At 50.0% G+C, this 131,574-nt stretch overlaps 4 protein-coding genes and 1 long non-coding RNA gene across 7 annotated transcripts; 3 read left to right on the forward strand and 2 right to left on the reverse strand.

The window, feature by feature from the left end:
• Positions 1-1,476: 1,476 nt before the first annotated feature.
• NF2 (NF2, moesin-ezrin-radixin like (MERLIN) tumor suppressor) lies at positions 1,477-66,173 on the forward strand. 3 transcript variants are annotated; one of them, XM_090292886.1, is made up of 17 exons: positions 1,479-2,068; positions 23,069-23,194; positions 25,111-25,233; positions 28,310-28,393; positions 36,131-36,199; positions 37,067-37,149; positions 39,296-39,371; positions 41,810-41,944; positions 44,970-45,044; positions 45,992-46,105; positions 48,688-48,810; positions 49,537-49,754; positions 51,118-51,223; positions 52,704-52,831; positions 54,983-55,148; positions 56,476-56,519; positions 65,847-65,911. In XM_090292886.1, exons 1-16 carry the CDS (start codon positions 1,955-1,957, stop codon positions 56,509-56,511), a joined length of 1,776 nt encoding a protein of 591 aa, XP_090149012.1. In that variant the 5' UTR covers positions 1,479-1,954; the 3' UTR covers positions 56,512-56,519; positions 65,847-65,911. The 3 variants fall into 3 exon arrangements, with proteins under 3 accessions (XP_090149013.1, XP_090149012.1, XP_090149011.1); XM_090292887.1 differs by lacking the exon at positions 65,847-65,911 and having other exon boundaries at positions 1,477-2,068; positions 54,983-55,155; positions 56,476-56,600; XM_090292885.1 differs by lacking the exon at positions 56,476-56,519 and having other exon boundaries at positions 65,847-66,173.
• A 6,491-nt stretch (positions 66,174-72,664) lies between these two features.
• Positions 72,665-84,710, reverse strand: LOC149997001 (uncharacterized). Its single transcript, XR_016507201.1, has 3 exons — positions 84,630-84,710; positions 77,631-77,732; positions 72,665-73,321 (listed from the first exon to the last, which is right to left on the reverse strand). It is a non-coding gene; the product is annotated as an uncharacterized LOC149997001 (long non-coding RNA).
• Positions 84,711-88,168: 3,458 nt separating this feature from the next.
• Positions 88,169-99,074, forward strand: CABP7 (calcium binding protein 7). Its single transcript, XM_090291595.1, has 5 exons — positions 88,169-88,444; positions 95,257-95,400; positions 96,014-96,126; positions 96,424-96,577; positions 96,806-99,074. The coding sequence occupies exons 1-5, from the start codon at positions 88,336-88,338 to the stop codon at positions 96,931-96,933; spliced, it is 648 nt and encodes a 215-aa protein (XP_090147721.1). The 5' UTR covers positions 88,169-88,335; the 3' UTR covers positions 96,934-99,074.
• ZMAT5 (zinc finger matrin-type 5) lies at positions 97,548-121,904 on the reverse strand. The gene is made up of 6 exons (XM_090291596.1): positions 121,822-121,904; positions 109,537-109,691; positions 106,193-106,255; positions 104,506-104,586; positions 103,370-103,481; positions 97,548-98,607 (listed from the first exon to the last, which is right to left on the reverse strand). Exons 2-6 carry the CDS (start codon positions 109,661-109,663, stop codon positions 98,478-98,480), a joined length of 513 nt encoding a protein of 170 aa, XP_090147722.1. The 5' UTR covers positions 109,664-109,691; positions 121,822-121,904; the 3' UTR covers positions 97,548-98,477.
• A 315-nt stretch (positions 121,905-122,219) lies between these two features.
• On the forward strand, positions 122,220-124,346 carry UQCR10 (ubiquinol-cytochrome c reductase, complex III subunit X). Its single transcript, XM_090291230.1, has 2 exons — positions 122,220-122,409; positions 124,089-124,346. Exons 1-2 carry the CDS (start codon positions 122,260-122,262, stop codon positions 124,125-124,127), a joined length of 189 nt encoding a protein of 62 aa, XP_090147356.1. The 5' UTR covers positions 122,220-122,259; the 3' UTR covers positions 124,128-124,346.
• Positions 124,347-131,574: the final 7,228 nt, after the last annotated feature.

Raw genomic sequence — 131,574 nt, forward strand, 5'->3', positions numbered from 1 at the left:
TCTGATCCACCTCCACGTGCTATATCTCCATGGATTCCCAGAGTTTCTTATTTTCTGTCAGCAGTCTTAGGCCCTACGTTAAATCATCGATTTGTTGCTCGTATGGGGAGCCCAGGGGAGAATCCAGGCTGGTTCTCCCACTTTCAGGGAAGAACAGAAGCAGTGAAAATGAACATGCTCCCACGCCAGGACCATTTTTTCTGATCCATCAGTTTGGTGGGGAGAATTTGCTAGCACTAGACAGCACATAAAGTTTCCCAACAGCAGCCTCTCTGGGTGTGCCAGCAAATGGTGCCTGGGGCCTGGCTGATGCTTCATGTCAGGGCAGGGGCCCACAGGGAGGAGCTAGATTTATGCTGTTAGTATAGTTTTAGCAACAGCATCTGCTGAATGCTCCAGAACAGGAGCAATTTGGCCTCCACAACTACAGAAACAGCAGTGCGGTGGTAATACCGTCAGGCTCTGTATGGGGTGGACCTGGGTTCTAGTCTCAGCTTTGCCTTTCACTAGCTGGATGATAGCCAGCCAGTCTGTCATGCTGGGCCTTTGTTTCCTCTGTAAGGCAGAGGTGATGGCTAATATTTATGGAGTGTTTAATGCTCAACTGAAACACAGGAAATTGTCCCTATTCAACCCTTAAGAGCTATTTAAAAATAGGATTTACTCTTTAAATATAGTTATGCTCCCCCACCTCACACAACCCCCATTATAACCTCTAATGACATTTAAAAAATAAATAATAACACGTTTATGGTTCAGAAATAGAAACCAGAGTACAAAGTGAGAAATGCTTTCATTTTTGACCGTTTTGCAGCTACAAAAACAGCCATTGCTTAGGATTCAACCTAGTGCCAGCCACCGTTCTAAAGCTTTGTAGTAACTCACTTAAATTCCTCAACAAACCCACGAGGTAGATAGAATCATTACCCCCTGCTCGGTAATAACTATTATTTCTCCTAAAGAGAAGCAGAAGCATCTGGGGGAGAGTGGCGGCAATCTAAGCGGCCTCCACAAGTGATTTAAAAGTTTGAGAAACAGAGGTCGGCATATGTAATTATTAAATGCCAGACAGGATTATCCGCCGGATGTCCTAAACTGGATCCCCTGGGGCGTCCCACTCGGAGTACTTGATCCGAAAGGACCTGGGAGGAAACCCACTCGCGTGCCCTGGGGCCAGCCTCTACGTGGTTTCCCAGGAAAGGCGCACCGGGATACGCCGCCTCAACCAGTCTTGCTAGGGTAGGCGTACCCCTACTAACAAAAGCGTTCGGAGTGACTGCCACCATAGCCACTCAACGCCGAGCCCAGACCCATGCCTCCACTTAGAGTGAAATTTACAATTGGTGAAATCTTTCTGAAGAAGGCGGACGGAGAGTGAAAGTTCCGCCTTTCTCGGAAATTTAAGCCAATCGATGCGCCTGAGCGATAGCCGCCAGTTGGGTTGCGCTGTGAGTAGTGATCGGCCCCGAGGGCGGGGCGGAGAGCTGGCTGGGGGCTGCGGGGAGGGGACGCTTCCCGCGGGCGCGCGGAGCGAGGACGGTGACAGCCACGCGCGCACGTGCGCGCCCGGCTGCAGCGCGTCCCTGAGACCTCCGTCAGCCGCTGAGAGGCGCGCTGGATCTGGGCCGCAGCCGTCTAGGGGCCCCGTCCTCGGCTGACCCCAGCATCCCGGGCCCGAGTCGGAGAGCGCTGGGCCGGTACCACCGTCGGCTCCCACTCGCGTTCCTGCCCCACGGCCGTCAGGGCCTGCCCCTCAACTCCCCTTTTCCGCTCCCGGGGCAGGGTCCTCGCGGCCCATGCTGGCCGCTGGGGGATCGCGCCGTCCAGATATTTCTCGGGCCGGCCGGCAGACCACCATGGTGGCCCTGAGGCCTGTGCAGCTCCTTCAGGGGGGCTAACAGTCCCAGAGCGCAGGCCTCGGGACGCGAGGGTCCCCGGGCCTGAGCCCCGCACCATGGCCGGGGCCATCGCTTCCCGCATGAGCTTCAGCTCCCTCAAGAGGAAGCAGCCCAAGACATTCACCGTGCGGATTGTCACCATGGACGCCGAGATGGAGTTTAATTGCGAGGTAATTGGCCGGCAGCCCCGACGGGTCGCGAGGTGGGAGCCTGGCAGAATCCCCGCTCCTCGGGCCCTAGTGCGGCACCGATCGGGGCGCCCCTGCCAAGGTGACATTCGAGGTGGAAACTTGAGGGATTCTGCTTTTATCATCTCTGGTTATAGATAGAGATGGCCAGAACCGGAAGGAGCCACCCAGGCCCAAATCCTTGTATTAAAGATAAATTGCTGCCTTTTTCAATAGGACTTCTGGGTTTGGAAGTACTTCCAGAAAGTTTTCATTCATACTCCAAGAGGCTGGAAACATCGGTGGTAGCAAATTCTACGTTTTGGTGTCAGGCTTAAGCTCCAGCTCTATAGAGTTTTTACTTTATTAGATAATATTATGTACCTCAAGTATTAAAAGGCATCTTGTTTTATACTTTCCGTTTTCCAAAGCTTAAATTTTCTGGAAAAACGTCTTTGAGAAAAAGACTGTGTCTTCTTTTTTTAAAAGATTTTATTTATTTACTTTTAGAGGGAGGGAGAAAGAGGGAGAGAAACATGGATGGGTTGCCTCTCGCACACCTCCAACTGGGGACCTGACCTGCAGTCCAGACATGTTCCTTGACTGGGGATCCAGCGGCGACCTGTCAGTTCGCAGGCCCGCGCTCAACCCACTGAGCCACATCAGCCAGGGCAAGAGATGGTGGCTTATACTTAAAATTTCTATACAGTTTGCTTGATGATGGTAACAGTTATCATTTGTTGAATACTTTTGAAGTGGCAGACATTCATCCATTTAATTCTCACAATAATCTAATGATGTAGGTACCCCAAACCATATATCTAGTAAATGGTGAAGTGGTGTTCTGAGTCAAGCTTTTAGCATCTGTGAAAATCCCATAGCTAATGTTATACTTAATGGTGAAACACTGGCTGCTTACTCCCTAAGGTTAGGAACAATCAAGGATGTGCACTTTCACCACTTTTATTCAACATTGTACTGGAGGTTCTAGCCAGGACAATTAGGCAAGACAATGAAATAAAAGGCATCCTTATTGGAAAGGAAGAAGTAACACTATATCTATTCATTGCTTTCAAGATCTTCCATACAGACTCTAAAGAATCCACTGAAAAAAACTATTGGAACTAATAAATGAGTTCAGCATGGTTGCAGGATACAACATCAATATACAAAAATTGTAATTCTATATACCTGCAATGAACAATCTGGAAATGAAATTAAGAAAATTCCATTTATAATAGCATCGAAAAGGATAAAATACTTAGGAATACATTTAACAAAAGTGCAAAATTTATACTCTGAAAATTATAAAACACCATTGAAAGAAACTAAAGATGATTTAAATAAATGGGAGACCATTCCTTGTTCATGGATCATAAGACTTAATATAGTTAAGATGGCAATATTTTCCAAGTTGATCTACAGACATTTAATGCAACCCCTATCAGAATCCCAGTCTACTTCTTTGTAACAATTGACAGGTGATTCTAAAATTCATATTGAATTGCAAGGATCCCAGAATAGCTAAAACAATCTGGAAAAGAAGCAAAGTAGAAGTACACACTTGCTCATGTCAAAACTTACTATAAAACAACAATAATCAAGAAAGTGTGGTACTGGTGTAAAGACAGTCATATAGATCAATGGAATAGAATTGAGAATCCATAAATAAACCCATATATCTTTGGTTACCTGATTTTTGACAAGGGTACCAAGACCACTCACTGGAGAAATGAATAGGCTCTTCAACAAATATTGCTGAGATTACAAGATAACCACATGCAAAAGAATGAAGTTGAACCCTTACTTTATGCCACACAAAAAAATTAACTCAGTGAATCGAAGACCTAAATGTAAGAACTAAAACTATAACACTCTTAGAAGAAAACATAGGGATAAAACTTTATGACTTTGGAATTGTCATAGGATACTTAAACATGACAATAAAAGCGTGACCAACAACAAAAACTAAACTTCATCAAGATTAAAAACTTCCGATTCAAAGGACACCAAGAAAGTGAAAAGAAAAAATAGCAAATCACATATCTGATAAGCATCTATGTATCTAAGATATATAAAGAACTCTTATAGTTCAGTAAATAAGCAAATAACCCAATTAAAAAATGGGCAAAGGATCTGAATAGACATTTTTCCAAGGAAGATGTAGATATGGCCAAAAAAATACATGAAAAGATGCTCAACATCATTAGTCATTGGTGAAGTGCAAATCACAAACAATGAGACACCACTTTACCACAAGAGCCAACCACTGGGATGGTGAGAATTAAAAAGCCTTATAATAACAAGTGTTGGCGAGAATGTGGAGGAATCAGAATCCTCATATACTGTTGGTGGTAAGAGAAAATGTACAGACACTTTGGAGAAGAGTCTGGTTGTTCCTCAAACAGTTAAACATAGAGTTACTGTTAAGACCCAGAAATTGCACTCAGAGGTTTCTACTCAAGAGAAGAGGGAACGTGACTACAGATACACTGATACAAAGAAAGCCGGAGTTTATAAAGGTAAAAACCACAATCTGGAACAAAAGAAAGTTATATTGGCTACTTAACGTGGTGTGACTGATGGCTGGTTCAAAAAGGATCGGTCGGTTCAGCCGAGTGGGATTCCGAAGGCAAACAAGGAAGTGCAAGTTCCAGGATGTGCTTCTACCGCAAGGACAGAAGTCTGAACCTCACCTGCATGGGTATGTCTTTCTTAATGAGCTCCCGACTCCGTGTTAGGGCTCACCACTCCCATGTCAGTACTCTGTTTTAAATATTTTGGCTCACAGCCCTGGTTGGTGTCGCCCACTGAGCTCCTGCCTGCGAACCTGAAGGTCGCCAGTTCGATTCCCAGTCTGGGCACATGCCTGTGTTTCGGGCCAGGTTCCCAGCTGGAGGCATGTGAAAGGCAACCAGTCAATGTAACTCACATATCAATGTTTCTCTCCCTCTTTCTCCAGTCCTTCTCTCTAAAAATAAATAAGTAACTTAAAAAAGATATTTTTGGTTTGCAGAGCCAAAGGTGGAAACCACCCAAATGTCCATCAGCTGATGACTTTATAAAAAAATGTGGTATGTCAATACAAAACAAAATACTTTGCAATAAAAAGGAATGAAGTCTTAACACATGCTACAACATGGGTGAATCTTGAAACCATTGTAAGTGAAAGAAGCCAGTCACAAAAGACTACATATTGTATGATTCCTTTCATATGTTCCTGTCCTCAAGAGGAAAGACACACTGATACAAGGAGACCTCATTGAAAGCAACTGTAACCACAGCAAAGACAAGAGATTCTCCTGTGAAATTATATTTAGAGCTTTGAACATATCATGTGACAGGCAGTATGACTCGTACAGGATACCTCAACTCTTCTTGTCATTTACTGTAGTTTCTTTTTTCCACATTAGTTCTGACCTGGTTTTGGAAAGTGGATTAGATTTTTCTACATTTTGTAGGCTGTATAACAGTTGTACAGTGTTAATAAAATGAAATAATACATGTAAAGTAGAAAAAAAATTTTAGGATAGGGGTATCCATAGAGATAGACAGTGGGTAGGTGCTTAGTTAGGGCTGAAAAAGTGGGGGTGTGGTGCTAGAGGAGTGATGGCTAAAAGGTCAGAAGGTTTCTTTTTGAGGTGATGTTAATGTTCTAAAATTGCGGTGATGGTTGCATAACTGACTATGCTAAAAACCATTGATTTGTGTACTCTAAATAAGTGAATTTTAAGGTATGTGAATTATATCTCAATACGGTTCTTTGTAAAAAAGCAGCCTTTGATAAAATTAAGAATAATAGACATGATTTTTTTTTCCAATAAAACTTTATTTATAGACATTGAAATTCGAATTTCATATGATTTTCACAAGTGATGTAATGCTGTTAAATTTATTTTTTTTTTCATTTACTTAAAAATGTAAAATTTGTTCTGGCCAAGTGGCTCAGTTGGTTGGAGTGTCATCCCATATACCAAAAGGTTGCAGGTTCGATCCCTGGTCAGGGCACATACCTAGGTTTTCAGGTTTGATTCCCAGTCAGGATGAATATGGGAGGCAACCCATCAATGTTTCTCTCTTTCTCTTACGCCTTCCTTCCTTCCCTCTCTCCCTCTCCCTTCCTTTGTCTCTAAAATCAATAAACACATCCTTGAGTGAGGATTAAAAATAAATAAATATATAAAACTCATTCTTACCTTTCAAACTGCACAAAACCATTCAGAGGGTTGGATTTATCTTGTGGGCCTAAGTTTGCTGATCCCTGATCTAAGTTACTATTTGATAAATGTTGTGAGAAATTGTGAGAGATAGACGCATAAGGAAAGGGATTTCTGTATGACCTTTCTTGAGCCATAATTTTGCCACGAAGATCTCTTATTAATTTTCTTCTTTAAACAGGCCCCAACCTAAAGAGGAATAGACAATATCATCAGCAATGGCAGGGTTTCTAAACCTTGGCGCTATTGACATTTGGCTGGATAATTATTCTTGGTGGGGGACTGTCCTGTACATTGTAGGATTAACAGCATCTCTGGCCTCTACCCACTAAATGCCAGTAGCACCCTTCACCCAGCTCCAGTTGTGACAATCATAAATGTCTTCAGACATTGTCAGTTGTCCCTTGGGGGAAAACCCCCTTCCCTCTCTTGTCCCTCCTCCCACCACCACCACATTCGGGTCTATAGAAAGGGATAATAGTGGTGATATTCCGAGAGGCAGAATGAAAGTATTCAGTCTTATCAAACTTTCATGTACACATAAGTGACCTGAGGATTTTGGTAAAGTGGGGATTCTGATTCTGTAGTTCTTTGGTGGGACTGAGAATTCTGCATTTCTAACAAACTCAAGTGATACCTATGCCGCTGGTGCAGGGACCACACTGAGTAGCAAAGCAGCCAGGAGAAAGTGCATAGGCTTTGAAATCAGACAGACCTGGGCTTCACTGAATTCCAGCTAAACTGCTTAAAGCTTGAATAAGACACTTAAGCTGTCTGGACCTCAGCTTCCACATTAGTAAAATGGAAGTAATATCATTGACCCCATGAGGTTGATATAAGGATGCATGCACTGCATAGTGCTGGGCAGAAAGAAAGGGAGTATAATTGGCCTAAAGTAGGGGGCTTAGGTCGCCATGTTTGCTTCCATGTTGTGATTTGTCAAGGTGTTGCATCTCATTGCACCTCGAATTTCCAGTGAAAATACCTTTTAAAACTGATGTTCAAGCATTCTGTTCAAAGTAACAGTATTTTGATCTATGATGACAGAGAGAACTCCACTTCAGAGAATCAATCAGCCTTACTCTCCTGCCCTATTATTATGTTACATGTTAACTGAGCAAAGTGCTAATGCAAGGAGATAGCCTGTGTGTTTGAGAAAAAGAGAGATAGACTTGAGGAATTCTTGGCTTTATTGAGGTCAAATGTAGTAGGTGGCTTTCTAACACGGACTCAATTTCAGAACCAGTGGTAGTTAACATATGAATCATATTATATTAATAAGTTCAGACTTTTTTCTGCTGCAGAGATAGGGGAAAAGATCCTTTGCAATACTTGCTGCATTGCACAATTGGCTTGATGCTTTGGAGGATTTTTCCACTTGAAAAGGTTTGATATTTGTCATTTTGAGAAAGTGGGTGCTGAATGTAATTTGCCAGGAGGCGAAACAGTTATATTATTCCTTATCTAGACTGGAATTGTTCTCTCATAATTCAATCTACCAGGAAGAAGAGCCAAATATGAAAAATTTCTCAAAATTCCGTTATGTGAGATTCTGATATCATCTTATATTAAAAATAAAGCCTCCTTCTCATGTCGGTTGATATGCCGATTGTTTTCATATACCCAAGTGGAATTATGATTGGTTTAAATGCCAACATTACAGATCCTTCCAGCATACAGGTGGACATAGAGTCGTCCATGACAGAAGGAAATTTCGAAAGGAGAAAACAGAAAACGTAAACTCCAAGAGGGCAGTGGTGGTGATGTCGTTGCTTGGTGGTAGTATACTAATAGCGCTCTGCACGAGGGTGCTGAGAAACTTCTCACCTTATTTCAGAAGATTGTCTCTGCCTTATGTTGGGCTCTCCCGTGGGGTTTAAGCAGTGCCCGTGGACGGCGTGGGAGCCACCGTTCTGGGCCATGGACAGTCAAGGGGGAGTGATGAATGCAGCTGTGCTGTGCTGGTGAGGAGTGGAGGAGGAAGCAGGGTGTGTACTGACTGGTGCTGCCGTCCACTGGACCCATGTCTGCCTTTGCGGGAGGAAGCGCCGGGGAATAGTGGTTACCGTGTGCCAGGTATCACGCTAAATGCTTTAACAGACGCTCATTTGATACAACGGAGACTCATTTATTTATTCATTGAACAGCTATTTACTGAGTACCCACCTGGGCCAGGCAGTGAACACGACTTAGCAGTGATCAAGACCTAGTTAGGAGGTAGGTGCTGTCATTGGCTTCATTTTCAGAGGAGGAAGTGGAGGCTCAGACAGGGAAATCGGCTGGTTGCTTAAAGTCTCAGTGGAGCCATTGTCTGTTCTGAAAGAAGGGACAGGGACAGGCAGGTAATGGGAGAAAAGATGGGCACACCATTTAACTCAGTAATGGCCAGTGAGGCCAGCAGTTGCTTATTTGAACCTCTCAACAAGGCTTGCAAGTAAATTGAGTAGGTAGGTCTTAGGTTAAGCTCCCGTTTCCTCATTAGGGCTCCTGAGACAGCACAGCCTAGAGATCATGACCACGGTCTCAGGAGCAATCCCTGGCTCTGCCTCAAACCGTCTGAGCAAGCTTAGACAAGTTCCTTAACTCTCTCACATGCCTCTGTAAAATGGAGATTGTAATAATACTCCCTGCATGGGGTTGTTACAGGGATTAAAATTAAGTTTTTATTGGTAAATACTTAGAATGGCACCTGCTATAAGGTAGGTTCCATATAAGGGTTGTTACATGAAAGGGAGTAAGTGCAGGCCATCTCAGCATTTGGCTCCATTTGCTACTATCTACTTGGACTTCCTTGCCTTTGACCTAAGTGAAACTTATTTTGTAACGGTTAAGTATTTTCTAGTTGTGTGTTTAACATGCTCTGTGCTCAGGATGGTCTTCCCGGTATTCATCCTGGTGTCTTACAACACTGTGTGTCTGCATAGATAGCAGCTGGTTAACCTCTCTATTCTGAGACCCTTTCATGTGCCTTGAAAAGTTATCTAACTTCTTTAAAGTCCACCTGCTCTCCATTCCCCTCGCCCCGTGAAGTTCAGTTTTGGAGCAGCCGGTATTTCAGTCGTTGGAGCGCACAGAAAGATATGAAGAAGGAAGGTCCCAGCTTTCCAGAGTGCTCACAGTCTAGTTGGAGAACCAGGACACACGGGAAAAGACAACACAGCAGAGTCTATACATAATCAAATGAGGGTATTACTCTTGAAAGGGAAAGAGGAATCACCGTGCAGTGGGGTGAATGGGGAGCATGCCCCCCAGCCTCCTTACCATCAGCTGTGAAGGCAGGTTTGTGTCCACAGGTGCAGGGAAAGAATGTTCCTGTCAGTGGATCAGTGGAAGTGGCTTGAGCAAACACAGGAGATGGGAATTCTGTGGTTTGAGAGGGGGAGAGGGGAAAAGGGAGAGGTGTGTTTGAGTCGATAGGTTTAGGCCAGATTAAGGAACATGCATTCATTAGTCGCATTGGGAGCTTGAAGGTATTTCCTGGGAGTGTGATTTAAGGTGGTTGGCATGCGGAATGATTGGCAATATTTGCAAGCGGGGGATGGGACAGGTTGGAAATAAGGAGCCCCATTAGAAGACAACCAGGCATATCACACTGAAACCAGAACTAGCTGGGGCTGGGAAATACTAAATACCGGAGGCCTGGACACTAGGAGGAAGAGGCAAGAGATTAGGGTCTTCCGTGACCAAGAAGAAGCAGGAGGCCTACCTAGGTCCAAGATCCAGGAAGTACCAAGGTCCAGAGCCAGCCCTCAGGCTCCGAGGCTAACCAAGAAGAGGTGGGGTCAGGAGATCAGCACACTTTCCTGTGTCTGGTCCCAGGACGCAGTCAGGGTGTTACTTGTGTAAAACCATTGAGAACCCTGAAATGGTGTTTGATCCCCTGGCTTCTAGGCAGAGCTCCCCTGTGTGACCTTGGGCACCCCCACCCCCACCCCCAAGGCCTCAGTTCTTCATCTGAAAAACGAGAGAGAACTTGATTTCAAAACCCTCAGCTTTAACATCTTATTTTAGGTGATCTGGGCAGAAGAAGCTCACTGCACAACATCTCTCATATTTCCTTCTTAGAGAGTCATTTCAGGATTTGAGCGTGTAGGTGTGAGAGAAAGCTTCTAGAGGACAGAAAGAATATTGCTTAGCCTGATAGAAGGCGTAGGTTGGCCTGGGACAAGCCCTGCCACTGCCACCTGCTCTCTGAGCGATCTTGGACTTGGCTCTCTAAACCTCAGTTGCCACATCTGTAAAATGAGAATAATAGCATTTTTCTTAAAGGATTGTTTTAAGTCATGAATGAGGTAGAACTTTACAGGCACTTAGCCCAGGGCCTGATCATAGTAATAAGCACTTGGTAAATATTAGTTTCTTATGGTATAAGCTGGTAGTGTGGGAACAAAGAGAAAGGGTCTCATGCTAGAGGCACTGTGAATTTTTCCTTTAATCATCCCCTTCATTTTCTTTGAACCTTCTTCAGGTTATCCATTGCCCTTTGTGATTGTAGACCTTCTAGACTATAATTAGTCTAAATATGATGAGCTTTACCATATGCCTTATTCCTGTTCAAGGATCTTTTACAAAATGTGATATGTCATTGATCTCTATTTAGCTTAGTATCCACTATGATAAGAGGATTCTTTTCTGATTTCTGCCATAGTTAATTATTTGCCATTGTTTTGTCCCCAATGTGTCATTTTGAAAACTTCTCCTTTGCTTTTTGATGACTTCTCCAACTATTCATGCTAGTTTTGCTTTCTTATCTAAAAACATTTTTGTTGCTTCTTTAATTTTAATTTCAGATGTTAAAGCATTTAAGATCTTAAAAATTCAGAATTGAGTTTCTCAGAGCTGCTAATCTTTTTAGCCAGCTGGTGACGAGGCTTCTTTGGTTTGTTACAGGATGATGTGTTCCATCCTCCTGTCTGTGCTTTGTCTAATTTAGATTCTAAATCCACAGGGGAAGGGGGAGGATAAGTGGTGATGGGAAAAAATGCAATAAGAAAAATAAATCCACATGTTTTAGTACGTTTTTACCAAGTAAAAATTTATTACCAAACTAGTGCTGACTTCAGGGAAAAAAATCTTGAATCTAATCTCAAGTCACTCCAGGTGCTGCTTGTTCCAGTTTAGGAATCACTCAGGCACCGCTAGGTGGGGTCAGAGCCCATGTTTCTAAAGGCATTGGCCTGTTTCCCTCTTCCAACTCCTTTTTGCTTCTTTGCCAAATGTGAACCTAGCTTTGGAAAACTCAAAAACCTTTCTGTTCATGAGTTACGTTACTTACTGCTTTCCTGTCCATCTTGCCAGTTTTAGTCTCCTAGTTTTAGTAATTTGGATAATTTGACTTTCAGGTAAAATTTAAAGCCCAGAGTAATTATTAAACTTATCTGATCTGTGGTTTTAAATTCACCAACACTGTATTTATGGAGTGTCCTACTCCTCCTGGTTTGAGATTAAATCAGTCTCGTGAATATTAAAAAAGTCTCAGTCCACAGTAGGTCTCATCCATCTGTCCTACCCACTCATACCTGTACTTTCCAATGTTGTTAAAGTCAGTGTAATTATCATTAATGACCATGAAACTTAATCAGAGGTCAGGCTAGAAACAGAAACGGAATGCTTAAAATGTCTTTCTGGGTTAGGGCTTGGGCTCTGCATGAGCTGATCTGTGTGAATGGATTATGCTCCGGCTCTGTTGTGCTGGGACTTTCTTTGAAGGAATGCACTTTTAAATGCAAACTATAATTTTTGTGAAGGGCAGGAGGACTTAGTTAGATAATACTTAACCATGGGATGTATTTCATATTCTGCTAATTTTACCTAGTCATTAGGTATTTGAAACTTAGCTTTGTGTCTATCTGCACTGAATTTACTATTTCCTATTTGTAGCTCTGCAGAATTTTTATTCTCAGTATTTCAAGCAACGCAATCATTTATAATTGCTGAATATCAATAGCATGCTTGGGGCTAAAAACTGCTACTTTTCAGCAGCATTATAATTATCATTTCTGTTACATTAGAGAGCTCATTATTATAAGTCCACTCTTGATTATTCAGAGGAAGGAACATGATAGCATTTGCAGAACCTGAATAAGGGGAAAAATGTAGAATGCACACAGAAATTAAATGTTTAGTGTCATTTACATTCCTAGAATTGATTTTGAGATATACAATAGGATGTTAAAGTATTCAAAGAAAATCATTATAGCAATGAAAAAGGTACCACGTGGTTTATACAAAACCATCTCAAGCTCATAGACTCAGATAGTGTTAATCCTGAAAGACCACTTGATGATTGTGGAAGCCAAGGACCAAAGAGGTTAAGTGACTTTCCCAACACAGCAGGTTTGGGTGTTTTAGAGCTATTTGACAAGGTTTGTGATTGCTCTCATGTTGTGAGCTAACTTCCAAGGACAGAAATCGTCTTCTTTGCTTTTAGGTGATTGTATTGCTTTTACAGCTCCATAATCACGTTGTTTCCTTTTGCTTTGTCATCTGTCTGCCAACTTTGAAGTGCCTCATCTTCTTTTTTTCAACACATCATAAAATCTGGGCATTGCACAGGGCATAAGAAATTGACAGATGAAGAAACCGAGGCCTGAGTTGAGCCGTGTGGCTCACCCAAGGTCATAGGCTTGTGTGTGGTAGAGGGAGGGAGTTTAGGATGCAGATCTCTCTGGGTTCACTGCTGCTCCCATGAACGCTCTCCACTTCATCAGGAAAGCTGCAACCCTAAGGACTTTCCCCCCCTAAAAAACTATAATTCATTTTGTTTTGAAAGACTATTAGAGTTTAAAACCTCCATTTTGTGACTTCCGAAAGTGCTGTGATTTGTTCCCTATTCGTTTCTTTTGTTCTGTGGAAATATTTTCTTGTTGGTTCTTGGAGATTTAGATTTCCTTGCTGAAGCATTGTTAGAGAGATAAATCAGTCTTTGTCACCAAAGAGGGAAAATATATACCTTGGGGCCGCATTATGCAATTAAAATTTTAATAAGGAATATCATAAATTCTTGCTTTATCGCAATCAGTACTTAGAAGACTGTTATACTCAGAAGCCTCCTCTAGTTATCATCATCATTATCATCAGCATCATCAGCCAACCACAAGCATTTGTGGAGTGGCCACAGATTATGAAGCATTTGCTTGGATTCTGGGAGATTTAAAGTAGCCCTTGCCTTCAAGGACTTGGTCATATGCAGAACTGGAGGAAAGACAGGGAGCTTGGGGGAAAGACCTCATTTTTCCGTACATCCTGACTCATGTACCTGGTATTGTTTATGGGGAGGAGGACAGCCGTGAGGTTAAGGAATGGGTCTTAGAGAGGTCTGCTTATGGCTAAATGGAAGCACCTAGTTGTGCTGACTTGGGAAGGTACGGGCTGGGGTGTAACAAGGCAGGGCAATTGGTTGAAGGAGGGAGGAAGTAATTTCAAGGTGGAAGACCTTGAAGCCAATAATTTAAATAGATTTTGCATACTATCAGAGATGATTGGAGGACTGGGAGAGGAAAATTACTTGTTATGGTTGATTATGACAGAAATTGACAGGACAGAAGGTTGGAGATGGGAATTTTTTTTTTTTTTTTCCCCCCAAAGAGGAGGCTTTAGGTTTGTGAGATTTTTGCCCAGATTTAGATGAGTGACATAAGGGTTGTGATTGGTGGACCAGATAAATGAATTTCTTGGTTTTTTGCTAAAATCCTGTTTCTGTTTGGAGGTTCCCCTTTTCCCTCATAGCAAGAAATAATGGCTGATTAGGAGTGGTGTATCCTTTCATTGTGATAGAAAATAGTACTATGGTTTTGTAGTTTAAGCTCATAAGGCACAAGAACCTGTTTCTGTGGTGTGGTAAGACCACACTGAGTCAGGGAGTGCTCGTTTTATACCCGTATTACTGCCCTTTTTTATCTGCTTTGATGAAGTAATATCTTTTTAACATTTAAAAAATATTTAATTTATTTTTAGAGAGAGGGGAAAGGAGGGAGAAAGAGAAGGCGAGAAACATTGATGTGCAAGAGAAACACTGATTGGTTGCCTTTCACAGGCCCCAAATGGGGACCTAGCCCGCAACCCAGGCATGTGCTCTTGTAACAGAACCCCTGGGCTGTTTAGTTAGGGGCCTGATTGCCCGCCGCCAGAATTATAACTCTGAATACCAGAGTTTGGTGAAAAGAAAAAGAATTGTTTATTTACACATAGTTCTGCCTCCCCCTCCCAGACCTGGCCAGTCTTAGGAAAGTCAGAAACACCGTTTCCCTACTTCCTAGGCACAGTTCAGCTTTACCAGTGGCTGCCAATCACTCAATCTGATTGGCGAGGTCCTTTCTGTGCTGTGGTGCCCTCCAGCGCTCAATGCAGGACCGACCGCCTGGATTCTCAGCCTCCTTGCAAACTGCCTTCTTCCTGCAAACCGCATGGACCTCCTCTCCTTCTCAAAGCAGCCTGGCAAGGGCCTCTTCTTAAAGCCGCCTGGAGACCCCTGCTCCAAGCCACATGGAGGGAGCCCACAAGAGCCAGAGAGTGAGGGCGTGAGGGCCAGAGAGAGCCTGAGAGAGAAAGCCTCCTAGAGCCAGAGCCACCCCAAAATATGTACGCAGCTGCTTCTCTCTTCCTCACTGCCTCCTCTCCCTCCCTCACTGAGTCCTCTCAGCAGTGGGTGTTGCAAACAGTTCTGACCATTCACAGAACCCTACGTAGGCTCTGTCTGCTTCTTCCGTACCAGCCCACAGTCCAAGATCCCTCCCATCTTCCTGAGTCTTGGAAGTAAAGCGGCTCTTTGCAACAATGTATCCAGCCACTAGCTCCAGACATGCAAGGGCATCCTGAAAGCTGCTTCCTGCTCCCTATCTCCCAGCTGAAAACTCTGGGGTTTGTTTTTGGACTCCCCTGTTTCTCTAACACCCTGACTGGGAATTGAACTTGTGACCCTTCTATTTGCAGGATGGCGCCCAACCAACTGATCCACACCAGTCAGGACGAAATAATATATATTTTTAAATATTATTTATTTATTTTTTTTGGAGGGAGGGAGGGAGAGAAACATCAATCAGCTGCCTCCTGCACACCCCCAATCAGGGATCCTGCCCGCAACCCCAGCATGTGCCCTGACCAGGGATCAAGCTACAACCTTTCGGTTCACAGGCCAACGTTTAATCCACTGAGCTACATCAACTTGGGCTGAAATAATATATATATTTTTTCCATTTAAAAAGAATATAATTTATTTATTTATTTGTTTGTTTAGTTATTTATTTTTTTTTTTTTGGAGAGAGAGGAATGGAGAAAGAAAGGGAGAGAAACATCACTGTGTGGTTGCCTCTCACTTGTGCCCCCAACTGGGGACCTAATGTGCAACCTAGTCATGTGCCCTGACTGGGAATCGAACCAGCGACACTTGGTTCACAGGCCGACGCTCTATTTTCCATTTTTTAAAATTGTTTTTCTATTAGAGTTATCCCATCTTTCCCCGACTGCTCTTGCCCTGGCCCCCTCCCCCCCTCCCACAGTCCCCACCCTGTTGTCTAGGTCCATGGGTCATTTACGTTAGTTCCTTGACTAGACCCTTCTCCTTTTTTCCTCCCTTCTTCCCCTCCCTCTTTCCCCTCTGGTCACTGTGAAATAATATTTTAATGAAACTCATTATTCACTTACTATACAGCAAAACCACTTTTTATAACTTTCCATTGTGTTTATCTTGTAAATCAAGACATTTGGCATCTGTTTTTTAAAAACGGACAAATAAAAGTTGTATTTAGGCTTGTATCTGGTACATTAACATTTTAAATTCTCAAGTCCTCTATAGTAAATCAGTTCTTGTAGGCCATTCATGAGTGCAAAAGTCAGTTAGGGATAAGAATTGAGAGGGGACATCACAGTCATCCTTGACTTTCCATTTCTGAACTAATGGTACACACGTGTTGCAGGTCCTAAGCCTGGGGAGGTGTAGTTCCTTCTGTTGCTCTCTCTGGAAGGGAGCTAACCTTTTGACAATTTTTATGGCAAATGCGAGGACAGCATGTGAGCTCATTAGGAGAAACTGTGCTAAGGGAATGCCGGGTTTGTCCATTCTCTTCCGCCTTCTGTGGAGTAGACAGCCAGTCAAAGAGCGTGCCTGTGTGGCTAATAATCTTGTCCTCCAGAGCTCTATAAACAGAATGTTGCTTCTCTGGTAGCTTTTTCCAGCTTTGAGTCTTCTCTGTAAAGCCCAAGTTTCTCCATGGGTCCTAATTCTTAGGCATTTCACATATGGCAGCTAAATTTGGTTCTTTTTCTTTAAGAAAGTTGTCTTTTTTTAGCTGTGGCCTTTTCCCATTAGGTGACTGGTTTCCTACTCACCCTACATGGCTGTATCAGCAAGTAAAAGGGATTCAATGACTGCATGGCCCAAAGAATGCAGTGGGAGAAATGCAATGTGAAGGCTGCAAAAACAAAAAACAAATGGTAATTTTAAGGGTTGTGAGTCTAAACCCAGCCAATTCTAAGGTGACTGTCATGGATGTTATTCAGAACGCTTCCCTGGTTAACAGACCCCAAGCAGCCCTGTAAGGTGCCAGTTGCTTCCTGCAATAGGGAAGTGCTACATTCTAGCTAAGTTCCTGCTGCGGAGCATAAGTGCTTAGTGCTATTTACTTAAAACATTCTAGGTTGATAAATTACAAGCACTTCACTCTGGGTATAGCTCATAAATTTAGCCCCTAGAAAAAATAACAAACTGACAGCACTTAGTCCTGTTTATAAAGTTCATACACATCTATCTTTGATACCGGCACAAGTATATATCTATGAAATAGCACTGCAGACTGCTAAAGTAATAGAGAGCCCAGCCGCAAAGCATGAAGCATCATACTTCCAGACGCACTGCCATTAGCCCCTGTGCTTGAAGGGCATCCTGAGGACAAAGGCTGCCGAGTGGGAGCTTCCATGCCAGGGAGTCCAGACCTGTGCTTCTTCTTGCCTTTCTTCTCCCTGCAAGTCACCTTCCTCACTCCCTCCACCTCTCTTTTTCTGTCTGCAAAGTGAGCATGTGCCTCTTAGCCTCCCCCTTCTTCACTCGGCTGAGACGAGGCAAGGAGCTGTTGCAGCAGTTAGTATGTGTGGAACAGTTTGAACACTTTGGCCAGGTGGAAAGAGGTGGTCGCATTCTGGGTTTAAATGAACGTTTAATCGAAACCAGGAGCTGTTCTATTTTTGGCAACCTGTTCAGGGAAAACGACAAACCCCGTGACAAACAAAATGGACCTTAGGCAGTATCCATGCAAAGCTCGGAAGGTTTATTGTGCGATCAGGTTCCAGAAAAGGAAGTATTTTAATAAAAAAATAAACATGAGATTCATCCCACTGGTCGTGGCTTCTGAGAGCTGTGGCAGGTATTGTGATGGGACGCGTGGCTGCTCAGAACGAGTGACGGAACAACGTGGTCCCTAATCGGCTGCGGAGAGCTGTCACATGCGCTGGGCTGAAGCTGTGTATTTAGTACTGCACTGAACATTCAGTACTGCAGATAGGATAATTATGCTGCTCGTCAGATACTAGAAAAGTGCAGAGAACATTCCTTCACTTTGCAACAGCTTGGACCCAAGTGGCAGACATGCTGTTCCCTCCAGCTGGCGTGATCTCCCTTTCTCAGCCCCTTCACCAGAGGACCAAGTACTGCCTGGCTTTCAAGACCCAGCTCAGACGCATCGCCTCAGTGAAGCCCCTCCTCGGTGAAGCCCCCCAGGCCTGAGTTGGGTTCTCATAGCTCCCTGTTCTGTTAGCATTTACCGGGTTGCATTTTTGTTATCCATTACCTGTCTTCCCTGTCAGACATGAATAGGGACAGTGTCTTGTCCTGAATCCATCATTTATCTCTTGTGCCCAGCACAACGACTAGGCTGTAGTGGGTGCTCAATGAATGCTTGTCAGGTGAGTGATGGCACGGTTAGTTCAATGAGAATTGATGGTGCCCTTTCTGATCTGCCATCCATCATCCCTGGAGTGAAATAGGACTGGGACGCTTTCAACAGTGCCACGTGAGACTGTAAGGAGTGGAGGCAGGGTTTGAATGAATAATAACTACCCTTTAGTGAGTATTTACTATGGATAGGGCGCTGTCTTAGGATTTTTAATTGTATTAGTGCACTTAATCCTTTGCTCAATCTGCTAAGACAGGTTCTGTATATTATCCCCATTGAGAAGTATAAGAAAGTTCAATAACTTGCCCAAGGTCACAGAGTGACAGAGCTGAGATTCCTGTCAATGTTAGATAACCGTCCCCTATCTGTGCTTTTAGATTGGCTCCTGGAAAGAATTAAGCTCTAAGGCCCTGAGGCATCCATCTTACATAATGAGTTAACTTCTTTCCTATATATCTAGAATGGTACTAGTTATACTCCATCCTTGGGGAAAAGGAGAAAACAGTCACTCAGATAACTTTCTGTGTTCTGTGGTTCACATGAGAGTGGCAGAGTTAGACAGTTTACAAAGACTTGCTTTTAGATGACTCTTTAGGTCCTTTTGGAAGCACAGCAATCAATATTCTCCAGTCAAACTGAACTAAACACTTTTCCTTCCTACAAGGATCACCTAAACATTTTTCTTTTTTGCTTCTACACCTTCCCATATGCTATTCCCTCTGCCTGGAACATACTTCCTTGTTCACTCCCCCTTCCCCACACCTCCTTCCCCACCATGAGTCAGTTTAGATGCCATTTCCCATCCCCCTGCCCCCACCCAAGATACAGGGTTCCTTATTGGTGTCCCTACAGCCTCTCTGTCCCTGTTGTGGCACTGACTAGTGTAGTAGTGCTGAAAACCTCCCCTGGAGTTGATTTTTATGGGGGGTGAAGGACGTGATTCTTGCTTCCTGACTGGTTCAGGCCCTAGACTTGTTCCCTGTTTCTCCCCTGTGCCTCGGCTGTTGCTTGGACACATTGGCCGTTCACCAGGTATTTGTTGAAGTGGTGGATGGATGGAGGTTCATTTTGCTTTAAGTTTTCGAGCCTTGGGTTTTTGAAGTAGTCAGATCTTCCGCGGACAGCCATTGTTTGCCCTGTGTTATACGTACGTACTCGGCTGGGCACTGTGAGGAATAGAGACGTGACGGATGTTGCTCTGTTCTGAGGTGCCCACAATCTAGGGAGACGTCCAGATGCTCAGATCGCTTCATAGCATCAGCACAGTGCAGTGGGCCCTGATAAAACTGTACAGATAGATGAGCATGGCCATATTTTGGTGAGTTGGCTGTCCCCAAGGAAGTCGTATTCACAACCCAAGACCTCCCTTCACAGGGTGTCCTGAGAACCACTGGGAGCGACTGTGACCAATAGTTCTTGTTTGTAAAGAAGTTGAAACCCCACTTAGGACGACTAAGCAAGCCTTGCGCTTTCGGGGAGGGCACGTTGAAAAGAACATCCTCAGGGAAGTAAACAACATGTTAGTGGTTAGATTTAACCTAAAGGAAAACTTCTTATTACTTAAAGATAGAACATTTTATTTTAGCTAAGACTTTAAATCAAATGTATTTAGGACATTTTACCTGGTTTCCTCAGGCACCTTAACGTGTCTTGTCTAAGATTTAATTGCTCATCTGTTCCCCTTGAAACTTGCTGCTTCTGCTGTGTTCACTCTCTTCTTTAGAGGAACCACCTGGTGCTCAATCCAGAGACGCAGGTGTCCTTGATTCTTTCTCCTTGGGTCCCCACTGGCATGCAGGCACCCGTCCTGTGACTGCCTTCCTTCCATTCCTCAGGCTGCCTCCTCTCCCTCCCACTGCCTTCGTTAAGGCAGGAGCTGGCCTCCTTTCTGTCCTTGTCGATTCTAGGCTCATTTCCTCCAAGTCATTCTCTACCCTGTCTTCAGAGCACGTTCCAGAATTTGATCTGATCCCATTACTCCTTTGCCCAAAAGTCTTCAAAGGCTCCGTGGTCAGCCACCTGGCCCCACACCGTACCCTCTTCTCCACCACATGCCCTCCTGAGTGCGGGCTATCTGTTTCAGCTCTACCAGATGATGTGCAGGTCCCTGTAGACATTATTATCTTTCTAAAAGACTTCTTTCCTTCCCTCTTTCATCTCTCACTTGTTCTCTAAAGCCTCTTCTGACCTGAGTCTTTGCTAGAGTCTCCTGCACAGACCCTGTTCCCACCATTTGGTATCTTCAGTGTCTGACATTGCTCAGCATCTCGGATGTGCTCTGTGATGCTTTCTGAAAGAATAAAGGAAAGGTAGCAGAGACATTAACTCACGTTGGGTTGTAAAGGAGCAGTATCGGGCTCTGAGAATGGTTTCAATTTAAGATGGGAGAAGAGTGTTAAGATACCCATTACTTACTGGAAAGGCAGCTGAGGAGTTCTAGTGGAGAGGAACCCCACAGAGAAGGAAAAAAGGTGATTAAGGATCTAGGGGTTGCCTATGCTAGATCACCGTCAAAAAGGTCAGCGTCTGCTTTAGCAGGCTGCCAAAGGATCTATGACTCAGTTTCCTTATTTATTCAAAAGGGGATGGGTCAACAGCGCATAGGCTTATTCCCAACTCTGACATTCTGCAATTCTTAGAGTCAAAGTTAAAAATCTTAAGTAGGGCATTTGGAGTCAGTGTGAGAATTTTTCCCCCTCTCCTCTCTTTATTGTCAGCTCCATGGGAACAAAGACATGCCTCTGCATTCAACAGAGATAGTTTTGCATTTTAAAAACAAAGCAGTAGAAAGGAATACAAGAAATTTGCAGTAATACGATATTATGTTGGATAACATAAACTCCCAAGTCAGGAAATTCACTGGTCATTCTTTTTGCAGCTTTCCTTGAGATGCCCTGCACGTCCCATTGGCAGACAGCCCCTCGGTGCCAAAGCCCGGCCTGGCTACAGCGGGCCGTGAGTTATGGAGGATTTGGAATCATTACCTTGATCTTTCTGGCCCTTGGGTGTTTAACTCCTCCAAGTTAATGTCTGTTCTTTAGCATTACATTATCTTGTAGCAAGGTAGTCATTTATAATTTATATACTATGTACTGGCTTAAAACAGAGACAAGAGAATAATCAGCATCCCGGAGCTTCTAGTTTTCCAGAATAACATTTCTTCAGTGAAGTCTGCCTGTAGGAATTAAAACCTGCTGTGAATTAACAACCCTTTGTCCTATTGTCAGACTGGGAAATGGGCATTCCAACAGGCATTATTAAGCCTCGCAAAAGGGGAAGGAGATCGTCTTTTTAAAAGAAAATTAATCAATTTATTTTATTCTACACAAAATAATTTCTAAAGACTTCAACCTTGGTAGTGTTCCAGGGACCTCATTAAACTCACAGAGAGGGGACAGGTAGGAGACATGGCCCTGGTGAAGGACAAAAGCCAATACATACCTCAACCACTTGTCTGCTGCGGTTTTGGGGTCCTTGCACCCCGGCTGCTGCTTCACTCTCTGGCTTTGCCAGCGTGGAGGAGGGATGGGCTCTGCTCTTGAGCACCTCATAGAGAATGCACTGTCCATTCACAGCGATTAAAAATAGAAGACTTGTTTGAAAAATCCTCTGTAGAATCAGGTTTCAGCCAAGGCCAGTCAGATGTTAGAGGCCTAACTTATTTTTGCCTTTTTACTTTTAGACCAAGTGTCTAAACCCTGATTTTCCCCTCATTCCTTTTCATTATGCATCTTCCGTGGGCCAGGAACTGGGTAGAGATCTCCACTGAGGGCAGAAGGACTGATGTGTGTGAAGTCGAGTGGTCTTGTTCTTCTGGTGTCTGGCGATTTTGGATTCGACTCCCAAGATTAGTCTTACTATGACCACTGACACTGTGATGCATCTGTTATGCTCATAACTGTACTGGGTATACATTTGAAGGTCTGCCTTGGTACGTGGGGGCCCTTGGAAGTAGGAGCAAGCAGCAGCTAAGGGGTAGTTTAGGAACACCTTGGGTGATTTAACTTGAAAGCCACAAGGTGGCAACATTTACTAAACTGAGGGGCATTTTCCTCTCCTATTAAGATGTTGAACTTGCTTTTCCAGCTATAAGATTGAATAGCTGAGGAAAGGATTTAGCAGCCATTGCTTCAGGTCCTTTTGAAAGTGAGCTATGGGATAAGGATACTACAGTATATTGGTGTTTATTCATCCCCTGGCTCAGATACTGAGGGTCTGAAATTGCTGTGTGTTACTGTGGGCAAGTTGCTTCCACTTTGGCCTCAGTTATTCATCATGATAGGAGAGACCTGTGATTGGACTGATTGGTCTATAATGTTTTTTCCCTCCATGATTTGTGACTTTGGTTATGACTTCCTTTCCTATGTTGCTTAAAGTAACAAAACAAAATAAAAAAATTTCTAGTAAAACCAGCCTTTAAATTAAACACATGGGCGTGCACACACACACACACACACACACATACACCACTCGCCTTTTATGGAAGGGCAGGGTCATGATGTTTTTTAAAAATCAGTGACGAATCTCAAGGAAATTAATGTTCCTAGAAGCTTGCCCCCTCCCTGGGTTAACTGCAGAAGCTCGACTCTCCTAAATGGGGATGCTCATTTACCAGCTTTCCTAAATTAACTTTGGGGATATTAACGTCTGTAAGGAACTGTCCAAGGGAAGTATTGTGTATGCTTTGCAGTGATTAAGCCATTAAACTCTAATTGGTATTTTCCCATGTGTGGTTCTGCGTAGGAAGCTTTAAAATTATTCAGGAATTCTGTGCCATCAGCCATATTCGTGTCATCTCCACATTTTGGGACCCGAGAGCAGAGTGCAGAGGAAAGGGCTTTGTGCGAGCCGATGATGGCTTTTGCTCACAGTGTTTTCCCCTCTGGTTTGTTATATTGCAGATGAAGTGGAAAGGGAAGGACCTATTTGATTTGGTGTGCCGGACCCTGGGGCTTCGGGAAACCTGGTTCTTTGGCCTGCAGTACACCATCAAGGACACCGTGGCCTGGCTCAAAATGGACAAGAAGGTGGGGCTGGAACTGGGTGAAACCAGTGGGGCTGGTGTGTGCTCTGGTTCTTCCCTGAGCATGTGCCCAGGGTGTTTGCTCGTCACGGCGCATGACGGATACAGGGTAGAGAAAGGGGCAAGTCCCGAAGAAAGCAGGTCCTCGAGGTGCGACGGGCTCTCTGCTCCTCACAGGCTTTCCGAGGCAGGCAGCACCAACCACAGTGACACTGTTGCGGTCCCTGGCTTCTTTACTCATTGTCATCAGGTTGATTGCTTCTGGCTTTATGCTGCTCATTTTATTGAGCCACTTGTCAGGCTTTATGAATAAAAATTACACATATATGTTTGTAATATATGTCTTTGAAAGATTTTCTTGGAGCTCATGTGCCTTATGAAATTTTAAAAGCTTTTTTGAGAAACACCGTGGCCCACCTCAATTTAATCATTACGTGATCTAAGGAATACAGAGTGCCCTGGTCACTGTGGGGAAGGAAGACTGTTCACTTAGTCCTCATGGTTTTCTGGGGCTTCTGAGGCCTGGGCAAGTGTGGGCTCCCAGCAGTTCTAATGTGGCTGAGAGATGAATATTGCCCAGGGAAACTGCCCTCTTTGTGGGTTCATATGTGCATACAAAGACATACTTAAGTATTTACCTGCCTACCTAACCACGAAGATGGCTGAGTACAGGGCCATATGCTTTTGTCATTAACTCCTAAAAAACACCTGAATCTCAAAGTAAGTCAATGTCTGATTCTTACCCCAAAGGGAATCCCCTGTGTTGGCCCGCCTGAGTTTATTATCTATTACGTGGCATGATAAACAATAAAAGCTTCCTGTATTTTATCAGTTTGACTCTAAACTCAGGTGTTCAAATTACTTATATATGTACACACTAACCTGAATCTTCATGTTAGAATTCCTGCTGATTATAAATTCCATATGCTAATTCCCAATGACCATGAACATTAAAGTGCCCACTGTGTGCCAATGTCAGCAAGATTGTCCTAGATCAGGTTTATTTTGAATCTCCTGGGCACCACCACTTGAAATTTGGGCAGGGGCATGGGAAGTTATCAACCAAAGACAGCAGAACTTTCTGTTATCTTTTTGTGATTTCTCAGCAAAGTAAATTTTAAATCATATACCTCACTGTTGGCCAAATGGATGTTAGATTGAGGGCATCAGGAGCCACAATACCTGCTGCTCAAAGGAAATAAATTATGACACATGTTAATGGAGACTTGGAGCCTGTCACGTGGCATGTTTATGGCCTGAAATGAAATGCACTCTGGGGAGCAGATGGTTCAGGCTTTTCAGTGGGTGGACGAAATTGTTAGAAGATTAAAGGCAGTGTGATTTACTGACTGTGCTCAAGTATTTTGTGGGGCATCTCTAGATGTTCCTTAAAACAAAGGGTTGCCACGATGGGCACATTTCACTTCTGTTGCTTACTTAATGTTTAGCTGATTTCATAAAGATTTAGTTCATTATCTTAAGCTCCATTCCAATATGAACCTAAATGTTGGGGGTTGGCAGCAAAAGAAGGGAATAAAGAAATATTCCACTACTTCAAAAAAATTACAAAACATTCAGCCTACCATAAAGGGTAGTGCCCAAGACCATTGAGTCATAAATTTCTAACTTTTAACTATCTCTGTGTCCTTGAGAACAGTTGTGCCTTAATCTTAGCTCCACTCACCCCTTTGGGATATGAATTAACATGGTTCAGAAATGCCATTTGAAGTGAGTATTACCTCTTGTTATAAATGGCTTTGTAAAAGCTTCAGACTGAAAAGTCACACAACCTTTGGGAAATGTGATGAGTTTAGAGGGGGAAAAGTACTTACACACTCCCTGCAAAAGTCTCTTTGATGGTGGCATGGGAGGGAGAGGTGCCAACGAAGCTTGTTTGTCTTTTGCTCTGCAATTCTGCAGGTGCTGGACCACGACGTTTCAAAGGAAGAGCCAGTCACCTTTCACTTCCTGGCCAAATTTTATCCTGAAAATGCTGAGGAAGAGCTGGTTCAGGAGATCACACAACATTTATTCTTCTTGCAGGTACACTAGTCTGTGCTATCCCTCTAATTATCGGAAACCGCAACTCAGACCTGGTTGCAGAAAAGCTTAGCATTGTGAAAATGTTCCACCTCTGGAAAGTCAGTCCTTTTGGTTCTGTAATGGAGAAAAACCTTTAGACTAGGACTGTATTTGAGTGATGAGAATTGGTGTTAGATGAAATTGCAGAAGTGTGATGGGGAAAGAATGGATACAAGGAGCTACCTAATTTGAAACTTCTTTGAAGATGGATCTTGTTTTCTTCTCACTAACTTGAAAGTACTCAAGAGCTGCAAAGGAAGCCTAGAGAGAGTCTTATAAAGAATAGTTCTCCCTGTCCTGGCTGGTGCGGCTCAGTGGACTGAGTGCCGATCTGTGAACCAAAGGGTCACAGGTTCAATTCCCAATCAGGGCACATGCCTGCGTTGCGGGCCAGGTCCCCAATTGGGGGCACACGAGAGGCAACCAATTGATGTTTCTCTCCCTTTCTTTCTCCCTCCCTTCCCTTCTCTCTAAAAATAAAAATAAAAAATAACAAAGAATAGTTCTCCCAAAAGTTCAAAACCTATTCTCATTAATGTAGGGCTTCAGAACTCCAGTGACACCTGGTCAGTCCCATGTGTGTGGAACATCAGACCTTATGCTTTATGCCACTGTTTGTCTATAATTGTCTTATTTCTCCCATACCCCCTCATAGACTACAAGCCCCTTAAAGGCAGGGCTCACTGAGTGCACAGTAGCCATTCCATAAGTCATCCTTCAACGAAATTGAAGAAGTTAGGAGATCCATAACTATAGGTTCAAAGATACCGAGTTGACCATCTGAGAGCACAGTGAGGAGTGGGTCAGTGTGAGGATGAAAACCTTGTCAGTTTTGCTTGTGTCCTTACTGCTCGATCAGAGCGCTTCCCCGGTGTTCACAGTTAGTCACAGGGATTGGCGCTGGAGCTGCTTGTGTGCCCAGAGGTGCCCACTCTCAGTAATGGAAAAGATTGCAGCAGGGGTGTTAATTACATGATTTCCCAGAGGTAGATGTATAGTCTGTCACATAGCCCTCCCGTGATTAGTTTGAACCTCAGATTATTGCGTTCAGGAAATATTAAGATAAATGTAATAAAACCCCTCAAATAATTTTTGTTTTCACCTGAGGACATTTTTTCATTGATTTTCAGAGAGAGGTGAAGGGAGAGAGAGAAACACTGATGTGAGAGAGAAGCTTCAATCGGTTGCCTCCCATAGGCACCCAGATGGGGGACTGGACCCACACCCTAGGCGTATGCCTTGACTGGGAATTGAATCCACAACTTTTTGGTTATGGGATGGTGCTCCAAACAACTGAGCCACACTGGCCAGGGCCCCCCGAGTAACTTTTTACCAAAAAAGGACTGTAAAAGAAGTGTGCGCCCATGCACGCGCACACACGCACAGGTCTGTCCAGAAAGTATCTATACATGTAATATAAAAAAGAGAGATATTTATTGAAGAAGATACAAGATATAAGAAACATTGTACATAGGACAGTGACACATCAGTCCTCTTCAATTTAGGCACCTTGTGACCTCACATGGTTCTCTCAATCACTGTCAGCTGACCCATTGTATTTTCCTGAATCTCATCCATGGTCTGAAATCTCTGCCCTTTCAAAGGTGATTCTAGTTTTGGGAAAAGCCAGAAGTCGCAGGATGCCAAATCTGGGCTGTAGTGGGGCTGAGTCACCTGGGTGATTTGAAGTTTTGCTAAAAAACTCTGCACCATTAGTGATGCATCACCAGTTGCCTATAGCTGCAGCCTTCTGAATCATCCAGATAGTTTTTGAGGAATGTTGAACCTTAACAAAATTTGACACAGATTTGTTGCTGTACTCGCTCAGTCATTTTGAATATGATGGCCACACAGTACCCATGCTCACTCATGGCTTTTACCGCCCCCACTGACTAGTACAGTGAAGTCGTCATTGTTCATGCATGCACATTCCAGTCCACTCCCCTTGGCTGCCAAGTTACACTGATGTCATGCAAACCATTCTTGTTATATTAACAGTGGCTGGACTTTTTCCAGACAGACCATGCATGCTCCCCCATCCTAACAATTTCTGCTCAAAGGAAAGCCCATTCAGTTTTTCTACAGTGTGGCATTTTTCCCCTTTGAAAAGAAACCAAGGGATTAGAAAGTCACACTGCTTTGAAGGAAACCACATAATTATCTCCTAGGCCCCGAAATGTCCTAGTGTTATAGAGATGGCTTTCTTGTAAGCTCTTGGAAACAGTGCCCATCCCTCATGGGCTTTTCGCTTAATTTTCCCTCACACTGAAATGTTGGAGCGTTTTCGTGGCTGAGCAAGGCACATTTTACTACTGTTATGAATGTGGTGACTGTTGACATCTGTGGAAAGAGAGTTGGCTCTCCTTTTGTGTTTATTTTGGTGTGCCCCCATTTCTTGTGGCTCTCCTGCCTGTGTGTGGAACACCATGCACTGCACCGTTCTAAGAAATTAACTGTGATGAGATATGTTAATTCAACATTATGGCTTAAGAATTATATTTCCTGGACCTCACGTGTACTTAAAAGTTTAATCAATCACACTTTATTGCTTCCTTTTTCCTTAGAGCATGCATATTGAGAGTGATGACTTTTTTCCGCAGTCATAACTCAGTGGCCTTGCTGACTTTTATCTTGTGTTAAGACTTAAAAGTAGACTCCATTTCCTCTAGTGCTGCATGTGCTCAGCGGGGGCCCAGGCTGCAATCACCACCAGAGCTGCTCCTGACGCTTGTCAAGTTCACAGCTCTCTTCTGTCACAGCCCAGATGTTAGTCTCTGTTTTAACCATGAAGATTGAGTTCCCTTCATTTACGGAAGAGAGAAGGGGTTTTTATGCACGGCCATCTTACCAATAAGTTCTCAGTGGCTGAACTTCCCCGCCGCCTGCAGCAACACAAAAATTATACCCTTTGTCAGAAAATCACTCACAGGCTGGTTTAGCAGCCCTCGTGACAACACCCTGCAGCCATCTGCTGGGACCAGCCCGCAGCGCTCCCTTCCACGCACACGGTGTCATGTCTGCCCTGTTGCTCTTTCAGGTAAAGAAGCAGATCTTAGATGAAAAGATCTACTGCCCTCCTGAGGCTTCCGTGCTCCTGGCTTCTTACGCTGTCCAGGCCAAGGTAGGCTTAAAGAAAAATTCATTTTTCCTGGGTGTTAACATGTGTCACAGGGTCACTCCGGTCGTCTGTTCCTTGGCATCTTCTGGACCTCAGAGAGACTTTCCCCAGCAAGTGAGAGGTCATGGAGCTTGTGAGCTGGGGGAACCAAATACCAATGTCCTACTTCTGTATCATCTTGTGAGTGAGTGCGTGTGTGTGTGTACAGGTAAGTGTATAGCTGGATAAATTTTCTAAGTAATCGCATTGTTCACATGTGGTTCCTTACATTTACTGACCAACCTTTCTTTTTATTAACCAGGGAAAATGAACTTAGGATCTCCAGTTCAGGCCAAACATGGCCTTTAGGTCAGAAAGGCCCAGGTTGTCATCCAAACTCATCTTGTGAGGACCAGCAACCCTGTTGTGTGGGGACCTCACTGTCCCCTATAGAGTGCCCTGCATCACCCACCCTGACCGCACGCCACCTTGCTTGCAGCCGGGTGCCACAGGCTCTGGGGCCCACTGAGCCCCACTGAGCTGTCTGGTTAGCAGAAAGGCATTCCCAGAGAAATCCCATCCTGGTGAGAGGCTATGAGGTCTCCCCAGGGAAGAGAGACCAGCGGCCTTGTGTTTTTGTCCTCCCTTTTTTTTAATAAGACCGATTACAGGGTCATCCCAGGGGGCTTAATGTCCCTCAGATTTCCACTTGAATCACATACCACTGTCTCTCAGTCCCTTTGCTCACTGCCTTTCACCACAGCATGAGAGATCCCAGAATTAGGACACCTTGATTACTTTTGTGATTTTGTATCATCTTTTGTTATTATTTTCCTTTTTAGTTAGAGGTGTCCATAAAGCCATTTCCTTGTCGTGTTACAAAAATTAATAGGACCCTCTTAAGCTCTTAATCTACTTTTTTGGGTAGCTTAATACAATTTCAAATCAAAGTCAGGAAATAACTAGCCTGTCATTTGGAGGGGAAAAACGTCTGTATGTGCTAGTCAGACTGACAGAGTACCAGAGTCATCTGATGACTCGTAACCATTCGATGGCTGGTCTAGTATTTGCTGAGTGTTCACTGGCCAGAGGAGGGGGCAGTGCTGACTCTGTCGCTGTACGGACACTAATGCAAGTACCTGCCCTCAGTGATTTGCCCAAGGTCATTCGGGTAATTTTGGGGTAAAGCTCAAAGCAGACAGAATTCATGGCTTTGGGATTACATTTTGTGCCTCCCCTATTTCGCTGCCCAGAAAAATGAGTAATTGAAAAAAACAGAAAATGGGCCTTGATTCAACTAAGACATATGCTTCCTTTTATGCTTTGATTAAGAATATTAATAACAGGAAAAATGTGTCCTTTCAATCAGTATCACCCTGACAGTGATGAAGCAGTCATTGTCACTCTCATTAAATCTGAGCACTTCCTGGCCCAGAACTGGGTTCCTTTTTAGCATGCTTTCTTCCCAGCTGAGAGGAGACCCAGGCTCTCAAGGACAGTACTTCTCCTTGAAGGGCTTCCAGCTCAAAGGCTGTATTTTCTTTGCATGGATTTTGGGCCACAAATTCAAAGGCCACCTGTGGGAAAAAGAAACAAAAAACTTTTCTGGGAACCAGCAGATGTTTGCTGAAACAGATTTCACTGTAGGAAAGCCCTACTAATTTGGGTCCTACTAATTTAGAGATGAAAGTGCTTCACAGAGAACATATGTGGTTCATATGGAGGAGGATGTTCTGTTTTTTCCGGGGTAAATTCACAGGATCTCACAAATAAAGCTAATCTATGACTTCAAGTCTGCATTTGGGAAACTAAGGATTATTATAACATGCTCCCAGTTTCCAGGACTGCTTCCTAATATTAAAAGGATATCTCCGATTACAATATTAATAAGATCTTACATGCCTATCGTGTTTTACAGTTTTACAACGTGTTACAACATGAATATTTTGTGCATACTTAGTATAGTCTTTGCTGTAAGCCAAGGCTTGAACGTATCATGCCTGTTTTATAGATGAGTAATTTAAGGCTCAGAAAAGAGTAATAATTTGTCTAAATTCACAGTACTTTAGATTAATTATTTTTTAAAAAAATGGAGTTTGTACCCTACTCCTTGAAGGACAGGATTTGAAGCAGAGCAGAAGGAGAGAATGGAGCCAGGGTGAGAACCCTGGTGTGCCGTTGCCTGACTCACTGTTCTGCTTTTATCCCTCACTGTCTGGTGCTTGAGGGGGTCTCTGGGCAGCACGCACGGCCATTTACTAAACCCTAGAGTCACTTATATAGTCACATTCATCCAGACTTCTCAGTGAACTATACTGGTTCCTTCCATTATGTTCAGGTTGTTTTCTTCCACAACCTTTCTGAAACAGAGAGGAACTTTAAAAGTGTTGGTGGGGAAAGCGAATTGAGTTCATTAACACATGGAACGTAATTATCCACAAATGTATTCATTACAGTGGTTTAGCTGTTTGAATGATATAGACACAGCTAATCCGAAGCATAGAGAAACAATTACCCTCAAAGTATAAATACAAATATTAATCACATGGTTCAGTTAACAAGAACCACATTTCTTGGTTGGAGTTGGAGTTACACTTGAATCAAAAGTATGGGCTGTTTTTTTTGGTTCAGTCGTGTGGCACAGCAAACTATCTTGCAATGTTGTAAGCCACCTGTTGGATTTTATATTGATGGTTTGGTGTTTGAAATGTGTCCTTATTAGAAATGACTTTGGGAGAGAATGGTGTACAGTTCATCCATCCTGCAGTGCCAGCCCCAGACTCCTAATGTTCAGAGGGAGAAAAGGAGGGTGGGAGAGGAGACTCACTGTTTCTTAGTAAGTATCCTTGGCTCCAAATTAGGGACAGAGCACCAAAAGGCGATTAAGAAGTGAGGTTTATGTAAAGTGTATGTAGGTAGAGTGGCAAGAGATGAGGCTGGAGATGTCTGCAGGGGGCTAGATCAGAAACGGTCTTAACTTTATCCTGTGGGTGATAAAGAGCCAGCGTAGGATTTATATTTTAGACCGATTTTTCTTAGCTTAGTGAAGGACATATGGGAGTGAGAGACAAGTTTGGAAACAGGGAGAACTGTTAGCAGGCTCTGATGGTCATCCTGGTGAGAGATGAGCAGGCTCACACCTCAGACGCTGGTAAGCTGGGTAGGAGGAGGCTGACTTAAAAAAATCCAGAACATAAAAGTTGACATAAATGGTGCTATACCCTGCGTATCTTTTTTGCGTATCCTTTTACAAAATGATGTTTTTTTCCCCACTCAGCATTGATTTTAAGGTGTATCTGTGTTTTATGTATAGACTTAGCCCGTTGATTCTAACCACTGTATGGTAACCATTGATGAATAAACCTAGTTTATTTATTCATCCCCCTCCCGAGGAAGAGGTAGGTTTTGTTTCTACTTTTTCCCTATTATAAAGAGTGCTTTACTAGAAATCCTTTTATATGATTCTTGGTATAAATGTGCAAAAGCTTTTTCCCCTGAAGGTAGGTTTCTAGAGGTAGAATTGCATGAATATGCATGAATATAAATAACTCAAGTTTATAAGAAAAAGATAGCAGAAAAGTGGGCACAAAGGGTATGAACAATAGGCACTTTGTAGAAGAGAAAACAAGAATTATCAGTAAATACAAAAAGATGCTCAGCCCTGGCTGGGTAGCTCAGTTGGTTAGAGTGCCATCCCGATGCACCAAGGTTGCAGGTTTGATCCTGGTCAGGGCACATATAAGAAGCAACCAATGAATGCATGAATAGGTGAAACAAATCAATGTCTCCCCCTGTCCTCTTCCCCCTCCCTTCCTTTCTCTCTAAAATCAATTAAAAAATAATTTCTAAACAAGAAGATGCTCATTCTCACTAGTAATCAAAAGAAAGAAAAATGAGAGGAACAATAGGCGTCATTCCAAGCCTATAAGATTGACAAGGATTAATGTCTATAGAAGCATTGTTTAACCTCATTCACTTGCAGGAAGTGACTGTGAACTGGCCTAACCTCTGCAGAGTGAAAGGTGAGGAGAGAGACCCCTGAGTTCGCGAAATCCCACTTCTAGGTGACTCTACTCCATAGGGACTCTTGCGCAATGTGCCCTTTTCACTTGAAACTCTCAGAACAGAGAGACCCCTCTCATTTTTTTTTAACTACTTTTCATAAAAAGGAGGGACTCCAGATTGTTTAAATACCTCTTTATTGGTAGATATTTAGGTTTTTCTTTATTATTTTTCTATTATTTAGAAGGATGTAGCAAACATCCTCGAATAGGAACATATGAACAATATTTCTCTGATAGATACCAAGAAATGGTCTCACTGGGTTGAAGGATAAGAACATTTAAAATTTAAATAATGTTAAGCAAAAGAAGCCGGGCACAAAAGGCTGCATACTGTGTGATTTCATTTATATGAAGTGTCCACAATGGGCAAATCCATAAAGATGGAAAGTAGATTTCGTGGTGGCTGGAGGATGGAAGGAGGAGAGTAGGAGTTATTGCTCATGGGTATGGGGTTGCTTTTGGGGGTGATGAAAATATTCTGGAATTAGATAGTGGTGATAGTTGCACAACATTATGAATATACTGGAAACCACTAAATTATACACTTCAAATGGTGAATTTTATGTCTGTAAATGTCATCTCAATTAAAAAAAATAGATATGGCCAAATTACCGTCTGAAAGTGTCCTAATTTAACTCCTGAGAACAGTGTGAAAGCATATCTGTTTTTCACATCCTTGTGGATGCTATTTGTTTTTTACATTTTTGCTAATCTGACAGAAAAAATAGATTTTTTAGAAGTTTTCATTCCCTTGATCACCATTGGGGCTGAGCATCTTTTCATAGATTTACTGACAGTTGTCCTTTCCTCTGGGAGTGAAGTGTTAATGACTTGCTCATTTTCTTCCTCTATTGTTTATCTTCTAATTGATTTATAGAAGTTCCATATGTGATGGGCGTTAATCTTTTATCTTCTTTTTATGTGTCAGACCGTCCATCTGTTTCTATGTTTTGAGTGACTTTTAGAATGGTTTCACCCACCATTATTATACACATGTTCTTCTACATTTTGTCCTTGTATTTTGATGGGTTTTCATTTATGGTTTAAGTCTTTAATCCATCTGTAGTTTAGTGACTGGCTTGTGATAGGGATCTAATTATTTAGGCTATATATGTATTGATTAAATCTTTATGTTTTGTGAACTCCTGCTCAGAGCATTTGTTGTAATTTTCTGTATATACAGTCAGAAGAAAGTATTTAACATCCAGAAAGATATTAAATATCTGTTTAACGTAAGAATTACTCCAAGAATCCTGTAAATAGTGAACTCCTTTCTTGAATTTAAATTCAATTGGTTTATATCGGGGCTGCATCCAGGCTTTGTGGGGCCTGAAGCTTATATAACTTAAGGGGTTCTTTTCAACCCAAGAATACAAATTTGAGTATAAATTATGTGCAGCCTTGAAACTCCGGCTTCATTAGCTTCACAGCCGATTCAGAATGCTTTTGCACATAAAGGGATGGGGAACAGCGTCTCCATCTATGGTGTGGAATGACTTCCTTTTATATTCTTCAACTGCCACAAGTTAAGGATTTTCTTGTTCTTTTGTTTTTTAAAGAGACATTTAAGAGCAGACACATACATCAAGGTGGCTTTAATGTTGTAAGTGGAGTTAGTCCAGTGGCAAATTCTTTCAGCGGGGTCTTTGCAGCCTCTGCATAGCTCAGATGTAACCTATTTGATCCATGGAGTAGCTGGGAGCTCAGTATGAGAATGTGGATCATTAATCTTACAAGCCTTTGGAACCCGAATTTACAGCTTTAACTTTGCATGTCTGCTTACTTCTGCATCAGAACCTGAGCAGCACTCCTGAGAAGCTTGCAAATGCTCGAGCATCCTACCCCTTCAAAACTCAGAGGCAGCCAGTGGCCAGTGCCGTTATAAACAATGTGGAGGGTAGCAATAACATGTGGCGTTAACTAGGAGCCGGGCAGTACGCAAAAGACTGACCTGGGTTGTCGCACTTCATCCTCATCAGCCCCATACGAAGCAGGTGCTGTGATGACCCCTGCATCTCTGCCAAGGAAGCGGAGGTTTAGAGAGAGGGAGGCTTGCTCAACGCTTCAGGGGCGTACTCTGCGGTCCCCACTTCAGAGTCCTCTAAGACCCACTCTCTCATCTGGCAAACCAGGAAACACTCAGAGGGCCGACACCGCTTGAGTTTTTGTCTTTTAACATCAGGTTATATTGAGGGTTGTGTGTCAACCAGATTTTAAACTTTAGGGATATTTATTTTATTCAAGAGTGCTGTAAGATAAATACTGATGTTCCCGTTTTACAGATGAGAAAATGGAGACACTGGTTTTCTGAGGTCACAGCTATCAAGTGAAAGACCTGGGTTGACCCTTAAGCAGTCTGCCTCCCAAGACAGTACCTTTAAAGCTCAGTTACTGACTTATTATACCCCCAGACCTTTCAGAGATCAAGACAAACCATGTTCTTTCAAGTTTCTTTAAATGAAGAAATGTCCAGACGGGGTTACCAAATCTACGACCTATTTAAAATGTTTAAATTTGACTAATTAATTCTGTTAGCACCCAAAAAACAATGCAATGCCTCTGCTATCTGTAAGATAATTATGAGATTCGTAAGAAATATTAATTTGTGGAGCTTTTATAGTAGAGTGGTGTGGGAATGAGGTACAATTTAAAGTTGCTGATGGACATGAGTGGATGTTGTGGGGTGTATGACCCCATTTGGAAAACACATCAGGAGTCCAGTTGGAGGATCTTTGGGAATGATATTGTGGGCACGTCCTGGCCCGATTTAGTGGTATGGGGAGCCAACAGCCTTGTGCCTGGCCTTTCTTTTGTTTTTCCAGTGTTGGTGGCTAAAAAGATAAATGTTTATAGAAGAGTCTACTGAAATACCGAGTTTTGTTGGTTTGGTCAAAAGAAAAGCCACTGAATGCTGATTGACAAGAGGAAGGCTTTGATTTTATATTCTCTCTGTTTTAGAGTTAGTTTCCGTTTTAAAATTCCATCATTTTTTATTATTGCTTGGTCAGACTCAAGTTTCCTGAGAAAGAAAGGGATTATTTTTTCTTAAATCAGAAAATAAATCTCCAAGTTATTCCCCTGGAAGAATCCATTAAAATGCATGGCCCCTTTCTGACCCTCCTGGTGACTTGCTCTGCCCCCTCCGGAAAGCTGGTCAGCCTTTTACTCGTTCCTTTGTCTGTACAATATGAATGACAGTGTTGGCATCACGTTTTTCTAAAACGTTTTTCAGAGCCTTGAATGAAAAATACTAAGAATATTGCCAGCATTGTTCCCAGCTCCCCCCTAGCAACTGGCTCCAATTACCAGCCACTTAGAAGCATTTGTAGGTAAAGGGCTTATCACACCTTGCGAATCACAACTTTCACAGTTGTGTTTTGTTGTTTCATTTCAAAAGCTAGTGTTTTGGGGGTGACTGTTTTCTTTGCCGGTTAGAAAACATGGCTCTCTCGCCATACAAATGCCACATTCTTATTAGCACGTCACCCATAGGGATTCTGCAACTCTGTTTATAGATATAGTCACCTTTGTATTTTCATTCAAGGATAACAAACTAGCAAGGTTGAAATCTCAGCTTGTCATCAGAATTGAATTGCTCCCTGGAGCTGGGAGGAAATTGAGACTGAGTCCAGCCGATCAGAAATGACAGTTGTCTTTTGAATCTCAATCGCTTGCTCTCTCTTTCTTCTCTTTCCAGTACGGTGACTATGACCCCTCTGTTCACAAGCGGGGATTTTTGGCCCAAGAGGAATTGCTTCCAAAAAGGGTAAGAAATCAATTTCTCTGTTCGGGAAGACATAGCCAGATGTGTGGTCTACAAGAAAGCTAATTGAAGGACTTGAAGGAATAATGGAAGTACACAGCAAGAACATTCTTATAACTATTTTGTAATCAACCTTGAATAAATTCGAGTATGGAATCTCTGTTAAGAATATTAAAAAGCAAAGGTTCAAGGGATTAGTGTGGGGTTGCCAAGACTAGCACGGCCTGCGAACGGTCCTTCCTTTAAAGGTGGGCGAGCACCAGTGATTCCAGAGAAGGAGGGTGGAGCGGCATGTGTTCACAGCCCAGTGAGCGGAGCCGTTAGCAGCTGCTCGGGGTGGACAGAGCAGATGAGTTAGGAGTGGGCATTGTGGTTTTTAATCCTTGGTGTTGTTCATCTTGTTCATTAGCCAGAGAAGCAGGCCCTCCCTCCCTTTTGCTGCTTCTGATTTTATAGCTCCACTCATCCATCACGTGTAATAAAGGCCTGCTGTTCACCTTTCCCTGACTTTACCTGCTCCTTTGAGAGCTTCTGTGCAGGCGAGCAAAGAGGCAGCGACACACACAGCCTAGCCCAGCTGGCTGACCTGACCGAGGTCCTCCCTCGGGGATGCACAGTCCAGGAGAGAGGGGCCCCTGCCAGGCAAGGGGTGCACCTAGGCCTGAGTAATGGTGCGGCTTTTCGCGTGTGACTCCAGTTGAATGGTGCCTGTTTACACACCCAGCCCTGCGTGTGACTGTCTCCCTGTATGTGGCTTTTTAAAAACAGCCGTACTGTTCTTTCAAAATGATGTGTAATTATACAAAATGGTGAATAATACAAAAACTTTCTTTGTGTGTGGGGTTTTTATTTTGCTCTGTATTTTGGTAGGTAATAAATCTGTATCAGATGACTCCAGAAATGTGGGAGGAGAGGATCACAGCCTGGTACGCAGAGCACCGAGGCCGAGCCAGGTGAGGCTGCCTCAGTTTTGGCTTACATTTCTTCACAGGTTTTTTTAAAAGAACTACAAAACTAGGACATGCTTGTTGAACAAAATGCTTTAATGAAGTATATAAAAGAAGAGAGCTGGGAGTAATGGTGGTGGTGTTCAGTTTTGTATGTATCCTTTTTCTAGTGCTTGTAGGCACTTACTGCCGGTTAGGATATACAGACATGCTGTATTCCTTGGTAATTTAGTTTCATTTTAAGAATTCTATTGTATAGCTACCCCACAGCTTTTACATCTATTTCTCTACGGATGGCATTTGCAGCAGCTTTAGGGTTTTCACCTTTACAACACATTCTGCGATGTATACCATCGTGTATCGTTATATAATGGTGTGAGTAGTTCTGCCTCTAGAGTCTTTAGAAGAGTTGCTGAGTCAAAGAATATGAGTATTTTGAATTTTTTTCAAATATTTTATTTATTTATTTTTAGAGAGAGGGGAAGGGAGGGAGAAAGAGAGGGAGAGGAACATCAATGTGTGGTTGCCCCTCGTGTGCCCCCAACTGGGGACCCAGCCCACAACCCAGGCGTGTGCCCTGACTGGGAATTGAACCGGTGACCCTTTGGTTCGCAGGCTGGCACTCAATCCACTGAGTCACACAAGTCAGGGCTGAGTATTTTGAGTTTTGACAGGTGCCACCACATTGCCCTCCAAAAACTTATACCCATTCACATGCCCTTCAGCATGTATGAAAGTGTGTTCACCCCCCCTTCTCTCCCCAACATTTGTTTTTATCAATCTAATTTTTATAATCTAAAAGAAAAAATATTGCACCTTAAAAAATATTAATCAGCATTTTCCTGATCACTTTAGAAATTTATCATTTTTTTCATTCGCCTTTAACATTTTTTTTCTCTTCTTCAAATTAACATCCTATAACACACTTCTAAAAAACTTTTAAAAAGTATAACATACATCCTGCAAAGGGGACAAGTCATAAATATACTGATAAATGAGTCATCACAAAGTGAAAATACCAGGTAACAGTAGGTGATAAGGCAGCACACAACCCCCCACGTCGCTCTCCCTCCTTCCCCAAAGGAAACCTCTCTCCTGATTTCAAACTCCCTCCATTCGTGGTGTCTGTTTTAACTTTATATAAATGCAGTCAGATAGTTTCCGTTTTTTGTGTCTCACTTCTTTTACTCAGCATCATATTTTGAGACTTGGGTTTGTGGCATGTAGCAGTAGTTTTTCTTTTTCTTTTTCATTTTCATTGTTGTGTAGAATTCCACCGTATCAATAAACCACAAATTACCTATTCTGCTGTGGGTGGGCACTTAGGTTATTGAGTTGTCTCCAGTCTTTTGCTATTACACCTAATGTCAAACAGTTTTCCCAAGTAATTGTACCAATTTATATCCGCATCGTGTATCATTCCTAGTTGCTCCACCTGCTTGCCAACACTTGGCATTCTCTCAGGTTGAATTTTTAAAATTCATTGGAGAGCATTTTGAGATTGGAGAGTGAGAGAGGAAGCAAGGTCATAGGGAGACTTGAGCTAAAATATTTCAATACTGTACCCGCTGGGGAGTTTTTTTTTCTTTGTTTTTTTAAATCAAGTCATTACTGCTTCAAGAGCTTACTAAATTTGACTTATAACAGAAGGAGGTGACCTGGCTTGGGTTTTATAGACCATGGAGCTCTTGCCCTAACCTCCAACAATACCCAGAGAAAGAAAATCAGGAAGGTAGCTCCCAGGAGCTTGCAGAGAGAGTTGTTTCATTACCACAACCTTCTAAGTGAAGGAACTACACAATCAGATAAAGCAACAACTTAAATAAAATTTGAACATTCAAATCTAATTGAGGGGAGAAGATAACATACTATGTGATTTTCTTGAACTATGAGATGGGTGTCACTATTTACCAAGGGCAAAGCGTGGACTTGAAGCCAAGAGATGTTGTAATGAATCTGTTGTCTTGCCTTTATGGGAATGGAAAGTTCTGCTTGACCTCATTGTATTTAATAGACTCGGGTTAGGAAGAGCCTCACCGGTGCCGGCTCTGGCGTGCGTCTGCTGGCAGGTTTGAATGCTCAGCTTGGCGCGTACCTGCCCTCCAGTTCTCTCACTTAGCTTTAGTGACAGTGTCTTTCATTTTCCCCACAGGGACGAAGCTGAAATGGAATATCTGAAGATAGCTCAGGACCTGGAGATGTACGGTGTGAACTACTTTGCAATCCGGGTGTGTTGAAGCTTCTCTGAGTTCCCTGCGTATAAACAGAGGCTTGAACCAGGGGCAGACTGCTAAATGGGTTACTGTCTCATTCCGGGTGGTAGACTCTTTCATGGTTCAGTGGTGAAGAAGAGGAGAGAGGGGGAGAGGATCTTAGAGCCTTATTTTCTATTTTTGGACTTCAATTAGATACTAGGTAATTAAGTGTGAGTTGAGCCTTGGGGGAAGGGCCAGGGCGTCGGGGCGGGGGTGGGGATGGGGGTTTAGGCTGGTTCTGCACTGAGCAGAAACCTGTTAGAATGCTCTGAGTACAACATTTGATTATTTCTGGCTCTGTGAGGTCTGGGCCCACAGGGAGCACCTGTAAGTACTTTCTTCCCCCAAGGGCACAAGGAAAGTAAAGCTGCTTTTATATATTACTGATTTGTTTGGCTGTGGACTCTTGTGCTCACTAGCAGGCTAATTGGTTTTCTGTTCAGACCATTAATAGTCCTCTGTCCTCTGGGAACCTGTTGCTTCTGCATCAGATGGGGAGTCGGGCCTTTCCAGTCTTTTCTCCCGAGGGTGCCCGCTGGATGTAGTGCAGAGGCAGCTCTTTCCAAAGGAATTCATGTGAATTTGCTAAAGTATTTCATTGCTAGCTCCAAAAACTATAGGTGATAGATGTTAAAATAACCATCACAGTATGGTTTCCCTTTTGGGGTCCCTGTAAGTTTTATATTAAATTTGGGTAAATTTGAACACATTTAAAATATTCTAGGATAGCTGTCTTCCTGCTTTTTTTTCTAAGTACAGATTTTTAAATGAATTACTTTGCTTAAAATAAGACACACTGACAAGTTATGTTATGTCATATAGTAAACAAGTGCCTAAAAGATTTTCCATAATAATGCAGGATATTTTCTAAAGTTTAAAAATTTATTATTATTATTTTTTCTATCTTCTAAAGTTTTATTAATTTGTATTTGCTAATTTGGTTTCTTTAGGGTCAGAGTCATTTAATGCATTTCTGTGGTTTTGCCAAGACAATTCCTCTCGTTTCATATGCCCACCACCTAGATTCTAGAAAACGAGTGTCTTACAATCCATAAAAAGCAGTTTCTAATAGCAGTCAGATACTGTTGTGTGTGTGTATGGTTTCTTATATTATGCAATAGACAAAACTAATGGATATTTTAGTCTTTTGTGTTAAAGTTCCTGAATTCACTGTCAACCAAGGAATGTATGTGCTTAAAACAACTTAAAAGGGACTGCTTGAGTCTCCTCTTTCTCTTTGAAATGTCAGCTTCATAACCATAGGAGGCATAGGGTAGAATCCTTTAAAAAAAAAAGCTAAACTAAATAGAAATATAATAAAATACCTCACTTTCTAAAATAGCATGGATTTTAAAAGTACAAAACCTCACTTGTGTTCACATAGTAAATAGTTTTAAGGGCTTTGCAGACGAGCAAAGGAATCTCTCCCAGGGTTTGGTAATAACCCCGGGCTTCAGGGTGTTAGAAGGAAAACTGATCTCGGAGCACGCACTTCTCCATGTGCCAGCTGCTGCTAGGCTGGTGCTTCTCATCACGGTCCAGGCACCTTCTCAGTCTGCAGGTCTGTCTTCCTCCGTTGAGTCTTGGTTTAGTCTCGTTGTTGTCATCAAGGGGTCACATGCTTTAGGTCTTGTGCAGGGTGCTTCCCTCTGCCGTCACACAAAGGCCAGACCACAGCACAAGTGGACGGACCTGCAGCTAGAGGATGTGGCCTCCGGCTCCACAGCTGGGTCAGTGACATGGGAGCCCGGGACACGTGCCCTCTGGCTGCTCTGACTGCTGACCATCAGAGGTATAGAATATGTATAGTCAGTTATACTTTATGTATAATTCATTTCGATATATTTTTCCAACATTTTATTATAAACATTTTTAAACATACAGACAACTTGAAAGAATTTTACAGTGAAAAATGCATATATAGCCACTGTATAGATTCTACAATTAACATTTTATTATATATGCTTTATCACAGTAAGATATATTTTAACATGTAACAAGACTATCTAATCTCAACATTTAGAATTTTCTTTCTGATAGTCCAGCAGTTTTTTCTTTTAACTTAAGAAATGATTAATCCTGCAGGTTTTTATTTTACATCTCTGATAACCTGGTTATTTAATTAGAGGTTAACTGCTTAGATTGCTGCTACGTTAGCCCTTGAGCCATTGACGGGGCCTCCAGTTGTCTCTCTATGGGACACGCGAGTCACATAAATGGTACAGTTTTGCCTCCGCCTGCCTCAATTCAGGAAGCCAGAGGCCCCCTGGGTTACAAGACAGCTGTGACTTCTGTTGGGACCTGTTAAAACTTGTCATATGTAACAGCGTGTGCCAGGTCTTTTGGGAAGTCGAATAAGACCTTGAGCCTCAGCTGGAGCTGACAGTGGCTGTTCTTTGTTGAATCTACAGAATAAAAAGGGCACAGAGCTGCTGCTTGGAGTGGATGCTCTGGGGCTTCACATCTACGACCCCGAGAACAGGCTGACCCCCAAGATCTCCTTCCCGTGGAATGAAATCCGAAACATCTCGTACAGTGACAAGGAGGTAGGACGTTATCTGTGCTGCAGATGCGCCAGTGGCCCAGAGGAAAGTCTTGCTCTGTCTCTTTCCTCCTTGCTGAATCCCTCCAGCCAGACTTCTCCCATTACCAGGAAAACCATTTAATTCCCAGGCTTTAGGGTTTTGGTTATTGATTTTTATAGTATATATAGAACAGTATAGGCATCCTATTTTCAAGTAGTCTCACTGAACCCCCCTGCTGACTAATAAGAGCCTGGGAAGCTCAACCTGTCAGGGCTAAAGCCCAAAGAACAGTAAACAAACCAAAAGGTAACCTTTTCTTATTGGCTTTCTATTTCTGGTGATAAATTCTTTTCGTATTTTAAGTGTGGTGTATATTAAACCCTTTCTCCATGTCTAGTGCTTGATACCTGTGGGGTGTGTGTGTGTATATCAACAATGATATAAGTAATGGTACCAGGCTAACTTGCTTACAAGAATTGCAGGATAATTAGGTTTAAATTACTTAGATAAACCCTCTAAGTTAGAATTCGAATATTTCTAGACACCATGGTGACCTTTCCCAAACGCTGTAATCCTGCATTCATTTGTTTGTTCACCCATTCTTTGTTAATTGTAAAGGACTGATTGAGCATCTGCTTTGTGGTAGGTCTGGTGGTGGAAACAAAGGCGTAGAAAATCCTGCCTTAGCCCTCAAGGGAGTTACAGCCCAGTAAGGACTGGGCTGCCACCATACGTGGCTGCAGTGTGAGGGACCACCAGCAAAGGTGATAGTGACACAGTGCTTTTTCTAGTACAAGCACGGTTGCTCAGTCCTCACAAGAACACTGCTGTAAGATAGGAGCTGTGTCTTGGTATCTCTGCAATGTCACAGGAGGCAGAGATGTAGAGAGATCAAGTGACCTGTGTCTGGGGAGTAGAATTGCGGGTCTGAGCTCCACGTCTCCTGAAGCCACAGGGTACTAGGCAGAGGAGAGCAGGCCTGGACATTGCTCAGTGACATACTGGTGTCCACACAGCCAGGACACTGGAGTGTGGAGGTAATGATGGTAACGGCTCCTGGTGCCTGCAGAGCCCCCACCTCTAGGCAGACTTCCTGTTTTCGCTCTCCCTGTAGCAGCTCCAAGAAAGGAACAGCAGGTCCCTGGTTTCTAATACATAGTTGAGATCTACCCGGCCATGTTTGATGAGACAGATGGAGCTTCTTAACTCTAAACATTCTGGCTCTCAAATTTTTGTAAGCGGCCCAGGAGATGAGCATTTACGGTATTTATATTTTAAAGTACTTAAATCGAAAGCTCCACATGACTTAAGGCAGTAGGTGTGCCATGGTATGGTAATTTTTCATTTCTAATTTTATAAAGTCTGTTTACTGCACATCCACAAATTTGTGTGCTGAAGGCTCCCAAAACACCCATTCTGCCGGAACCCAAGGCTTAAAGTCTCCCTTGGTATGGCCGGACATAATAAACGCTAATGCACCCTCTCCGGGGGCAAGGCGCCGTCACGTTCCATCATGCAGCTAACGCGCGCAGTAAAAAGACCCCAAGCTGACTCGACATAATAGGACGTGGTCTTAGTAGTTATGTATGACAGCCGTGCTGCCAGAACAGAAATGTTGGTTATTTTAAGTGATTCATCGATTTTCTGCAGCCCCTGGCATGGTGCGGAGCCTGTGGTTTCCCGCTGGCAGCCCCGGGATTTGACAGCAAGGCGCAAAATTTAGCTCACGAAATTCACAAATAGCAGCCTACACAAGAGGGATGCCACTTCTAAGTTAACTTGACCAAAAGCTAACAAAGGATTGTTTTCTGTCCTCATTGTGCTAACCCCTTGTTGGGCAATATAACAGGAGAAAGAAATACCCAAGAATATATCTTTCCAAACATATTGCTTAAGCGCATCTTTGAAACCTGGAACCTGTCTGATCTCATCAGGAATAGTTGACGGCAACGGTGGCCGTTTGCTCTTTTTGTGGCACCTTCCTTAGTGGTCTGGCCCCGGGTGCTCCCACTAAGCTACCACCCAGTCTTTATCAGTCGTCTCTCTCCCCTTTGATTTTGTCTTCACACTTGACTGTATTCCTTCTGTTAGCAGCTTGCATCTACTAATCCCCATGTTCAGAAACCTGGAGTGACTCCCTGTGTGCTGTTTGCTCCCAGCCCACACCCCCCAGCCCACCCCTGCCCACCCCTGCCTTCCTCCCAGTCGAAGCCCTTGGTATCGTCTTAGTCATCAAAGAGCTAATAATGTCAAACACATACACACATTGCTCATTTGCCCATCTCTGCCTTATTTTTTTTTAAAATATTTTATTTGTTTTTAGAGATAGGAAGGGAGGGAGAAAGAGGAAGGGAGGGAGAAAGAGAGGGAGAAGCATCAATGTGTGATTGCCTCTCACACATTCCCAACTGGGGACTTGGCTGGCAACCCAGGCATGTTCCCTGACTGGGAATTGAACAGGCGACCCTTTGGTTTGCAGGCTGGCACTCAATCCACTGAGCCATACCAGCCAGGGCTCTGCTTTATTTCTCTTGTTCCCATGTAGAATGTCCTTCTATCCTACCTTTTTGCCTCTCTGTCATATTCTTCACCAGCTCCCCAGGACATTTGTGATTTGTGCCACCCAATTAGGCACTAATGTATGATGTAATTTCTTGAGTAATTGACTGTGGTTAGTCTAGTTTCACTAGGTTATGAACCTCCTGAAGTCAGAGCCATGACTTAGACTCTGGCATGGCCCTCCCTGTATTAGCCTGGAGGTTGGAACCGTCAGGGGTTTATATTTCAGGTTTCTGAGCCCAAGATGGTGCCGAGAGCACACCTTCTAGGATCCTGAACTTCCACAGTCCTAGACTCAGTGCCCTCAGTTGCTTTGTAACTCTCCATAGTTCACTGTGCTTCAGTGCCTGCGCGCGGAGAAACTGGGACAAGGCACAACCCTGTGCCAGGTCTTGGCCGGTGTGGTTGCTGCTTTTGTGACATTCCCCAGTTGGTGGTAACGTTCTCAGCTGTCAACCTGAAACTGTTTTCTGCTTCCTTCTCTCAGTTTACTATTAAGCCATTGGATAAGAAAATTGATGTCTTCAAGTTTAACTCCTCAAAGCTGCGTGTTAATAAGCTGGTAAGTTGAGATCCTGGTTTTTATTACTAATAGGTGTAGGTTTTCTGAGAAATCAAACTTCCTTTTTGAAAGAGTATCAGAGTGACATCTTGGTACATGCTTTTCGGATAGGCCGTGAAAGACTTCTCTTTAGCTTAACCTAAAGTGTCATACCTACATTTTATCATGAAGAATTGGTAAAAATTATTTTAATGGCGTACGTCACACATATAAAAGAATAAGTATAATGTGCATCTATAAGGCATAAAGAATGGTGAAAATAATACCTACGTACCAACTACCCAGCTTTAAGAAATAGCACACCCCAATACTGTTGAAACCCCTCATGTTAGCCAGTCTCCCCCTCTCTTCTCCTCAAGGGTGGTTATTATTCTAAGTTCATTATTCTCTTTCTTTTCATCAGAACTTTATTTCTGTGGCAAAATGAATATACTATTAAGTTTTGTATAAATGCTTGCAACTATATTCTCTGTCACTTGCCTTTTTTATACATTATTTTTTATTTATCTATATTGATGCTTACGATGTGATCCCTTCATTTTCACTGCTGTATGGTATTCCATTCTGTGGCTGCAGGTATATATATTTTTATTTTTCTATTAATGGACAATTAAATGCTTTTCTCTTGTGTATCATTTTAACAAGGCTGTTACAAACATTCTTGTGTCTGCCTCTTGGTGCACATGGCAATATTTTCTCTAGAGTCTAGAGAATGTGAACATTGAGCCTCATGTCCCCCGGCGTATCTGAGGCACCTTCAGTTTGCTGTCCCCAGGGCTGTGAGCATGAGAGGCCTCGAGTAGGGCGTTGGTGTTCCACGCACGCGTTCCACTTCAGGCTTCCCGCTGCCCGCAAGGGTTCTCAGACAAGATGCTGCAGCACTGGTGAGCTGTAAGCAGTGAAATCAATTTGTGGGTTTAACATTTCTCCTGCTTCCGTGACCGCAGATTCTTCAGCTGTGTATTGGGAACCATGACCTTTTTATGAGGAGAAGAAAGGCCGATTCTTTGGAAGTTCAGCAGATGAAAGCCCAGGCCAGGGAGGAGAAAGCTAGAAAGCAGGTGAGCAAGCCCAGGTCTGGACTGCTGTGACCACGTGGTGGTCTTGGCCCGGGAGGTAAGGCATAGTTATGGGCTGACCAGAGTCCTTTGGTCATGGATAATGCATACTCTTATTTTATCTTTTGGATTTTTCTTGGCTAATGCCCAGCTTGTAGGGTGTCAGCTCTGGAATTGAGGGATAAACTCTAATAGCATATCTAAAACGAAATGTCTCCAGTTATTTCTCCACGTAAGTGAAATGGGAAGAAATAGCCAAGCCTGCACGTCTCCACCCATTCATCCGTCTCTCACCCGTCTAGCTAAGCTTTCCTTTCGCCTGCCTGTCTCCTTTGCCCGGCCTTCTCCTTTTCTAATTAGATGGTGATAGAATGCATGGCAGCATTTCAGGGCTGCTGCTGGAATGCTAATTAGACTCTGGCTGCACTTCCCCACTGTGGGTCAGCCCGGGCGGCACATCACCCACCACGGGCGGTGCCGCGAGTGCCTAGCGGCAGACTGGACGATCTGCATCATTGTCTTCTACTCACAGACCTTTTCGACTCACCGGAATCCACACAAGTAATCTGAGCCTCACTGCTGAGAATATTAATTGTGGTTTTGGACAAACTACTAGATAGCGTAGCAGCAGCTGCAGTTCGCTGCCCTCAGGACTTGCGGGCTCAAGAAGGTGTAATAATTAGTCTGTGTGCAGCTGTCTCTGATTCGGGTACTCCGGTGCGTCTGGCTCCCAGCCCTGAGTTGCAGGGTGAAATGCCCAGTTTGATCCTGGGCTTTCAACTCCGCATGTCTTTGCTTTCTGAGATGGCAGGTCATAGATGTGCTCTTCAGGATGCTTTGTGGGTGGTGGAATGGGTTTTGTTGGACAAAGACATGCTCCTGAGCCAGCACAGTGTTACAGTGGCACCTTTCAGAAGCGCCCCGCCTGACCTCTTTTTCAGCAGAGCAAAGCTTAGATGTGGGAGATCTGAAAACAGAAAGGAGTGTACAGGCCTCTGGGCTATGGCAGAGAATAGCATGAACACACCCCAGACCTCCGCTGCCTGTAGAACAGCAGAGGCACGTCCCTGGAATCTGGCAACTGCGGGTCAGGGGGCCCATGGCCCCAGTACAGACAGTGACCTTGAAGGCAGATGTGAAACTTAGCATGTGACGCTAGTGAATGCCTTAACTTCCAGACCTGTGTTCTCATCTGTCACGTGGCACTGATGATGTCTCTTCTCTGTCTCAGATCAAAGGACATATTGAACCTGAAAGTCCTAACAGCTTAAACCACTTTGCAAATGAGAGGTCTCTTATTATGGGGGTGGAGGCCTCAGGGAAAGTGCAGTGCTGGGAATGGAAGGGGACTGCCCAGGCTTTTTTCAAGTGGGGACTAATGGACGTACAGTTATCCACCTAATGGAAATCGTAATATGATGGAAATTAGAGAACAGATCGGTCAAGCTTTTCATTGAAAATTGGAGAAGAATTTACAGTATTTTATTGCTTGTCTTTGCATTATTCCTTCGAGGTCCAATGCTTTTTTTTTTTTTTGGCTTAGTATTTAGAAAAAAGCAGCAATCTTAGAAAGCTTGTGTTTGGGAGAAGATTGAAGCAAGAAGTAATTAAATGTGCTTTAATTATTTAAGGGAGAAAACAGTGCAGTGGTCACTTCTGGCTTCTGCTTCCTGAATTCTGTGAGTAGGGCAGGATCACAGAGAATAGCATTTGTCCTGGGCTTGTTCACCTTATTAAGCTCGGTATGTGGCCCAATTAATACCATGATCCAGAAGGCAAGGGAGCTGGTGGCGGCTTTGTACTGGTGCCTTAAGGACAGGGTAGGGCTGTGCTCCCTGCCTGGCTCCCTCCTGTGTGAGGCGGTGAGTCTGGGCTATGGCTGCTGCAGGCCACACACACACACACACACACACACACACACACACACACACACACACACACACACACACACACACACACACACACACACACACACACACACACACACACACACACACACACACACACACACACACACACACACCACCCCCCACCCCACCCCCACACACACCCATGAAATACAATGCTACAATGAGCGAACTACGGATGCATCACGCAGAACGAACCCATCTTCTCTGTGGGTCAGAGGCAAGAGCAGAACTATTGTTGATGAAATTGGAGGCGTGTGTCTGTGTAGATCAGAAATGGCGAGGTGGCTCATCCAACCAGATGAGAAAGTTGTCTGTTTCTGGGGCTGCAGCTCAGGGAGAAGGAACCTGCATCGTGTCCTCTCAGCCCCAGGGCAGAGCCATGAGAGGTCTCCCAACAAAAAGGGGTTTTGGCAAGGTAGCTGTTTCAGCACATGGTGTGTAAGATGGGCTTTTTGTTGGCTTGTTTACCACGGGATGTTTTGTCAGGGAGCATAGTTTTCAACTTGACAGCTGGATGAGGAAGGGTGGTGGGACGCAAGAAAGACACTGGCTACCAGAAGAAAAGGGTCTCTGAAGGGGAGATGGTGGATGTTGGGCATTCTTGGATCCCTGTGGCACTGTAGGTCATGAGCCCTGTGACTCAGTGACTGCTTTCATCCCTCCCCCCACCCCCAGATGGAGCGGCAGCGCCTCGCTCGAGAGAAGCAGATGAGGGAGGAGGCTGAACGCACAAGGGACGAGCTGGAGAGGAGGCTGCTGCAGATGAAAGAAGAGGCGACAATGGCCAACGAAGCCCTGGTGATTTCCGATGGGTCTGGGTCCCAGGAGGCTGCATGGGGTCGTGCTCAGTTTGCTGGAGTGAGACCTCTGAGGACCACACATTAGTGGCATTTGCCTTGACATTTCAGCTTTAAAAAAAAGTCATGCCTTTCCTCTCCACCTGTGCTGGCAGAAGCAAGTTTAACTGGAGTTCATGTGCAGACAAACTCCTTTCACCATGGGATGCCTTTAAAGCAGGGCCTCTCCGCTTCAGCACTGCTGACACTGGGGCCAGATCGGCCTTTGTGGTGGTCTGCCCTGTCATTGAAGGATGTTGAGTAGTGTCCCTGGTCTCTATCCACTAGATGCTCGTGGTACCACCTTACCTCTCATTTGCAAGAGTCAAAAACGTTTGCAGACCTTGTTACATGTGCTCCAGGGGCCGTAGTCTCCACTGGTTTGGAACTGATTTAAAGGGAAAGGAGAACAGTTAAGTTGGTTTTCTCCCTCAGCTCAAGTAGGGACTCAAAAAAGGTGCTTTCTTGTTGCTCCCCAAGGATGGAACCTGAAGGGCCTTCGGAAAAGCTGAGGGGTGTGGCTTGTCATCTGTTGTCAGGGTGTCATCTGAGGGGACGTTCAGTGGAAGGACCCCGAGGAATCGGAGACTCTGTGATTCTTGCTGAGCTGCCTGAATGTCTGAGCTTCGATCTGGCGGGGTAACGGGCATGTGATCCCCACTCCCGCTGACGGTGCTCTCCCCTCCAGATGCGGTCTGAGGAGACAGCTGACCTGTTGGCGGAGAAGGCCCAAATCACCGAGGAGGAGGCAAAACTCCTGGCACAGAAGGCTGCAGAGGCCGAACAGGAAATGCAACGCATCAAGGCCACGGCCATTCGGACAGAGGAGGAGAAGCGCCTGATGGAGCAGAAGGTGCTGGAGGCCGAGGTGCTGGCGCTGAAGATGGCTGAGGAGTCAGAGAGGAGGTCAGAGGTGGGGGTGGGGTCCTGGGCGCTAGAACCCAGCGAGGGGCTGCTCAGTCCTGGCCCTGCCCTGCGGCAGAGCTTCACTGCACCTGTCCTCAGGCTGCTGCTCTAGGCCTGGGGAGCTGGGAGGCTCCTTCTGTGCTCGGTGGGTGGGGACTGGTGCTCACCCCAGTTTGGGGGCTGGAGCTATCGGAAGGGACACAGGAACGCAGCTCTCTTGTTGAGTCGACTTCTGCTCATGTCTGTGCCTTTGTGATAAGTCCTGTCCCTCTGCTCCCACATTTGCAGGAAAACCATCCAGCACATCCCCAGACTGCCTTTAGCTGAGGGGATATAAGGAGGCTCTTCTTACATTTAAGATATGTGATCCTTTTCCCTTTGCATTGAGAGGGCATGTGGAGAGACAGCACCTACTTTCCTGTAATGCAGAAACTAGGCACCCACTTCCCTGCAGGCCTTCCTCGGTGCTAAGGCTCCTGAGGCCGATGGGAGGAGAGGGCCTGGGTTCCCTCTGGCCAGGGTGACCCGCTCGCAACCAGGCTGACGGATGGAACTGTTGCCAGTACTTTTCAAAGACTGTTCTAGGCTCTGGATTGTTCTAGTCCTGCAACCGTCAGATAAACACTGCCACATTCCCCACAGCATTTGGTTCTTTTGATTTCGAACATCTGAATTTGGCTTTTTGCTACCAAGGTATAATCATTATAGTTTTTCTCTCCACTTTTTGCACGTCTGTCTGGGAACATGGTTCCTTGTTTTCTGCCCTGTCCTGGGCCCCTTTCTTTTTCTGTTCGGGTCACTTGCCCCATGAATGAGGCACGATGATGCGTTGGATCCTTTGTCCTACAGGGCAAGTATCTGCACGAGGCCCTCCAATGGGGGCCTGCGGGGGTGCGCCCTTGGCCTGCAGTGCTTTGATGCTGTGAGGCCAGTTCTTCCACCTCCGGCCCGTTGTATTCCCATATAAGACCTTTGATCCACTGGGTTCTTCCTTTGCTCATCCCACTCTCATCCAGAAATGAAGTAGAAAATGCCTGTATCCCCTCCCCCAACTCTCCTCCTCCTCTGCCAGTTACAAAGGTTTATACTTGACTCTTCTTCCCACCGGCTTCCCTGCTCTTCCGCTTTAGATTTACCAGCTGAAGCTACATAATACCCGGGAATGTTGTTCTTAGTGTGGAAGTTCTGATTTCATGTAAATGCCCTACCCACCCTCACCGTCCTTATCCTTGTTTGTCTGGTCTGGTGCCATCCTCTGGATTAACCCAGGTCCCACCTCTCCTGGGGCGTCAGAGGGAAAGGGGGGCCTCTTTCCTCCACCTGTCATCTTCTGTGGAGGTGACGGCTCTTCCTTTCCTCGTAGGGCCAAGGAGGCTGATCAGCTGAAGCAGGACCTGCAGGAAGCCCGCGAGGCAGAGCGAAGAGCCAAGCAAAAGCTCTTGGAAATCACCACCAAGCCCGCATACCCGGTGAGCCTGAATGGGGGCCGCCAAGACCCGGGAACCTTCCCTTCTCTACCAGCCCTTCGCTGCACTTGGCGGTGTCTTCAGGGGGTTGGGACTGTTCAGGGCAAATGCATGGCAGAGCAAGGGGTGCAGAGAACCTGCAGTTAAGGTCTGGGCAGAAGGCCTCGTCTGCCATTTGGCCTTGGGCTAGTTAGTCACTTGTCTGGTTGCCAAGATAACAAGCAATAGGGCCTTTTACAGCTCTGAAATGTTTTTTTCTTATTCTAAGTGACATAGTCCCAAATTGTCATAAAGAGAACGTACTCTCTAGCTTCTTAGCACCAAGCTGAGTGTAATCTTCAACTACCCGCATATACCGTATACCATACCCATAGTTCTGGGCAGGGATACCCTCTACGCCTCATGTGAACTATTGCTGTGCAAGAACCAGCTTCCAAACTCAATTCTGGGACAGGGAGACAGACTTCAATTAAATAGGACCACAGAATGAGTAGAGAAGCCTTTTTGTGGGGGGGCGGCATTCAGTTCAGCAAATTTTTGCACTCCTGTTCCATATAATACCGGGCAGATGGGAAATCTTTATACAGACAGCATGCAGGTCCCTAGAGGGGCAGGAGGGGCTCAGGGTGGCTCCTGAGCTGACTCTTGATGGGTGAGTAGGGACTGACCAGGTGGGGAAGAGACAGTAGGGCAGTCCAGGCAAGCTCATGGGTGTGCACATGGCACAGATGCCTGCACTGCACATCATACACACAGCACAGACGTGCCCACAGCGAAGGGGTGCACAGGGCACAGAGGCAGAAGCTGCCCAGGGTTTGAGGTGGAGGGAAATGGGAGCAGTTTGCCATTGTCCTCTGTTCTGATGATCTATTACCATATGACAGGCTACCCCAAGCCAGCCATATAGCTCAAAATATCCTTTTATTATTCTCTTTCATGGCTCGGTGGGTTGATTGGGCCAAGGGTCCTTCTTGGGGGCCTCTGAGGTGGTTGCAGGCAGATGGCTGCTGGGACAGGAGTTGTCTGAGGGCCCATCTGGGCTGGACACCACAGATGTGTGTGTTTTTAAAACACACATTGGAACAAACTTTATACACTATCCTAACAATAAATAAGTAAATCCTGGAGGAAATCATATTAACTTTTTAATCAGATTTCATTGTGTGGATGGATTATAATTTAACTAGTCCCCAGTGGATGGGTATTTAGTCTGTTTTCTTTTGCAGTTATGAACAAAACTGCATGGAACATCCCTGAATGCAAATATTTGCACGTACATGTGGGTATATTGCTAGAGTAAATTTTCATAAATAGAACCGTGGGGTCAAAGAAGACAATTGTGACAGAAGGCTGTGGCAGTGCCAGGAGGCAGGGCCCGCACTACGCCCATGGCCCCTGTGGCTGCTGGAGGGTCGGGGGTGAGCACAGCAGTGCCCCTGTGCTTGTGGAAGCTGACCTCCTAATTGCAGATTTCTCATTACAGCCCATGAACCCAATTCCAGCACCGTTGCCTCCCGACATACCAGGCTTCAACCTCATTGGCGACAGCCTGTCTTTCGACTTCAAAGATACTGACATGAAGCGACTTTCCATGGAAATAGAGAAAGAAAAGTACGTAGTCTCCCCACCCCCATGCCCTGCTTGGGCAACCGGTGAGCTAGAGTGAGTCGGTCTAGGCCTGGGGAAATGGGTGCGTCACTGTCGCAGCCTCTGCCAGGTCCTGCAAAGCTTTGCTCTGTTCTCCCCGCCTGGAGGAAGAATTTTCTAATCAGAAGAGAAGGACTACAGACCAGCCTTCAATCTTCCAGGATAAAAATGATAACTTGATTGGTGACCTGGACATTATCATGGCTCAAAACCTCACCTAAAGTTCAGGACTGGCTGAGTCGGTCAGACTGCTGCGTGGTATCAAGAGTGTGTGATAATGTCCTAACATGTAATAGGACATGTTTCCTAGTTGTGTTCTCTGGTGGCTCAGATCTGTGACATTCCATGTTTAGAACAAGGGTAAGAGAGAAGAAACTCAGGCTCAAGGCTGAAGAAAGCACATGTCCAGGTCGGGCCGCCCTGCTGCATGGGCCCGCCCTGAGCTGAGCCCCCGGGGCCTGTTCACAGCAGCTTCTGCTGCTTTACACTCCTGCATTTTATGGTCATTGGAAGTGCGTTGGAGGTGGAAAGCAGTTCCACTGCAGAGGGAATCTAGCCGAGGTCCCAGCTGGAGGAAAATTGGCCACCTGTGCCATGCCTTGCCACAGAACAACCTCAATAGCTACCATGTACTGAGTGCCTGGGTGTCAGGGTGTTTTAGCTTTTATCTTACTTCATTCCCATTAACTAACATCAAACTGACATCAAAGGTAGGTTTTAGTGTTCCCGTTTAGAAGTGAGAAGCCAGACTTAGAGCATTTAATAAACTCACTTGCATCACACAGCTGATGAGGGCCAGAACCAGGACCCAGCTCTGAGCCCATCCAAGCCTCTGTGTTTTCACCTTGTCTGCTATCCTTGGGGTAGCCCTCTTGGGACAGTGTCTCCTTGGAGCCCCGGGTGGGCAGCCACGAGCTGGGCTGTGGCTCTTTGGGCTCTCACACCAAGATGTAGAACCAGAATCTATCCCCTGCAGCCATTCACCATTGTCCAGGTGTACAAACAGCATGACGTGGTTGTGGGCAGAGTGAGACTACAGTATACCCTCACTTATCGCAGGTATTACGTTCTAGACCCCCCGCGATAGGTGAAAATCTGCGAAGTAGGAACCTTACATTTATTTTAGTATTTATATATATTTTAAGGCTTTATAAACCCTTCCCACACACAGACCGTTCCCAGTCCCTTATTAACCTTTCCCACTCCCTTATTAACCTTTTCCACTATTTTATAAACACTACTTATGTTCTTAAACGTATCCTACACTCTTAAACCTACGTAACTTTAACAACATACATATACAGTACCGCAAAATCCCGCGATATAGTGAAAAATCCACGATAAATAATTAAATATAATATTTTTAAAAATCCCGCAGTACAGTGAGGCTGCGATATAGAGAGGTTTCTACTGTACATCTGTCTGCGCCCTGCCTTTTTATAGCTTCCATTTTTCTCTTATTATTACCCGTGCACATATTGACAGAGTCTGTATACTAGCAGGGGAATTGCTACAGAATATTCCTCGGTGTCTGTGTTGCATGGGGCATGCCCTTGTTGGACACTTTGAGGATGATTTCCAGGTTTTCACCATCATAGATACAGTATCCACTTGCAAGCAATGGTAGGGATGTTTTTCTTCCTAGTGTTGGCTGAGTGAGTGTCCATCATCTTTAGGAGATGTCATCCCAGAATAAGTAGGGATGTGGCCGTGGCCAGTCAGAAGAGGTCACTTGAGAATGGAATCACTTCTCTGAGAAGGGCTGAGACAAGAAGATTGTTTTGGATGCCAGGAGGCTTATTGCATGTGTTGTTTTCTTGTACAGAACAAAAAGCTGTCTATTTCAGCTGGTACGAGAGCTTGCAGTAGGGCAGACGAGGAATTTCCTGCACTCTCTTTTACTTAATTCTGACCGCAGCCCTATGATCATTATCCCAGTGTTATGGATGTGTTAAGTGACTGGCCCGACCTCCTGTGGCCCATGAGTGGCCAAGTAGGGACATGAACCCGAGGCTTCAGAACCTGGATCCCATGCCAAGCGCCTTGTAGGTCTAGAGCTTCTCAACCTTGATGTGTTGGCCAAAGCCGTGATGCATAGTATCCTCTTGCCGGCAGAGTGGAGTATATGGAGAAGAGCAAGCATCTGCAGGAGCAACTCAATGAACTCAAGACTGAGATCGAGGCCTTGAAACTCAAAGAGAGGGAGACAGCCTTGGATATTCTGCACAACGAGAACTCTGACCGGGGTGGCACCAGCAGCAAGCACAATACCATTAAAAAGGTACCAAGTTTCTTGTCTTTTGCTGATCAGGATAGTCATTAATGAAATGTGAGGTTGGCATCTGGTTTCCTTAGTAGCCGAGTTGTTAGACTATTGTCATTTTTCATATGTACTTTGTTGAGAAAAATTTTTTGACTCATGCCTAAAAGGGAGTTTAATCTGCCAATGACTGTGAACCCACTGGCTTGAAGGAAGGGGAGCTTTTAACACAAGCATTTCATGATGAAATGAATCACTGTTACTGGATGGGTTTTGATCCATCATTTAGCAGTAAAGCGATTCTGTCTTTTAAGCCAAGGGGAGTTCTGCCCAGGGAGCTGCCTCACTTAATGAGGAAGCAAAATGCGATGGAGACCATTGAGAATAGATGCTCCCTGTGGACTTTTTGTGTTTTTTTAAGCGGCAAGGACTATGAAGTTCTGTTCTTGATTTAAAAACCAAATTCTGAATTTTTCATTTTTTTCATACTTAAAAGGAATTATCTAGAAGAATCTTAATGTTTTAAAAGATGTTGCAAATGGTTTCATATCTTTCTTCATTGAATATTTTGAGTTTTTAGTATTGTAGAGGAAGTTAATTTCCATCCTAAGTATCAGCCCAAGAGTATACTTCTCTGATGTTGGGCAAAGCAGAAAGGTCCTCTCCTGCCACCTGATGTCTGCTCCTAACCGATAGCCCAGAACCAGGTTAACAGCTGTAAAATAGGTGTCATTAAGAGAAGGCTATTCATTGAGTTCAGAGAATGATCATTTAGATATGTTTAAGTTTTTACTCTTTACCTCTAGTCTTTAAGGAATATCTGTTTTCAGTGGCTAAGCTGCATCTGAAAACCACCTGCCATCATTGGTGGGTACAATCGGGAGCCTCGAATTCTCTCTCTTGACTGCAGTTAGTACTGGCACTGGGTAGAGGGTTGCTTTTAGTAGCGTAACCTAGAGGGAAAGACCTTAGCACATTCCACATTCTTCTCAACTCTGGCTTTGTCATTTACTGCATTTCACTTCCAAAACCAAATTATTAAAACAGCTAGCAAAAGGGGAGCTGAAGTGAGGCCTCAGCCAGTGAGCCTCAAAGGAGCTGCCCCGACTCACGCATCTGGGCACCAGGAGCGATCTCATCTCTGCCGCTGCTGCGGTGAGCTGGGCCCTCAGCCACGGGAACCGGGGTGCTGCAAGCTGGAGAGACCCGCTTCCAAGCCGTGAACAAACAAATGAAGTCACTTGTCACAATTTCAGGCCTGTCTGAGCATTTTGCAAATGGCACATGTGGCATTGTTGATATCACAGGGTCTATTTTTGTTTTTCTTCATTTTATTTTGCTGGTTTAGCCTCAAGCCCAAGGCAGAAGACCTATCTGCATTTGACCCTCAAAGTAGGTTATTCCCAGGTACTCTATGTGGTGATGGTACTGCCCTCTGTGATACTAACCCGTGCATGAGCTTGCCTGTCTCTGTCCCCGGGCCACGCCGCCCATCCCAAGGGCAGGTGGTGCCTGGGCACTGGCCGCAGCATGCTTAGAGTCTGAGAGCAGGCGTCTACCCTGCACGGGTGCAGAAGGCTGCCTCCTTCTGAAGAGCATGTCAGTGGGGTTGTAGGACTGGCCGTCCTTCACCTCTTGTGTCACTGTTGGTCTGGAGAAGGTCGCTGCTTCTTGTCCAGTCAGGTCTGTCTAAGTCTTTTGTCTTGGTGGTGTATTTCTTAGATCATAACCCTAGCATGGAAATGGGGTGAATTCGGTGTTTCAAGATGAAGACCTTTCATGTGGTGTCAGTCTCTGAAACCCATGGTCTCACCTGACAGCTTCTGGTCACGGAGGGAAAGGGCTGCCCGTGTCCACTCGTTCCCTTCAGAGCCCCCCTTTTCCGTACATATCCTTTTTCTTGTCAAGGAAGCAAACCAGTAGCACAGGGATCTGAAGGGTAGTCAGTCTCAGTGGCCCGTCTGCCTCTCCGCACTCTGAAGGCCGCCCCCGCTGCAGCTCCTCCTCAGCGTGGGCAGGAGTTGTGCCCACAGGGAGCCCACGTGGGGCCAGCACAGTGGCGGGCACCCTGTAGTCGGGCCGTCAGTGTCGGGTGAGGGAACTAATTGAATGATTGCTGCTTTCCTTCTGCAATAGTTGGTATTCTCCCAACATGCCTAGGCAGTGGAGAGAATTTATTGCGCCCAGTAATAAAATAACACCCCGCCGCTGCTCCTCACCTAGTCCCCCGTAGGGCCCAGTGAGGCCACAGCATCTGACAGTCACATAGGGTGTGTCCTTTGGATGTATTCTGCTACCAGAATAAAATAAGCTCATTGGAAACTTTCTACCAAAAAATGAGATCTGGAATAAGTAGATCCTATTTGTGGTTGTTCTCCAAGCAAGAGAGGTTAGCAATTAGAGTCCCAGATGGATCTCATTATAAGATGGATTCGAGCTCGCAGTGGTTCCAAGAACCCATGGCGTGAACCCCGGTTTGTGAGTGACACTTTTATTTAGCGGGCTCCTGTTTCTTCAGCTTTCATACCACATGTTGGCATTGGAACACCCCAACACTGAGCAGTGCATGCTCTGAGCGAGGATGACCAGCTCTGGAATGGGCCGGCCACCTGGGTCATCTGCTCAGTAGTGGCCTCTGGTACGCAGAGGACCCCGGATGGGTGCCCCGGGTTTCCTGGACGTTGTGGCTAGCAGAGGGGCAAGCAGCGAATCTCTTTGGATTTCAGCCCGTGCCATCAGATATTCGCTCCCTCTGACTGCACTGTTCCACCTTGATGTGATTTCCTCTTTCCTCTTTCTGGAATGATTCAGAGCATTTAGATTCTTCAAGGGGCCTGATTTTGACCATCAGTTGTCACTGAGCTATTGTTGTAGACAAACGAGCTTTGATTTGTAGTCAGATTTGTACTGCTGCTAGGACCTTTTTCTTTTAACGTCTTAATGTAAACTTATTTTCAAAGCAGGCTGCTAGGCTCCAGTTAACCAAGAATTCTGAGGCATCAAGGGTTAATACAAGCATAGACACAGCTTTTAATAAAACTGAAGTTTTCTCACCATCACGAGATTAACTAGTGGTAGTTTGCTATACATGAAACTTGTCGTACTCTCCATTTTTTTAGACTTTGGTGGTTCCAGCGGCCAGGACTGATGACCAGCCACCTGTCTGTGCTGGGGCTGTGTCTGCTACATTTCCACTTTTTCCCAATTGCTAATCAGTGCGACTGCTTTGGCATTGGCCATCTGCATCAGAGTGGCACCAGGGATCAAGATCAAAAGCCACCCTTGGTAACCTAGATTCCTTTCCTGGGGAGAGGCGTAGGGACTGACAGCCACATATAGTCCTGGCACCTGAGTCTGTGGAGTGAGAGAGTGAGGTCCGGCCATGGGGCCGGGGTGAGGGGGACACAGGTGTCATGGGCTTGAGCTTCTTGCCTTCAGAGCCACAGTGCTGCTGAGGGGAGCAGTGGCTGGCCAGGTGTGACGGCGCTGCGCAGCGCACTTTGGAGGTGAAAATGCAGTCCTGGAGCGCACGCACGCAGGGCCCTGCTTCCACCTGCTCTCAGGGACAGGTTTCACTCCCCGGGCCTGAGCTGGACTGCATGCCCGCAAATTCATCATCACTTTGTGCCCGTGGTCTCCAAGGGAGCCCAGGATGCCAGAGGAAATTGACACATGAGAAATCACAGGGGTCGTAGAGCTTAGAAAGCCTATTTTATTAGTAAATGGTTTGCACCATCCAGGTCCAGCTGTGGTTTTCTGCCCATGGAGAAACAGGAATGAGGAGCCTTGACATTTCTCGGAGGCTCTAGGCTCTCTTGGATCAGGAAGACATAAAAGTCCAACGTCACCTTCAATTTGCGCCGACTTCCCTTGGAGATGCAGAGCTGGTGAAGTGAAGTAGAACACTTAACACACTCGGGGAAGTGATAGATCACAGGGCGAGATCCAACACGCGTGAAAGGCATCTCCCGCAATTAAAGCTAATGGCCAGAGCCTCCCAGGTGACCTCTGGGCTGCATCGTCTGCCTCGAAGGGGGCTGCTGAGCGGTTTGAGCTGCCTGTGTGTTTCCTGTGCTCAGCCCTCCCCGCCCCCAGTTGTGGGAGTCCCGTGGCTCTGTCCGCTTTGGAAACTGGGCATTATCTCCTGGAGCATCCTCTGCCCTGATATAAAAGGCAGTGCACCGCAGCCCTGCTCCAGAACCTTCCCTTTGTTGTTGTTGGAACATCGCAGAGGGGGGAGGGAGGAGGAGAAGAAAAGAGGACTGGGAGTGGGGTAGGGAGCAAGCGTTAGTGAGCAGCAGAGCTCCCCTGCTCACATAGGTAAGACTGCAGCAGCGATCTGGACGGCCCAGGCTCCGTGGGGAGCACAGGGCAGGCACTGGGGGGGCGTGGGCTGGCCTCGGGGAGGGGGCTCCTCCTGTGTGTGACACCCGGGCTCATCCCTGAGGGCCACTCTTAGCTCACATTCACACAGACTAAATGTCCAGGCGCTTCTTAACTGTCGAGGGCTTACGGTTTTCTTGCTTGTTTCTGGTAGCTCTTGAGGTAGAAAATTTCTACCAGCCGCTTTTCCAGAACACCACGACCCAGGCCCTCTTTGGTGGGTAGGCTTGACCCACTCAAGCAAGTGCCGTTTGGGACGCATCGAGGAGCCTTTGAAGCCTGCCTTGCCCCCCTAGGATGTCGTACAGCCGTTGAGCACTGGAGGACATTATTGGGCCTTATTTGGTGCAGTAAAACATCTCATTTGGTCCCTCAGCACTGAAGATGTGCTTCAGTGCAGCTCTCCTCTGGCATCTGATTTGTTCCTGCAACGGGGGGGAGGAGAACGGATGCAAACTCATTCTGAGGGCCCGAGGTTCTGTTCTTACTATCCTCGCCGTGATTTCCCTTCTGATATTGGCAATTTGAGGATGACATCAGGATATCTGCATCTTTTTCCTAAGGTGCTCACTCAGCGGCTTGTCGCTGTCAGCCAGCCTCCACCAGCCCGCTGAGGTGGGTCCGGCAGATTAGCCTGTTTTTCAGGTGGAAGAACAGAGTAGCGCAGGGTCCTGCCAGCATCACAGGGGCAGACACCAGTTTACAGGCATCTTTTTGCTGCTGTAGATCCCTAAAGGATTAATACACAAAAGGGGCCCTCTGGCGTTTCCCTGGCAGATGTCTCCCTAGAGTCGATGAAGCAGCTAATACCAAGTTGGATTTGTTCATTGGAATGGACAGGGCCTTTCATCCCACCTCTGTTTAGGGACAAGTGTGTGAGTAGCTCTAGCCCCATGCACATCTCCAGGTGGCATGTGGTGCACGCTGTCACTAGCAAGTAATGGCAGAGAAGCTGAATCTGGCCAGTTTGCGTCAGCTGCCCGCCTTCACGGGCCCTGCCCCCGTGGCTCTGGTTGGGAAGGGGTTTGTTCATCACACCCCAAACCAAAGCCTATGTTGGAATTTGCCGCTGCTGGATTTGCTTGTCACCTCTGCCCCAGAGTCTGCTTTCACCCGGTGGATCTGTTTTCTTTTGTATCCTCGCCCTCCCCCTCCTTCACTTACAATACATACATAGTGGCGGGGAGGAAGTATAACATGATTGTAGAGCTTGCATTTCAATTTCACTGCATTTTTATGGGACAAGCAGAGTCTCAGCTCCTGGAGTTATTAGGTTAGTATCTAAAATGGGTTCAGCACTGTGGATCTGATTGTTAAAAATGAATAAGACAGCCCCCCTGCCATCTTCCTTTCTCTTCCCTGGGGAGGAGTGGATTGAGGTGAGGGCCCCTGAGACTAGTTGGAGGAATCCTGATTAGTTTTGTTCTCCCAGCTTAATTGTAGAGCTTCCTTTCTCTCCTCATTGACAGCCAAATGGCTGTGTCCTGCCCGCCCCACGCCTTCCCTTTTGCTATAGGAACAGATGATCACAGTGCGGCCTTGGAATCAGTTTATCTATGTGCCGATGAAAGTGGAATTCATTCTTAATCAAGCAGCCTTGCTGCTGCGGGCTCTGTGCCCAAATGCATTTAGTTCCCTCCCGTCACTATGGGAAACAGCCCCCCAAAAGCACTTGTAGAGGGGAGCTTTGGGGAGAGTTGGCAGTGCCTTCCCCCCGCCCCGCCCCCCTGTGCTGTGTCTTTCCAGCAGGGGGCACTCTTGGGACTGATGCGGGAGGAGCCTTTGCCGCTGGGGGTAGGGGACTGGTGAGCCTGCAGCTTGTCACAGGTGCCCTCCCGGCCTGCTGTCTCCAGACCTTGGCCTATTTCTCAGGAGCAGGCAAGTGTCGGATCCTTGTATCTTGCTGGACTGCCTGAAATCCCAGTAAACAGGGACCAGGGAGTCTGCATATGCCCTGCCAGCCTGTGTAAAGGAGAGCCTGCTGGGTACCAGGCCCTTCCTAGGCTTCAGCGGAGCCAGCCTCCTTCTTGTTAAGGAGACAGATGTGTCTCCCGAAGCTGAACTTGTTTAGATTGGATGTGTCCGTTTGGTCACACCACACGAAGTTTGTAAGTGTGAGGAGGGCTAGGCTGCCATGCAGCTCCCCCTCCTGCCCTTGCACAGCCTGGTGCTGTCACAAACGACTGGCAGTGGGATGGAGAGACGAGGAGAAGGGGCTCTGCCAGTATGGCATCTGCCGGTGCTGGGCAGGAAGAAAGGGCCAGGCCCAGCGGGTGGATCAGAGCCCCCATAAGGTAAACACCAAGCCGTATAGACCTGTAGCAAGGAAAGAAAAAAAGTTTGTCTCCTCGGAATGAAATTGGATTAGTGACAGACTTGAGCAGCTCGTTCAGTCAAGAGAGAACTTAATTCCTCCTGTATTATTCACACGGCTTGCTTTAATCAGATGTGAAGAGACAGCTGGGAGAGAGAAGCGGGCAGCCCTGTGTCTGGTGAGGAAACTTCGTGTTCTTTCAGTCATTGTCAGGGGGCTGGCAAGAGCCCTGGGGCTGGAGGCTTTGCCCAGGGCCCATGTGGTTCATCGCTGCCCGAAGCAGATGGCTGGCCCTCGCCTGGATTCAGTGTGAGTTTTGGAAAGTGGACGGCAGACACGGTTACCTCTTTGTCCTTAGAAGGATTCAAGAAAGTGGACCAGAGTCAGCAGGTCCCAGAATGATGCAGCCGTTGTCTGTGAGGCCCTGCTTCCCAAGGCTTTTTAGTTTCACCACCTACTAAATTTGGGGGAGACCTCTTCCTGGACACCCTGGGAGGATGGCCATGGCAGTGTGCTGTGGGGCCCAGAGCCCATGCACCCGGGACTTCCCCTCCTGCCTGGAGGCGCTGCCACCCCCCATCCCCAGCAGGTCTGTCTGAGGGCCGTGGAGGGGTGCTGTTGGATTGCCAGAGGAAACCCGTGCAGGACTGTGGGCAGGACTCACAGGACCGGCTTCAGTTCTCCCTGTGCGTGCGACGTCGGGAGGTGAGGGCTTAGCCGGATCACCTGTGGTCGCCGTGTGTGCTGTGCAGCGGGAGCCAGGCCAGTTCCTGAGCAAGCAGGTGGACTAAACACTGATGTGGGCTGGTGCACCTAACGATGTCAGGGGTGGCGGGCAAACCAGGGCCCTCGTCAGCCGATGTTCACAGTATAGAGAGAAGGCCCCCAGAATGGCTAGCTGTGTGCCATTTCCTCTGAGCCTTCCCCTTCTCTTTCATGAACGCCTCCTGCCTGTAGTGGTTCTGTAAATGTTACAGTCAGTGAGCTTTCTAGAAAGAGCAGGTGGTGGAGGATCCCACAGGTGAGGACAGCCTGCCCAGTGGAGGTGGGAGGCTGAGCAGCAGCCAGAGCGCAGCTGGCAGACAGTCAGCAGTGCCCGAGGGGAGGTCTCCGGAGCTCTCTTTGGAAAACCTCTCTGTCCCTGGGCCGCTGTGTCCCCCGCTGGAGGAAAGGAGCCCTGGGATGCTTCTTGCTGACTGTCCCTCACCTGCCCTCAAAAACCAGCGAGCCCCTCTGTGTGAGACCCAGGGAGCGCTGGCTGGCTCAGGAGGAGGATGTTTAATGTCTAAGATAAAGGAAGCTGCTGAGGTAGAAGCAGGCAGAGACCGAGGTGGCAATGGGAAGGGTTCCAGCAGCAGCAGGCAGCTCGTGTGATGATTCCCTCTGAGGACAGGGTTCCTGGTGGAATTGTACAGTAAGGGGGAGAGATGGGGGCAGTGGCAGCCAGGTATCTGTGGGCTCAGGCAGGAGGCTCCCCGTGCCCTCAGCGACAGCAGCCACGCCAGGTACCTCTGCCTGGTAGCTTTGCCTGTCCCTCTTAACAGTCGACTGCATTTTGGAAGATTGTACACACTTCTTTCTGAAGCCATGTGTCTGCGGCACTTTCCTGCATCCGACAGCCAGGGTACTTGACTTTGCTCTATACCTTCCTTGGGCTGGGGTACAGCTTCTGCTCTTGCAAGGTAAGAGGCCAGGCTCAGCCACTAGGGTGGGGACTGGGGAAGCATCCTGCCCACCGAAGAGGGCTTTGTATCCTAGCAAACATGTGCTCAAGTAATTGGAATTTGGCACTGCCAGAGCTGCCAAAACCTTTCCCTGGCACCTCATGGGGACAGCCAGCATGCAACTCGGGTAGAGGATCCAGGAATTCTTGGAGCCATCATGTACAAAGGGGTAGGAGACTTGCAGAGGCCCCCAAAGCCTGGGCTTCCTGCCTGGGGAAGGGACCAGGTTTCTTGTGGGCATCTACCTGCCCAGCCTCAAAGGCAGTGCAGCCCTGCCTTCACCTGCACGTTTTAACCACACTCAGAGCTGGGGGAAGGGGAAGAAACGTGGCACTGCTGTTAGTAATAACAGCTGTTGGGTTCTATTGCACGCAGGCGTGGTGCTGAGCACTTCATGGCCTTTCCCAGTTACTCCCCATATCACCCTGTGAGGAAGGGGCTGCCGCCACCTCTGCTTCACGGTGGGGAGCTGAGGCCAGAGCAAGTAAGCTGCCCAGGACCACCCAGTTGGTCAGTGGCCCAGATGGCTTTGGGTCAGGCAGTCTGGCTGTGGCTGTATGGGAGTGTTGGGGGCAGGGCCCTGACCCCTGCAGGTCCCCTGCCCCCTGAGCGGCCAGCCTGAGAGCTTCTCCAGGAGAGTGGGAGAAACTGGAGCAGAGATTCAGGGTGTTACACCTTTTGGTTTAAACTCTCCCCCAAGAGGATTTTCATCCCAGTGGTTCTCTGGTTCTCTTTCTTTCCCCAGTTACCATCCTGGTTCCCATTGTCACAGAGCACACACCTCCTGGCCCTTCTCAGGCGGTGTTTAGGGAGAAGCCCATCCGAACTTGGCTTCCTTCTAGAGGGAGTTCTTCAGCAAAGAAATGAAAACTCTCTCCATCCCCCTCAGAGATGGGCTTTCCAAAGCGCTTCCGAAATTGGTCCCACTGAAGAAAACGGCTCAGATGCCTCCCCGCGTTCAGCTTGTTAGTTGGGAACTTCAAGGCCAAAAGATTTGGCAGGATACAAAGAGCCAGCTTTCAAGCTGTCTCAGTTTGAGGACACTGATGCCGCCTGTCTTCAATGGTGAAGTGGTTGATTTGGCATCTTCCTCCCCCACCCTTTGGAGAACACAGATGGTACTAAGGCCTTTACGGATTCAGAGACGGCCAGAGGTCAAGGGAATGGCCCAGACCATCTAGCCCATGGTTTAACTCCAGAGGAAAGAGGCTCGGAGAGGTCAAGGGTGTCCACTGAGGCCACATAGTGAGCTGGTAACGAAGGGGAGTTAGCAGCCAGGCCTCTCAGCGCTCACCTTTTCCCACACATCTCAGCTTCCTTATCACTAGAACCTACAACTTATTCACTCAACAAACACTGTTGAATTCCTACTAGGTGCAAAGCACTAACGTAATGGAAGTGGTTTGGGGGAATATAAAGATGAACAGCATGTGTCCCGTGTCCTCCCTCCCTGAAAACTCCTATGAAGTCCCAGAGCTGGGTATGGAACACAGTCCTGCCCAAGGAGTTGACTTCAGAAATAGAGCCGGAAGCAGGCACGGGGTGGTTGCCTGTGCCAGGTGCTTCTGTTCGGGGAAATCTTGGGAAGTAACCTACAGAGTCAGGGAACTGGGGTTCAGCAGTGCAGGGGATCGCAGACTCTAGTGCGTTGTCCGCCACCCGAGAGCTCATCCCTGCGGAGGCCTTTACAGTTTCGGGGCAGAGCACTGCGCTGCGTGTACTGTCTTCTCTGCCTGACCAGCCCCACCTGGGACGTCCATTGCCTCCCAGCTGGTGGCTGGAAACCCCTCTCAGCTGCCAGGTCTGCTTTGGGGCCACCTGGGAACCAGGAGTGTAAGGGATAAGCTCTTCCTCATCTGATGCAGGCCTGCTCTGCCTGAGGCCATGTCACCTTGCCCCAGCTCGTCCCCAGGATGTGAGGACTGAGACTTGGAGCCGTGGGAGGGTGAGCCTCCCGGACTGGCGCCACCGCAGACAGCACACCACCGGGTCCCGTAGAGACTTCTCTGGACGGGAATGTGGGCATCTATTAAAATGTCTAGGGACCTCCTGCCCTCTGAAGAGGCGACATCTTCCTGCTGACATGCTTCTACCCACCAGCTATTTCTCCCGGCATGTCCTCGTTTGTCACCTCCTAATTTGAGTTCCTGGGCAAATCTGGAAGCTTATTTGGGATTGACCACCAGCTTCCCTTTCACTGCAAACCACTTCGAGGCTAGTTCGCAAGGCGGAACGGCTTCCTGGCCTGAGGGGCGGAAATCTAGTCCCCCTTCCAACCTCTCCTCTGCTTCCTTGCAGCTCACCTTGCAGAGCGCCAAGTCCCGAGTGGCCTTCTTTGAAGAGCTCTAGCAGATGACTCCGCCACCCCAGGGCCTACAACTTCTGCTGCTCCCAGCTCTGGCAGGACGGGTCAGACACCGTGGGAGCCACCCGTAGGGGGCTGGGAGCGTCCGTGGGAGCTCTGGAACTCTCCCCAGCTGCATGGAGAGCCCAGCCCCGTGGAGAGCCCAGCCCCCTTCACGTGCAATTGCCTTGAACTGCGGCCCTGCAGAGGTTTCCCTCAGAGGGTTCCAGTTCTCCTGACCCAAGTCTTTAAACCCCTTAAGAAGTGTTTGTGTTTTCTCATCTGATGTGTGAGCCATACTTTCCTCATCAAAGGCACCCTGGGGGGGCAGGGTGTCCTACTGTCCAGTGCTGACTCCCAGCCCAGTCTGGGAAGTGGCTGCAGAGAGTGAAGTGCACAGGCCCCTGGAGGCCAGGAGGTGGTGGCCCCACCCCCACCCTCTGGTTTCCAGCACAGTCTTTCCCACTGGTGAGGCACTGGTCTCCTAAGAAGCAGGCCCACCCAGGTCCACCCAGGCCTGCCTGCTCACATTGTTGGGGAGCTCGCTCACGGCCCAGGCACCCCCGCAGCAGCTCTGGCTGCCAGGTGGTCGGCAGCGGGAAAGGCCGCCATTACGGGGTGGGGGGGGAGACTTGGCAGAAGCTGTGACGATGGGCTGGCTGCCAGTGGAGGTGCTGGGAGGCCAGATAGCCGTGCAGGAACCTGCACCATCAGAACACATGCTGCCCCTCCTCCTGCCTCCCCAAGCCAGGGTCCGAGGGCCAAGGGGGTCACTTGTCTTTTTCACTCTGCTTCAGTCTCAGCCTCTCCTGCCACGGAGGGCTGGGGACTCCTTGGTCAGGCTCTAGTCAGCACCTGGTGGCCCCGCTGAGACTGGGGGCCTCCACAGAACACTGAGCGCCACTGGCGCCGGGCTGCCTTGCTGATCCTTTGTATCTCCCTGTCCCTCACCTTTTCTCCTGGCCACCGGCCAGCAAGTCTCTCCTAACCCGTTTTGCTGTTGCCCTTGTCTCCCAGAGGGCCCTTTATTTTATGTTCCCTTGTGGGACATATGGGGTCTTTTTGTGCCCCTCCCAAGGTGAGCTGGTGCATGACTACCCACCCATGCTGGGCAGCAGGTCATAGACCACCCCTGTGACCCACACTGGCTCCTTGGTGCTGCTGTGACCCACTGAGCCTTTCAGATCCTTCCAACGGGGCTGTTACGTAGAGCAGGTGATAAGCTTTCACCATGAAAAGGTGCTTATTGAATGAAGACACGTGAGGTCAAGAGCTATGGTGTCCTGGGCTGCCTGCCGCCTTCTTGGGCCATCTTGCCCCAAGGAAGCCACCTCTCTGTCACCCCAGCTTCTTAGAACACACAGGATGGGACTCTGTATCTGGACACTAAGCGTGGATGACTGCAGCTGAAAGAGTTCCTTTGTATCTCCCTGTCCCTCAAAGGCCCCTTCCCCGGAGACAGGGAGCCCTCATGCGTTTGTGATGTAAGGTCTGGCTCTTCCGCTGAGGCTGTCTCCTCGGGCTCACCACCCCTCCCTGCATTTCCAGAGAGCTACTTTCCTCCTGACCTGTAAATTTAATCCACAACTGGCTGTGGGCACAGAAGCATGGTGGTGGTTTATAAAAGCATTGTCAGACTTTTTAAAAATTATTATTTAACTGCCTTGTGTATGTCTGAAGTCTGGGAAATGCCAACCTGTGTGGCCGCAGGGAAACCGGGCTGGTGTCTGAGCTGCGGCGGGAGCGGGGAACAGACCCAGCAGGCCAGGGGAGTGTTGCCCAGCCAGGAACACAGGTTCTCAGAGGTGAGAGCTGGTGGGATCTCTTGGAGAGGAAGGGCAGAGAGGAGGGGGCCCTCAGCCAGGCGTCGGGCCCCAGCAGAAGAAGAAGGGATGAAAGAGGAGGTTGGTTTTCATAAACTTGTGCCTAGGTTCTTTCTAAGTGAATATTTTTAGGGTTCGGAGCTTATCAAGTAAGGAAGCCTCTCACCTCCACTGAGAGCAGGGCCCCGGCCATGATTATTTCATTAGAAACACTTCTGATGTTCTTGGGCAGACACACCATTCATGAAGTCGCTGCCCAGCCATGACACTCGGTGCGGCTGCACTGCCAGCGCTCAGCTGTCCACACGGACCACCTCACCCGTCCTGACTGAGGCCCCACCTCTGCCACAGCAACGCTGCGGCCTGTGGTATTGCCTCAATTATTCATGGACCTGCCCGGCCCCGCTAGACAACACCCCGTGGCATTGCATAACACTTCTTAAGTGACAGTGTTTTGTAATCTTGGGAGCACGTTTCTCTCTCTTTCAAACCAAAACGGCCAGTCCAGAGGCTGATGACCATGGACGGTGACAAAGGTGACTAAGTGTTGCTCGCTGACAGAGCTGGAGCTTCACAGTCCCTGGAGGGGTGGCCTTGGCAGGGAGGCAGCCGCTCCCAGCCGCCCTGGGGCCAGGCTGTGGGCTCCCAGGGAAGCTCCATCCCTTTTCAAAGACGTCAAACCCCACTTGTTCCCGTGGGGCCTGAGTTTTGCCCCCTGTCAGGGACAGACCCTGGAAGACTTTTCTGTTTGGGGGGATCGTTGTAATTTAAGTGATTGTTTTAATAAAAATTCTAAGCTGTAAAAAGTTTGTCTTGGGCTCCCTCAGTTTGTTGTTGCTCAGGCCATTGAGGTGGCCAGGCCATTGGGCTGCATGACAGGGTCACCACTTGCGCTTTGAGGAAATGGGGCTTCTGCCCACCCAGGACTTCAACTCCAGCCTTGTGTCTTTGTAGTAAAAGGATCACCTTTCCTGGGCTAATGACAGCACCCCTTACTATACCTTCACCTGGGAACTCCTTCCCTCTTCCTGGGGGGCACTCAGGGTCATGGACGGGGCCCTGGACCAGGTCCCAGTGCCTGTGTTTTCTTTTTACACCCACTGCTGGGCCTCAGTTCCAGGCTTGAAAACTGGGGTGTTGGAGGGGATGATCCCTCCAGATGCTTCTGCTGCTGGGTTTCCCCATCTGGGCCTGAGGAGTGGGTGGGGGGTGTGCAGAGCCCCTGGGGTCCCAGGCAGTGTCCGCAGGACAGATGACAGCCAGCTGTTGTCACAGGGCCACACAACACTTGCACTTAAGAGCTACTGCTGCAGAACTTGTGGTTTCGTGTTTTGTCTCTTTTTTCTTTTAAATCAATAAAAGTCCTTCATTAAGGCCGAAGCTACTGTAGGGTAACCCTGTCCCAAATCACACATCCTAAGATCAGAGATGCAGTCGGCACGCGTGTCATCAGCAGTTCTAAGGGACCACAGTGCTGCCTGTCATGCGTCAGAATGCATTTCAGTCCCTATTGTACGAGCCCATAAGGAAAATAACCCATCAAAATACACAGAAATGTCCAAGAATTTGAGTTACATATAACTTGTTTTTATATATTTGGAAAGATAGGTTTGAAGTTGTAAAATTGGTGAGCAATATAAATATTTTGTAATTTTAAATTTACAGAATTAGTAACTATAATAATTAGAACATTTTTATTAGATAAATAATAACATGAAATGACTTCATTTCTTAAATACAGATTATGTTGTTTTCAGTGATTGGAAATAGTTTGATTTCCTTTGCAGCGTGAGCCAGAGAGAATGCTTCATAAATACTGGTCATTTGAAGCTTTCCAGACAACATTTTTACCTGACTTCTTTTAAGCCAACTCCTGACCCCCAAAAGATAGTAAATGCTCATACAGATCCTGAGGTCTCCATTAAGTAGAGTTAAAATTAATAAATTAATAATACACCTGGCATTCTGGTATGGGGGAAACTGGTTGAGGTCTACTCTGCCCCCCCCCCCTTTTTTTTTTCCCCAGTTTGTTTTGACAGTGCTGTAAACCCAAAGCTGCTGGCCAGCCCTCAGCACTTAATTGTGCTTGCAGCCTGGTCCCATGGGATCCCTGCCAGCACTGTGTCGCTTGCCTTTGGTCCTCGCCTGAGAGCTGAGAGCCTGGCAGCTGTCAGGGCTGCCCACCCAGAAGCCTTCGCTTTGGAGGAGCGGATAGGGAGCCGCCCACGTAGGACAATGAGTTGGCAGCAGGACTCTGGGGGAAAACGTATTGGTGAGAAGATTGCTGCGATGGTGTCTGATCCAATTTCTTGCACGTCTGGGGAAGAAATGGTCGAGCCGTCTGCATAGTCTCCGTCTCCCTCTCAGACAGCCCAGGCAGCTGAGCGAGGCCACCACGGGGCCCTGTCCTCTCCTGGGGCTCCCTGGCAGTCTGTCATTGCTGCATTATGGCAGGATGCTGCGGCCCTAGTCCCCGCTCGGGCAGGAGTCTGGAGCTCGTGTGGAGGGAGGCAGCTCGGGGACGTTCATCAGCACCACGAGGACCCGAATGACTCAGAGGAACCCCCACTGTGTCCTCTCCCGGTTTCCACTAGATGCCCATTTCTCACTGGGATGCCCGTCCCAGAATAGCTCTTGGCATGTTGCCTCTGAGCCTAGGAAATCAAGACAAGTCCTGAAGAGCTCCCAAGTCGGAGCAGCGAGAGCTCGCCTGGCCAGCCTGCTAAGCCGCAAGCTTGCTCTGTGTCACGTCCCTTCCCGCAGGGCCAGACGCTTTGCTTGCCCAAACCTGTTTCCCTCTCTATGAAGAGGGTTGACAATGATGCCTCTGGGATGTTGCCAGGATGACATGAAGAACAGATGCAACAAGGTACTCAGATTTCTATGAAAAACGGGGTGAGGATAGGTAGCAGTATCACCATTATTTACAAGTAATAGAAGCAACATGCACAAAGAAACATGAAATCTTTTCATTATACCCAGCCATGGGGAGGGCTGAGGAAATCACATAGCTGAGGGGTTCAGAGCCCTTCTTGACTGGGACCTCAGAAAGGCCTGGGTTCAAATCCTACTCAGCCACTTCCAACAGGATGATCTTAGGTACTAGGCAAGCTGCCTAACCTTTGGGCACAGCACTTCTTCATTTAAAAGGGGACTTCTGTGGGGATTAATAGTGCCAGTTCTGAGGAGGGTGGCTCTTTTTCCAGATGCTTCCTCAGGGTGGGAGTGGGGGTTTGCAGGAGGAAGCAGAAAAGGAGCAATGGTGACTCAGAGGAAGCCCTGGTGACTCAGACCAAGCCCACCAGTGGCCCCCACATGGGCCCCAGCCCTCCACCTGCACCAGGAGCTTAATGAACCTGCATCTGGCCTGTTTGTCCTTCCTGTGTTTGCCCAGTGCCAGCTGCAGAGCCTGGGAGATGATAGATAACCCAGGTGGGGGCTGCCTGGAAAGGATGTTCTGCTTTGTCACATTAATACTCGATGCTCCGGTCAATAATTTACTGGAGGCTCCGGGTGGGAGAGGAGCTGGGTGGGTAGCGCTCGGCTCTGAACCTGGGACTCTTCCCGGGGCCCATGGGTACCTGGGCCGTAAAAACCCAACTGCAGACGCCAGGGAGGCACAGAGTGACCTAATTTTATCTTAACAGGCATAAGGAAGAAGTCCCCGTGGAGTCTTGCCCATTTCCAATATAAATAATGTAATTCCCCAGCCTGCCTGCTAGGGGAGGAAGGGGCAGCCTTTGATCTGAAGGAATTAAGTCAGTAAACAAAAGTGAAGAAGGCTGCGGAGGCGGCTCCTTGCTCCTTGCCGGCACCTGCTGTGCCATTTGCCCTGAGAGAGGAGTTAAATTCAGACAAGCGATGTAGACCAGTGGGGACAACCTCACTCCCACCCACACTCCCCCAAAGTCTCCCTTTATCCCCAGCTGAGGCCTGAGACACCTTCCTGTGGCCCGCAGCACATTCCTGCCATGGCCCAGCCTATGCATGGCGCCCTCCACCCTCCCCGACAGCGACCCAGCTTGCGCCCTGTGTAATTTTCAGTGGAGGATAATTCTGGGATCAGCTGCTGAGCCCTGGGGTCCTGGGCTGGAGAAGGGTTCCCCATGTGGAGGGAGGGGGCCCCGTGGCAGCCAGAGCCACCTGGACTGTGTCTCACAGCCAGCCACTGAGGCTTCCAGCCTGCACTTCTGGTCCCTCCAGCTCTCTGCTTCCAGCTGTGTGGCCTTGAGTAGATCCCTTCCACTCTGGGCTTCCATATCCTCTGCTGTAAAGGGTCAGGTTTGGACCAGAGGGACTTCTGTTCGAACAGTCTTCTAATGTCATGTTTCTAAAGGAATTCCTCAGGCTGGTCTTCCAGGCGCTGCCTAACCAGTGCCACTGCCCAGGAGTTGAAAGGGGACTGACTGACCCACAGGGGTGACCACAGACATGAGCTAGACTAGAATCAGGTGCCCTGCCTGGACAGCCAGACTCACCCCGTCCCTTCTTCAAGCCCCACACACAGCTGGCACAGATTGGGGAGTGGCGATCGTGGCGCCAGACCCGGAGTTAATCTGAAGGGCAGTGGGCAATAGGACAGGCGCGGGACATCGTCACCCCAGGCTTCCCGCTGCCTCTGAGCAGGAGGCCCGGCCGCTGTCAGCCCAGGTGGAGGACGGATGGGGTGACATGTGCTGCACCATCAGCCAGGGCTGCTGTGACAGTGTCTCTGCCCTAAAACCCATGGGGGCCTCCCTTGTCCGTGCCCAATCCCGGCCCCCAGCCTTCCCCTCCCAGCCTTGGTTCCGGAAACTGAATCTATTAAGTCCTTCATATTAACCAGCAAAGGGAGAACAGCCCTCTTTCATCTTAACTGGAGTGAATTTGCATTAACACCTGGGGAGTTCTGTTTGCCTTGAGAAAGCACATTGCTATTCTGAGCCGCACACGCTGCGGAGTTCGTTGCAGTATCCTATTCTTTTATTAAAACGGCTTCTCTCTCCTCCCTCCTCTTTCCCATGGAAGGGGGAAGAGCGGCTGGGGATGCCAGGGCTCCCCGCCCCGCGTGGGAAGGTCCCGGAAACGCTGAGAAGGGGGAGCGGGGAGCAGCCTCCAGGTGGAGAGAGCACCTCCCCCTCACAAGGCTTGTGAGCTGCTGATGACACCGGGCGGGCGCCAGGCTCCAGGGATAGCCCTCCCCCGCAATCCAGGGACCCAAACTCAGGGCCCCTATTTGCTGTGGCCAGCCCATGCTAGGCACAGGGCGGGGAGGCCCAGGAACACAAGGGTTGGTCAGGAGACACAGGCCACTTTGAGGAGTCCCTCCAGCAGGGAAGGGGGCCAGGAGAGACAGATAACTAATGCAGGGCTGAAGGGCTCCAAAGTACCAATGTGGCAGGCACAGCATTACAGACATGCCTGACTCTGCGACTGCCTCGTGTCTGCCCCGAGGACGCTGCTCCTGACCCTTGGGCACCAGGACTGTCATCAGCCACCTTGTGACCTGGAGGGCAGTAGCTCATCGATGCAACTTGGGGTGATGGCACCCAGGAAGTGTTGAGTCCAAGATGGGTGGGGGCTGGGCAGATCTTGATTTTCATGTGTTATATCTGGAGACCCGGGTTCTAGAAGGAGAGAAAGCAAGGGCAGGGGAGGGGACAGTGAGCAGTGCCACCCTGGCCTCCATCCCACCTCCTGTCTAGTCCTTCTGGAGGCCCAGCTCCTCTCTTGAGCCCAGACCTGGAATGGACATGAGCCCCCTCTCCCTCCCTCCAGCTCAGTAGCTGGATGGGCCAAGAGTCCCAGATGAGCAGTGGAACAGCAGCACCCCCCCCCCAGTACCCCCACCTCCTGGTGATCCCAGGAGATAGGGAAGAAGAGGAAGATGTAGGCAGACAGGAGGGCCAGGCCCCATCTTCCCAGGGTTGGGGGGCTAGGCAGAGAAATGGGCTGGGGGTGGCACAGCAGAGTTGGGCTGGGGTGGGGGGCAGGCACCAGTGCTGCTCAGGGGAGAGGGCTTGGCCTCTCAACCTGCACATTTCTCTCCCGCATGATGGACTCAGTGCCCGCTGACCTCAGGGTCGCCGTGTGGGTTGAATGGGATCACAGATACCAAGTGCTGAGCCAGCGGCTGCCGCAGCGAGAGTTTATGAAACAAGGCCTGCCGCTGTGTGGTTATATAGCCATTTATTGTTAGCGCTTCCTGACTCAGTTATCAGAGGAGACAGCTCAGGGAAGCAGGGACCATCCTGGGCTGGAGGGGGGCTCCCACAGCCCTTTCTCCCTCTCCTGCACCCTCTCCAGACCATCCTGAATCCCACCCCTCATCCGCCACCATGAAGAGAGGGGCAGGATGTGGCCATGGTGGGGGGATCCTCCCAGCCCCTCAGGACTTAAAGGGGAGTCTGGAGGGCCTGGAGTCTTGGGCTGGCATCATCATTCCACAGGCATCCCAGCTCCTCCGGCAGCCTGCCCGAGACTGGGTCCACGCCAGGTGCCAGGCTGCTCTCGTGTGACATTTACCAGCAGGGAGGTGGCCACTCAGACGTGAAATCAGTGCCAGCCTGAGGCTAGCCCACTCCATTTGAGCCAGCTCTGCTCTGCTGGGTAGGTCAGCACAGGCCAAGCCCAGCCCTGGCCCTGAGGCCCCGCAGCCCCTCCAGTCCAGCCCCATGGTCTGGGGTCAGAACCACAACACCCCCTGAGTACCTGCCCCGGCCAGACACCGAGGAGGATGGGAACACTGGCGGCAGTGATCTGCGTTGGCCTGGGCATACTGGGTCTGCCTTCTTAACCCTCACCAGTCCCAGGAGGGCCCGCATTCACCAGTATACACACCAGCCCCAATTCACGGCAGCAGCTTCCACTTAGGTTGTTACCTGGTGGCATCATGTGGCCCCACGAGAGAGTCCTGTGTAGTCACCATCCCTCCCATGTGAGACAGGAGGAGACTGAGGCTCATAGAGACCAATTGGCTGCTTGTAACTGGGGTTCGAACCCCATCCTTCCCTACTGCCTGAGCTCATTCTTCTGCTCCTTGGCTCCAGAGGAGAGTTCCTCCCTCAGACGCTGCTCAGAGCAGGCGGGACAGAAGTCCTTCCCTCGTGCTACCTGGGTGTGGCCACAGGCCCTCTGAGGGGGCTCGGCGGTAAGGACAAGCCTCTGGACCCTACAGATGTGGCAGGGGCTGTCCAGGGGTGGGGCCAGATTCTGGGAGAGAAGGTCCCACTCCTGGCCTCACCACAACCCACCCCCTGGGGGAGGAATAGGGGATGCGGGGGTTGGGCTCGGTGCATTTGGGGTACATGTGCTCATTCATTCATGTGCCCCCTACTTGGTAGCTCCTCACTGAGCTTGTCCCTGGTGGGACTGAGCAGGATAGAAAGAGAAAAAGTCCTGGGTGTAGGTGTGGGCTTCGCCTCTTCCCAGCTGGGAGTCCCCAAGCAAGTCGCAGCACCCCTTTGGCTCCAGTTTTTGAAGCTGGAAAATGGGGTCACTGATGTCTGCCCTGGAGGAGTAAATGAGACAATGCACTTAAAGTGCCCAGCACTGTGCCCGTAACCATCAGGGAGCACGCATCAGCCAAAGGGGTGACGTCCCATCACAGCCTCGTATACCTAGCATGTGAGACACAAAACTCGGTCCTGGTCCATCTGTAGCTTCCCAAGTGTCTGGGGCAAGCAGGTGGCTGCAACCTTCTTGTCTGACTCCCCTCTGCCCAGCACAGAGCCTGGCACAGGCTAGGTGCTCAGTACCTACTCGCTGAGTGAATGAATGAGTCTCAGTTTCCCCATCTGTGGAATGAGGATCTTAAAGTGCCTGAGAGTCTTACCCACTCCCTAGGCCATTGTGCAATTCAGGTGAAATGATGGCTCAAAAAGCGTTTGTTTTTATAATACAAAAGGAGGAGGAGGAGGGAGGCCGTGACTTCCCAGAAAACAATGTGGGGGCCGGGAGAGTCTGGGGCACGATGTCCCCCTGTCCAGCTGGTCAGAACAGCTGAGCTGTAATCACCGCAGTGCCTGGTCATCACTCAGCCACCCCCTCCCTCAGTCCCTCTGGCTCGGAGAAGCGTCCATCAACGTCTCCTTCCCCTCTGATGGCCTGACAATTAGCCAGTCCTGTCTGAATCCACGGCCCTGCCACTGAGAGCCACTGCTGCCTCCTTACCCACCACCCTGAGGAGCCTGGTTGGAGCTGCGAGACAGGCATGAGCCTCAAATCCGAATCCATGAATACTCTCCTCTTCCGAGTGAGGGGACGCTGCTGTGTCCCCATTTCACAGATGAGGACATTGGCTCCCAGAGGCCAGAGACTCGCCCAGTCTCACGCAAATGAGACCCAGAACTGTCACTCAAAGGCTGGTCGGTCTGGTTCCAGAGTCTCCACTTTCAACTTCTGTCACCTTACTCCAGGCCTCAATTTCCCCTGCGCACTAGACAGCTGCAGACTTCCTGAAGGTCCCAGCCCCACCGAGTCTAGCAGAGGGGCTGCTGCCTGCACACCCCATCCCCGAGTTCCAGAGACAGCGTGATGGATGAGATTCCGTGGGGGGCAGGTGCGACGGCGCCCGCACAGGCTTGGACCAACCGTTGGGTGATGGATCTTTTCCTTCTCTCCCCTCCCCTGGGGCTCGGCTCCATCTGCTCAGGCACAGTGCCAGGCTGATGGATGGGCCACCTGCCAGGTCACCCTCACTGCTGTGCTCCAGGGTCAGGAGAGCAGCTCTGCAGTCCCTCATTCAGTCATTCAACAAACACATCAAGGGCCTACTTTGTGTGGGACACAGGGCAAGCAAGGCAGACTAGAAGACAAGCTGTCATCCTCCAGTGTGACAAATGTTGTCACAGAGCAAATAGCAGGTGGCTGTGAGAGCCAGAGGAAGACTCGGATCTGAGGGACCAGGGTGGTGGATGTGACTAAGGCAGGGGAGCAGCTTATACAAAATCCTGGAAGTATCCTGGAGTAAGAGCAAGGTGTGTTCATGCAGCTGCAACAAGGCTAGGTGATTTAAGGTGTGGAGATGGGGTGGGGCCAGGGACCAGGGGAAGCTGGGGAGTGGGGCCAGGCCAGTTTGGGTGAGAGGAGTGAGGAGCCAGGTGGGTAGTTTCAAAAGACCTTGTTGCCGCAGGAGAGGGCGGCCTGCCGAGGGTCTGCAGAAACTGAGGAACAGAGGACCCCTGGTGGGGTGGAACTGGAAGAGGCAGTGAGGGGAAGGGTCGTGAAAGACTGTGTTACCCACAACGGTCAGTGCCGGGAGCCAGGAGGGTGACGGTATTAGCCCCACTTTATAGATGAGGAAACAACCTCGGCGTTGGGGAAGGACTTGCCCAAAGTCACTTCGGGAGAGAGAGGCAGGGCTGGGCTGGAGGTAAGGTTGTGCGAGAGCCGATGGCCCCCCGAACTCCGACATCCGGGCCTCTAGTCTGAGGACACCCCTGCCAGCAGCAGCATGCCTCAATCAGGGAGGCAGCTGAACGTCCGTGCTGCCACGGACAGGAGCCAGGCAAGAAATATCACATCATTAAAATGACAAATCCCTTCACTAACTGGACTGGAAGGCCTGTCTCCCAGCCTCAGATCCCTTCAGTCCCCTCTTTGCCCTGCCCCAGGGCTTATATTCCCTCCCAGATTGGCAGGAGAACAGGGCTGGGACCACTGCCTGCCCCTGAGATGACTATGGCTCTTCAGCCCTCCAACAGGGTCAGGTCAGGGCCGGGGGGCTTTATTCTATAGCTAAGGAAATAGAGGCTCAGAGAGGGAACAAGACCTCAGCGGGGGGCCCCCTCCTTTGCATGGGTCCTTGCTACCGCCGTGTTACCAGTAGGGCCATATGGAATGGAGGGGACTCCAAGTGACCCCAAAGACCCCGTGCAGCCCTGAAACTTCACAGCCAGCCCTGCCACTGCCCAGAACAAGTCCAAAGCGACTCACCTTCCAGAATAGTGTTTCCAGCCTGTGATTGGCTACAGAGCCTTTCTTCAGAGTCAAACCTGTCTCCCGCCTTGGGGGACATTTTCTTGTCTGAGATCCACCCTGTGGAGGATAGAGCTGGGGTCTTTCTCCTGAATTTACAGGCAAGAAACCCCGTGGCCTTAGGCAGGCTTCTGTCCTCAGTTTCCCCTTCTGACAATGGGGGACTGACCCTGGGTTTTTTGACTGAAGCTGAGGCCCAGCTTGTGCAGGGCTTGGTGGCTGCTGAGTGAGGACATGTCTCTCTCCCCACATCCACCCATATATGTCCACACCTCATCCACACCTGCGTGAATGGAGAGGCCCACACATGCAAAGTTCACTGAACCACAGACACGCGCCCACGACACGTCTACCCCAACTGAGCACCAGCTCTGCCCTGGCCCCGAGTTCTCGGACCCTTGGTAGTCAGACCCCTGCATATGTATATACATCCCAGCACGTGTGTGTGCACTCACAGCCGGCCACAGATGCACACCTCCAAGCCCGTGAGCATTCTTGCATGCACGCCCCATGACACGTCCCCCAGACCTGTCTGTGTACATGTGTGTCACGTGCACAGCCACTGGGAGCCTCATGTGGTGTCCTGGCTCTTCTGGGAAGCAGGGCAGGTGAACAGATGCTGGGAGATGCCGCCCAGCCCAGAAGGCAGCCCCTGTTCCCAGATGACGCCCCCACTCCCCACCCCTCCTCCAGGCCCAGCCAGAAAGGACACTCTGTTCGTCCGCCCAGTGTCCTGGTCTCCTTGGACGCAGACAGAGCCCAAGGAGGTGTCTGGCGCATTCTGACTAAGTCACGGGAATTGCAATGCTCCCCGCTGCCCCCTTCCTGTGCCCAGCGCTGTCCTGCCTGTCCTTCCCCACCTGGTGGGCAGCTCCACCAGCCCCCACTCTATCCTGGGTCCATGGCAGAGAGAGTGCTTCTTTTGGGAAACTCCAAGAGCTGTCCTTCAAGCCCTCCCACCTGACATAGGCAGGTCCTTCCTCTCAGTGTTCCCTTCTGGAAAATGGGGGGGAGGTTGAACTAGACATTTGCCCAGGTCCTGTCCACCTCTGGCTGTGTGACTCTCCCAAAGACCAGGAGAGGGAAGGTGGATGAAGGGTCAGATGGGGAGCTACAGGAGGAGGCAGCAGGGTTGTAGGAACAGCCCCTCCCTGGCCCAGCGCCAGGACTCATGAGGTTAGAGGGTGGGGGTTGGAGTACCCCTGGGTCAGGGGATGGGCTTGGAATGCAGTCTCTCAGCAGGCCCTTCCTGCCCCCTCCCAGTGGGTGCTTTATTGCAACTTTACAGGTGAGGAAACTGAAGTCAGGGGTGATGCCATGAGGGGCGAGGAGTCCCCCAGCTCCCTGCACTCCCCACACTAAGGGCCACAGTGTGGGAGCTGTGCCTGAGACAACTCCAGTCCGCTCTGTCCTGCCCTTGGTCAGGGAGGGTGGCCTTCCGGGAATGGCTTTCTCCAGAGCCACACACCTCCCTCTCCCTGCTCCCAGCTCCTGGCTCTGAGCCCACCCGTCGACACTGCCCATTCATCTGCTGTCGCTTCCTGGCAGGGGCAGTGGGCCATACATCACCTGATGAAGCCTGAGGCAGCCGGCCAGGCGGGTGGGCAGGGTGTTGCTGGGAGTTCTGTACCCCAGCGCCCGGCTCTCCACAACCCACCCTGGTGCTGATGGTGGGATTCAGGCACTGTCTCCTGCCTGCGAACAGGGAGCTGGGGCCAACACAGGAGGGGCCTCTTTCAAGTTCCAGAGCCTGCCTCGGAGTAGCCACTCCTCATGGGGAGGGATGAAGGAGGCAGCTGGAGGCCAGAAGGTGACCTGGCTGAAGGAGAGTGTAGGTCGCGCTAACTACTGCGCAGGTGGAGGGCACTGAGGTTGAGCATCTGGCAGCAGGACAGAGATTTTTATCTCCCCACCCCCACCTGCCAAGTAATTTGCTGATGTAGGTCGCTGGGGTGCTATCTCCTGACTGAGTTACTGGTGGGGGTGGGAGCCAGGGCTCACAGACACGGGTGTCTGAGCTTTGCACTACATCAACCTTCTGCCCCTTCCACCCCACAACCTGCCCTCACCTGCCAGGGCCGCCTCTTTAGGAACTCCCAGTTCTTCTATTCATTCAACAACTATGTATGAGCATCTAATGCATGTCACAGCACAAGATTGCAGTGATGAAGTACAAGCTGGGATAATAAAGCAGGGCAGTGGGAGAAAAGGTGTGGTTGGTCTTTTGTGGTTTTTTATTTTTTAAGCTACATGGCCAAGAAAGGCTCATTGAGAAGTTGACTTTTGAGTAAAGACTTTAAGAAGTGAGTGATGGAGATGTCTTGGGGGAAAGATTCCTGGCAGACATTATAGCAAGTGCAAAGGCCCCGAGGCAGGAGTGTGCCTGGTTCTCTGCCAAGAGTAGTCAGGGACCAAGTGAGGCCACTGGAGCAGGTGGGCACGGGCAGGAAGTGGTAGCAGAGAGGTGAGGAAGGAGGTACTTTGGGCCCCTTAGTGATTTTGGCTCTTCCTTAGAATAAGGTAGATGCCCCTGGAAGACTGTGAGGAGATCATGCCTGAGTTTAGGAGAGTGACCAGTGTTAGGTTAGGGGACCAATGGAAGGGCATGTGACAGAGACCCTCTGTCCATGGTCTGTACGTCCTCTCTCCTTCCCTCCTCCCTTCTCTCTTCTTTTCTTCCTTTTTTTTTTTTTTTTTAATTAATTAATCCAGCAAATACTCAGTGAGTGCCAAGTTTACTTCTAGCCTTGTGTGAATTTGGTCCATAGGACATCTCCCATGCCTCCCCTCCGCAAGGCACCTCCATGCCTGGGGTGAGGACTAGGCCCCCCTAAGCTCCTCTCCATGCTCTGTGCTCCCCACATGGGTGCAGAATGGCAGCTCTGTGTACACAGAGAACCCTCCAAATGCTGATGTCCAGGGCTGATGAGCCTCACGTGCACGTAAGACCAGTGTGGAGCACACACAAGAATGTCTCCTCCCCACCCTCCCTGGGCCTCCGTTCCCCCATCTGAGACATGAGCAGAGTCAGAGGACCTAAGACCCCTTCCTGTTCTACAAGGAGGATGCTCTGTGGCTGCCCAGAGCCCCGGGGTCAGAAGTGGGACAGCACAGGGCTGCGGCTCCACCTCTGCAGGCAGGGACATCGGTGCACAGAGTGAACCCACAGGCAAGGTCACACAGAGCACGTGAACCCACGTGAGCACAGGGGACATGCGTGTGAGGACACAGGGAGGAGCTGGGCTTGCCCTGCATCCAATCCTGTAGGGAGCTGGGCCCTTCAGTGGTGCCCTCCAAGGCCTCCTCCTCCTGACACGATGGGACCCCAGGTCTGGGAGGGGCACATGGAGACCCCTGGCAGGGACCCCCCTCACTCGGCTACCCCAGGGGCCATACTTGGGAGGAGCAGCAGAAGACCAGGAGGTGCCAGTGGTGACCCTGCCCCAGCAGCAGAAGAGGCCCTGCCTCCTGCTCCCTGCCCCTGGCCCAGCAAGGCCCCCCAGTTCACCCCAGCTCCCCACAGCTTCTCTAATTACATAGCCATAAAGCACAAATCTCTAACGATCCAATTAGTAACGCCATTACTGCTCTGTCCAGGATTAAAATTACCAATTAAACTGCTGTCGATTTTATCATCACTTAGGCTCGACACAACCAGGGCACTGCGGGCCACAGAGGCCCATTAGCGGGCCCCTGGATGGGGGGCTGGCCCGGGCCAGGGCTGCAGGCGTAACTCAGCCCTGGAGATGACGCAGTCCCGTCCCCCAACACTGGGGACTCCAAAGGATCGGAGTCCAGTTTCCTACAGAAGCCGTGGTGGCCAGGATAGGAGGAGCTCCTGCAGAGCCAGTCCCTGCCGGAGCAGCTCCTCCCGTCTGAGCCACGCCTACGGTTCCCTCGTCAAAACTCACCCAATCCGTGACCCAGTCTCTCAGTGCCAGGCTAATTAATCTTGCAGTTGAGCCCTGGGACAACGGGCTCATCTGAAAGCCTGGCCCCCATTTCTTCTGGCTCCTCTCTCTGCAACCATAGCACCCTCTGCACACAGGCTCACTGTGCCATCCTTTCATGATGGTGGGGGATGGGGGAGTGCCACTCTGCTGAGCTGCTCACTACTGGTCAGCGTCGCCTGTCTCCCAGTTGACAGGCAGGGGCCCCTTTTGAGGTCTCTGTGCCTCGTTTCAGAACACGGGAGAAACTGGCATGCAAAGCCAGAACCCAGGGAATAAGCAAGTGCTGGCTTTGCCCCTTGGAGGTGGTGAGCTCCCCATCCCTGGAGGTGTGCAAACACAGGCTACATCCAGACCATGTGGCAGTAGGTTGAGGCCGCAGCTCATGACTGGGGAAGGGTAAGTATGGGGTTAGATGACTGAATCCAGGTAAATAATTTATCTTTTCTGAGAAAGAATTTGAGGAGTGGTAGATAGCTAGAGACAAGGGGAGGCAGGTGCATCAACCTGAAAACTCAGCCCAAAGGGTGTGCTTAGAGCTTCTGGTCCAAGATGGTGAACATCTGGGCTCTGTCTCGGACCTTGGGCTCGGCAACTTGCATCCTTTTTCTTTCTGTGTTCACTCTGACCAATAGGTGCACTTATTTTCAGATGAGGCACCAAGACTCCAAGTTCCAATGACGCCCAAGGGCACACAGTTTCTCTCTTGGGTCTGACCCCAGAGGACATGCTCCTGCCCCCTGGTGGGTGTGCCAAGTGAGGCTGCAAAGCCCACCCACACGGTCTGTGCATATTGGCGCCTGTGCAGCTCCCTGTTCAAGTGGAAGCTTACACATAGCCCTTAGTGTCACCCAGAGAGATGCAGAGAGGAGAGGGTAGATCCCTGGGGGACTGCAGGGTCCCAGCCTCACCCTGCTCCAGAGGCAGTGAGGCCCTGCAGGAAGAGGCAGCTCCACTCCCCCAACCACCATTGTAGGCCGGCTGGAGATGGACGGACCTCCTTTGGGGGAGCAGCTGCCCCAGACAGGATGCTGGAGCATCTCGTCGAAGGCAACAGACTGAGGCAGGGATCTGGGAGCCCAGAGCAATTAGGAGCTGCCTTGTGCCTCGTCTCCTGCCAGCTGTCACAGCTGTCACTCAGGAAGTGGGTCTGGAGCAGGGGCTGGCCCTCAGTGCCTACGCTCTCTCTCACAGCCAGAAGCCTGGCCATGCACCAGAGGGGAAGACTGGGGCCCAGAGGGGCCCAGAGACAGGGATCTCTGTCATTGTCTGGGTGGGACATGCCTCAGATCCTTTTGCCCTGCCTAGACTCAGTTTTCTCCACCAGGCCTTTGCCTCTGGAGCAGGGGTTCTAACCCTGGCCGCACCTTAAGGGCTCCTGGAGAGCTTTCTAAAAATGCCCCTGCCCAGGCCCCAGCCCAGCCCAGTGGGAGCAGACTCTGTGGGGTGGGGGGGTCCTGGGTGAGTGCCTGTCTCTCCTTGCCAGCTTTTTGCACTTATTCAGACCCTGCCCTAGAGTTAGAAGCTTCCCTGCTCCTGCGGCCATGCTTCCCTCCTGCCTTCTAGACCACTCCTGGGCTCAGGGGAGTCTGGGGGCCTGAAAGGGAAGATCTAAAGGTTTAGTCTCAGCAACAGGTGTGAGCACTGTGTGTGCCAGGGACAGTGGCACCAGGCGCTGTCACCTTCATCATTTCATCAGATCCCCACGGTAACCCTGGCTGTGTGGTGGCAGCATCAACCCCATTTTATAGGGGAGGAAACTGAGCCAGGAGAGGTGCACACAGCTGGTAACAGAAGACAGGGCTCATCCCAGCCGCAACAGACTCCAAGCCCAGCGCTCTTTCTCCGTTACCAAGTTGCTTCTCAAAGAGCAACAAAGTCAAGTACCTGCCCCCTTTGTCCCATTTCCTTCACATGGACTCTGTCACCTGTTCTGTCCTGTCTACCTCTGTCACCTGTGGGAGCTGGGAATCTATAGGCCCAGGAGGGGTGCCCAGGGCAGGACAAGATCAGAGCAGACAGAGGCCTCTGGGATCGGACCTACACCCCCTTTCAGCTAGGTCTGCCTCTGCAAGTCTATAAATTCCATTATTCATCAAGTGACTGTGTAAGTTTGCCCAGCCAATGAATATTTTATTCACCTCCAGACACTGTCCCCAGAGGGTTCTTGGAACAATATTTTTCCCTAGCCAAGGAACAGAGGCCAGAACCTCTGCCCCCAGTGGACATTCCTCCCCCATCCCATTTACTTCCTGCCACCTCCAGAAGCCCCCCAGTTCAAGCAGGGGTGCAGTCAGCAGTCCTGACTTTTAGCTTGGTGTTTGCCCTCCCTCCACTTTGATTTCCTCTTCTGGACAATGGGTTCATTTATTGCCTTATCAGGGTCTGCCTCCCTCAATAAATTCACCCTGCTCTGCCAGGCCCTGGGCTCTGCCAGGAGCTCTCCCTGGTGCTGAACAGGAGCGGTGAGCGAATGCTGGCCTCAGAGGCGCCGTCTCCTGACCAGGGGCAGTGGGGAGCATTCTGGTTTTGACAGGAGAGGTTTCCCATTTCTGGGAGGGAGGGATCCAGCCTCTGGACAGAGTGGTCCTCACTTTCTCCCTGCCTCCCTGCCATTTAAATGATTCTCCCAGAGTCACAGGTGGGTTACCTCTTCTGGTGTCTCCAGCACTCTGAGCCATGTACTAGTGGGTGAGATCTGTGGAGACCCTTCTCAGGAGGGGCCCCCAAGTGTCCTGGTGACACCCCAGGGAGTGAAATGTGATGTCAGCAGCACCTTCCCCAGATGAGGGAGCGACAGACATAATTCACACCCTGCAATCATGCCATCTGCTCCCTAGCGACATGCAGAGAAGAGGAGGGGTCTGCAATGCCGAAGGACTGGTGGGTGATCGTTCATTCATTCATTCTTTCTCTCATTCATTCATTAAGATGTTCATCCAGCCCTGGCTCCCTTCCCACACCCAGCCCAGCCTTGTGCCAGGTATAGGATCTGGGGGATACAGACCTAGGCCTTGTCCTCCGGAGCTGAGGGTGGTCCTCTCACACTTCTGAGCTTCTGCCCACCTGGATCCTCTTCTTGGAGGTTCTTCAACCTGCAATAAGAGCCACCATTTCCATGCACTGAGCACTCACGTGTAGGATCTAAGTGTTGACACTAGGGTTAGCTGTGTTCTTATTTAACAGGTGAGCTGAGCCTCAGAAAGGTGAGTGTAGACATGCAAGGTCACATGGCCAGCTCTGGGTTCTCCATGCAGGGCTCTTACTGCTCGTGGCACTGCCTCTCCCACCTCACGTCAGAGAATTTTCAAGTCCTGTCTTCATGTCCTTCCTCTGTAAACTGTGCCCCCTTCTCTGCTGCCCTTCAGCAGACAGTGAGCCGCGGCCTCAGCCATGCGGTCCAGCCCTCTGGCACTTGCTGTGTGAGCCCCAGGTAGGAGCAGCTCCCGCTCATCCTCTGACTCCCATCCTGACTTGCTTAAAAGACCTGGTACCTAGGTGCACAGAAGTAAAGGGCCAGGAGGCTGACAATGGTTTCCAGAGGAGACGGTATCCCTCTGAGCCTGAAAGGGCAGGGAGAGGTCAGCATGACTCAGAGCTTGGCCGCTAGAGCCCTAGCCCCTGGTCCCACCTGCTCCCACCTTGGGTTTGAACCCCCAGCTTTGCCTCATACAGCTGCATGACTCAACCTGGTCCCTTCAGTGCCCCCATCCATGAACGGGGGCAAGGCCGAACTACCTTCAGAAGTTTGGGGGACTTAGCAGGTCACCTGCACAGCCAGTTGTAGCTCATGTATCCACCAGAGAAGGGGGAGCAGGTGTAGCCGGTGGCATGTGAAAGACCCTTGGGCCCACAGGCAGCTCTGTGGGCCTTGGCTTTACACCAGGGGAGAGGACAGGGACTGGCCCGAGTCACCAGGAGACTGAGGTTTCAGGGATGGCCCAAGCAGTGGGGTGCACTGCAGCCTTGGGACTATACTCCCCAGCAAGTCCTCTCCCTTTGGCTTGGAGAGGCCTGCCGCAGAGAGCAGCCTGGTCACAGTGTAGACAGCCCGACTTCTTGCCCACAGACCAACGCTGAGGTCTGGAGGAGGCCCGTGTTAGACTTGCAGGGCCTGGCCACATGAAGAAGGCCCGCCCACCTGATTTTTATTTGATTTATCTTGGGAACTGTTTCTGCACCATCTTTTGAAAATTCTCCACCTTGGCAGCAAGGCTGGGAGCTGCAGGGGACACAGCAGGAGGTGCCCCTCCATCAGGCAAGCAGAGGACTAACATGCTCCGCGGCAGCCTCTCCGGGAGCCCCAGGAGCTGTTTCCCTGCAGCCACTCACAGGCTCCAGCCCACCCTCCCCGGGTGCAGGGCTCCTGATTTCGAACGGGCTGGCCTGGGCTGGTGCAGCCTGGCCACTCTGTAAATAGCACAGGAGTGAGCTACTGTGCCTCACACTCTCAATCACTACGTGGCACGTGGCAGCTGTAATTATTATTAATTCATAGTTCTCGGGGGATTTTCATGCTAATAGGAAATTCCCAAGAGGAACAGGGAGGCACTGCCAGGCACCTCTCATCTGTCACATCACTTCATCCTTACCACAGCCTGGGAGGTGGCATTACCACCCTCATTTCACAAGGGGGAAACTGAGACCTCAGGAGGTTAAGGGAGGTGCCTAAGTTCCCGTAGGAAGGAGGTGGTAGATGCAGGAGCCTCAGGTGTTTCTGGCTCAAGTTCTCAATTCTTTCAGCCTCACTCCTCTGCTCCACCAGAACACCTGAGGCAGCTCAAAGCACTCAGCTCCAGCGGTGGGCAGTCAGACATGGGGACAGGTAGATGAGGAGGGCTTCAGGTGCGGGCTTTCCTGGGGCCTCTCATACCCCCAGGCACAGGCCCTGATGGACATCCGACTAGCTCACACAGGCTGGGGAGACAGACAGACAAATAGCTGGGGTCCTTCCTGACTCCACTGCAGATTTTACATGCTGTTGGGAGCCCCTTCCAGAGCCATCCAGAGAAGGGCTGGGGCGTAGCCTGGGCCCAGCCCAGCTCAGCCACAGCTGGCATCTCTTCCCGAGTCCTCTCTCCCCAGGCCCCAAGACAGGGCTGTGATTAATCAGCAACAAAAGCAGAAACAATCAGGAAAATGTAATCAGTTTGGGAAGGGCCCGATCAGGCAGGGCTGTGGCAATCTGCATCCCCACTGGGGCCATTGGCTGATTGGACCAAAGTAGGCAGGGAGGTTGCTCCAATGGGGCCTCCAGGGGCAGGATCCACAGCTGGGGCCACAGCAAGGCCAGCCAGAGGGTCATCCCCTCCCCCATAAATATGAACTCATATCTGTGCACCCATGCCCATGCCACTCCTGGTCCTAGGTCTGCACCCTGCCCCCCACCTGTCCAGGCTTCTGCCAACTAGTTCCTGCCCTCCCCTCCCCTGACAGTTCACTACCTTGGCACATACAGGTGTCCAAACATTCCTGACCACGTCCATCTGCATGTGGACTTGCAAACACTTGTACGTACCCTTGTGGATAACAGATATATGCACACACACACTGTTCCCATAAACACCTGCCCCTTTACCCAGATGTGCACACCACATGCTCTGGGGCCTGGGTGAGCCCTGCACATACATTAGGTCTACCTGCAGCCATGTGAACTGACAGGCCCTCACACCAGTCCCTGCAGACACCCAGCCACCTACCTCTCTGTCCATGGGTGCCCCCTGGGCCACGAGACAGACCCTGCCTTCCCCTCTGCAGGCTAAGTGGTGGGGGCTTGGGAAGCAACAAGGACTGAGGCTCCACTGGTGGGGGGGAGGGCAAGGTCATCTAGGAGGCCTCAGCCACAGGTCAGGGGAGCCTGCTCCAGACCCTGACCAGCTCCTGCCTGCCGCCCCTGCTTCATGACCTTGGTAAATGCCCTTCTCTCTCAGCCTCAGTTTCCCCACCTTGGAACCTCTCCTGGCACCAACACTGTGTGACTCTCCTCGAGGACCCAAACGCCTAGGGCCGACCTCACCTCGCTGCCAGGTCTCTGGTCCTCCAGTTCCTGCTCTAGATTCAAGGGGTGTGGGGGCGGGCCAAGGGGCAGGAAGAAAGGGCCCCTCCACCTTGGTCCTGGTGGCTGAGGTGGGGGGCGAGTGATCCTCCCCGGGGAGAAAGGGGAACCCGGGGTAAGGGGAGCAGGAACCCCCAGCGGGCTTGGGGCGGCCCCTCAGGGACCAGGGGCGGGAAGGGGCGGGCAGCGCGGAGGGCGCGGGCGGGGGAGGCGGGAGCGCAGCCAGCCCGGCACAGAGCGAGCGAGCGAGCGAGCCGGGGAGGCGGCGAGAGCCAGAGCGGCGGGCTGGGCGGCCGCGCGGGCCAGCGGACGAGCGGGTGGCGAGCAGCGCGGAGCGCGCGGGGCACCGAGGAGCGGGCGCGGCGGGCGCAGCGCGCGGCGGCCCCAGCAGAGAGGCCCGAGTGGCGCCGCCCCCACCACCCCTGAGGGGCCCCGGCAAGGAGCCCGACGAGGGAGGGGGCGGCATGGACCCGCGGCCTGGGGCGCGGGGGCGCTAGGCCCCCGGACGTGTGGCATCTCGCCTCGTCGCTTCTGTAGCCGCCGGGCCGCCCTTCACAGCTGCGCGCCCCGCCCGCTCCAGCCGCCCCCCGGGCCGCTGCCGGCCCATGAGCCCCGACCTTAAAGTTTGCGGCGGGCGGGCGGGCGCGGAGCCTCCAAAATGCCGTTCCACCCGGTGACGGCGGCGTTGATGTACCGGGGCATCTACACCGTGCCCAACCTGCTGTCGGAGCAGCGCCCGGTGGACATCCCCGAGGATGAGCTGGAGGGTAAGTACCCCACCGGGACCCCCGCCCGCTGGCCCTCCTACCTGTGCGCCCAGGTGAAACGAGGGCTAGGGGCGCAGAGGGACGCGGGGCTGTCCGCAGGTGCCCGCTGCCAGGTGCGAGCTCCAGCGACCAGCTGCGCATGGAGGCCGAACCGGTTCGCACCCCTGGGCGCCGCGGTGAGGGTCGCCAAGGCGGAGGGGCGGCCCAGCCTCTGCCCGCGTGGTCCCCAGCGCTGCGGAAACTTGCTGGGTCCCGCATCAGGGTCACGGGGCCGTGCAATCCGCGGTGGCGGTGCGGCAACGCGACAGGTTTGGGTAGGGGTCCGAGCTGCGCCCCAACGCCGGCCCAGCCGGAGCATCCGCGTCCTGATCCCCTCCGCGGTGCCAGCTCGCGGCTCTGGTCTCGCATTGACATTCCACTCGTGTAGCTTTTAAAATCCAATCTGCTCGGGCAGCTGTAGAAGGGGATAGGGCGACTGCCCTGCTTGCCGACTGCGGGGCTACCCCCCAGCCCCTCCTGCGGCCTTAGCTGCTTCCGCACAGCCCTGCGGGGACCCCCAGCCCAGAGCTCGGGGAAGGCGGTCGGGTAGGTGGTGGCGACAACAAGTGGCCAGATTCCGCGGCTTGATCGTGATAACCAAGCCTGGAAAAGGAAAGGCAGAGAGGCACCCCCAGTCCCTCTGCCTCTGGACATGAATGGGGACTTCAGGCAGTGGTCTAGGTGAGATAGGAGCAGAGGCAGGCGGCGGTGATCCCTGCACGGAGGCTCCTGGGGAGCAGTGAGACCCCTGGGGCCTGGGAGCTCTTTCCCTACTGGGATCGGGGCAGGTGCTGAGGCTGCCCCTCTCCCCAGACCTCCTGGAGCCCCATATGGAGTGAAGTGGGGGACTCCAGGTTGATGGGAGTCTTGACCCCCCCACCCCGCGTCTTCCTGTCTGGTGTTGGGGGAGGGGCTGAGATTACCCTGAGGCTGGGCTTCTTTTTTGGTAACTTGGGTCCAGGGGTCTCTGAAATCTGGGGCTCATCAGAGCCTGGGGGGGCATTGCAGCTGAGACACTCGCGCAGTCAGGGATGATGGTGGGAGCACAGAGGAAGGCATGGAGACAGGTCCCCCCTTATCCCCAAGCCCTGGGCAGGGCAGATGTTGGGGAAATCAGACCTCGCTTAAGGGGAAGATCAAGAGGGAGCAGGCAGCGCCCATCCCCCCAACTGCACCATATGCTAGGAGCCACCTGCTCCTCACCAAGTACCCCCTGCCCAAAGCTCCCAGAGGCCAAGAGAGCCATGGAAATGGGTTCTGGTATCTAATGTGGGCAGGACAGATAGATGGGTGCTGCTGTTGGGTCTATGGTCTTGAACCCCTAAGCCCAAATCCCTCCCTTGTCTGAGCCGAAGCCCAGAAACCAGAGCCTGGTCCAGGGCCTTGGATAAGGAGGGAGTATGATGATGGGGCATAGGCCATCTGCTCTCTAACATCTCGTTCTGCTCTGGACAACCTGAAACCTACTGCCAGGGCCCTCTTCTGTAGGCTCTCACCCATTCCTTCCTCTTGGCCACTGAGGCAGGGGTTGTTAATATTGTCCTCTCACATCACAGGCAGCTTCTACCTCAGCACCCCCTTGCTCCTCGCACCTCACCATGACGCTGGCAGCCCTGCTTCGGGCCTCAGTGGGTCCCACTTCTCCCAATCTCCCAGCCCTGCAGGGGAGAAGCTGAGAGGAGCCTAAGATGCAGGGATGAGTGGAGCACAGGGCAGGCAGTGCGGGGACAAGGAGGCCGCAGCCTCCGTTGGGCCGCCTGGCGGACACACTGGCAGGAGCCCAGGAGCGTTAGTCACCAGCCACACCAAACGCACTCCCTGCTTCTCTCCGTCCTCTTCTCATGGGCCCTGAGGAGCAGAGGGGCCTGGCACAGGGGGCATCTGAAGGGCAAGGCTGTCCCTGGTGTGGGCAGGCAGGGGTTGTGGAGCAAACAGATGCCTAGGTGGCCCCATCCCATCCCCGACCCTTGGGCAGCTACAAAGGAGGGCAAGAAGTCCTCCATGGCTGCAGGAACCCTGAAAACCCTTCTAGGAGACCAGGTTTCTGCAGGCCCCAGTGATCCTTGGGTGCCAGGGCTGTGTGGATAAGGTGACCATTCTTGGCACGGATTCCCCCCCCCCCCGCCCCCTTCACCATCTCCCCGGTGCCCCATTAGTGTTTCTGCCCCAGGGCCGACTGGGTAGCACCCAGACCCTTTCCTGGGAGAATGCCCAAAGAGTAGGGGAGCCACATGTGCTGAGAAGAGGGAGCTTGGCAGCTTGGGATGAAATGCTGCAGACAGCACCCACTGGATGCAGAAATCCAGGGGGTACCTAGTCCAAGGGGGAGGAGGACTGGAAAGGGAGGTGGAGAGTTCAGGGTTAAGATGGGGGCTTTCCCACCAGGCAGCACTGGGTCCGAGTCTTTGCACCCTCGCCTCATGGAGTGACCTTGGGTAATCAGTTGCCTCTCTTGCCTTGGTTTACCCATCTGTAAAAGAGGGGTGGCATTGCCCCTCCCCAGGGCTGCTGGTGACAGTGGATGTAATGGAAGTGCTCAGTGCGGGGCTTGGCACCCAGTGGGGGCTAGAGAGACACAGCAGCAGGGACGGCCAAGGAGGGGGGGTCAGAGTTTGGGGTGTAGAGGAATCGGTGAAGGCTCAAGAGGTAGGAATGCAGGGCGTGCAGGGAGCTTGAGCAGAAAGGTGGGCTGGGGGAGGGGCTGGTGGAAGGTGCCTTGAGGGTCTGTCTGGCAGAGGCACCTGGGATCCTGTGCCTGCGCACCATGGACAGCAGTGGGCAAGGTAGCTGTAGCTGGGAAGAGCTGGCCTCGGGCCACTTGCCCCCCGTGAGAGGCTCTCCCAAATACTCCTTGCAACTCCTCCCCGACATCCACACACAGCAGAGGCCCCCAGGCCTGCAGGAGCACTGAGCCTGGCCCCAGTAGCGTCACCAGACGTGAGCACCTGAGGGTGGGAATGGAGCATCTGCAAGCCGCAGTCCCATCTTCTGTGGCCAGAGGAGGAAGGAGACAGACAGGCAGCCACCAGGGCAGGGTTCTGAGGCTGGCACTTGGCCTGTTCAGTGGGACAGTGGAGCCTGCATTGAGAGTGGCCAAACTGGGGCACTTGGGGGGTGGGGGGCAGGGGAGTCCTGTTCCTGCCCCTCTTTCCTGCAAGGCCAGCGGCTGCCTCTGCACAAGCCAGAAGCTCAGGGAGGCAGGAGTGATGGGGCGCGGGGCCAAAGTCTCGGAGAGCGCCAGTCACTGCAGAGGACAGACACTGCCCCATCCCCGCAGTGACCTCCAGCCCGTTCACCCCTCTCTGGACTCCAACTGTCTGACAGAGTGCTGGTGGCCCTTGGAGCCTGTTGGGGACTCAGGCTCTGACAGCTCCACGAGTCCAGAGGAGGGGATTAGAGATGTCAGGCTGAAGGCAGTAGGTGGGGGACAGTGTGGGCCTGGAAACCCAGAGGCCCTGCCAGCCCTTTTCTGGGCCAAGAGTCCCCATGCCAAGCTGGAGCACGGCAGGCTTCCCCAGGCCTCCTCATGCTGCAGGAGCAGCGTGAGGCTTTCGGGGAAATGTGCGCAGCTGCCACATGCTGACGGCAGCAGCAGCAGCAACGAGGAAGTCGTGACACCCAGCCCACTCAGGGAGCCCCCCCGCAGGCCCAGGCCTCTGCGATGGAGTAAGAGTCACGTTCCCATTTCCCAGATGGAGCACTGGAGGCTCAGAGAGGAAACTGCCTTGTGCAGGCCATTCGGCTGCCGAGCCAGAGCTAGACTCCAAGCCCAGGCCCCTGGGTTCTGGCACCAGCCAACAGGAAGGCTGGCCTTGTGTCCAGAGCTCACGCAGCCCTCCCCCTCCTTCTGGCTCTGCTGTCTGTGATATTCTGATTTGCAGCATCCTGTTCTGAGCCAGGCCCGGCACCATCAAGCTCTTATACACTTGATTTTCATATTTAGTCATCCCTGCAGCCCCGTTGTGTAGGTGAGCAAGCATCAGCCAAGGCCGCCCAATCAGGATATAGGAAAGCTGGGATTTGAACCTGAGTCTGTGTGACTTAGAGCAGACTCTGGGGTCAGCAGGGCTCTTGGTATTGGTAAAGGTAGAGAAGCAAACCTGAGGTGTGAGCTGGGTATGCCAGGGAGAGATGGTAGAAGGGACACACGGATGTGGATGTGGTAGTCTTTGGATTTATCTAGTGATCTTAGGAGGTTAGTCCTGCCTAAGAAATGGCTGTGGGGCCCATGGGCTGTCTCCGGGCCTGTCACCTGCCCACATACCCCATGATTCACCTGACCTCCACTGTCTCCTGTCCAGCCAGGGCATTTCCTCGGGGCTTCCAGAACGGGATCAGGGCATCCAACTGAAGCAGCCCTGGGCTCTGGGAGCCACACCTGGCCCCTGCCAGGGTAGGAGGGACAGTCCAGACCACAGCTCATTGCAAGGAGAGGGCCGGCACCCACTGCAGTCCCACTGGGGACTCAGGGTTTTGCCATCTCACCCTGAGATGTCTGAGAGATGACCTCATACCAAGAGGCACAAGAACTTCTGCTCAGCTCCTTTCTCTGTGTGCTTCAGATGGGTGGGTTCCCCAAATCAGTTAACCATTTATACAGCAGATGTTTAAGCTTGAATGACAGGCACTGGTACAGGTAATGGGAACACAGCTGTGAACATATTTTGTCCTTGCTCTTGTGGCACTTGTAGTTGACAGTACGAGAATAGGCTCTGGGGGAGCCCAGAGGAGGGCCGGAGTCAGCTGCAAGGCAGTGGGTGCACGAGGGAGGTGATGCGTCCCTGCTGGGAGCTGGGGATGCATTGGAGTGCCCCGTGGTGAGGGAAGAGCAGTCCAGGCAAAAGGAGACGCCTGTTGGAAGGCCTGGAGCTGGAGCAACCCCAGTGCCCCCAGGACTGAAAGGGCCCCTAGGGCTGCAGTTCAGGACACCCGAGGTGGGCAGAACCTGTGGCTGGGTCAGGAAGGCAGCTGTGGCAGCCAGAGACCTAAGTGTCTGTATAGGGAAGGGGGGAACAGAGTGTGTCTGGTTGCACGGCCAGCATAGTCATCTTTTGCAGAGACTCCCGGGTCACTGGAAGCCACTCAGCAGCCTCCGTAACTCTGAGGCCTCTGCTCACATACCTCTGTGGATGGGGAGCTCACCACTCCTTGGTGGCTCAGGAAACCCCTAGGTGGATGTTGGCCTAAAGTCCCCAGAGTCTGGACTTTACAGAAACCCCTGGGCCTTGCACAGATCTCCCATCCCAGCTGCTGTCCTGCAGATTGTCAGGTCCTGCTGAGATGGGTAAGGGGAAAGTTCAGAGTCAGAGGGCCTGGGAGCAACTCAGGTGTGGCTCACTGTTTCTGTTTGGCCTGCATGTCAACTAGTCTAACCTGCAGGTTGTGGGTACAGACACCAGGTGGGAAGAACCTGATGAAGTCCAAGCCACCTTGCTGTGTAGCCTGGGACACATGGCCATCCTCTCTGGGCGATAGTGAGACCAGCAAGATCAGGGAGTGACCCCAAGATGCAGAATCCCACAGTCAGTTTCAGGGGTTCACAGACCCTTAAAGCCAGGCTTAGCTCAGCCTAACTCCTGCCCTCATTAGAAATAGCCCTGACCCCACACTGACCCTGGGCCATCTACCTAGTCTCTCTGGGCCTCACTTTCCAGCTCTGCAGCGTGAAGGCATCTCATCTGTCGCCATGCCAAATATGTATGTGTGTGTACCACATGTGCACACACACACACACATCTGAGGTCACCTCTGCCTGCTGAAGTCCCACCCAGGGAAACAGCTTAAGCAAAGGCCAGGAGACTGGCAGGTGGACTGAGCATGGAGACTCCGGGAGTTGGAGCAGAGAGGATTGAGAGGGGCTCTCCCACAAAGGAAAATGCTCCTTAGGGCCCTTCTTGGGCTGAGGAGCCATAAAGGGACAACAGGCAGAGAAGCGGAGGTAGAGCTGGGAGAGGTTAGGACCCTCAACAGTTCCTGATGTCCTTGGAAAAGCCCTTGTCATCCTGACATCATTACCACCCATTTTACTGAGGGTAAGTCTGAGGCCCGCCCAAGGTCGCTCATTGGGTTGCTCATTCCCAGGCCCCCCACCCACTGCATCGCTCCAGACCCAAGTCATCCAGGTCTCCAGGCCTGTCTCCCCCTCTGTATAATAGAGTGGAGGAAGCGACCCCCATATCTGAGCCGGGCTAGGCTGGCTGGGACCCTTCCATCTGGCCTCCCCTTTCCCACAAACCTTGGGCTCCCAGGGCAGTCTGCGCTGAGTGTTAGCCCCGCTTAGCTGCCTCACGTGGTTGTCATTAGCGTGGTGGCCAGTGTTAAGGAACTGAGCCTGAGCTGCTGAGCCAGGGGAGGAAGTGCAGGGTGGGGACAGGGGAGAGTGAGGATGGAAGGAGTGGAGCAGGGTGGGCAGGGGTGCCGCCGGCTGCCTGGCTCCTCCTCTGCATGGTGGGATCCATGGCTCCTGCCACACGGGGTCATTGTATACCTGGAGAGGCTATGGGAGCCTGGCGCACTGAGACTGAGACCCTGGGGACGATCTCAGCCCTGCTGAGGGCCTGGGTACCCCTCTGCCGCTTGCTCTGCCCTGAGCTCCCAGAATCAGTGCTATTGCGGACTTCTGGGCCACCTGCCAACCGTCTCTGACCAGACCCGCCGGCTGTGTTGGATTCTCAATGCTGGGCTCAGGCTGCAGGTCTGGGGATCCTGGTGGTCTGGGAAGTAGGGTGTCGGGAACAAGAGTGAAGTCCCACCCTGCTCTGCTCCCCCCACAGAGATCCGAGAGGCCTTCAAGGTCTTTGACCGCGATGGCAATGGCTTCATCTCCAAGCAGGAGCTGGGCACAGCCATGCGCTCCTTGGGCTATATGCCCAACGAGGTGGAGCTGGAAGTTATCATCCAGCGACTGGACATGGATGGTGAGCGCTGCCCCCTGTTTCCTCACCGGTCACCTGGGGGGGCTGCGGGCTGAGCCACTGGGGACTCTCCCTCACTACCAGCCACCCCCAAGCCCATCAGCTTACAGCCAGGTCTGGCCCCATTTCTCAGCCTGGAGAATCAAGGCCAGAGTGTGACAGCCCCAGCCACACCCAGAGGTCACACTCAACCCATCTTGGTCTGTATTCTGAACAGAAAAGTAGAAAGAAGGATATACTAAATACTGCAGATCTCGCCATTCAAAATAAAAGATAATTTAGTTGTATTTGCCACCTGGCATTTATTATGGAAAAAATCATAAAGACCAGTAATGCCCAGTCCCCTTCTCTCACGCCCCCTGGTCCTGCTTCCTCTCTACTCGGAGAGCAGGTGGTGGTCTGGGAAGGCTGTCCCCTCCCCTGAGTGGGGGAATGTTGGGCCCCTCACCCACCCTGGGATGGCAGCAGGGTCCTGGGAAGCCATGGGGGTCTGAGTGAAGTGTGAGGGTATCCCACGTGCTAAGGCCCCCCTGCTGCACCCCACCTCCACCTCGTCAGTGGAGCTTCAGCACACTTGGCTTCAGCATCAGCCCGATTGGACCTGTGCCTGCTCTAGGTGACGGCCAAGTGGACTTTGAGGAGTTTGTGACCCTCCTGGGACCCAAGCTCTCCACCTCAGGGATCCCAGAGAGGTTCCACGGCACTGACTTTGACACCGTCTTCTGGAAGGTATGTCATGGCTGGGTGGGACCCAGGGCTGTGTGCACTGTGGAGGGCTGTCCTGGGACCAGTGAATGGCCAGGCCTACTCTGTAAAAGGGGGACGGCCACTCCAGCCTTTTGTCCACTGGACATCTTGTCTCCCAGAGGGTCATGGGCTCTCGGGGGAAGCTGGTCAAGGCCTTGACAAATGGAGCAAGTGGTTTCCAGCCCCGCAGAATCTGGAAGCCTCTCTGGCTTGGGTGGCTGCAGGCCCGGGGTGGGGACTGTGGTGGTGGCCAGAGCACTGTCTCTTCTCCCACCCAAGTGTGACATGCAGAAGCTGACTGTGGACGAGCTGAAGCGGCTGCTCTATGACACCTTCTGTGAGCACCTGTCCATGAAGGACATAGAGAACATTATCATGACAGAGGAGGAGAGCCACCTGGGCACAGCTGAGGAGTGCCCTGTGGATGTGGAGAGTGAGTGACCGACCCCTGGGACCTGCCCCCCCGGGCGGGCCAACTGCTTGAGCAGGGGAGGAACCAGGGGTTTGCACAGGGCGGCTGGGGCTTCCTTGCCTGCCCTCAGCCTTGTGTCCCTCTGGGCCCCATGGGACAAACCCATGTGCAGAAGTGCAGGCAGCTTCTGATTCCATTGATCCCGTCCCCTTTTCTCTCTCTCTGGTGCTCCCTGGCGGGCGGCCACAGCCTGCTCCAACCAGCAGATCCGACAGACATGTGTGCGCAAGAGCCTGATCTGCGCCTTCGCCATCGCCTTCATCATCAGCGTCATGCTCATTGCGGCCAACCAGGTGCTGCGCAGCGGCATGAAATAGGCGCCACCTGGGCGTGCCATCTGGCGCATGTGGTGCATGGGGCCCCCTCCACACCCACCACCGCCTGCAGGCCTCTCCCTCAGCCACCACCATTGCTGCACTTCAGGGCCTGGAAGTCCAGCGGCCCCACCCCACCTGCCCTTGCATGGAGCCATGGCCCAGCTGTGGAGGGCCTGGTGGTGGCTCTGAGGATGCCCCTGGCCCCGCCTGTACCCTGCCCCTGCCCCACCCTGGCCTGTATGTAGCACTAACTCTTCCCACAGTCCAGGGGCTCCTGGGAAATTAAGGAGCAATTTGTACAGGGTCTAGTGGCTGCTGTGGCCCCTGAGGCAGGAAGGGGCACCCTGTGCCCAGAGCCACACAGCTAGTCTGACCCTGATCCTTGATGTCTGGGCCATGGGCAGGGTGGTAGAGGTGGGATAGAAAGCCTCTTCCTGGGCTGGGGGGCATGAGGCCAGGGTCTCCTGGGTCTTACTCCTTGGTATGAACTGAGAAGGCCCCTGGCCTTCCGCTGAGTCCCGTTCTCTGTCAGACTCAAATCCAGCCCTCCTCCACGTACCCACCGGGGGCAGAGAACCTGCCCATTTCACAGATGAGAGCCTAAGGCCCAAGGGTTGCCTAGATTTAGCTTTAGTTCCAGTATCAATAGGATTTTCAGGGAGGACAGAGTTCACGGAGGATGGGGCAACTGAGGTGCCTACAGTCCCCCTACCCTCTGGGTCCCTAGCACAGAATTTGGAACTGGAGTGCAGCTGAGGCAGGAGCAGAGGGGCCTGGAGGCTCCAAGGTGCTGGAGCAGCTTTGTGACCCTTGCATCTGCCAGATGCCTCCTCTGGGGCAGAAGCCTTGGAGGGGTTCGTGTCCGTGCCAGGAAGCTCCGCCAGGCCACTCTCCCAGGCCCAGGGCCTGTCTTCCTGGGTCCCCCCATTTCTCTACACTGACTAGGGGACACCCAGCTCCCATCCCTGCCCCGGCTGTGCCATCTCACATGTGGGCACCAGCCTGGCATGGGCAGACATAGGGACTGGGAGTGGCAGGCTGAGTCCTTGAGCTCCTCTCCCCAGATCTGGAGCCACTTCTCAAATAGCTGATGGTCACAGCCACACCGGCCACTGTCTTCCGGCTCCCAAGGGAGAGGAGCAACAAGCACCATCACCCTGAAGAAGACCTCCTATCACTCCAGTCTTGCCCATCCTCTGACCAGGGGCCAGAGCATGGAGCTGAGGTCACCCCGCCAGGTGGAAGCGCAGCCATACCACCATAGTGACAGACTTTCTTTATAAACATCCAGAAGCTAGTTTTCTCACCCATCTTCTCAAGGTGTCCCATGAGGGAGGGAGGGTGGAGCTGACTGGCAGAGACAGAACCAGGGCTGCACCTGGTGGGTGAACTCCTGGACCTCAGCAAGGCCAGGCCAGGCTGAGCTAATAGCTTCAGAGGCTCCATGGGGCACAGCAGGAAGGGGCCTCAATGTCCCCCTATGAACCTTTTACTGTGACTGAAGTGGGAACTGACCCGCTGGGGGTCAGGCAGGGACAAGGGACTCAGCCCCACTGGACGTTGGGCTTCAGGGGCCAGCCCCCGGGTGGGGGTGCCCGCAGAGATGGTGGCAGCTCCTGGACTGGTGGCCAGCCCACTGGGTACTGGAAGACAGTGGCTCTGATGGGTTCAGCCCTAGAGAGAAACAGAAGGGCAGAGAATTAGAGGGGGCACAGCCCAGGCAGGCCCAGGCTGGGGCACTCCCCCAGCTCCCCCTCCCCACCACCCCTGCTGGGGGGAGGGTCGACCTTTCTAGAAGTCAGAGACTCAAAAACATGCAGACCCTTTGAGCCAGCAACCTCACCTCTAGGAATGAGCCCAAGGAAATAGCGGGGTTGTGGGCAGAGACTGAGGTACAAGAAATAGAAATAACCTAAATGTCTACCTGAGGGGGGATTGACATATATGCACGTCCACAGCAGAGAATGCCATGCAGCCTGTGTCAGAATGGAGGCAGACTTATATGCACTATGAGGAAAGATGTCATGATGTACTTACTGTGTGAGTAGTAGAAAAAGCAGCTTATAAAATAATGTATATAGCATGATACTATTTTTGTTTAAAGATATATAACATATAATAAATGCATAAAAAACCTGGAAGACTGCAAAATGTTAATGGTGGTTCTATCTGAGTGGCGCAGTTATGGGTGGATTTTTTTTTTTTAACTTCTTTATACTTTTCAAGAAAAGTTTTACAAGTCCGCAAGCCTTTCAAGTTCAAAAAGAAAAATTGTCTAAAAATTTTTAGAAGCCACATTTCTCAAGCTACTCACTCTCCTACCCTTTCAGGTCCACCACCCCCAGAACCACATCCTGGGAACCCAGGGCCTATCTGAAGTGCCCCCCCCCCCTCGCCCCCGCCGCCTAGCCTGGGGCTGCCCTGTCCTAAGGAAGCTGGCTGAGGTGCAGAGGCACCCTCCCCCAACCCCACCCACTGTTCCACATTCAAGTCCTCCTGGACTTGACCCCACTCAGGTTGCTGCTCCAGGGAGCTCTGTGTGAGCTCACTTGGGAGCTCATGTTTGCCCTATGGGATTGGACCTCTCTGAGGGCAGATACCAGAGGCTAGGGGTGGGGTGCTTCTCTTCCCTCAGGGCCCAGAGCTGGGCCTGGCACAGGGAAGCCACCTAGTGAATGTTTGCTGATGACAAAGAGCAATGATAACTAGGCACTATTCCAGACTAGACACCACAGCCTAGAGAAACCTTAAGAATTGCCATGCAAATCCCATTGTACAGATGAGGCAACTGAAGTATATGGAGTCAATCACATGCTCAAGCGACATAGGCCAGGGACAAGGGGTGAGGAGCTGGAATGAGACCCACACCTGGGATCCAGACCTCCCCCCCCCCCCCCCCCGCACAATCCCGGCTTCAGCTCCAACAGCACCAACCCCACCCCCAGCCCCGCTCTCAGTGAAGGCGAGACCTGGCACCTCCTGGCCGGCTCACGGGCCCAGTGGACGGCCCTCTGTGAGAGGCTTAGGGAGGACTCAGGCGTTTGCCTCACTGTGCCCACCCAGCCTGCCCCTCTCGGGGCCTGACCAGCTATACAGAGCCTATTTGAGGACTTCGGGCATTCCAGGCGCAGCCTCTGGGGCCTCTGGTTGCGCGAGGACAGGGAAATCCCTGCTCAGCTGCTTGCTGCCTGTTGGAAAGCGCAGAAAGCAGCTCCCAGCATGATTTATGGCACTGGGGAGATTTCATAAACTCCTCTAGCTGCAGAGAAGGGTAGGAGTTGGGGGCGCTCCACAGTCGCTGGAAGGGACAGCCCCAGCTGCCAGCCAAGCCCAGGTTCCCTGCAAGGTTGGGTGGACCACATCCTCCAGAGAGAGGGTATAATCCTGGGAGCCCCTTCCCCTGATCCTCAGACCCTTCCTCTAGTAGATGGGACAGATTCCCAGGCAGCTGGGACTCAGACCCCTGCATACCCTAAGTAAGGCCTCCCATCCAGAGAAGGGCACCCCATGTGTGCTCACAGAACTGGCATATTGCCCGGACCCCGACACACGGGCCCCTGAGCCCTTGAAGTGTACCTCTCTAGCCCACACACAGCAGACAGGGACGCTGAGCTGCACATGTGGCAGGACTCAGCTCGTGGCTTCTTTCGTGGCCTGTCTGTCCCATGCACAGGACAGGAGCAGCTCTCTTGTATCTCCCGGCCACGGTCTTAGCCAGAAGGAGAGTCTTTGGGAGGTATGCGGGCCGCAACCGCAGCGCCAGGCCAGAGCGGGGCACAAAGGGGAGATTAGGAGGGACAGAGGCCCCAGCTGAAGAGCCAACAACAGAGGGCACGCATGGGCACTGGCCTCGCGGGGAGGTTAGTCCGCTTGGCTGAGGCCGGCCTCTCCCTCCTGCCGCCTGCTGCTCTTGGCAGTTCCCTCAGGGGCAGTGTGCCGAGGGACATGGCACAATGTGCCAGCTGGGGCCTCAGGGCGCCTCTGTGCCCCCTTTCACAGGAGGGGTGGCCTGGCTCACCCTGAGGGCTCTGCTCAGGCTGTGGGATTAGGGCCCTCAAGTCTGGATGAGCCCAGGGAGGCCAGGCAGCCACTGGTGTCCTGTGCCCCAGGGGAAGGTACAGACACCCAGAGGGGAACAGGGGCTGCTAGACCAGTCCCCATAAGTGGGCCATGGCACTAACACCCAGAAAATAGTCCTCCGGGTGAGGGACCCTGCTCCCCAAAATGCGCTTTCATGCAGGCCACATGTTATCTGGCTCCAGACCCGAATGACACTAATGAAGCTCAGGGCCATGATGGGGAGGCCTGGGGGCTGGAGGGGTGATGCCTTGGCTGAGCTTGAAGGATGAGTCTGACTTTGCCAGGTGGGAAGGTTGGGGGGTAGCTACACGTGGAAGAAAACAGCACGCACGAGGTGCCCCTCACTCAGAAAGACTCACTATAGCTAAGGAGCTGCCAAGCATCCAGTGGTACTAACAGAGGCCAAAGGGAGAGGTGAAAAGGTGCCCCCACCCCCGGGCCCGGGAGGTGGCAGGGAAGTTCCACCGGAGGTGGAGGAAGCCTAGGAGGGTGTAAGCAAGGGCCAGGCCAGCACTGCTGGGGCTGCTGTGGGGACAAACTGCAGGAGCAGAGGGGAGGCAGGGGACCACGAGGAGAGCCTGGCATTTGAAGTCACAGAGCACCTGTTTCCAGGGTTTTCTAGAGGGAGACATGGGAAACAGAGAGAGGCGGAGGGGGGCCGGCGGGGCTCAAATCCACCTCCCCCCACCCAGCGGGGGCAGAGCCCAAAGCTCTGCAGCCTGGGATTCGGGTGTCATTTTTCACAAGACCAGCCTACAGGACAGGGCTGAGGAAGAGGGCAGCGATGATAAAAAGCAATAATAAATGTTCACTCCTTTCTAACAACCCTTTTTTCTCAAGTCTGGACAGACCTGCTCTGCCCAGAGAATAATTCATTTTGGCTCTGAGCCTCGGAGGCAGGTGGACAGCGGGCGAACATAGAAAATAAGGGGTTGCCGGAAAAGCAGGTCCCCTGGGAGGGGCCATGTTGGGTGGACAGAGGGAGAGAGACCTGGGGGTATGGTTCAGACTCTCTAGAGTCTGGGGTGACCAGTAACAGCAGGGAGGTGAGGGGCCAAGGGAGGCAGCACAGGTTAGTGAAAACAGAGGGCAGCTGGATGCACAGGTAGCTAATCCAAGGAGCCAGCGGGGGTGGGGGGGGGGGCGGAGGATGTGGGCAGCAGGAGAGCGGGGCTCCTGCCAGCTGCAGAAGTCTGAGATGCACGACGTAAATCCCTGGATGATGACGGGCAGCCCCAAGAGGGTGCCCACGGGACCAAAGTCACCACCAGCACGCAGAGGAAGGGTGCCACACTCGAATATTTGAGTCATTTCTGTACTATAAATATTTTCAAGGTGGGAGGGACAAAAACTAGGTGCAGATTTAAAACAAAGGTAAAAACCAATGAAAGTTCATTGTAAAATAGCTTAATGAGCGAGCTCTCTTCACTGGGACACAGTGAAGGCAAGAAGCTTGGCTACACCTTCTGGCGGGGCTCCGAGGGAAGGCCTCATCCCATAGACTGTCCAACCAGGCTCCCCCGGCCCAGGCCAGGCCGGCCGCTGGCCGGTGAAGCCACACCACAGAGATAAGTGGGCCTGAAGCGGGGTGGTCCAGGTGGGGGCAACCTGTACAAAGTCAGAGGCAGAGCTCACAGCACACCCTTTAGCTCCTTTCCCTTCCCTCTCTCTCCTGGTTTGAAGGGGAGGACCTAGGCAGCACATACATGGGGGCCCCTGACCTGGGGTGCTCCCCATACAAGAAGGAAAGGGTGTCCTGCCTACTTCTGAGCATACTGAGTGCTGGCTCTAGGCAGCAGCCCCTCCATAGGGGAGGCCTGGGCCGGTGACAATAAGCCTGTTTTTACAGCCCTGGGCAATCCCAGCTCGGTCTCTTCCCAGCCATGTGGCCTTGGGCAGGTCACACCCTCCTGTGAGCCTCATATCCCTTCCCAAGAGTCAGGCAACTATGCCTATCTGGCAGGACTCTAGAGGGATCACAGCAGTGACTGGTACACTGGGGACTCAATCACCACAGTCAGATCCTCTGGTAATGGAATTGGTGACGTGGAATCAAGTAGGCTTGGTCTCTTCGGCCAGCACAGACTCAAATAGGGGAGGAGCTACTAACGCAGGGGGATGAGGCCCAGGAATAGGAACTTTCAAATGGGTACCCCTCAGCCTCTGGCCAGGATTTAGGGACCCAAGAGCCCCTGATGTGGCCCCTCCCTTTGAGAGCTCTGCTGGGGGAGGCTAAGTCCCTATCCAGCACCTAGGCCCAGGAAGTTCACAAATATTGTTCAGCTCAGGGCAGGGCAGGCTGGCTGGGGTCCTGCTCCCAGGGGGCATAGAAGGAGGGGACCCACGGGGCCTGTACCTGCTGCTTGGGGCGGAGCTCAGCCGCTTGGCTCTCTTCTCCAGCCAGTCCTCCAGATGGCACTCGGGGAGATCTGTGTTGTCTACAGGCCACTCCCTGGCCCGCCTCTCCTCTGTGGGGATAGGAAGACAGGCACGTGAGGGGCACATTCATCCCACCTGAATCCCAGCCTCCCACAACGCAGCTGGAACCTTCCTGGGAGGGCGCAGGCTGCGAGGCCAGGAGCAGAGCCTCTGGTGGGTCCCCACCATGCCTGCCTGCCCCTCTGGGCCTCTTTCTGCTTCCCCAACGAGTGAGGGAAAACACTGACTGCCTCCCAGGCTTCTTCGAGCTGGACACAGGATAATGCCTGTAGAGAGCCTGGTCCTCAGGAAGAGTCCAAACCTGGGGTGCAGGGAGGCTGTGCGGGCTGCAGAACAGGGCAGAGCAGAGTTTGAATCTTGCCTCTGCCACTTGCCCAGGTCGCTGACCTGGGCAAGAGAAGAAGCCTCAGCTTCCTGACTTTTCTTCTCATAAAATGTCCTATAAAACCTTTGCTCACCGAACTGAAACTGAGTAACAGGTGGAGTTCAAACAAGGGGTGTAGGAGGGGGTCAAAGTCTGAGGGGAAGTGGTTTGGGATGCAGCCTGGGGTCGGAGGACAACAATCGTACTTGTGACCAGCGCTTACTGGGGGCCGGGCCCTGCGGTAGCACTGCACATGTGCCACCTCCCTCCACCTTCAAAAGCGGTCGTGTCTGACGAGGGTCCCAGGGCGCAGTAGGGGCTAAATATATGTTGCCTGACTGAGGTAGTGAGGGGGTACATAGGTGAATGAATGCCGGATTAGCGGGAGAGCCCAGGTGGGGCTGAGGTGACCCTCAGGATGCCTGGGAAGCCATGCCTGTCACTTTAAACCCAGCAGGGGACACAGATGGGAGCTCCCCGACTCCTTCTCCACTCATGCCTGGGGTGGTTTGGAGGCAGTTTCTGATATCCACCCGATCACCTGGGGCAGCCCTCAGCTCACCCCACGTGACAGCCATAGAAGACAGGGCAGTGAGGAGGCACAGGGCAGCTTCCCCAGCCTCAGATCTTGCACACTCCTCCCCAGTAGCCCACCCCCACCCTAGCCCCTATTCCCAACCAAAACGCACCCTCCACCTGGATACTCAGCTCCTGCAAGTCTCGCTCTGACATGTGGGAAAATCTGCAGTTGGGGCCAAAGTCACACTGGCCTGCAAAGGGAAGACAGAATTACTCGCTGCTCTGGCAGGGTTCCCACTGTGGGGGGAGGGGTCACTTACATTTTAGGGGCAAGACTTTGGGGACTAAGGAGTAGCAATCCCACCCCTGAAGGAACAGCCCTGCCCACATGAGCAGCCAGAGCAACCTGTCTGGTCCATCATGCCCTGCTCATAACCCTTCCCTGGCTGGGGCTCAAAACCCACTGAAGCCTTTTGTGATTAAGCAGCAAGCCTCTGCAGGTTTGGCTCTTGTCATCCCCACCATGGCCCAGCCTGTTTCTCAGCCTCAGCAAACTACATGTGGGTCCCTGAAAAGGTCACGCTCCTCTCTCCACCCCAGGCCATTGCACCTGCTGTGTCTTCTGCCTGGTGGCCTGTCTGCTCATTTGGTTTCCATGAGCAATGGCACTGCTCCCCAGAAAGGCTTTACTGGCAGCTTTGTACCATTAAAGGAGGTACCAAAGTCCAGGGAGGCTTCCTGAACCTCAGCTGAGAAGATCAAAATGTGTCTCAGAATAACAGAAGGTGGGAGGTGTCCTAGGCCCGCGCAGCCGACCAGCAGCATGTTCACATCAAGGTGAAGTCCTTGGGGAAGCCCCTGATCTGCGGGCCTGGTGCCCACCCAAGGGGCCACACCACCTCCTGGGGGAGGGCAGCTGCTCACCTAGCTTCCCTAGGTCAGCAGCAGTGATTTGCCCAGTGCAAGGTCCCCTTACACGCCATGCTGATCATCATGGCTTTCATCTTTGCCTCGGCTATTAGGACGCTCAGGGCCAAGCCCTTAGAGGGTACGCAGGACCTCAACGGAAGCATGGAGGAGACTAATTTTCCTTGCTTTGTCTTTTTCCTACCCTTATTTTCATCTGCCTTTGGTTCCTTCACTTACTGAGGTTTCTGTCTCTTTATATGCATCGCCCTGACTGGTGTGGCTCAGTGGGTTGGGTGTTGTCTGGCAGATGGAAAGGTTGCCAGTTCAATTCCCAGTCAGGGCACAGCCAGGTTTACAGGCCAGGTCCCCGAATGGGAGCATGTGAGAGGCAGCCAATCGATGTTTCTCGCTCACATCCATGTTTCTCTCTCCCTTTCTCCCTTTTTCCCTCTCCTTAAAAATACATAAAAATAAAATCAAATAAACTATTGTACGTCCATCTTTATTAGGTGGATATTGAGAAGTCAAATCAACACTTAGCATCCTTGGTGCTGATTCTGAACGTTCTCGGCATCGTCAGACCTGTTACTGTCCCTAGGCCTGCCTGCTGGGAAGGAGGACTCAGCGGAGGTCTGGCTCCCGGGCTAACTTAATCCACCAGTCTATTACACCCATCAGTGTCTCCTGGATTTACAGCAATCTCCCAGCGCTTGCCTGTTCTGACTGAGCTGATAAAATCACATTCCAGGTCTGAAGAACTGAGGACAAACCCCTTGAAGTCCAAAGGCACAGCCCTGGGGAAGGCCCCACCTGAGCAGTCAGCTGAGGTGCCAAGGCCACAGAGTGGTGAGGGTTGGGGAAAGGCTCTACAGAGTTCCCAGCAGGCCGGCTTGGGCATGCTGGTCCCTGGGGAAGGGGGGTGAAGCTGAACCGAGCAGAACACCTTACCTGTCAGTAGAAACTTCCTGCAGGGCCGCTTGTTCTGTTCATCCAGCAAGATGGCAGCTGCATCTGCGAGAAGAGAGAGCAGCAGGGTTCAGACCTGAGTTGGACACAGGTACTTCCTGAGATCTGGGAAGAGCTTCGCATCCACAAAGGAGTGTAAGAGGGGATGACCGCAGGTGGGGATGCTGGGCAGAGGGACCCAAGCTTCAGGAGACCTCAGCCCCGCCCACCCCGCCCAGACCAAGGCAAGAACCAGGTTTTAGGTTAGAGGTTTTGAACTTTGCACAATGGAATAACCTAAGGAGTTGTTTTTCTTTCTCTTTCTTTCTTTTTTTTAAATCCTGGTACCACAAGACTTTTCTGCCCTGGCTTTGCAATTTCCTGTAATTCTATAATTATTTCAAAATAGAAAGCTAAAATAAAATTCCTGATGCAACTCCCAGGGCCCAGGCATTGCTCCACAGCCAAGGTTGCAAAACACTGCTCTCCGCTCCGCTCCTGCCACTGGCCGGGGGCTCTCAGCGCCAGACCAGTCGCCAGCCTTGACAGGACTTTGCAACAACCTTTCTGGATATGAACCTTAACCCTGGTTTCCTTTGATTTTTTTCTTTTATTTTCATTGTGTATTAATGGCGTCAGTTTTGGTGCTTCTTGGTAGGCAAGGAATCAATTAGTGAAAACCTGTGAGTAAGACATGTGAGGAAGGTGCCCTGACTCAGAGGCCCTGATGTCACCTTGAAGGAGGCTTCCCCATGTGTGAAGTAGGAGAAAGAGTCTTACCTGGTGAAGGCTGCTGTGAAAGATAATGAATGGACAGGACTTGGCACATTAGTATTGCTGGGAAAGTGGGGTGGGGAGTGGCCTCAGCATCATGCTCCCCGGGTGACGCTTACGTGTAGCCAGGGCTGAGACCCTCTGTAGTGGAGGACCAACAAATGGCAGCAGTTCTGATTCCACTTCCTTCTCACAGACCCACTGGACCCTAATAACAATCCCTTTGCAGATGGGAAAACTGAGGTTCAGACAGGGGAAAGGAGCACATGGTCCGGAGATGGCAGTTCAGGCTTGAACCCTGGCATGTGAGTCTAAAGCTCCCACCCCCTTTCCCATGTGGCTGCTGACCTCCTGGTGTCTGGGTGAGTAGCTCGCTCTGACATCCACCCTTCCTCGCTTCCCCGGGGTAGCTGGTGGCTGGGGGGAAGGGTGAGCTGCTGGGGTCAGGAGTTGGTCATCAGAGGACTCACTTCAGTGGTGGCCTGGGTAAGTGTGGGTTGGATCAGCAGGGTGGGAAGGGGTCCATCTGTTAGCACTGGGCTTGTCAGACTCAGCCCAATGAGCTGATGCCACAGAACTTCCCAGGGGAGGTGCCTGGTAGAGGGCACTTGGACATTGCCTAGGGCCCCCCTGGGGGTGGGACAGCTGAGGCTGGCAGGATGGCAAGCCTACACAAGGGACTCTGGCTGGGTGGCTTAGTATTGGAAGGAGACTTCCAGGCTGCCCAGCATCCGGCTGGTGGTTCCTGGCCCCAGCCACAGGGCAGAATCATCGGGCGGCTGCTAAAGCACACAGATGCCCAAGCCCATCCTTCTCGGGTTCGTCTTTAATTCGTCTACTGGGAAAAGCACAAGAATTGCTGAAAGCTCCTTAGTGACTCTGAAGTGCACCCAGGGCTGAGAACCCCAGGCCCAGGCCCTGCACAAAGGAGCCTCTGCTCCTCCACCTCGTGTTCCAGGCTCCTTGCGACCTGACCCCATTCGTCCTTCTCGCTTCATCTCACAATATTAACACCTGCCTGGTGCCATGTCTGTTTGCTCGTTCATTTAGACATTCATCTAACAAACATTTACTGAGCACGTCCTGTGTGCCAGGCGCCGTGCCAGGATGAGGATTTAGTGAAGAACAAGTCAGACCCGGTCCTTCCTTCCAGTCCAACAGTCACGCTAATCCATGTGGATATAAACGGGGTAAACAGCTAGCACGAAGCCAATGACCGGACCTGGCCCGAGGGGCGGGGAGGGCATCCTGGAAGACTCTGCCTGAGTTGAGATGGGGGGCACCAGGCCAGGGGCAGGGAAGGCAGCAGGAAGGTCATGTCTGTAGAGGGGACAGTAACTGCAGTGACCAGTGTGGCTAAAAGTCAGAGGGAAAGGTCAGCAGGGCATGTGGGCCTGGGTAGGACAGGGGTTTCACCCAGAACACGCTGCTGTCACTGGGCGTGAGGTCACTTGGGAGAGGACTTGTTTTATTCACCTGAAAGTCTTCAGAGCCTGTCTGGGAACTGAGGACATGCTAAGTGCTTACCGGGCGTTGGCTGAATGAATGAGCCCAGGAGATCAAGGGCCTGAGGCCAGTCCTTCTGTGGACCCACAGGTATCATTCCTACTCAGTGAACCCTCAATGCCACACAGTAATCATGAGATTACTGAGCCCCGGTCACATCCCCGGGAGTTGGGTTCTGCTGTTATGCCTATTCTACACGTGACTCAATTAGGGTCACACTGTTAGTGGTTGACATCTTGGGACTGACAACCCAGACAGCCTAGCTCCAAGGCCTGTGCTTGTCCTGACCATGGCAGATGGATGGTCAGCGCTCTGGGGTTCAGGGACTTGACCATGGACAGGAAGCCAGGAGCAGAGCAAAGGTTGAGTCCTAGCCCAGGCTGGGGCACCACGTACTCCCCGCCCCCCACCCAAAGTCTGTGCTGTGCAGTTGTTTGGGTAAGCTGGAGCCCTGGGGATGCCTCTTAAGGAAGTGGAAAGAGCTCATATGCCAGCGTAAGGACCCAGGGTGGAGGGACCCACTGTTCTGGTGTTCAAAGGCACCACCTGAAGTAGGGTCCCCGGCCGGCCCAGGCTCCTTCACAGATCTGTTCTAGGGACTGGATGTGGTTGGGGAGGTGAGAGGACACTGGGAAAGCAGGAGGCCTGAGAAGGGGCTCACCTGTTTCATCTTTCCTATAAGTAACAAACAGCCTCCGAATATCAGCCCTGGACTCTAGGATGCAGCTGTTCTCTGCTGAGAGTCTGGGTCTAGGGGCAAACACCAGGGTGAGCTTGAGGTCGAGTTCCATGCTAGACCACAGCCCCCACTGGATTTGGGGGACAGGGTATCTCTGTCTGACACCAGGGTCAGAGGCTCAAATGTCACCTCCTTGGAAAGGCCCTCTTCCTGACCACCATCTCCCCAGAGCCTCACAAGGCATCTGAGAACTGAGCCCTCAGTAAAGACTGCTAGGGAAAGGGCTCACATTCCAGTGTGACCTCCTGAGGGTGCATCTGTGCAAGGGGCCACTGGCTGATGATAAGAAAGATCAAAGAGCTTGGTGGCCAAGCCAGCGAGCACCCACCTCGGAACATGTCATACCACGACTTCTTGGCCTTGAGATGCTGCAGCCCATTTAGGTGCTTCTTGCGGTTGTGGAGGTTGTCCTGGAAGGAGCGGTCACAGTAGTCGCAGAAGTAACGCTTCCCCATGGCCACCTGCGGCAGCTGCTGCCACTGCCTGGGAAGCCACAAAACACTCGTTCAGAGCATGAAGGAAAGGCCGCCCACCGAAGCCCACAGCACTCCAGGCCGACTGAGCACTCCCTGGCGCCAGTTAAAGCAGAACCAGAGTGGGTAAGGCCCAGACATCAGTATTTTTTAAAACTCCCCAGGAAATGTTCTCACGTAGCCAGCGAACCACCACTGTATACCCTCTGGCCAGCTGCCATCCTCCACACCTGTGATCTCCTTTTGGCCATTGTCTTCCTGCCTCCTCTCTGCTCCTCACACATGCCAGGCATGTGCCCACCTCCTGGCATCTCCATGCCGTTCCCTGCCTGGATGGTCTTGCCCGGTACCTGCCAAGCTCTCTCAGCCCCTTCGGTCTTTGCCCAAATACTTCTTCTCAGTAATCTGCTATGACCACTATTTAAAATTGCAGAACCCTTCACCCTCCACTTACTTTCCCCCATTCCCCACTTCACTTTGATCACCTCTGAAGTAGTAAATTACTTGTTACGTTTACTATCTTTCCCCCCAGTACGAAGATGAATCCTTGCAGGCAGGGATATTTTTGTTTTGTTTACCTCTGAAGCTCCAGCACCCACAGTGGGGTGTGGTACACAGCAGGCAACCAGATATTTGTTGAAAATTAATTCCCATTTTCCTTGAGGGACAACTGAGGTTCAGAAAGAGGACTTGCCCAAGGTCACACAGCTCGTAAGCAGAAGGTGAACCCAGGTCTCCTAAAATCCAGCTGACGAGTGTCCTCTCTTCCAGAGCTAGCTCAGTGCTTAGGGAAGCCAGAGGCACAGGCAGAAATGCAGCTTCCCAAGGAAACTGGCTAAACTCTCAGGTGGCAGGTCCCCAGCCAATCTCAGAGGGAAATGAAAAATAAGACCCTGAAACATTCTCTTTTCCCTCTGTCTTAAGACCCTTCAGCCACAGTGACCACCGCTGCCACTCTGTACTCAGGAGGTCTGCAGCCCAAGGCAGGGGGTGATTCTGTGACTCTCAGGGCCAACACATGCCTCTCCCAGGTTGGTGTCACAAGGCCAGCGAAGAATCCACTGGGGTCATGAAGTAGGATCTGCGTAGGCTGAGCCCAGACAAGCCCCTCGCCTTCCAGGTTCTATATTCTGACCCTTCACTTCACAGACCAGGTTCCTGAGGTTCAGAGGACAAAGACAGGTGACTTCCCCCAGGTAATGAGGTAGCAGCTCAGACTAGCAGCAAAAGCTCCAGACTCCCAGGGTCTGGCAAATAGAGATAAAGCTGGGACCTGACCCACAGGGTAGACAGCTGGGGAAACACATCTTGTAAAGAAGGGACTGGAGAGAGACACAAGACAAACAAGCCCCCTGGACAGTCCAGGAAGCCATGCGGGCTGGTGGAGAAAGCTGTTCCTGCGGCAGACAGGGACAGCAGCCATTAAGTCAAGGGCTATAATGGGATTAGGAACAGACAGTCACTCAAAATGAAAACATATAAAACCTCTCTTTTCTCCTGTTACTGCTGAGAAACCGCATCCCAGACACATGGACTTGATATATTAAATTTGGCAGCTCTAATACACCCCATCTTGCCAATAAACTTATAGGAATTGGATTGAAATCGTAAGAGATGAATGTTTAGGCTGAAAGCTTAACCAAGCCATTCATGAAGCCTGAAGCTCTGAGGAGCTGCTGGCTCTGGAGAGTAATGGGGAAGCGAGGGGAGGGGCACAGGGAAGGGTGTCCCTCAGGGATAGATACTGAGACCAAACAGTGGCTCTGCAGAAGACATAGCTGGACAAAACCACGCAGGGCACTGAGCAGCCAGCTCTGTTGTGTCCCCTCTCTAGGCTTCTACTTTCACTGTGGGAGTGAGGTGGTCGGTCGGCTTTACTGGTTGCCTGATTATTCGGACAGTGGTACAAGGAAGTTCACTAATCCACATGAATTATTAACAAGAGTACTAGCAATACAAATGACACTAACAACGTCCAGCATTAAGCAAGTACTAAATAAATATTACCTATCACCTGATTTATTGTGCACCTACTATGTACTGGCACTAGAGTAAAAGCTTTATAAATGCATCATCTCAGGACGACCTGTGTGGTAGGACCTGTTACTATACCTTTCCAGAAGAGGGCACTGAGGCTCCAATAAGTGAAGTGACTTAGCCAAGGTCATGCCACCAGAAAGCGGTGGAGCTGGGCTTAGAATCCAGGCAGGGCGGCTCTACAGCCCCCTCCTAATCACTCATGAAACCCTCCTCCTGCCAAACCATACTGACGGCAGCTTTCCTTTACGAGTCCCTCACTGCACCCCTAGGACCACATGGCCCCTCAAACCCCAAGAGGTATGTATTATAATCTCACTCACGAATGGGAAAACTGAGGCTCAGAGAGGTGCTGTGAGGTGCTCCCAGAAGGGCACATTTAGGAGGGACAGAGTAGGCCTCAGGGTACCTGGGGCTCAGGTCTGCTGAGAAAGCCTCCCGCCAACCCACTGGGAAATCAAGACTCAGCAACGCTCTGACCCAAATGATAAGCCCGCTAGGGCGGGGCGTGTGTGTGTGTGTGTGTACTCATGCTTTCCCTTCTCTTGCACACACGCACAGTGGGAGGCAAATCAGCCCCAGCGGAGGGCCACTGCAGCAGCACGGCCCAGCCATGCCTTCCTGGGCCCACCCTGGCCACCCCCACCTGGCACAGGGGAAGTACTCAGCCACCCAGGATGGGTCAACAGACCCCGCAGTCTAGCCCCAGACCTGCCAGGTGAGACTGTGACCCCGTCACTTGCCCTCTCTGGGTCTGTTTCCCCATATGGGAAGCAGCAGGCAGGCAGCTCAACCAGACCACCGTAAGGGCTTCTCCAGACCATCCAGGTACTACTGCTTTCTAACTCTGTGATCTTGAGCAATTAACTTCTTCCTATGAAAACGGGGTGACAGCAGTGCCTACCTCAGGGGCTGCTGTGAGAGTCAAATCATCCACATACACACTCAAGGAACAGGGCCTGGTCCACAGGAGGCCTCAGAAAAATGTTGGTTGTCCTCCTCATCGTCATCAGCCTCCATAAAGCCCATATTTCAGAAAACGCAAGCTCAGGACAAGGAACGGGATGCCATTGCCCAGGTTATCAGCTGGTACGTATTACAGGTGAGGGAAGTGAGGTCAGGAGTGGGAAGTGAGTGTGTGAAGTACACAGAACATGGAGAGGCGGGACTGGAACCTCAGCTCCCACGTGGGCCCGAACACCTGCTCTTCACAGCAGGCCTGCAGAGCCCCCCACTGCTCGCGGCTGGTGTCAGGGGAGCACACAGGTGCAGGGGGGCCAGGGCTCCTGCCCACCTCACAGGAGTTCTCCATGGAGGCAGAGGCCCCTTCCTGGGCAAGAGCTGGCCTTCAGCAAGGCGACCACACCCAGGCATCGCCCAATTGCCTTCTGCCCCAGTGCCTTGGCACACATTAGGACAAGGTGCGCCGGCTGCAGGATCCTCTGGGAACCTCTGGGAAGATACAGTGCCCACAAGACACACAACTTGGCAATCAGCCTCACCCCTCAGCCAGGTGTCCTTGCACAAGGCACAACCTGCACAAGGCACGACCTGCACCACTGCACTTGGCAGCGCTGAGTGGGAGGTCAGGGAAAGGGGATAGGGACAGCTGGGCATTTCTGATGACGTTCAGACGCCAGCCTGGGCTGCTGACTAAGCTGGCCCTCTCTGCTGTGATTCATCCTCGTCCTCTGAAGCTGGTGCGCTCGGCAGCCTGTGAGCAAGGCCCTGTCCAGAACAGAATAATCCAGTCCCACCTCCTCGCTGGGAACACGGGTAGAACCACCCACCCCGTCCCAGGGGCCAGGCACACGGTCATAGCGGCATTTGCCAGGGGACAGGACGGCTCCTTGGGAAATCCCTCTGGGGTCATGTAGCTCCGGGTTCGAATCCTGGCTCTGCAGGGTGACCTCTGGGAAGCTATTTCATCTCCCTGACTGTGTCCTTAGCTATAAAACAGGAACCGCACTGTGGCTAGGGATTTACCGAGGTAGCAGCGCGCTAAGATGCGCAGCATACAGTTAGTGCCCCAGTGGAGGCTGGTGTTGCTGTTTGTTGTCCAGAAGCCTCATTGCTCGCCCTCCCGGTGAGCACACCCTGACCACCTGATTTAAAACCACAGCCCGAGTCACAACTGTAGGCACATAGCCGTGTGGGCACTTCCTCCACCCTTACAACCTGCTCTGTTTCCCACAGTTCACCTTACCTCCTCCGAGCTGATTTACTGCCATGTGTGCCTGCCGCCCCGCCAGAGTACGGGCTCCCTGAGAGCAGCAAGTTCTGTCCGGCTGCCCACCTGCTGCGCCCAGCACCCGGAGCAGGGCCTTGTACACACAGCTGCACGACTGCCTGCGGACTGAGCCTGCAGAATCCGAAGCCTCCCACCCCGTGCCCACTAGCAACATCGGCCAGGCCCTCTTTTCCTCAACTTTGAATCTGGGGACTACGAGGAGGATGGGAAAGGAAGACAGTGAGGAGAGAGGCACAAGGGCAGGTCTCTCACTGTCACCACCACCCTCCAGCAGAGCCCAGCTCTACTGACTGAAACCACACCTGGCCATCCCATGGCACCTGACTTCAGTCTTCTGGGATCAAGGAGAAGATTGCCAACCCATTGATACACTTTGAGATAGAAGAAAAGATAAAAGAGAATGGGCCCTGGCCGGAGTGGCTCAGTGGACTGAGTGCCGGCCAGAGAACCAAAGGGTCACGGATTCGATTCCCAGTCAGGGCACATGCCTGGGTTGCAGGCCAGGTCCCCAGTTGGGGGCATGTGAGAGGCAACTGATTGATGTATTGCTCACACATCAATGTTTATTTTCCTCAAAAGAAAAAAAAAAAAAGAGAGAGGATGGGGGTGAGGGAAGATACCTTTAGATTTGATTCCTGCGTGCTAGGTGCCTGGCTTTCATTCTCTTATTGAAGCCTTGCAGAGACCCTCTATATCAGGTGTCCACTCACTGATGAGGACACAGGTTCAGAAATACTCCCAACTGGCCCCAAGCCAAAGCTAGGAGAGACACTGATAATGATAATTTCTCATCAGCCTGAGTGCTGCCCGTGGGCCAGCGGCGCTGAGGACCCCCACGCACCCTCTTGTGGAGCCCACACCACACGTGAAGCCATGTGCTGGGGCCCCACAGCCAAGGCATGCCAGCCAGCTTCCACACTGGGGTCTGGCAGACCCCCAAACCTCTCTTTCCCTATCTCACTGCTCAGCTGTGAGGCCGTCATGGGGCAGACACTTGTGCTTCATTGATATTCCCGGTCCCTGTCACTGTGAGTGCCTCAAGGACAGAGCTAGCGTTGGCACCAGGCTAAAATAAGCCAACAACTCGGTTGCGGCCAGGGACTGGGACACACACCGTAATTACCCAGGGCTTGTGCTCACCACATGCTGCCCTCAAGCTCACCTGTCATTTCTTCTAATTACGGCAGTGCCAGACCCCAAGTAAACAGCAAACCGCAGCCAGAGGACGGCTTTATTGCACACCCACTTAGGAGCATGGCAATGTCCCAGCGCCACATATGCCTGCCGTCTGGAGTAGATGGCATCACAACTGCCCTGTGGGGGTGGTCCACATCTCACCCACTTCGGACCCAGCTCCAGCAGAAGTGCCCAGAAGACCCAGATGTCTTCCCTGATAGGAGCCCCAGGTTAGGGGTCGCCATCTGATGCTGTGCCGTTCTGTAGCAACCACACAACTTTTTCATCCTGACCTCGTTCAGCTCCGCCCCTCGGAGTGAGGAGCTGTCACCCCACTCCCAGGGGTATAAGACAGCAGGGGCCCCACTCACAGCAACTTATAACTCAGCAGGTCTGCGAGGGGGCTGGGATGTAGTGTCCACGGGCCACACGGAGAGAGATGCCGGTCTAAGGCAACAGATGTGGACTGAAGACCGGACAAGGGGAGAGCGAGCCCAGAGTCACAGTGATCACTCACGTCAACCCTGACTCTAGTTATTCATCCCAGGTCTGAGGTCCAACCCTGCCACTTTCAGGCTGTGAAACTCTCAGCAAACTACTTAACCTCTAAGCCTCATCTGGAAGATGAGGGTAATAATACTACTTCATATGATTACTTTGAGGATTAAATCATGCACACCAGGTGCTTAGCACAGTGCCTGGCATGCTGATGGTGCTCAGTACTTATCTGTGGCTGTGGCAGCCAGCCGTTGTCCCCAATGATAGCCCCTCCTCATGTCTGTACCGTGTGTTGTTCCCTTCTAAGCTCTATCAGAGTTTTGTGTGACTAAGAGGATAAAGCAGAGGTGACAGCAAGTCACTTCCAAGATCAAGTTATAAAATACACTGTGGCTTCCATCCTGGTACTTCCCTTCCTCTCATCACTTGCTTTGGGGAAAGTAGCCCTATGGGGAGGTCCACGTGGCAGGGATCTGAAACCTGTTAACAGCCACGTGAGTAAGCTTGGAAGTGGACCCTCCAGCCCTAGGCAAGCCTTAAGGATGGGTGCAGCCTCGAGCTTGACTGCAACCTCGTGGGAGAGCCTGAGCCCGAACCACTCAGCTAAGCGGCTCCCAAATTCCTGACCCTCAGAAGCAGTATAAAATGTTTTTGTGTTAAGTTGCTAAGTTTTGGGATAACGTGTCATATAGAAATAGCTAATGAGTACACTGGAATACATGAAAAAAACTAAATCACTTTATGATCCACGATGGCTATAAACTGCCCTGTATACAAAAAACAAACAAAATTGCTCCTGAGTCAAGTCTAAGGAACCCCTCCCCCCCTCCCCACTCACACACATACAACCCGAGAGTTCCACGGTTCCCTTTTTACTCATTCATTCACCAGCCAAACATTTGCTGAGCACTTCCTCTCTGCCAGGCTGGGATTCACATTTCATGACATCAAGTCACAGCTCTCACAGGAAGGTGCACTTCTTCACCCGGGGTGACTGACAGATGTGCCCCAGTAACAGTACTAGGTAACAAGCCCTGTGCCAGGGGGTACCCACGAGGGAATTCCTCCAAGAAAATAACCAGAGACGATCGCAAAGATCTAGGCACGAAGGTGGCTGCTGCAATGTGGCTTGTCCTAAAACTGAGACCTAGATGTCCAATGGTAAGGACAACGAACAGTAATCCAGTGCTCACCACGTGCACAGCACACTGCTCAGAGTCCCAGGTGGGCAGGGGCAGAGGCTCAGTGACATGATGCACAAAGCCTCTTATTCTCACCTGACCCTCAAAAAAAACTGTGGGCAGACGGAGCCCACAGCTGGCCAGATGCAACAGTAGGTTGCATATGTGGTTGAGGGAGCCAAACAGGCATTAAAAATCAAGACATGGACAAATGTACATTCCATATTGCTAAATAAAAATGATTCGTCATCACAACAGTATATATAATGTAATGCCTTTTTTTTACGATAAAGAATGTCCCACCCCAACACACACACATAAAAACTACAGCAGACACAATATTTACTGTGGTTATGTCTGGATAATAGGATTACATGTAAGATTTTTTTCCATTTTGTGTTTTTTTTTATTTTTCTAAGTTTCTACATTTAGCGTGTATTCCCCCCCAAAAAAATACCCTTAAAAAGTGGGAAATTTGTCAGGCAGGAATAAATCCTATTCCTTCTTCCTTACGAGATACCATGGTGGTTCCAATGACCTGGTTCACCAGGATGACCCTTGAAAGGGATCTGAGGCAGACCTCTCCCTCAGTCCCTGGCTGAAGGCTGACAGGGTGTGCCCTGATTCTAAGCAGACCTGGCCCAGTAAAGGTCAGCTGAACCCAAAGCGGGCTCCAGGGAGCTGCAGGCTGGAGACACAGTTTCTCATCAGATAGTTACGGGTCCCAGGAGGCTCAAGTTTCCAAATAGGAAAAGTAAAAATAGTCTGAAGGAGGCTTGTGAACCAGATACCCAGACTCAGAACTGCCTATGCCTCCTCCCCCTTCTCCTCCAAGTCTGGGCTTCAAATACCATCTGACCCTCGGCCACCATTGTCACTGCTGCCCAAGTCAGGTCTCACCTTCTTGCACCTGGACCAACCTCCTCAGTTTACCCACCCTGGGCATCAACAGATCAAACCTCTTAAAACAACTCCTGCTCAAAATTTTCCATGGCTCCCTGTGCAGAACTTATTTAAAATGAAGTCTCCTGGGTGGTCAGCTCTCCAGAATTCTGGCCCAGCACATCTGAAGGGGAGAGGGGCAGAAATCTGCATTTTAACCAGTGAGTCCAGTACCTGTTAGTAGGTACCTACTAAGAAAATGAAGACTGGGGAGATGAGCTTCTGCTCACTGGATTCCCTGCATCCAAAGGCAGCCTCTGCTAGGGACGGTGACTCTGGGTAGACACTGCCCTCCTATTTGCATCCTAGTCAGAAACGGGGCAGTTTGCTGAAATGATAGCCCCAACTTGATTGGCATGCTGAACATAATTCACTGGAGTGATTAAAACTGTTTTCTTATTAGCTATAGGTCTTGTCACACTTCAGGAAAATTTAGAATTGAAAATAGAGGGAAGGGTATACAGTATTTCCTCATTTATCACGGGTATTACGTTCTAGACACCCCCCCCCCCCCATGACAGGTGAAAACCCGCAAAGTAGGAACCTTACATTTATTTTAGTATTTATATATGTCTTAAGGCTTTATAAACCCTTCCCACACACTGATAAACCGTTCCCAGTCCCTTATTAACCTTTCCCACTCCCTTATTAACCTTTTCCACGCTTTTATAAACACTACTTATGTTCTTAAACATACTCTACACTCTTAAACCTACGTAACTTTAGCAACACAGGTATACAGTACCGCAAAATCCCGCGATACAGCGAAAAATCCGCGATAAATAATTAAATGTAATATTTTTTAAAATCCCGCGATACAGTGAGGCTGCGATAAGGGAATCGTGATATAGAGAGGGACTGCTGTAAATCAAACTCATTGTACAGGGTGGAGCAAAAGTAGGTTTGCAGTTGTTCATACAGAAGATAATACAATAATTGATAAACAGGTAAGGAAAAGAATAAACTGTGAATTGCATATGTACAACTATAAACCTATTCTGCCCCACTCTCCCATATTTATGTTCCTGTCCTGAATTTAGTAAGAATCAGTGTATGCTTGGTATTTACAAGTATCGGTAACATTGAAAAGAATTTGACATGTTGTGTATATGAAAGATAAGCATTGTGATTCCAATTTAAAATATAAATGTTAAAATATATAGTTAGGGAGTTGATAAAATATGTCAGTAATTGTATTACACTAGTGATTTCACACTGAGAGGTTATCAATGGTTGGAAACACTGGTTATATATTAGGATTACCTGGCATGCTATAAAAAATACTAAAGGTGCCCCCCATATCCTAATTTCATGTCAGAGATATGTTTTTTAGCTTCCCAGACTGAGAAACAGTGACATTAAAAGAATTTGTTAAAAGTACTGAACTGCGCCTGGCCAGCGTGGTTCAGTTGGTTGGAGCACCCTCCCATGCACTGAAACATTGCAGGTTCAATCCTCAGTCGGGACACATACCTAGTATGTGTACAGGAGGCAACTAATTGATGCTTCTCTCTCACATTGATGTTTCTCCTCTCTCTCTTTATCCCTCTGTCTCTCTTGAATCAATAAATATATTTTAAAAATTTTTAATAAAAAAGTACTGTTTACAAGAACTTAAAATTCACTGCTTATAGGTTTAATTTATTAGATTTTCTAGTAACTGTTTAAGTATTCTGGGGTAATTATGCTTGTTATGTATCCGAAGTACTTAAAAATAAAATAAATTACATTTATAAGTGGAATTAAATGTGTAAGGGAATGCAATGAGGCTGCAAATAGGGCTGAATGTTTAAAGGAATTTAGTTTGTTCAACATTCATCAAAGAAAAAGTTAAGGTCATTTAAAAATTTTTTCTAGGGTTATGTATAGAATAATAATTTCTAAGTTGAATTTGATAGCTTATAGAAAATTAGGTTTTTTTTAAATTGTTGCTCCAAAGAGAATGAACTAAAAAGACAAACAAAAACCCCAAAAAACAAAAAAAATAAATAAATAAAACAAGCCCCACTGTTACTGTCTGTGGTCTTCCCTACTCATCCAACTAAAATAATTCCTCCTTCCTCTGAACTTCCCATTAGGCAGTTTTGTTAGCAAGACATAAGCATTCTTTCCCAGAAGCTTCACAACCTCCTGTCCCAAGGGGCTACTGGGATGCTTTGCAAACAGAAAATAACCATAGTAAAAGAAACTCATTGTGGATGTACAGAATTTCATATGTTCCCTCCCAGTTCCCTAATTACTGGTAGTTTTACAAGTCAGAGGCAGAGCCAGGCCCTGAATCCAGTCCCTGGTTTTCATGCCACACCTATGCCAATGGCTTTAGTCTCTGGCCCAGAGATAATCAGTTCCAAATCCCCATCTGCCTGCAGGCATCTCCACTTGAAGTCTAAGGGGCAGCTCAAACTTAACATGACCAAACAGAACTTAAGATCATCCCCATCGATTTTTAAATTGTTGAGATTCAAAACTCAGTGCTTGATTCCTTTTTCCTGCACACCCTACACGCATCTGTCAGCTTGTTCTGTCTGTCCTACCACCCCAAATACCTCCCATATCTGACTGTGGTCAGCAGTAACTGAGGGAATTAGCCATTGTCACGGAGGGGGCCACAGGCCCTGTTTGGGGAACAGCTGCCTGCGGAGCCACAGCAGAATGCTGCCTGATCTGGCTGCTGCCTCTGCTCATCTGCTCTCTTTCAGAAAGTGATCTGCTTATCCTATGGTAAAAAAAAGAGAAATCAAACGCTGCAAGTTTGAGAGGCAGAGAATGGCGACAGAGGAGCCATAAGTGGAAGTAGGGAAGGAAATGAAATAGAGCAAAATAGAATGGTGTATTTAAAACCAATTCAAACAAAGACATCCTTCCCCTCAACAAACCACATATACATATATATTTCTCATTTTCACAACAGGTATCTTGCCTCCTTTCTCAAAGTATTTTCTTAAAACGACATATACAAGAAGGACCAATTACTTAATATAGCCCATTTCCCAAAGGTAACATTTCCCCTAAAATACAAAGGTCAAATAAAAATTATTATACAGTAGGCAATGAGAAAAAATCTGATCACTGCTCTAATCCAAACCCTAATCTAAATTACCATCCTGTGCCAACTGACCCACCACAATAACTTCCCCTCTTTAGTCTATTCTCCAGAAAGCAGACAGAATGATGACATTAAAATGTAAATTGGAGCATGTCACATACCAGCCTAAAACCTCTCAGTGGCTTCCTAGTACAATTAGAAAAAAATAAGGCTCCTTACGACAGGTTACAAGGCCATATAGGAGCTGAACGGAGCCCACCTCTTTATAATCCACTTTACTTCTTCCTCTCAAATAGCCCAGGCCTGCAGCAGCCTCAGGGCCTTTGCACCAACATTTTCCTTGGTTGATCTGCTACTATTCATTCAGGTCTCTGGTTAAAGTGTCACCCTGGGCACACTGGCTAAAATAGCAGCATCACCCCCTCTCCAATCAACCCGACTTCTGCTCTTCAAAGCACTACTTGTTGGTAGTTACTGCACCTCCCCCGTCCATTCACACACTGCAGAATGAGTGATCCACGAGCAGGGACTTGTTCACTGCTAAGTCCACAGCGCATGGTCCAGAGGAGGCGCTCAGAAAACATTTGTTGAACGGCCCTAGTACTCCAAAGCCCTAGTTCTTTCTATTCTTAAGTACGAATGATGGTGTCAGTTTTCCTGCCTTGCGGGCCAGGGTTCTCAGCTCTGAAGCCCAGGGACTGAGGAAGTAAGAAGTACGGGCAGGACCGCCCCTTCCCCTGAAGCCGGGCAGAGGGGTTCAGCCCCCAGGAACCGACTTTTGCCACAAGCTCAAACTTTAGCCCTGAAGTTGGGACTGACAAAGGAGACTGGTAAAGAGATAAGCCAGGGACCCAGACGTCCAGGCCCCTCGCTGCACCAGCCACTCCCCCTCCCATTAAATGGTGTGGCCCGCCGCGAAGGGCGCAGACTTAGAAACTAAGAGCTCCAGTCGCCCCGTGATGAGAAGGAGCCGAAAACTCGACCCTGGACGTCTGGCCAAAGAAAATACCTGGCTCCGTCGGCCGGATGGGCATGAGCTCCTCCTTCGCCCTTGCGTCGCGAACTGCTTGCTGGGATTCGTAGTCTTTCCTTGGATAGTAGGTCCTCCCTTCCCAGAAACCTTTGGGAACTAAAGCAGAGACAGGGCGAGTGGAAGTGGGGGGAGCGCGAGGACTTCTGGGTGTTGTAGTTCGAAATGGTCAATCAGCAAGAAATGGTTGAGGAGTAAAAACGTGTAATAACTCTTACATAACAGTCTGAGCAGCCTTGAGCTGACTCTTAAGACACTTTTTCGCACAAGCCATCAGTTACCTCCATGATTCAAAACAACGAGCACCGAGATTCAGGGGGACTACATATCCCATCAAGTGTTGCACATTGAGGGCCTTTGGAGCGCAAGGTCGGCCACGGCGCAGGCGCGGTGACGCGGCTTCGGCAGAGGAGAAACATGGCGGCACCATCAATAACTGGGAGGTTGTACTCCTTGCTATTCCGCAGAACCACCACCTTCGCCCTCACCATCGCCGTGGGCGCCCTGTTCTTCGAGCGCGCCTTCGATCAAGGCGCGGACGCCATCTACGAACACATCAACCAGGGGGTGAGGGCCTCAGCCATCCCTGACCTTGGGCCCACCTGAGGGGTGACAGTGGGGGTGGAGGTGGGGCGGGACTCAATGTACCTTTACGAGGAAGAGGGTAAACCCTTTAGGGCGTCTTCTGTTTGAAGACTGCTGCCAGTCCTTTCCGCTCGGTGTGAATCCTAAAACGTTAAACGAAGTCAATAGATCCCACGTTGCAGGGTTTGTAAATATTGCGATCTCCCACATAAACACTTTATATTTGCAGAAGCAAAAACGAAGTCTGTGGCAAGTCAGGGCTGGAACATGGAGCCCCTGCCTCCTCTGAGGGTTTCAAGGGCAGATTTGAGCGGTCGACCATCGCAATAAGGACATCTTACACATTGTGTCTGCCTTTTAAGATAGAGCTTTCGGGTTACCAAGGCTTTCTACCCAGGCAGCGTGGTATTAATTGTGGTTAAGAGTGGGGGCTGTGAAATCAGAGCCTTGGGGGGAAATACTGGGCCTTGTCACTTAAAATTGTGACGTTAAATTTGGATAAGTTTCTTAACATCTGAGCTTCACTTTTATCTGTGAAATAGAAATGATAACAGTAATCAATTACCTCGGGATTATTGTGAGAGTTATTTGAGCTATAGGCAAGATGTCACAGTGCCTGCTGGGTGGTACCTCTCAAAATAACATGTGCTACATTCCACAGGAGAAAGTGGAAGCATAAGGTGGGGAATAACAGCATCTTTATTTATTTATTTTCCAAATTATAAGAGAAGGTTTATTTAGAAAGTTACAAAGGTAATAGAAGTGAGCCAGCTGGGCTGCGTAGGCTCAGGAAACAAGTTACAGAAGCAAAAAGAAGGGCCCTTGGAGCTTAGGAGAGGGAAAGACAAAGGACATACAGCTGGGGAGAAGAAGAGGGGGACAGGAAAGGCATTCCCTGGCGGGCCAACTTCTTTGAGATTCATTGTGTGGCAGGCCCTGTGCTAAGTGCTGTGCCCGCTCTATGTCATTAAATTGTGGCTCATACTAGGGAAGGTCTTGTGCAGATAGCCCTGTTCCACCATTCTCTCGTGTTTTTAATTCATAGCTGTCTGTCTTTATAGCCCAGGCAGGCTCTGTTCTCTAATGCTGTACTGCCTGTGGCCAAGGCAGCTTTCTGCCCCTGTAAAAGTGCTACCCCGGTTCCATCTCCTGCAAACAGTTATTCATTCCCAGTGTTTGGGAAAGGCATCTTAAGTGTATTGTCATCTGTGTTTTTAGGAGTGAGAATCCAGCCAGTTCCTGACCCAAGCATCATAGGTCTGAGGAAATTAGGAATCGCTCAATGTGAACTATAATACTTGGGGACTTTGCATTTAGGACCTGTTACGTAATATCTGGGAACTGAAGAAATGAGTCATCTTTTAGGCTCTGTTCCTTAATAATTGTGTGCTTTGGGGCCGATTCCTCCATCTCTATACCTCAGTTTCCTGTAAAAGTAGTATTTCTTCCCACTTCACGTGGTGACTGAGAGCATCAACGTAATTTATAAACATTAAGAATGAGCGGCAAGCCTGGTGTTGCTTCTGGCTTGCCCATCACAACTGTCGGGACGTGGTAAGAGTTTCTCTCAAGCTTGTTTTAGAGACCAGGGTAGCGGGAGTATAGCTGTAAAATGTGAGAGGCGAAACTAAAAGTTTGTGGCTCTTGTCTTTAAAATGCAGAAGCTGTGGAAACACATCAAGCACAAGTATGAGAACTAGATCCTCGGAGGCTCCCACCAAGGCCAGAAGGACCAGGTCCACCCACTGGCTGTTCGCCCAGAGCCAGGGCCTCAGCCTGAGATGATGCTCCCGTCACTCTCCATGGACCACTTTTTAGCTGTTGTTATGAAACGGCTTTACCTGACAGACTCTAACTTCTGCTGTGTTTGAAGTATGTTTGGTCAGAGTCATCAGCAAATAAATGTAAATTGTCCTTGAGATCTGCTTCTGCGTTGGGTGCTTTGTTAACTCTACCTCATCTTCACTTGTCAGTTATTTGAGACCACTTCAAGGTCCTCTGCAAACATCTGAAGGGCAGATTCCATTAATTTGGATTTCTCATTAACTCCCAAACAATTCTGGTTTTCAAAACATGAGCTAGAGCCCTGACTGGTGTAGTTGGTTGGGCATCGTTCCCACAAGGTGAAGGGTCACTGGTTCAATTCCTGGTCAGAGCACATGCCTGGGTTTCGAGCCCCGTCCCTGGTTGGGGTGTGTGCGGCGTTTGCGGGGACAGCCAATTGATGTTTTCTCTCACATATCAATGCTTCCTTCTCTTTCTCCCTGCCTTCCCCTTGCTCTAAAAAGAAATAAAATCTCAAACGAAAACCCATGAGCTAGAGTTGGAGATGTTATCTTCAACTTTATCTTCTAAACTGATAATACCATTCTTAAATCACACAGAGGGGATCTAACTGACTTGGCCATGGGGAAGCACTGTCGCCTTAGCTCCAGAGTCTAGTCTCCATTCTGCCTTTAACCTGCTGAGTGCCTTTGTTTGGATCAGCTGCCATACTTTTCTGGACCACAGCCCAGAACTCTTAAGCCTCCAATGACTTCGTTTATCATGGTGCTCACAATTGGAATCCTCACTCCACCAGTTCTGCCTGAACCAAGGGCAAGGCATTTGACCTTGCTGAGCTTTGGTTTCCTGGTCTGTAAAATGGGGGCAATAGAAGTGCCTTCTGTGTGCAGGTTTTTGTGAGTATTAAAAGTTATTAAAATCAATAAGAAAAAGATGAACTCAGTAGAAGCTAGGGTGAGACATGAATAGGCAGGCAAGAAATACAAATGTGAAAAGATGCCGAATTTCACTAATAATGAAACAAAATGAAATACCTTTCTTTTTCCCTCAGCATTATCAACGAATATGAAAAAGATGAGCAACACCAGTTTTCTGGTGAAGGAACAGGCATTGCCTCTGAGCATCAGGGCAGTGGTTTTGAAGGGCAGTTTGGCAATATCTATTTTCATTGTTTATCCCTTTTGACCCTGATACTCTGCTACTACAAAATTATTTCTAGAATTATGTGTGCACATACACACACACTGTTTGGAATTGAAGAATAAGATCCTTCAATAGGCGAGTGCTTAACTACCAAACAGGTAGATTCAAACCATAGAAATTTATGTAGACATTAAAACAACTGAGGTGATTCAGTGTGTAGTGGTCAAGAAAGATAAAGTGAAAAAGAAATCAAGCTGCAAAATGGTATGTTTAGTTGTTCAGTTTGATCCCATTTATACAAATACATACATATTAATATGTATACACACAAAATACTGAGAATATGCGCTGTCTTCACAGTGGTTATCTCCCAGGGGTGGGATTTCAAGGAATCTTCACTTTATGTAACAGATACTTACCCTTTTTTTTCTTAAAAAACAATCAGATATTGATATTCTAACCCAAAAAATTTTATAAAAAGAAAGCAATAAAGTAAATATATCAGGGAAAAGCTCGGAGAAGAAAATGGTCAAAATACAAAGCTAAGTGGAAAAGGTGGGTCGCAAACTTACACAGCATGTGATACTTTCTCTTCTTCCAAACATGTATAAGAAAAAAAAAAAAAAGAAATGTTTACACCAAATTGTTAACAGTGATTAACTTTAGGTGAGTTGTTTTCTGTTGTTTTCTTTCTCTGGATTTTTAAGTTTTGGTCATCAAGCATGTATTATTTTCATAATGGAGAAGTAGAAATAAATTAAGAGGGGTCTGCTTTAAAAGAGAAAGAGTGAGCACGAAGAGGTGCCAAATGTGAGCCAGAGCTCCCCTTCCTGAGGATCCTGTGAGGACTTGCCCTCGAGTGGCACTGCCAGATGGGAGCTGAGCCTCCCCAGAGCCCCCTGGGCGGGTCTGCCTCACAGGTCTCACAGGTCAGGTAATGAGAATTAGCACCCTCCTCACGCGGATACCAAGAAGCTGTTCGTTACTGAAAAAAGTTGATCCTCTCTCCCGAGCTCAGCCTGAGGCATTGGCAAGAGGCAAGAGCTGGCACAGTCTTTGCAGTTATAAAGCCTCAAGAACTTCCCACCTGTTCCCCTAGCACAGGTGTCAGAATAAGCTAAATGCTTGGGTGTCTCATAAAGCATGGTCCAAGGTCTCCGAAATCCTCCTCTGAGAAGCTGAGATCTGGAATAGCTCTGAGCAAGCAGAACTACTCTCTAAGCTAAGAGTATTTAGCTGATGTCTATTCCCCTGGCTTCCGTCTTGTATTCAAAACTCCCTCTCCAAATTGGTAGAAACTACTCATTCATTCATTCACTCATCCAACCAGTACATCTTTATTGAGTGCCTATTCTTGGCACTGTTTTAAACCATGGGCATATAGCAGAGAACAAGAAAGTTCCTACCCTCTTGGGCTTACCATTCTAGTAGGGGAGACAGGCAGTAAACAAACAAACAACAAAAAGAGAGAACTAAGAATTTCAAGGCCCTGGCCTGATAGCTCAGTTGGTTAGAGAGTTGTCCTGATATACCAAGGTTGCAGCTTCAATCCTCAGTCAGGGCACGTACAAGGAAAAACAAAAAAACAAAAAAACAATGAATACACAAATAAGTGGGACAACAAATGGGAGCACTGGCCTGTGAATCGAAGGGTGGCTGGTTTGATTCCCAGTCAGGGCACATGCCTGAGTTTTGGGCCAGGTCCCCAGCTGGGGGCGTGTGAGAGGCAACCGATTAATGTATCTCTCACATGTTTCTCTCCCTCTCTTTCTCACTTCCTCCCCCCCCAAAAAAAGTAAATAAATAAAATCTTTCAAAATTTTTTTTCAGTTCACATTAAGGTTTATGAATAAAATAAAACTGGGTGACTCGGGTTTGGTGAGTAATGTGAGATGCTCAGGTAGGTAGTCAGGGAAGACTTGCCCAAGGAGATGATATTTGAATGGAGACTTGAATGGAAGTTTCAGCCCGATAAAGGTCAAGAGTAAGAGCATTCCAGGATAAGAGAACAGCACGTGCAAAGGCCCTGAGTTGGCATGAGCTTGGTTTATACGCTGAACTGAAATAAGGGAGGGACTGTATAGAAAGGGTCAGATACTGTGTGGTCTTGTAGGCCATGCTGAAAGAGTTTGGATTTCATTCTAAGAAGAAAGGGAAGCCCCTGGAGAGTTTCTGATTAATAGCTTACATCTGTCAACTTCTTACTATAAGTCAGGCATTGTATTAAGTGCTTTGCAGTTTATGTGTCCCTTAACTTGAAAAATAATCCAATAATCCATGTTATTATTACCACTGAATAGCTCTAGTGAAGTATAGAAAGCACTGGCTTTAGAATGGGCAGTCTTGAGTTAGAGTTCAAGCCCCACCACTCACTGGCCATGTGAACCTAGTCAAGTTACTTACCTTCCCTGTGCCAGTTTCCTTATCTGTAAAATACCCGCTGTAAGATTGCACAATGGCAGCTATGATTCTTGTTATTTCTGGAGATGGTGTCATCTTGAAGGGGTGTCAAGGGGAGCAAGGATTACTGAACAGTAAATCTTCAGCCAGTTGACTGCTTAATTGCCCAGTCTGGGGCTACCCAGGAAGCCTCTGGTCCTCCAGGGTTGCCTGCCAAGACTCAGAACTCAGCTCTGGGTGAAGTCCAAGTAATCCTGACAGCTCAAATTAAAAAGGAAAGCCCAGCCCTCAGAACATTCTAGGCTTGTCCCTGGTAGACACAAGATGCTGCCTATCACAGGCCAGGTTCCCTGGGAAACAGACTTTTTAGTGCACAGCAGCTTTATTAAGAAGTACCCTTGGGGTCAACAAAGTAAGGGAAGGAAACGGGACTGGCAGAGGGGAGAAGTCAGATGCAGAGACGCAGTCTTAGCAGAGGACTTTGCTGACCCTGGACCCTCGGGAGTTCTGAGAATGGGATGGCCTTTCAGGGCTGTCCTGAGCAGGGGCAGAGGGCAGTGCTTTACAGCCCCGTTGATCATCCACTGAGGCTGCTGCCCCGAAGGAGGTGGCCTGGGGCAGGGCAGTCCTCAGCACGGCCAGCCCCGGACAGGGCTGACAGCATCTCACTCTGGCAGGAGATCTGGGCAGCAAAACTGAGCATCCATCACACCCCTCTGCATCTTTCTCAGATCCGTTTTGTACCTGCATACACTCCTTAAGGCTTCACAAGAATGGATTTACAAAATAAAAATAACCAGATATGCTTTTACTAATGAAACTCAGGAAGGTTTTCTTATTCTTACAATACCTGGTGTGAGCAAAGAGATACAGACTGACCATTCTCAAATCCTGCTGGTGAGAAGGCCAATTCAACAGTCAAAAAACTGTACCCAGCAATTCTATTTCTAAAATTTACCATGAGAAAATAATCGTGGATGTGGACGAACATTTAACCAGGGGGCTTGAATTCCAGTTTAGCGGCAAACAATGAGAAACAACCTAAATGCACAAATACAGGGCACTGGTTGACAAAGCACGGTACAGTAGAATACTATTAAGCCATTAAAAAGGAAGAAGATGAGAAATGGAAAAATGTCCACAATGTCTTAATAACTGAAAAAGTGGTGATAACAGCATATGTTGTAAGGTCACATTTTTTGAGGAAAACCAATGTGTATATTCCTTTTTCTAAAATAATACTAGAAGATTAAAATAAAAATCCTAGCAGTAATTATTTCCAGATGGTATGATTATGGGTTTTTCTTTCTCTTTGCTTTATTGTGTGAACCACATTGAGCATATTACTGCTTTTGTAATAAGGGGGGAAGCAATATAAGTTATTAAAATAAACAGATTCCATCCTGTAACTCAGCCAGCCCTTCCAATTAGAAAGAACAAGGACTGTCCTACAAATGAGTCTGAAGTCTTCCAAGGAAAGGACAGAAATCAATGGATTTAAAATGTCTGAGCAATCTGCAAAGTTGGAGGGAATACAAATTCCTTAGGCAAGATGGTAGTTATGGCAGCTGCTTGAGTGTTAGGGAAAGATGAACGCTCTGTACCAGGGGCAGGCACCAGCCCACACAGGAAATCAGACACAGACACACAGACACACAGACACACACAAATACTGCTTTCTCTGGGCACTTACCCAGGGCCAGGCCTGGGTTGCGTGCTGTTAACATGCCGTGTGTCATTGGATCTTCAATCTGAGGTGGGTGCTAATCTTCACCCCATTTTACAGGTGGAAATGAGGCTCAGAGAGGTCAAGCGTCTTGCCCAGGGTAACACAGCTAGTGAGAGTGGAGCAGGACAGTTGGCTCGAGGCTACACTCATATACATCGCTCCACATCATGTAAAAATTATTCTTCTCTTTTCATTGGGGACTTGGCCTGATATGCTTGAATTTATGCACAGACTGAACGCCAAGGGCAGACTCCGGCCAGCATGAAAGACAAGGCAATGATGGAAGGCAGAGTAAGTGTTGGCTAGGAATCGCTTGGTTGACAGTCTGACCGCTTTCCTGCTGCCCTGGCCTATCTTCTCTAACGTCCTGCGTAGAACCTTTCCGACTGCTCTGGGCCCTTCCTCTTCACTGCGGCCTCGGAAGGCTACTAGATCAGTTCCCCTTTTCAAACACCTTCAACGGCTCCCCGCAACCTTCAAGATCAAGTTCAAATTCCTTAGCCTGACATATTAAGAGCAAGGCTACCTTTAACTTCATAAACCTTCCAAATAGGGTCGTTCCTGTGGGTTCCTTTGCTCTCCCATCTTGTGCCTTGGCCTGGATGGTGGACACAGAACATGCCTGAGTTTGAACTCTAGCTCTGCTATTTTCCAACTGACTGACCTTGGGTGGGTTGCTTCTCCTCTGTGAGCCTTGGTTTCCCCACATGGAAAATGGGATAATGATGATAATAACTCACAGGGTGGTTGAAAGATATGTGCAAGAATGCTTGTGATTTGCTCAGCAGAGCTTAGTAGATAATGTCTGCAGCGAGTAAATTAACTGGGGCTCCCTGCACGGTCTTCAGGGACCGGTACCTAATTAGCATATTCAATCCACAAAATACAAGCTGAGAGCTTTGGGGATGACTATACAGCTGAATCATCCAAGTGGCCCCACCCCACGCCCCTGCGGCTTTAAACCCGTTTTCCTGACGTACTTCCATCCCTCTAGGGCCGGATAGCTTTCTTGTGATCCTCTTTGTGTTCCTCAATGATCTTATTTCAGCATCTCTAACTCTGTTTTAAACCCCGGCAGCCATGTCAGCCTCAGGCAGCCCTTATCTCTTCCCCACACCTTTCACCATGTAACCAACCCTGTCTTCCTTCCTTCTTGGTATCAGGCAGACTTTGTCCCCATCCTATACAGGCCTCCAACAGAGGCCACTTCCTGCCCTAGGGCTGCAATTCCATGTGATACCTTATCTCCTTGGCTCATTAAGTTTTCCTAATGAAACACCTTCTTCACACTGAGCCCTCCAAGGGGCAATCCTTCCTCCCACTGGCAGGGGAGATGGGCAAAGTGGAGACTTGGAAAATGGGTTCTGACTGGCTTCCTACTCTCCTCCTTTCCCCTGTCCTTCTGTCCATGGAATAACTTGGTTATAGGTTGTATCAACAGAAGTATGGCATTTAGAACAAAGAAGGTGGATATGCCCCCTTTTCCATTCTTAGTCAAGCACATGTGGAGTATCATGGCTCCTAGTTCAAGTGCCCAGCTATAGGGAGGCAGGAAAGGCAAGGGGCTGAAAATACAAATTTTAGAGGCTGGCAAACTCTGGGTTTGAATCATGGGCCAGCCACCAGCAAGTGACTGAACTGCTAAATGAGGGTTATAATTACACGTATCACCTGTCTCTGTTTCAAGGATTCAGTGAGGTAAGCAGGGTACCTCCTCTGGGTCCCCAGGGCACCCATCACACAGCCAGTAGGCTGGATTGTGCCTGTATTTTTCTCTCTCCAGCTCCTGTGTGTCCAGGCCATCCTGAGCCAGAGGCTTCTGGGAGGACTACCCTGGAATCAGGGCAGCTGTGCTGAGGGCGTGAGAGGCAAGGTGCACAGAAAGCTGACTGGACCATTGGCAGGCGCCCACCATCGCTCTCCCAAGCTCCCGTGAGCAGGGTCCTGTGAGTTCACTAGCCTCCTTCACGGTTGGCCGGGACCTTACACACCTTATTCCGACGTCCTGCCAACATCTCCAATTTAGACAACTGTGGCTCAGAGAGGCGCGGCCACTTTGCTCAGTTACAGAGCCAGGAGGAAGTGGCTAA

Source organism: Furipterus horrens, unplaced genomic scaffold (genome assembly GCF_987537825.1).
Source record: "Furipterus horrens unplaced genomic scaffold, mFurHor1.1.pri manual_scaffold_11, whole genome shotgun sequence".
In the NCBI taxonomy this organism is placed as follows: Eukaryota; Metazoa; Chordata; class Mammalia; order Chiroptera; family Furipteridae; genus Furipterus; species Furipterus horrens.

Coding starts and splice junctions, on each gene's coding strand:
- ZMAT5 (XM_090291596.1), bottom strand. CDS start 109,663: ATGGGGAAGCGTTACTTCTGCGACTACTGTGACCGCTCCTTCCAGGAC. Junction 104,587..106,192: donor CAGGAAGTTTCTACTGACAG/GTAAGGTGTTCT, acceptor TTCCCTTTGCAG/GCCAGTGTGACTTTGGCCCC. Junction 103,482..104,505: donor GCTGAGTATCCAGGTGGAGG/GTGCGTTTTGGT, acceptor CTATCCCCACAG/AGGAGAGGCGGGCCAGGGAG.
- CABP7 (XM_090291595.1), top strand. CDS start 88,336: ATGCCGTTCCACCCGGTGACGGCGGCGTTGATGTACCGGGGCATCTAC. Junction 88,445..95,256: donor CCCCGAGGATGAGCTGGAGG/GTAAGTACCCCA, acceptor CTCCCCCCACAG/AGATCCGAGAGGCCTTCAAG. Junction 96,127..96,423: donor TTGACACCGTCTTCTGGAAG/GTATGTCATGGC, acceptor CTCCCACCCAAG/TGTGACATGCAGAAGCTGAC.
- UQCR10 (XM_090291230.1), top strand. CDS start 122,260: ATGGCGGCACCATCAATAACTGGGAGGTTGTACTCCTTGCTATTCCGC. Junction 122,410..124,088: donor ACGAACACATCAACCAGGGG/GTGAGGGCCTCA, acceptor TTTAAAATGCAG/AAGCTGTGGAAACACATCAA.
- NF2 (XM_090292887.1), top strand. CDS start 1,955: ATGGCCGGGGCCATCGCTTCCCGCATGAGCTTCAGCTCCCTCAAGAGG. Junction 25,234..28,309: donor AACATTTATTCTTCTTGCAG/GTACACTAGTCT, acceptor TTGCTCTTTCAG/GTAAAGAAGCAGATCTTAGA. Junction 39,372..41,809: donor TGAACTACTTTGCAATCCGG/GTGTGTTGAAGC, acceptor TTGAATCTACAG/AATAAAAAGGGCACAGAGCT.